Here is a 121,896-nt window from a genome sequence, read left to right on the forward strand (position 1 = left end):
CCTTGGAGTTCCAGGTCAGACTGTGGCCGAGCTAGATCCCTTCTCTTCCTATTTCTGGCTCCTGTGTGCACCCCCTATCCCCCAGCCCCCACACCCCTTACGAGCAGCAAGCCTACAGGGGTGTACTCATTGGCAGGGAAGTTTGCCTTTGGGAGGATAGACCCAGGGAAGGGGCTGGTGCAGTTGCTGAAAGTGGGCTCTGGCCATTTGGGCAGGGGATTCTGGAGTCCCGGTTCCCAGAGTATGGTCTAGAAGGGTGCCCAGGCTCAGGGTGGGCAGGGCTCCTTGGCCCCAGGGGACCCCTCGCCTATGAAAATGGGCACAGCTGGAGGAGGGTCAGAGTGAAGCCCTTTAAAGTGCAGAGCCTAGCACAAGGACCCTGTTGACAAGTCTAGGAAGATACTGTCTCTTTGTGCCTCAGTTTCCTTTAGAGTGACCAACTCATCAGGGTTTGCCTCGAGCTTTCACGGTTGTAGCACTGAAAGTCCTGAATCCCAGGAAAAACGCTTAGTCCCAGGCAAACCGGGACAGTTGGCCACCCTCACTTCCTCATCTTTACAATTAGGTTAATAAATCTCATAAGATTGTTCTGGAGATTACCATGAGTTAACAAACATGGAGTGTTTAGACCAGTGCCTGCCCTGTGGTAAGCAGTCTATAAGTATGTTGGCTATTTTCATTTTTTTTTCAAATTTCTTTATTGTAGTAAAATATATATAACATAAAATGTACCATCATAACCATTTTAAAGTATACAGTTCAGTGATATTAAGTACATTCATAATGTTATGCAACCATCACCACCATCTATCTCCATAACTCCTTTCATCTTATAAAACTGAAACTCTATCCCCACTAAACAATAGCTCCCTATTCCCCCTCCCCCCACCAGCTCCTGGCAAACACACTTCTACTTTCTAGCTCTAAGATTTTGCCTACTCTAAGTATTTCATAAAAGTGGAATTAGGGACTTCCCTGGCAGTCCAGTGGTTAAGACACCACACTTCCACTGCAGGGGGCACGGGTTCGATCCCTGGTCGGGGAACTAAGATCTCACCGCCGCAAAATGTGGCCAAAAAAAAAAAAAAAAGAAAGTGGAATCAAACAGTATTTATCTTTTTTTGACTGGCTTATTTCACTTAGCATAATATCCTCAAGGTTCATCCATGTTGTAGCATATTTTAAAATTTCCTTCCTTTTAAGGCTGAATTATGTTCCATTGTATGTCTATACCACATTTTGTTTATCTATTCATCTGTCAATGGATATTTGAATTGCTTCCATGTTTTAGCTACTGTGAATAATGCTGCTATGAACATGGATGTATGAATATCTCTTCAAGACCCTGCTTTCAATTATTTGGTGTGTATACCCAGAACTGTACTTGCTGGATCATATGATAGTTCTATTTTCAATATTATGATGAACCTCCATACTGTTTTCCACAGTGACTGTACCATCTTACATTCTCACCAACAGTGCACAGGTTTCCAATTTCTCCACATCCTCATCAACACTTATTATTTTCTGTTTTTTTGATAGTAGCCATCCTAATGGGTATGAGGTGATGTCTCATTGTGGTTTTGATTTGCATTTACCTCATGATTAGTGATGTTGCTTATTTGCCATTTGTACAGCTTTTCTGGAGGAATGTCTATTCAAGTACTTTGCCCATTTTCTTTCTTTTTGGAAAAACTTTTCATTGAGGTATAATTGACATATAACATTATGTTAATTTCAGGTATACAACATCATGATTTGATATTTGTAGTAGCAAAATTGTTACCATAATAACATCTAATTAACATCTGTCACCATACATGTTACAAAAAATTTTCTTCTTGTGATGAGGACTTTTTAAGATATACTTTCTTTGCAACTTTCAAATATGCAATGCATATTACTAACTATAGGCACCATGCTGTACATTACATCCCCATGACTTATTTATTTTATAACCGGACGTTTATACCTTTTGACCTCCTTCACCCATTTCACCCTCCACTCTGGCAATCACCAAGCTTTTCTCTGTATCTGTGAGCTTGTTTTTTTGTTTTGTTTTGTTTTGTTTTAGATTCTACATATAAGTGAGATCATACAGAATTTGTCTTTCTTTGTCTGACTCATTTCACTTAGCATAATGCCCTCCAGGTCCATCCCTTGGCACATTTTATTTTATTTTATTTTATTTTTTTATTTTTTATTTTTTTTTGCGGTAGGCGGGCCTCTCACTGTTGTGGCCTCTCCCCTTGCAGAGCACAGGCTCCGGATGCGCAGGCTCAGCAGCCATGGCTCACGGGCCTAGCCGCTCTGCGGCATGTGGGATCTTCCCAGACCGGGGCACGAACCCGTGTCCCCTGCATCGGCAGGCGGACTCTCAACCACTGCGCCACCAGGGAAGCCCCCTTGGCACATTTTAAATCAGGTTGTTTTGTTTTGAGTTACAGGATATTAATCCCTTGTAAGATATATAATTTGCAAATATTTTCTCACTTTCTGTGGGTTGCCTTTTTACTCTGTTGATATTGTCTTTTGATGCACAAAATTTTTAATTTTCCTGAAGTCTAATTTTTCTTTTGTTGCCTGGTGTCACACTAATAAATCATTGCGGGCTTCCCTGGTGGCGCAGTGGTTGAGAATCTGCCTGCTAGTGCGGGGGACACGGGTTCGAGCCCTGGTCTGGGAGGATCCCACGTGCCGCGGAGCAACTAGGCCCGTGAGCCACGACTACTGAGCCTGCGCGTCTGGAGCCTGTGCTCCGCAACAAGAGGCCGCGATAGTGAGAGGCCCGCGCACCGCGATGAAGAGTGGCCCCCGCTTGCCACAACTAGAGAAAGCCCTCACACAGAAATGAAGACGCAACACAGCAAAAATAAATTAATTAATTAATAAAAACTCCTACCCCCAACATCTTCTTTAAAAAAAAAAAAAAAAAAAAAAAAAGAAATCATTGCCAAATCCAACATCATGAAGCTTTTGCCCTATGTTTTCTTCTAAGAGTTTTATAGTTTTAGGTCTTCTAATTAGATCTTTGATTCATTTTGAGTTAATTTTTGTATATGGTGTGAGGTAAGAGTCCAACTTCATTTCTTTGCATGTGGCTATCCAGTTGTCCCAGCACTACTTATTGAAAAGACTATCCTTTCCCCCATTGCATGGGTCTTAGCACCCTTGTCAAAAATCATTCAACCGTATATGCAAGAGTTTATTTCTAGGCTCTCTATTCTATTCCATTAGTCTATATATCTGTCTTTATGCCAGTACCACACTGTTTTGACTCCTGTAACTTTGTAGCAAGTTTCTAAATCAAGAAGTGTGAGTCCTCCAGCTTTGTTCTTGTAGCTACAATCATTTTAAAGGCTCCATTCTATTAGAAAATGCTAAGTTTCTATAAGTGGAAGCTTGGGTGAGAAAGAGGGAAGAGTTGGGTTTGACTGAAGTTTTAAATCTGGAGGGCAAGAGTCTAGCAAAGCCTCTAGCAGAATGGGGAATTGAGATATGGTTGGTGGGAAGATGTTAGTTCAATGTGGGTCATACAGAATTCGAGGACCTTATGGGGCAGCCATGAGGAGATGTCCTTTAGGCAGCTGGAAATGTTTTTTAAAGTTCAGGGGAGAGATGGAAGCTCAAGAAGGCAAATAGGGAGTCATCCCCATAAAAGGAATTGTTGGAGGAAGACATGGAGGTAGATAAGAGGGATGAAGGTTAGAACATAGAGTGAGAAGATGGCAGGGGCAGTGACATCTAGGCCCCGTTCCACTCACACATTTAATATGTGTGCATTTTACCATATTTTGTTGACTCACATATGCCATTTATTTTTAAGATAGCATTATTTTATATGCCACTAAGAAAATATGCTGTCAGCAATTATGACATGGTACTTATGGACTATGAGCACACTGATTTCAAAGATACACAAATGTGGGGGAAAATACATCTTAGAATGGATTAAATAAAATATATGCCAGCCACTGTGTCAGGCATCATGGAGAGGGGAGTGGGATCCAGCTATGAAGAAGACCCTGCCTTCAATAATCTTCCAATCTCATGGTGACACCTGCAGATACTTCTACCACAAGACTGATTGAGACAGTGATACAGTGCAGGCACCAGAGCTGTTCTGAGATCAGCTGCTGCTTTTCAAGTATTGAGAGGAGTTATTAATATAGACAGAACTGACAGCCATGTCTTTCTTGGGATTTCTAGTCCTCCCCCTCCTTTTCCCTAATGCCTGAAATTTCTAGGGACAAAGCCTTTCCATCCATTTTTTAATGAACTGAGATAATGAATTAAAACACCATTGTTTTGTGGTGGGTGTTGAATTGGTACAACTCCTATGAAAGGCAATTTGGAACTATCCAAATTACAAATGTATTTGCCCTTTGACCTAGCAATACCACACTTTCAGATATACTTACACACATGGAAAATGCCATATATACTAGCTTGTTTATTACAGCATTGTTTGAAATAGCAAATAATTGGGAATAACCTAAGAGCCATGGAAGGGGGCACTGGTTAACTAGATTATGGAACATTCATACATTGGATCCCAGATCCAGGAAATGCTTGATGTATGAACAGGGAAAAGATCACTGATATGTACTGTAAACTGAAAAAATGCTAAGTGCAGAACAGTTACAGCAGACTACCATTTTATTACGAAGTGGGGAATAAGAATACATAGCTAAAAATTTGCTTATGTACGCATGGAGAAACCCTAGGATACATAGGAAACTGATAACAATGGTTAAGGTGGGGGAGGGGTAAGTAGAGAATTTGGCAGATGGGGATAGAGAAGGGAGGAGGACTTTCTATACTTTATTTCTAAACTACGTGAATGTGTTGATCTATTCAAAATGTTAAATTAATTGAATTTTTAAAAATACCCCATAGGAAGAGTTAAGCCAGTGACAATGATTCCCACCAAAAGGAGAAAGTCTACTAGTCATCATTCATTCATTTATTCAGTAACCTATAGTAATCAAGAAACTTCTCTAGCAATAATGGTTAACAAGTCTCAGCACTGAGATGTGCCAGGCATTGTGCTAAGCACTTTCACATACATTACCTCATTTAATCCTTACCACCTCTATCTGGTGGAGGTGTCCAGCACCAGAAGAGGAAGCTGAAGATGAGAGAAGTGGTTGTTGCCTAAAGTCAACTGCAAACATCCAGGCCCCACCATCCGGGGCCAGGCTCAGTTCTGGGCAGTCACTAAGGATACCGAGACAAGGACACAACCCCTGCCCTCTTGGACTTAGTTGTCTGGTGAGGGAGACAGACAAGTAAAATAGCAGATTCACAGACAGGTTTTGAACAGGAAAAGGAGTGTTAGAGCACGATGCCTAAGGATTAGGGGACAAAGGGAACAGCGAGGCTGGGGACAAGGAGAAAACCTCTCCCACGACACCCTTTGGCCAAGGACAGGCCCTGTAAGCAGCAGTGGAACCTGGAGGCGCCTCTGTGGCAGACAACCCTGCAGCCTCAAAACCAACAATGAACAAAGGCTGCCGGTTCTCTGTAAGAACAGAGCAGATCTGACAACAGCCCAGCTTGTTTGATCAGTGTAGACATCCCTTCTGCACTTTGAAGCCTGAAGCGCTCTCCTTTAGCTGTCTACACAGATCAAATAAGCTGGATGGCTGCCATATCTCTACTTCACTTTGTGTTAATCCATAGTCCCAGCCAGCTCCACAGCAATTCGACCAAACCATCTGAGCAGAGGCAAAAATAATTCTCATGGGCAAAGACAGACAATTCCAAGATGTGAACATTAACTCCTTGCTGCCACTTCAGGAGGGAGTGGATTTTGAAGCTGGTTTTAGGAAGCTTCCAAGAAGTGAGCTTCTGCCCCTCTCCAAAGTGAAATGGCAAAGCTGTTTCCTCTCCTTACATCTGAAGCCCTTCCTATTCCAAGGCTCATACATGAACACTCATAAGAGTTGACAATTGGGACTTCCCTGGTGGTCCTGTGGTTAAGACTCCGAGCTTCCACAGCAGGCAGGGGGCACGGGTTTGATCCCTGGTGGGGGAACTAAGATCCCGCCTGCAATGCGATGTGGCCAAAAAAAAAAAAAAGAGTTGACAATAAATAGCTGTGGTCTAGCTCTTAGAAAAGCAGCCCCATCCTAAAGAATAGGATCATCCCACCAGACACATTTTTATTCACAGGATCATTCTGGGGGAAACATTACTCCAGCCCCCTCAAGTCCTCAAGCAGCAGTGGGGATCTCAGGAAATCTTTGTCATAGAGACTGGCAGGGCGAGGCTTCTATCAACAAACCCAGGAGCCAAGTGGCATCGTTAAAAAAAGATTAAAAATCTACATGAGTTCTAACATCTTCATTCCTAGCTGTGGTTTCCATGGAAATAGACATCTGCTCCAGGGAGAAAGAAAAGGTGGGGGGAAGCGGTATAAGTGCTTTAAAATAATCAGTGTTTTGAAAGATTTATTTTTTTTTCTGTCAAAACATTAATAGTCAGAAATGTGAGATTTTTGTGGCAATTTCTTGTATTAAAAAAAAGTGTATCAAATGGGTGGGACCTTCCTCTGCAAACCTCCAGATCAAGTACAAAGACTTCAAGATAAAGGCTGGTTCAGGGGATAACAGACCTCTTGGCCTTGGGTTTCTTGCTCATGTGTGTTGCCTGCCAATCTGTCACTTTTCAGCGAGCTCTTATCCCCACTCCTCTTCCTAACGATTTCTGAGATTTTGAAAGATGGAAACACCTGGCTGTTTGGTGGCTAAGTTCGGTCTGAGAGGGAGAAGGCTCTCAGGGCTCAGAATCTGAATTATTCTTGGTCCTGCTCACATGCTAAGGGAAAACCACTTAGATCATGGGCGGGGGAGAGGCCGACCCCACACAAGGACGATTGTTGGAGAAAATGCTGCAACAAGCATATTTCAGGCATCAGTGCATTGCTAATTGTTTGCTTTGTGTGGTGTGTCTGCTGCCTGTATGATCCAGTTTTCCTTGTCTCAGGCACTCTGAATTGTATTTAACTCCAGCATATCCCTAGTGACTAGCTGGACATGGGGAGTCTTTAAATTAGGACTCCTGTTTCAGCAAACTGGGTCATGTTTGTTTTTTGGTTTGGGGAGGCGGAGCAATAAAATGAAGGTGTCCTTTTGCCTAGTCAGGACCTCAAAGCAGGTGCTTTGGTGGAATGACCACCACCGAGGACAGAGCCTTGGTCAGGGGAATGGGAGAAGGGGCTCGGGAACCATGTTCATTTTATTTATTTTTCCTCTGGCTTTTCTGTGGTAAGAATGAGGCTAGTCGTTCTAAGATAGCCAGGGTCAGACCAATTTCCTTTGTGTATCTGCTGTGCTTCTCATCTATCCAGGGCAGGGGGAACCGTGACCTTGTGGCTTCTTTTGATTCTTTAAAAGCGCCCCCACTGATCAGGGAGCACGTGCTTCAAGAACAAAAGCAACACTTAACTGCAGTCTGTGTAGTAGTCTAGAACTGCTATTGCACTTCCTTCCCTATCATCCGGCAAAAGGCTTGGCAGAGCAGATGGGAATCTGCATTTAAGCCGAGTGACTTTGTTAGACCAAAGGAGATCAAATTCCAGAGCCTCTTGCTTTGCCCCCACAGGTCTCTGGTCGCCAGCTCAGGGACCCTAATGTGGTAGCGAGAACTCACACAGTGAGTTAAGGGCCACGCCCGTGCCCTGTTAGGGCTGAGTGGGTTAGAGATTATGATGATGTCACAATACAGGTGACAGATGGGGGCGTCGAGTGGCATTGTCCTGTCACAAGGGCTTGGGCGTCTTAGGTGGCGGTACAGGGTGGGGCACCGAAGGGGCAATGCGCTGTCCGAGTGCTGCCCTTGGGGCGACGTGGGGCAAGTGGCTCAACAGACGCGGAGTCCAGGCGGCCACCTCTGAGAGGTAGAAAGGGACACTGCCCCGCCCTTTTCCTAAGGATGGGAGAACTGGTTCAGACCCAGGCAGGGTCACCGCATCACCCTCTTCCGCGGCCAGACGACCGTCCTAGCACCCGGCTCACACCTGGAGACACCGCCAAGAAGCCCTCACCCCTCGCATTGTCCTTCTGTCCCACCAGCCTGAACTACACTTCCCGAGGTGCTCCGGGGTCCCCAGGGGCGGGGCCCACTTGGGCTGTGGGGGGTGGGGAGGGGCCGGCACGTGCCGCCTCTCTCAGCCAATGCGGAGCCCTGCGGGGAGGTCACGTGCCGCTGTTTGGCGCTTTTGTGCGCGCCCGGGTCCGTGGGTGCTCAGAGTGTGGCCAGGCGGCTCGGACCGAGCAGGTGGGTGAGGGGTTCCAGGAGGAGGTGGCGGCGGCGGTTGCAGGTTGGGGGCAGCGAGAGGGACGCGGCCGGAGGGAGGGGCAGGGTCTTGGCAGCGACCCCTTGCTGGAGGGCGGCGGGCGGGGCCGCGGGCCCCAGAGGGGCTGGCGGGCGGGGATCGCTCCGCTTTGTGTGTGGCTCGGGCGGAGCCTCGGCTTTGTCCCCACTCCCCGGGGGCGCGGCTGTGGTGGGGAGGGGGCGCGGCCTGCTGGGCGAGCTCGGTGCGTTAGCCCCGGGAGGTCGTCGAGGAGACAATAGGGGGCGTAGGCCCTCGTTTGGCCCCCACCTTCCTCCTGCAGGCGCGGCCCCGCTGGGGTCCCCATTGTCTGAAGGGGCGGGGCGGCGCCCCCAGGGAGCAGCGCCCGAGAGGCTGACACCCCATGAGAGCGCTCCAGTCCTCGCGGCGTGGGGCGCGGACCGCTTGGGTGGCGGCAGATTGGAAGTGAAGGAAAGAGGTGGCGAGCCGATGGTGGGATGCCCCACGGTTTCTTTCCGGGGACTGCCCCACCCTCCCAGCTGCGGCGAGGGTGGGGGCCGCCGCAAGGTGTTTTTGGCGGCAGTTGCGGGGGGCGTCCGCACGGGGCGAGCCCGGGAAGGGCGGAGTTACCCGGATAGGACCGTTAGCCCCGCCTATCCCGCCCCTTCCCACGCGCGCGGGCTCCGGGGTGTTGTGAGTTCGGGGAGATTCGAAAAGGCGCGGGGAGGAAGGGGGCGGGGCCAGGGACCGGAGTGTAGGGCGTGCTCTGATTGGCCGGGGGCGGCCTGCCGCTTTTCCTCGTTTGGGCCAGGGCCACGCCCACCCTGAATCTGGTGCTGAGTCTAATGCCCCGCCGGGGTTAGACCGTGTTGCTGACTCGGATTTTAAGTTCCAGGTGTTGAGACCCTGTATTCCTACGGTTTTGGTACTAGTCTGGGGACTACAAGAATCATGACCTTTAAAAAAAATCAAGGGATGTAGAATTTTTCATGAAAAAATTCTACACAAGGCAGCAATTATTGTAACCTAAAACCTAGAGGTTCATGAAACTAATGTTACCAGCTGTTGGACAAGGAGCTTAAACCGCAGGAACAATGGGAGTTCGACATTATTGGTTAATATTAGCTTGGGCGTTTTGTTTTCCACATGGCAGACACAGACAAAGCAGGGGTGGGTATTTCATTTGCACAATGAGTTGTAGGCAGTGTTAAGATGGCTCCGGTCTCACTAGGCGTTGAACCTGGAATATCTTCTCACCAGGAGGAAAATATGGGGGAGGAAAAAATCTTGTGACTTAAACTCCGTCTAATTTTAAAAATATAAGTATTTTTTGAACAGGCAAGCTCAGTTAACTTCATCTTCTGCAACCAGCGTTCTCTTCAATTCAGATTTTCCAGTGTTTGAGTATTTTATGGATTTTTATAATTTTCTAGTTAATGATGTCTTATTTAATTCCACAGTAGTGATTTTTCTGACATTGATTTATATGGGTGTGATTTGAGGTCCCTTTGAATCTATGGCACGGAAATGCAAAGAAATTGATCGCATGCTTTTGAAAATCGTTTCCAGGGTTTTCCTTGCTAGTGGATTGTGTAGAATACACTGCCAGTCTCTTGTCTTCTGTTCACCATGGCTTCTTCTGGTAGGTAATCTATTTGGAAAATCCGAAATTGTGATGGGCTTCTAATTTTAGAATAGGAGATGGCTCAATTCTTAAGCTTATAATTTGGCACTTGTGTTTTGGTCTTACAAAAAAAAATCTATTTTATAAATCAGAGAATAATTAAAGAAGAAAAAATTATTATTACTTGAATGTACTGAGAGCTCATAATTAATTGTTTCATTATTAGATGATTTGGCTTGGTGCAAAGCAAAATGTGGAGTTTTGCATAAGTCTTTGTTTTGTTCAGGGAAATGATTGTCAAATACTGATATCTTAGAATGGTATTTATTAATCCAAAAATGTTGAGCTTTGTTTTTCTGGGAGGTGGTATTTAGATAATAATTTCTTGCCTGTAAACACAGCTGCTTCATCAGCCCTAATTCTGTTCATTAAATTGATTTGGTTTTTAGAAAATGGTAGAACAGTTTATTAGAATAGGAAAACTCCATTTTTCTGAATATATTATAAATATGATCAAATCCAGATATCCAGGTGAAGGAACTGGAGAAGCGTGCCTCAGGCCAGGCTTTTGAGCTGATTCTCAGCCCTCGATCAAAAGAATCTGTCCCAGAATTCCCCCTTTCCCCTCCAAAGAAGAAGGATCTTTCCCTGGAGGAAATTCAGAAGAAACTAGAAGCTGCAGAAGAAAGACGCAAGGTAAACATCAATTCACAGAAAATAGGATATTTATTAATGTAATATGGCAAATCTGTTTTATTTTTATAAGAGGAGGAAAACAGAATTGTAGCCAGATGGTGATTATAACTGTGAAAATTACATATGCCAGTGGTGGGAACAAAATACCAGCCATCATTTATTGAGCTCCTATTGTGTACCATCTCCTTTACTTATATTCTCCTTTTCTACAGTGACCCTAGAGGGTAGGTGTTGTCTGAGATACTAGATTAGAAAATGGTCTCAGGAATGTTGTCATTTTTCTGAGTCATATAGCTAATGAGTATTGGAGCCAGAATTCAAGCCCAGGTCTGCCTGAAACCAGTTTATGCTTCTCATGCTTTCTTTTTGAAAAATAGATTTGTTGGTGGATGATTCTTTTTTTGTCTCTTAAGGTTTTGGGTTTTTTTGTTTTGTTTTGTTTCTTGGGTTTCTGTGTATGTCTGTGTGGTTTTTTTGTTTGTTTTGTTTTTTGAGAGCTGTACAATAAAAACATTTTAAATTGCTAGTTATGTGATTGTGTTGCTCAGCTGGCATACTGGTAGTGTGGCAGCTATTATCTAAGTACTTCTATTATAAAGTAGCTATCTTTAAAAAGAACTAGTCAGAAAAGTCAACAAATATTAATATGCTTGTTATAGAAAAATTGAGAACCGCAGAAGTTTATAAGTAGGAAATTAAAAGTATCCATTATCCTACTTCGCAGAAATAACTACTGTTAACATTTTGGTGTATTTCCCTCTATTCAACGTTTCATTAAGAATTTTACATAAATTCTCATTTAGTCCCCCTTTCCAACAACCTTGTTTGGGGTAAGTGGGTTTAATGTTAAAATTAGAGAAATGAAGGCACAAAAAGGTGAAGTAGTAACCTGCCTACGACCAACACAGTGTTTTGAAGTCTGGTACACATAACCACACACAAACACTTTGGGCCCCTTTTTAAGCTGCTGTAGCATGTGCTGTGCACCTTTTGGTGCCACATGTTTTATGCATGTGTGCTGACCCACTGTCAACATGGAATTATTTCCCCAGGAAGAGTGGCTGTGTTCGCAATGGTGTTTCATCTCCCACCTGCTCTTCTATTTAGCCTGAGTTGATGGAGTTTGATGGAGTTCACGTAGTTTGAGTTCATGGAAGAGATGCAGCCAAAGGCTGGACAGAGACTTTTTTTAGGAATCAGTGCTGGCCCTGTAGTCATTAGTCTGCGCTTTACATAGTAACTGGCTAAATATAGTGAAACTCTTATCACGACTGGGATTTTGAAGAAGAGAATTAACAGAACCAGTGGCAGATGCTCTGAAGTTTTCCTGCAGGTTCATGCTTCCAAACACATTGGAATCTGTTTGGCAATAAGCTATTCTGAGTCTGTTGAAGGAGGCATACTGTGGTAACAGAGCTCCAGTGGTCTGGAATTTAATGCAGCTTCCACAGAAAAAAGCTAATAAGCCTTTCCTTGAAACAAATCCTCGGACTTAAATAGTAATCTGGAGGCTTAGTCTTAAATTTTCTATCATTGCCATGTATTTTCTTTTTATCAATATGATTACATTTTTCATAATGACCTAATTTTCTTTAGGTAGCCTTTGAAGTTAAAAAACCAGAATTCTTTACAATAAAGTGCCATTCCTAAGTGCATGTCACTCCAGTCATCTTGATACCATTAAGCAGTAAATCTTACTAATATTTCCTTAAGGAATAATTGGGCAAGAATCTCTGAACAAATATGGGCAGTCTTCCAAAGTAAATACAAACACTAGAAAAAGAATATCATTTTCACAGTATTTTGATATGGATAATTCAGGTCCTGACTTCAGTATTATTTAAAGAGATCTAATTTTCTATCTTTAATCCTCAATTAATATTTCTTTTGTGATTGTTAACTATGCTAAATAACATTTCAGAGAGCCTAGCCTGTTGAATTTTTTTCCAGTCCCATGAAGCTGAGGTCTTGAAGCAGCTTGCTGAGAAACGAGAGCATGAGAAGGAAGTGCTTCAAAAAGCGATAGAGGAGAACAACAACTTCAGTAAAATGGCAGAAGAGAAGCTGACCCACAAAATGGAAGCCAACAAAGAGAACCGAGAGGCGCAAATGGCTGCCAAACTGGAGCGTTTGCGAGAGAAGGTTGGTGTATCTTCCTGGCTTTGAGGGGCTTAAGAGCTTGAGGTTTTTTTTTGTTTGTTTTTTTGTGTTTTTTTTGCGTTACGCGGGCCTCTCACTGTTGTGGCCTCCCCCGTTGCGGGGCACAGGCTCCGGACGCGCAGGCCCAGCGGCCATGGCTCACGGGCCCAGCCGCTGCGCGGCATGTGGGATCTTCCCTGACCGGGGCACGAACCCACGTCCCCTGCATCGGCAGGCGGACTCTCAACCACTGCGCCACCAGGGAAGCCCAGAGCTTGAGGTTTGATACACCAATGAAGTGGCTTGAACTCTCTGCCTTGATCACATGTGCTTGGTGTCTTTGTCATCAATTTTGGGGTTAACATGTTAAATCAGAGGCATCTTATTTTAAATAAGGAGGAATATTCACCAATTTCCAGCATAATTGCACATTCTTCGGAAGAGCAGTAGAAGGCTGAATCATTAGGTTCCATGAGTGACCCAGGAAGTTCAAAGATGATGTCTTAGAACTCTAATTATGTGATTCCCATAATATATAATTATATAATAATAGTATATTATTATACTATATGGGGTTATGTATGTTATATAACATACGTACTGATGCTGATTTGGGCCTCTTGGGGGTGTGACCTGGCAGGCTTTTTTTACTTGACTGATGACATATACTGTTTCTTTACAGGACAAGCACATTGAAGAAGTGCGGAAGAACAAAGAATCCAAAGATCCTGCTGATGAGACTGAAGCTGACTAATTTGTTCTGAGAACTGACTTTCTCCCCCTCCCCTTCCTAAATATCCAAAGACTGTACTGGCCAGTGTCATTTTATTTTTGCCCTCCTGACAAATATTCTAGAAGCTGATGTAGGACTGTATAGGTAGATCCAGACTGTATGATGTTGTTTTAGGGGCTAAAGGGGAGAAACTAAAAGTGTTTTACTCTTTTTCTAAAGTGTTGAAGTCTTTCTAATGTAGCTATTTTTCTTGTTGCATCTTTTCTACTTCAGTACACTTGGTGTGCTGGGTTAATGGCTAGTACTGTATTGGCTCTGTGAAAACATGTTTGTGAAAAGAGTATGTAGTGGCTTCTTTCAAACTGTTAGATGCTGAATATCTGTTCACTTTTAAATCCCAATTCTGTCCCGATCTTAACAGATGCTACTGTACTTGAATGGTTAATAAAACTGCACAGTGCTGTTGGTGGCAGTGACTTCTTTCTGTCCAGGTAATAAATTGTCCAGTGATAGAGACCCTCCTAGTTTATATTTGTTCCAGATGGGGCCTTTAGGCTGGCGGAAATACCCAGTACACACATCACTGAGTTCTCTGCCCTGGAGTTTCTCGCTCCAGAGTTGTGTGCATTGTCTTCTTCCACAATCGTCACTTTGTTGTGATGCCTCGGCTCCGATCAGCTGTTATGATAGTGTTTCAGATGTTTATTGGCAAACAAGCATTTTTTGTTTCTGTGCCCCCATTAAAAAGGCAAATGGTGTTTCTAGAGAACAGTTTAGAGAAATCTTAAGATCCTAGTTAGATATATTTGATGGTTTATTTGCTTTATGTTACAGCTGGGGGTGGCGTGAATCCTAATGCTTTCCTGCCATAGGAGCCATTTCTCAAGAATCAAAAGAGTAGTAAAACCTTGTGTACCACTATAACAACCCTTATGAACTGATAAAGGGAACCTTATTTTCTGGAGCAGCATTGACTTGGGTGGTGAAGGTTGGCAGTTGCTTCATCTTGTATCCAGAGGCTACAGTATTCACAGTTGTCAAGGATTGCCTCTCAATTCCGGGAAAGCCTTTGGCAGCTTTCCTAGGCTATTTGGGAAATAGCCTTAATTACGTATGATTATTTGCTTCTCAGACATCTGTGGAAAAGCTCTTGGAAGCCACGCTCCTTGAAAGTTTCCAGGATGACTGCTAATACTGCAGTGGGGTCTGCATATTGCCATGCTTAGGCCTCTGCAGCTCTTGATTTGGGTTTTACCAAACTTATAATAATAGCCTACCAACCTTTCTTCTATGTTGTTAGGATTAAGTGAGTGTGTGTGTGTGTGTGTGTGTGTGTGTGTAGAGAGCACACTTAGAACTGTAGTATGTATTTAGCACTATATATAAATAACTTTTTAACCAGAGGCTAGTGAGTGAGCTAAGTGTATACTCTTGAGGTAGAAATGACTATGAAGCTTTTGTATGCCTTGAATTGACTTATAAATTTACTAGGTGATCAATTGTAGGGGTTCTGAAAGAAGGCTGAATTTAAAGAGTCATGACCATGTAGGGCAAACAGGAAAAGGATCGAGTGTAGTTCAGTTAATGATGGCAATACCTGAACACGTAGGCAAAGGTGAGGCTTGTGTGCATATAGTAGGTATTAGAGGTTTACATGGGTGAGATGGTGCCTCTGGGAGTCTTTAAAGCACCAGTTCTGAGTAGTTGGGATATAAAGATGGCGTGAAGATAGAAATTTGGAGTAATGATACTAGATGTCCTACAGTTAGCCAGTAAGTTTTTGTTTATATGGGACATGTAGGCTAGGGAACAGAGATCTGGAAAAAGCAAGAAGAGGGTCAAGATGGGCTTGAGAGATCCCCCAGTTAGTTACAGCCAACCCCACAGTGGCCCTGACTTAGTATCAAAAAGTGGTCCTGAGGGCCTCCCTGGTGGCGCAGTGGTTGAGAGTCCGCCTGCCGATGCAGGGGATACGGGTTCGTGCCCCGGTCTGGGAGGATCCCATATGCCGCGGAGCGGCTGGGCCGGTGAGCCATGGCCTCTGGGCCTGCGCGTCCGGAGCCTGTGCTCCGCAACGGGAGAGGCCACAACAGTGAGAGGCCCGCATACCACAAAAAGAAAAAAAAAAAAAAAAAAAAGTGGTCCTGAGCTCCCACCTTGTGACAATTGTCAACAGGGAACTGAAGAGGATGCATCTTACCCACAAAATCAGAAGCCCTGGCTTTTCTATTTTACCTCTGACCTTTGGAGAGGTACTAGTCCTGGGCCTCAGTTTTCTCCAGGATAAAATGAAAGGGTTGAACTAGGTTAAGTAATTTCCACTCAAGTCTTTGCCTATAATTTGGAGAGAAAGAGGAGTGGGTGTCCAGGAGCTTCTGGGGAGCATCTGTCTGTGCTTTCCTGGGCCCAGGGACTCTGTCCTGTCCTTAGAGTGAGTAGGGCCAGCCTCTCCTGGCAGGACTTCTGTCGTAGGTTGGGCTTGTAAGGCCAGAGTGGTTTGACTGCAGTCTGGGGGCTGTCATCATGGAGCACACTCTGTTTCCTTTGACTTGAGTGGAAAGTGAGGTGCGTCCCTTCTTCCTGAGGCTTTTGTGCTTGGACATGGTGATTGAGCGGCCTCAGCAGAAGAGAGGTTTGAGGGATGAAGAAAGCCCTTAAATCCACCTTTAACAAGCTGCTAGAGTGTGCCCCACACTGAGCTATGTGCTAGCGATGAAAAGATGAGATGGGGTCCCAGCGCACCTTGTGCTTATGCGTGAAGCGGGCAGGAGGGCTGTGGAACACTTTGCTGAGAATACGGTCTCGACCACATGCTTGTCCTTGGCCAAGTGTGTTTTGGTGGTTTGGTGGAGAGTGTAACCACAGGCGTCGGTGGTCTGGAAAGCTTAACAGAGGAGGGAAGACTTGAGCCAGTCCTTTGAGAAGTCAGATGTTGACCCAAGCATGCACTGATGAGCACGCACTTTTTGAGAGCCTGCCATGATTACTGGCTCGTGGCAGGCTCTCATTCCCTTTATCCTAAGCAGTGGGGCTTTAGAACACAGGAATGGTAGTGTTCAGTGAACAGAGCCATTCTGAGGGAGAGAAAATGGAGGCAGGGGCAGGATGAATTGGAGAGAAGGCAATGGAGACCACAGCAGGAGCCTGTCTCAGCAGCACGGGGATGAAGTGATGAGTGTCTGAGCTGGAGGGGGCCACCCCATATAACTCTGTCCACCCAGGTAATGGTTTGGCCACCTTACTGTTAGTTTGGCTTCTGAATCACTGTTGAAAGTGATTTGTTTGGGGACAACAAGAAGATAAGGCCAGGCTCCTTACAGAGGAGATTCCCCCTTTGGATGGGAGGCTGGACTAGGTGCCCTGGGAATTCCCTTCCACATTCAAGACTAGTTGCAGATCTCCTCTACCTGGTTAGATCGGGGACCAGCCATATCTTGGCCATTGAGGATCCCTCCACTGAGCTGAACTTCGAGGCCCCAGAAACATTGCTGGCACTTAAGCCTCTTGCCGTCTGCCTCCCCCCTCTTTGACCAGGTCAAATAGAAGGTCCACAGTGTCCCCCTGCCAGTGGAAGCTGGTGTTTTGCACGTCAGCGGCACCAGGAAGGTTTTCTGACTTGTTTTACACAGGCACTCAGATTTGTAAAACTTAGTTGCAGGGTTTGATAAGCTCTGAAATGCAGCAACCTCAGTGGAGGGGCTCTGGCCCATAGTGGGAAATGCCCAGCTTTCTCCCAGTGTTGTCAAGAGCAGTACCTTCCCTGTCCTTGGGCACCTATCCTACTAGGGGCCAGTGGGCTGTGAAACTGATCCAAGGGGAGAAGAAACAGGTGGGAGATTGGCCAGATGCCCGTGGCCGCTACAGCAGAATGGTGGGTACAAGGAGGGCTGAGCTCTGGGGGTGCAGCAGTCCCTGGGCCTTGCTGGGAACAACAAGAAGATAAGGCCAGGCTCCTTATAGAGGAGATTCCCCCACTGGACGGGAGGCTGGAGGCCTGTGGCCTCCCACTCCCCTCTCTGGGGAGAAGCTCCAGTATCGTTGGGATTGGGGGGCCTTGGTGGGATTCTCTGCGAAGCCTAGGCTCCCCCTTACGTGGTTTCACAGCTCTATATACTTCATGGCAACGGCTAATAATTATTTGCATTATCTCAATGGATCCCCAGAACAACCCTATGACATTATCATGCCCATTTCACAGGCAAGAAACGAGGCAACTGAGACAGGTTAAGGTATTTGCCCAAAGTGACATAACTGGCTAGGTGTGGAGTCAGGAATCTAACCCGAACTTTTTTTTTTTTTTTTTTTTTTGCGGTACGCGGGCCTCTCACTGCCGCGGCCTCCCCGCTGCGGGGCACAGGCTCCGGACACGCAGGCCCAGCGGCCATGGCTCACGGGCCCAGCCGCTCCGCGGCACGCGGGATCCTCTCGGACCGGGGCACGAACCTGCGCCCCCTGCATCGGCAGGCGGACCCCCAACCACTGCGCCACCAGGGAAGCCCTAACCCGAACTTTTAACCCCCATGCTATGCTGCAGCTCCTCATGTTTCACACATGAATTCATTATCATGCAATTATTTATTTCAGGTGTGTCTCTCTAGTTAAAAGGAAGCGTCCCCCAGAGCAGGAGCTGTGCCTGTTACATCACTGGATCTCCAGCGCTGAGCCTGGCACATGGTGGGAGGTTAATATGTGCTGAATTATGAGTGGGTGGTGACTCCTCTCGGCACCTGCTTTGTTCTTGTCCTGTGTGGACCCCGTGGGGAGTCAATCCGATTTTCTAGAAGCAACGACTGGCTCTGTCCTGGCTTTGCAGACTGGCCTTGGAGGTGCCCAATCCTAAACAGCATCCTCCTAGATCCAAAGGCGCCAACTGGTGGCCTGCAGCCAGAGTCGGTCAGCAGGCATGTTGTCTTCACTCCATGCTGTGCTTTAAATTTTTGAATTAGTTGACAATTAATTACACTTGGAAACATGATTTCAGGCTTATCTTGAAAAACCAGAAGATCAGGCCACCCTGGGCTCACAGTCCCACCGAGCAAGCTCTGGGCAGCTGCTGCCCCCTTGAGGTGGGATGTGTGCTCTATAGCTCTCCATTCCTCTGACCCACCCACTTCTGTCCTTAAGGACGGCAGCCCACAGGCCTAGAGTTTGCAGTTCCTCACATAGATGACAGCCACTTCATCAGTCAGGCAGCCACACATTTTTTTTTTTTTTTTTTTTTTGCGGTACGCGGGCCTCTCACTGCTGTGGCCTCTTCCGTTCCGGGGCACAGGCTCCGGACGCGCAGGCTCAGCGGCCATGGCTCACGGGCCCAGCCGCTCCGCGGCACGTGGAATCCTCCCAGACCAGGGCACGAACCCACGTCCCCCTGCATCGGCAGGCGGACTCTCAACCACTGCGCCACCAGGGAAGCCCAGCCACACATTTTTTTAAGGTCAAAGTCCAATCAGTACAAAAGGATATATAAAAGTGCCACTCCTTCCCAACGTCCCCCAGCTCCCGTCCAGGAGGTCCCCGAGTCTCCTTCCACAGACATGCTGCACCACTATGACCACAGTCACCAACCACTCGAGGGCACCTCTTATGGGCCAGACACCAGCTGGGCATCAGAGTCACATGGCACTTTTTCAAAACACAGAGATTCAGGACCCTCATCAGACCTTTGGAGGTAGACTTTCTGAAATTGGAGCCCAGGTGTCTAGATCTTTCAAAAGCCCACAGTATTTTCTGCTGCTCAGCCAAGCAGAGACCACTGTACTCAGATGCAACATCCCAGACATGGGCCCCTCTCTGGAGTACCCCACAGCCTGGTGGAGATGGGCCCGGAACCCCAATCATCAGCGCAGTTGCTCAGAGTTGTGCAGATAATACCCTGCGCAAGAACGCCTAGCCAACGCCTGAAATCTGGCCAGACCCGCAAACCCCAGAAGAGTAGGCACCACTTTCAAATTTTCCACGTCAGCCATTCAATGAGAATACAGGGAGATGTGAGCAGGGGGAGCTGGAGGCTCCTCAGTTCCACTGTGGGCCCAGGATGACTTCCTGTAGGAGGTGATGCTTGGGCCAAGTTTGCTGTAGGGGTTAGATCACAAACAAGATCACAGTTCTACCCTGTACTTCTCTCTCTCCCAGTTCACCCCACTCCATCCCCTACCTCACAATTCCCTATGCTTATCGGGGCCACGAACGGGGACACGTTATTAATAATGCACATCAAGAAGACCCTGGGAGACAGACTAGGGTGGAAGAAGGGGTCCAGGCATAATTCAGATCAGTGTGCCTGGCCTGGGGCTGCTTGGGGTTGACTGGCTTGGTATCCAGAGGTATCTGCCTGGGGAGCAGAAACCTTGTTCCTTCTGGAAGGTCTCCTGAGAGGCTCTGCAAAGCCAGAGTCCACCTCTCAGCACCCTGAATCAGTACTGTCAAAGAGCAGTCCTGGGGCTTCCCTGGTGGTGCAGTGGTTGAGAGTACGCCTGCTGATGCAGGGGACACAGGTTCGTGCCCCGGTCCGGGAGGATCCCACATGCTGTGGAGCGGCTGGGCCCGGAGCCATGGCCGCTGGGCCTGCGCGTCCGGAGCCTGTGCTCCGCAACGGGAGAGGCCACAACAGTGAGAGGCCCGCGTACCGCAAAAAAAAAAAAAAAAAAAAAGAGCTGTCCTGGGGCCGCTGTCAGTCCACAAAATATTACTGGTCTGCAATGAGATAAGTACAGAAATGGAAAGTAAGCATCTAGAAACCCTCATAACAATCTTACAAGGTCTGTTGAAGACTATTAAAGTTGAGGCTAGCATTTTGCATCTTGTTTTTTTTCATTTCATCAAAAATTTTTTTATTGTAAAATATACATAGCATAAAATGTACTGTATTAATCACTTCTAAGTGTACAATGCAGTCGCATTAAGAACATTCGTAATGTGTAACCATTACCACTATCTAGTGTATTTAATTTTACAAAAGTCTAAGTTCTTAGCAGATTAAAAACCATTTTTTTTTTTTTTAGTTTGAGAAGCACTGACCGAAATCTTGACCTGTGGGCTCCCCAAAGCCTTGAAGATTTGGGGGGAAATAGGCTCCTGATTGAAGGGCTTGATTCATTGTTTTAGTTTCATTTCCCCAAACTGCTGAGCTGAGATTTGCCCCAGAAAGTGGGGGGTGCTGAGGCCCAGGCTCCCTGGGCTAGAGGCATGGAGGGATGGGTACCACCCTGGAAGGGAGGGGAGGAGGCATCGTGCTGCCCGGGGCTGGGGCAGGACGAGGGGCTCTCCCTGGGCAGGGCTGCCCTGTGTTCCCAGGGCAAAAAGGCCGCATGATAGGCTGTGGGGTATCTGGCAGGCCTTTCTCCTGACTCAGCCGGGGGAGGCTTTTGTTTAGAATTCTAAGAATGTCAGCTCCAGCTGGAAGGGCCCTCAGTGACCAGTGTCTACCTTCCTTGTTTAGAGGAAGAGCTTGAGGCCAGAGAGAAAGGATTGCCCAAGGTTACAGCCAGTTAGTGTTGGTCCCAAATCCAGGCCTTTCAATTCCCAGGCAGAAGCGGGGCAGGGCTTTTTGGAGTCACACAGACTGAGGTTGAAGTTCTAACTCTGTTAGCTCTTCAGGGGCGTTGGGCATCTGTGCCCTCACCTGTGAAATGGGGATAATCCCTCTCAGGCTGGATGAGTATTGAGTCTGTGCTGGGTTGAAGGAAGTGCCTCCTAGCACAGGGCCTAGGCAGGATGAGTCGGTCCCCTGCCCCTCCCTGCCCCTCCCTGTCCCTTCCTGCCCAGTGATCCTCTTCTCAGTCTGCTGTGATCTGAGGGGTCACTGTGGCCGAGGGGACAGGAAGGCAGACCCTCTCCCTCTGGACTGCGGAGAACAGGAAACGTAAGCCAGGGCACCGGCCCGTCTTTGTGGCTCCCTCCCCAGCTGGCCATCATCCCTCCGCACTTGGCTCCTCTGCCAGCCCTCTGGGCATCTCAGAGACATTTTTGTTCTTTCTGGGACTCAGAACCTTTATAAAATGAGGCTGTTGAACCAGAAGAACTCAAGTCCATTTTGGGGAGTGGGTGCTAAAGTTTGGATGCTTTACCTTTCTGTATCTTTTGTGGGAGAGTCAAACTTCCAGCGGGTCAGACTGGGCTGCCCCTGGGTTACTAGCCACCTGCCTCTCTCTGTCGTTGCCTCTTTGCACTTTCTGACTCTCTCCTGTCTCCCTTTCCTCCTTATGGCTAAGGTGTTTTGAGCACTTACTATTTGCCGCACACCATATAAGTGTTTTACATATTCTGTCTTAATGAATCCTTAAAACTTTCCTGTGAATTAAATATTATTCTTATTCCAGGAGAGGAAACTGAGGTTCAGAGAGGTTACAGTACTGACCCCACAGCTTGTCAGTGGCCAAGCCAGCAGGGGGCGCTCTCAACATTATTCCCCAGATGTTGGTCGGGATAGAGCAGGCTCATGTGGTGCCTGCCTGTGCTCACCTCCTCCCTCCTTTTTCCCCAGATGGGCTCTCACTTCCACCCCAGAGGCACTCTGCCTGGCAGGATCACTTGGGCAGTGAGGGAGGAGGGTTTGGATGTCGGTGGAAAGTTGGTCACTTGTTGGTTTCAGTTTCTGACTTATATCTCAGGTATCACGTTCCCTACCCCCAATCTCTTCCCTCTCCTTTCTCTTTAGATGTCCAAGAGCTGGAAGTTTCCCTAAGGGAACACCCCAAACAAGCCTCTCCACTCATTCATTTATTCACTGGATAAATACTGAATCCTCCTACATGTCTGGCACAGTTTTAGACCCTGGGGATACGGCTGTGCACAAGGCAGACATGGTCCCTGCCCTCATGAGCTTACATCCTGGTGGAGGAGAAAGACAGTAGAAAAGCTTATGAGGAGTGCATGGAGAACATGAAAGGGGTGATGTGGTGCAATAATAGGCAGTGACCATGGCAGGGAGTGAGGGGTCTCCACAGATAGCTGGGCAGGGGGCAGTGTGTTCCCGCCAGAGGAAAGAGCTAGCGCAAAGACCCAAAGGCAGGAGCCAGCGGGTGTGAGGAAGGGACACATACAAGGCCTGCTTAGCTGGATGAGGTGAGCAAGGAGGTCTGGGGCAAGGGAGGCTGTCAGGGCCCAGCCATGCAGGCCTGTGGGCCGGGCGGGGTTGCATTATATTCTGTGTGATATGAAGCCTCTAGGGGCTCTAGGGAGTGATGTGATGGGGTTACGTTTGTAAAGGATCCTTCGGCCACTGTGAGGAGGATGGATGTAAAGTGAGCAGGAGTGCAGGAGGGAGAGATGAGGGTAGTTTGGACCAAGGTGGGGTCAACAGGATGGAGAGACAGGGTTGGATTCAGGATCTATGTCACAGTGCAGCCAACAGGATGCTGATGGGCTGGATGTGGGCTGTGGGGTGAGGGCTGACCCCTGGGTTCTTCACATGGGCAACTGAGTGGAGGGGTCATCTACTCCTATGACGAAGTCTGTGGATGGAACAGACGTGGCGGCTGCAGGCTGGGGAGAAGCAATGACTCCATTTAGCCATCATGGCAGACGTTGCTGGCTGCCCTCCCCATATCAACTCTCTCCTTCCTTGTAACAGAAGCCTGACAGGCTTTTCTTTAAGTATTGAGCTTTTGCCCTTTTCCCATCCTCCTCCTTCCTTCCTGGAATGGAGCCATGTTACTAGAGGTACAGCATCCACCTTGTGACCATGAAGATAAAAGCCACATGATAAGCTGGCTGGAGCAGGAAGGTAGATGGAGCCTGAGTCCTTGGTTATACCAATGAGCTGACATACCAGTCTTGGACCGCCTGCCCCCAAGTTCTTGTTACGGGGAGCAAGTTTTTCCTTTTACTTCTTTAAGCCACCATTTTGTGGCTTTTCATTGTATGCTGCTGAATGCAATTATAGCTAATGGAATCATGCTGAGTTTGAGATTTGGGGAGGGGGAGCCAGAATTCAGTCATTCATTCGAGAAATGTTTATTGAGGACCTATTATGTACCAGACACCCTTCTAGGTGCTGAGAATTCAGCAGTGAATAAAACAGGCAAAAATACGTGCCCTCAAGGAGTTTACACTCTGGTGTAATCTGGAAGCCAGACCTGAGTTCTGGGCTGTACATTCTCATTTGATCCAAAGGTAGTAAGGTTTGAAGTACAGACAGGTGACGGGGCTAGAGTGTGGCACATCTGTTCTCACAGCCTTCCTCACCCACCCACTATGTTCGTAAATCAAAATGGTCAACATATTTCTCTAGTGTTTTCTATGAGCCGAACACGGGGCTGCATTCTCTATGAGGCAGATGTTTTATTATCATCCCCATCTCGCAGGAGTTTCAAGAAATCAGCCCCCTGGGACTTCCCTGGTGGTGCAGTGGTTAAGAATCCACCTGCCAACGCAGGGCACATGGGTTCTATCCCTGGCCCGGGAAGATCCCACATGCCGCGGAGCATCTAAGCCCGTGCGCCACAACTACTGAAGCCCGAGAGCAAGAGAGAAGCCCGTGCAACGAGAAGCCACCACAGTGAGAAGCCCATGTACCGAAACGAAGAGTAGCCCCCGCTCGCGGCAACTCAAGAAAGCCTGCGTGCAGCAACGAAGACCCAACGCAGCCAAAAATAAATTAAAAAAAAAGAAATCAACCCCAGTCACACAGCTAATAAGCGGCTGTGCTGGGATTTGAACCCAGGACTTTCTGACTTCAGAAACTCCGCTGCACTCACTGCCCCCCTGGGCAAACTTGTGACCCATTTTCCCTACACCCCTTTTGGTCATTGTTTGACAAACCATTTCCTGATTTCCCCTTTCTCCTTGCTTTGGGCGGGGACTGTGTCTCTTGGTCGTCTGTCTAGTCCAGGCACCCTTCATTCATTCGTCCCATTTTTCAAGAGGATTTCTTTGCAGTGAGTGCTAGGAATGCAAGACAAGTCACAGAACAACACACACAGCCCAGGAGGAGGACAGGCAATTAATAGGAGTCAGTGTACTGGGTGTTGGTATCAGAAGAGTCAACAAAAGCACAGAGAAGGGCAACCAAGTCAGATCGAGATAGTGGCAACCAATCAGGGAGGACTTCTTGGAGGAGTTCACACCTGAGCTGAGTCCCAGAGGAGAAGCAGGAGTTGAGCAGGTGAAAAAAAACAGCGGTGGGTGTTTCAGACAAAGGGAGCATCACGTGGAGGGCTGAGAGAGGTGAGGTGGCAACACGTGGGGGTGACAGAGGTGACTGGACTGTGGATGGAGGGGCAGTAGGGAGGCACGAGGCTGGGAGGCCACGCAAGGCGTTGTCAGCTAGGACAAGGAGTTTGGACTTGATTTGGTAGCCACTGGGGAGCCACTGATGGGTGGTGAGCAGGGTGGGTCCAGGTCAGATTGTCTGGACAACCCATAAACACTTGTTGCTGGAATGAACCCATGGAAGAAGGAATGATAACTATGGGGCTCCGTGCAGGGAGGGGCCGGTTGAATGAGCTGGCAGTGGAAGGACAAGCCAGGCAGCCACCTGGATGCTGGACACCACTTCTCTCACCTCCTCCTCCATGACTCCCATGACTGGACCAGCACCATCACTCTCTGGGATCTTTACGGGAGCCTCCACACTAGCCCCCCCAAATGCTGCCCCGGCCCCTCTACAGTGTGTTCTCGAAGGCAGCCCCATGACGCTCTGGAGTCAAGTTCTCTACCCCAGCGCTCTGCCCAAGGCCTTTGCTACCTCGGCTACATCAACATGGAAGCAGAAACTGCCACGCTCATCCAGCCCTTCACCCTCAACGACTCTGGCATGTGCAAAGCTGGCTTTAGTGGGAATGACGCCCCCAGAGTGTCATGGGAAACATAGGGCAGGACAGATATGTGAGTGATGAACTCAGAGCAAGAACGGCATCCTGACCCTGAAGGGCCCCCTCCACCTTGACCTGGGCTGACAAGGAGGAAGACCCGGCATCATGCCCTGTCCCACGGCTTCATGTTGCCCCGAGGAATCCCCTGTTCCCTTCACCAAAGCTTCACCAAACTCTAAGACCAAGAGAGAGGATGACCCAGGTGGGGTGTGAGACGTCCGGTCCCCCCTGCCCCACATGTGCTGCTGCCCAGGTGGTGCCCTCCCGGGAGCCTCTGTTCATGCCACCAGGATGGTTGTGGACTCAGGAGCAGCGTCACCCACACGGTGCCCAATAGTGAGGGCTAGCCCTGCCCCCCACCAGCATCTGGGCTTGGCCAACAGTGATTTGAGAGACGACCTCATAGAGATCCTGACAGAAAGAGGTTATGGCTTCACTACCACAGCTGGGAGGGAAATGGTGCTTGACGTTGGGGGGGACACAGTGCTACGTCACCCTGGACCTGGAGCAGGAGACGGCCCTGCTGTGTCCTCCTCCTCCTTCCCCTAGAAGGGCCATGAGCTTCTGATGGTCTGGAGGTCGCGCCTGGCAAAGAGAGGTCCTGATGCCTGGCAGGAAACTCTCTGATCCCATCACCTTCTTCTCTTCCCCTGCTGTCCTCAGCAGGCCAGCCAAGGCCCTGCTTCAGGGCTTTTGTACAGCAGTCCCGCCTTATCCGTGGGGGATATGCTTCAAAACCCCGGGTGGATGCCTGAAGCTGCAGATAGTACTGAGCCCTATCTACATATGTGATGTTTTTTCCTTTATCCTATGTATACATACATACCTATGATAAAGTTTAATTTATAAGTTAGGCACAGTAAGAGATTAACAACTAGAATAATAAAATAGAACAATTATAACAATATACTGTAATAAGTTATGTGAATGTGGTCTCTCTGTGGCTCTCTCTCAAAATTTCTTATTGTACAAATTTAATGCCTTTTCCATCTTAACTAAGCATTCACTGTGCACAGTGGCCGTAACTTTTGTAATCTGAAGCGTGACGGCAAAACTAGCTCGAATTTCTTTACCTTCTTCACAATTTCATGGACAGACGATTCAGTCAACCTCAGCATAGAATTGTTTTTCTTTCCTTGTTAAGTCCACAACTCTCACCCTTTCACTTAAAGAAAAACTTTACTCTTCTCTTTGGCATATCCGAATTGCCAACATCACTGCTCTTGTGCTTTGGGGCCGTTACTTAGTAAAATAACGGTTGCTTGAACACAAACCCTGCGACTCCTGACAGGCGTTCTGATAACCCAGCTGGTTACTGAGTGAGTAGCGGGTGGGATGCACTGGACAAAGGGTTGATTCTCGGCCTAGGCAGGACAGAGCTGGACCACACGAGATTTCATCACGTGACTCAGAATTGTTTACTTTTGTAAATTTCCAATTAATATTTTCTGGCTGTGGTTGTGGTGGGTAACTGAAACTGAGGTAAGGGAAACCGCAGATAACTGGGAACTATAGTACTTGCTGTTCCTCTGATAATCACACAAATGTCGCCTTATCCACAGCAAGGCCTTCTTTGGTCACCTCCCGACCCTGCCCCCAGCATCACAGGCTTTTCCTTACCCTGCCTCATTGTAGTCACAGTATCTATGTATATTCTCTTTCCCCCATGAGGAGACAGGTGTCTGTCCAGTCCTGAGTCTGTCCTGTCCTGAGTTCCTGGCACCTGTAATAGGGCCCAGCACACAGTAGGTGAGGTGCTCCATAACTACTTGTTGAAGGAAGATGCCTGGGCCACTGACAAAGCCTGTGTGGCCTATAACCAGGTGTTTGTCCCCCATCACCGCTGCTGTGACCTCTCTGTGTCTCCAGCTCCAAGGCACTGTGTCTCCCACCAGCTGTCAGAGGGATAGTGGAAACTTCCATTAGAAATTGGAACAATAGCCACGTTCCCTGAGCTTGGCTAGAGGGGCTGAGAGGAAATTTCCACGAACCATGTCTGGCAGCCTGACGGAGTGGCCCAGGAGCTCAGGGAGGGGCCAGGGGAGGACCAATCTCATGAACCTCTAAACCTGCCTCAGCCCAGACTGGTGTGCAGCATCCTTTACAGATCTGCAGATCTGGAACTCCATCTGGGCTTATCTCACACTAGGCCCAGCCTGCTGGGGCCTTGGGTGTCCTCCAACCCTGGAGCCAGAGGGACCTTTAGCCATCATCAAGTTCAATCCCCTCCTTTTCAAGATGGAGAAACTGAGGCCCAGAGAAGGGAAGCAATTTGTCCCAGGTCACACAGAAAGTTAGTGACAGACAATGGACTCAAACTCACCGCTCTGCCTGGGTTTTTGCTTCTTTTCTCTTCCATTCTTTCCCTCCCTCCCTCCTGCCCTTCCCTCCCAAGGTCCTCCAGCTAATCTTTCCCAAAGGCCACTTCCGGCCAGCCCAGTGCCCTGGGCCCTGCTCCACCCTGGAACCTCAGGCCTTGAGGTTATGTCATTGCCACTTCCTCCTATGAGACCTCCAGTGCTCCCTGCCCCTCCACTCTACACCCTGTCCCTGCCACCAACTTTGCAGCACATTTAAAAATCCTGATGCCCTGGTTGCTCCCCATATCAATTAGATTAGAACGTCTGGGGGTGGGGTCCAGTCTTCAGTATTTTTTTAAAGATCCCTGGGTGATTCCATTGCAGCAAAGTTTGGAAGCCACGGTTTTGGCCTTGATTAATATCACCTCCACCTCCTGTCCCTTGGCCCCTAGGTTGAAGATTAGTTGGTGATACAGTATATATATATATATTTTTTTTCTTCCAGATCTACTTTCTGTTGCACGGGCCTGGGCCTCAAGCCCGACCTCAGCTGAGCAAACCTCTCTCCCGCCTGCTCCTGCCCTTTGCCCAACTCTGGGCTTCCAGTCTGACTAGACTGTGTGGTCTGACCTGCCTCACCAGCACCAGGTGATCATTAAATATTTGCTATTAGTGATAGCAATGACCTCAGTCCGGCCAAGAGGATCTTTGACATGGAAGAAAGAAAATGGCTTTGGTGTCAGGCAAACCTGAATTCTAATTCTAGCTGGTTCTATTTGCTGTTTCTGGGTCTTAGTTTACTCAGCTATGAAGGGAGGTTGAGCGAGGGGTGAAAATGCCTACCTTATAGTTTGCTGTAAAGCTCAAATATACTACCTAATGTCGTGGTCCAAGCACGGGTTGGAAAAGAATTTCCAGACACAAGGCAGAATGTAAGGAAGATAGAGTTTATTAAAGTGAAAGCCGACTTCCTGGTAGCCAGGGAAAGTCGATAATGAGCATGGGTTGCTTACCTGTTTTTATAGCCAGGGAACCTGTTAAGTCATCTGCTGACTGGGCAGAGTATGTATACTTTCAGTGTGCTGAGCGGGAGAAAAACAGGGCAAATGTCTTTCCTTATATGGATGGGAAAGGGACAGGGCATGCTGCTTGGGAGGGCTCTGGGACATTGCAATGGTCACATTGTGACCAAGTGATAGGAGTCCTGTAGGTCTATGTCCCGGCAATATTGGCCCTTTGAGTTTACCTTGTTTTTTGTCCTTGGAGCACACCACACCTAATACATGTAGAGGGCCCAGCAGCTCCCCATCCAGGTCCTGTGGGAACAGGCTGCTCTTGCCCAGATGGTGGGCAACTGTAACTGTTTCTGTGGGTGGGAGAAGTGGAGCCTTAGGAAGGAAGGTGGCTGTGATCCTGCCCAAGGGGGCTTCCTCCCAGGGCAAGGTACCTGCAGTGGAGAGGTGCATGGGGAAGGCAGAAGTGGAGGGGTGGGGGTCATAAGGGGTCAGCTGGAGAGTGCCACCACCCTGCCTGGGATGCAGCATGAAGTCCTCGGTGGGGCTTTCTCTTGGGAACCCACAAAAGCATCCCATGAGGACAGAATCTGCATGTGGGTACCTGCCATGACCAGAAGCACCAAAGTCCAACATCAACCATTCCAGACAAAGAATAACTCTCCTACTTCTATCTCTTCCTCCGAGGTGTCAGAGAGGGGAAGCTTTAGACCGAATAGAACCTGAAATTTTAATGGAAAACAGGACTGGACTTTTTGTAACCCAGAAAATGAGACTGTGCTTGTACACCCAAGAGGGATAGGGTACAGGAGCATCTTGAGCAGGAACAAGGGTCTTCAGAGAAATTAAAGGGGCGCTGGCAGGAGTGAACCACGGGACTGCCGGTGCCAGGCCGAGTCCAGCTTGATCAGCGACCGGCTGCCCTTGTGTTTGTATTATGAAGCCAGTCTGTGCTGGGCACTGATGGAGCTGTTGCAAATTCCTGTGCTGCCTTGGCAAGGCCTTTTATTTCTCTGAGCCTCAGTTTCTCTAGCTGCGAAATGCCTCTGTTTTTATTTATTTATTTATTTATTTATTTTTTTGCAGTACGCGGGCCTCTCACTGTTGTGGCCTCTACCGTTGCGGAGCACAGGCTCCAGACGCGCAGGCTCAGCGGCCATGGCTCACGGGCCCAGCTGCTCCGCGGCATGTGGGATCCTCCCGGACCAGGGCACGAACCCGCGTCCCCTGCATCGGCAGGCAGATTCTCAACCACTGCGCCACCAGGGAAGCCCCGATGCCTCTGTTTTTAAATGGCCCTGCCAGACTTTGCCAGTCCGTAAAAACACCTGAGGTCTCGCAGTTTTAAGCAGGAAAATTAAGTGTGTCCTAAGCCCAAAGTCTGAAACAAACTCAGGTGAGCCTCAGGAAGCCAGGCAGCAAGCTGAAAAGTGATCTCCTCTGATAGTGAGGAAATAAAACAGTTTTTTAATTTGTTGTTTAGAGATTAATTACAATGTTATTTTAAACAGTTTTATTGAGACAAAATTTACATACCATAAAATTTACCTCTGTGAAGGGTATAATTCAATGACTTTTAGTGAGTTTATAGAGAGGTACAACCATCACCACAATCTAATTTTAGGACATTCGATCATCCTAAAGAGATCTCTCATGCCTATTCCCACCCCCAGCCCTGGAAACCACTAATCTGTTTTCTGTCTTACAGATTTGCCTTTTCTGGACATTTCATATAAATGAAATTGTGCAGTATGTGTTTTTTGCATCTGGCTTCTTTCACTGAGTGCAGTGTTTCTGAGGTTCATCCATGTTGTACCGTGTATCAGTACTTCATTCTTTTTTATGGCCAAGCAGTATTCAATTGTATGGATATACTACATTTTATTTATCTTTTCATCATCGATAGATGTTTGCGTTGTTTCCACTTTTGGAAAATGCTTCCTTGAACATTTTTGTATAAGTTTTTTTTTCTTCTTCTTCTTTTGGCCATGCCATGCAGCTTGCAGGATCTTAGTTCCCCAACCAGGGATTGAACCCGCTCTCTCAGCAGTGAAGGTGTCAAGTCCTAACCACTGGACTGCCAGGGAATTCCCATTTGTCTTTGGAAATTCCCATTTCCACATAAGTCTTTGTGTAGACATATGTTTTCAGTTGTCTTGGATAGACTCCTAGGAATGAAATTGTTGGGTCATATGATAGATAACGCTATGTGTAACTCTTTGAGGAACTGCACATTGTTTTCCAAAGTGGCTGTATCATTTTTATATTCCCATCAGCAGTGTATGAACAGTGTTCCAATTTCTTCACATCCTGACACTTGTTGTTTCCTTTCTTTTAAATTATAGCCATTCCAGTAGGCGTAGGTAACTCCTTGTGGTTTGGATTTGCATTCCTACAGTGACTAAAGATCCTAAGCATCTTCTCATGTGCTTATTCGCCATTCATAAATCCTCTATGGTGAAATATCTATTCAAATACTTTGCCCATTTAAAAGTTGAATTATTTATCTTTTTTATTTAGTTGTAAGAGTTCTTTGTATATCCTAGATACAAGTTCATTAGCAGATATGTGATGTTTAGGAATATTTTTCTCCCAGTCTGACTTACCTTTTTTTTTAGTTAATTTATCATAAATGTAAAGGTTTATTTCTGGACTCTAAATGTTATTCCATTGATCTCTATATCTATTCTTATGCCAGTGCTACAGTGTTTTGTTTATGTGGTTTGATAGTATAGTTTCAAATCTATTCTTATGCCAGTACCACAGTGTTTTGGTTAAGTGGTTTGATAGTATTATTTTGGAATCATGAAGTATAAATCCTCCACTTTATTCTTCTTTTTCAGAATTGTTTTGCTTATTTTGTGTCCAATGCATTTTCATCTTTTAGGATCAGCTTTGGAGGCTGGATCAGGACCAGTTTGCCAATTTCTGCAAAAAAAAATGTCTGCTGTGAGTTTGATAGGGATTGAAGTGAATATATAGATCAATCTGGGGAGAACTGCTGTCTTAACAATACTGAATCTTCCATTACATGAACATAGTTTGTCTCTCCATATATTTATATATTTTAAAATTTCTTTCAGAAATATTTTGTAGATTTCATTGTACAAGTCTCTTTTTTTTTTTTTTTTTTTTTTAGAGAGCAGAAAAATAATTTATTCCAAAGGAGGGCAGAAATAAGAAACTCATCCTGAAAATATACTTTGGTATAATTCTGGTGGGACAGATTTTCCCTCTGAACATGTTCTCCTACTGACTGCCCCACTGGAGTCTTACTGTCATGTAATAGTTTTTAAACACTTCGCTGATTCTCATGTTGTGAGCAGGCAGGAGCCATCTTCAAATCCACAGTTTCCCAGGAGAGAGTAATGTTATTTCTCAGAAGAACAGCACTTTCTATCTCCGAACAGTACATAAACATTTTATAGAGGCAGAACAGTTTAGATTCAATAGGCACATCGTTCATCAAAGTGTAAAAAAGGTGACAGGAAAAAATACTGCATTGTAGAATAAGATATTCAAATGTGGTGGGAACGTTTAAGGCAGCTGACAGCCAAAGTGGGCAAGTCAAGGAAGGTGGTCTGGGTATGGAGGTGATTTTGCAACTAGAGGAGTTCTCTTCGTGACCTCAGTGACTGAGCACTGGCGAGCAGGTCTTCTTACTCAAGGCCAATGATGCTTGAGGTACCAGATGGTTTCATTTTTCAACTGCGGTCCAAAGAGAGGGTTGAGTTGGGCCAGAATTGCAATCAGCCGAAAGAGATAGCAGCAAACGGAACAGGTCACCAACATGGTGATGATAACTCCCCGGTTGGGACCCTTAGGGATGAACCAGGGCACCAGGAAGCCGACGAAGCCCCAGAGCACTCTCATCACGATGAGAGGCACGGTGAGACCGGTATACGCCATGGTTGCTGCGGGAGGTGCCAGCCCCTGCCCCGCCGCCTCGCTGTGGTCCCACCCGGAAGTGTCCCATTGTACAAGTCTTGCACTATTTTTATTCCTCAGTGTTTACTTCCTTTTGATGTGATTATGTGCAATGTTATTTTATTTTATTTATATTTATTTATATATTATATTGAGGTATAATTGACATCTAACATTATATTAGTTTCAGGCATACAACATAATGATTCAATATTTGCATATATTTCAAACTGATTACCATAAGTCTACTCAACATCTTTCACCATACGTACATAGGTACAAAATTTTTTTCTTATGATGAGAACTTTTTAAGATTTATTCTCTTGGCAACTTTCAAATAGGCAATACGTTATTATTAACTATAGTCACCATGCTATACATTACATCCCCCTGACTTATTTATTTTATACCTGAACATTTGTACCTTTTGACCTGCTTCACCCATTTCATCCATCCCCTACCCCCCACCTCTGGCAACCACCAATCTGTCCTCTGTATCAATGAGCTCGGTTTTTTTGGTTGCTGTTGTTGTCTTAGATTACACATAAGTGAGGTCATACAGTATGTGTCTTTCTCTGTCTGACTTATTTTACTTAGCATAACACCCTCGAGGTCCATCCATGTTGTCGCAAATGGCAAGATTTCATTCTTTTTTATGGCTAAATAATATTCCATTGTATATGTGTGTGTGTGTGTGTGTGTGTGTGTGTGTATGCCACATTTTCTTTATCTATTCATCCACTGATAAATACTTAGGTTGTTTCCATGTGCAATGTTATTTTAATGCTGAAAGAAAAAGGGAAAACAAGGAAAATAAAAATATCCTGAGTAGGCTTTTGATAAATGATTGAGCAAATGATTGTCTGTTCTACTGATGGGATATTCAGGGATTATTAAAAGTGGTTGTTATGTGTTTCCCCCAGAAGGATCATTCTGACCATGGAGAATGTAGAGGGTAGGGACAACAATGAATTCACCTCCCTTTTCCTGGGACTGAGCAGACAGCCAGACTCAGACTAGACACTCTGTGTGGTAGCCACTCATGCCGGCCACCAAATATTTGTTTCTTCTCCTGTTGCACTTCCCCACTCCTTGAAGTTAATTGTGGCCCTGTGACTTGCTTTAACCAATGAAATGGGAAAGGATGTGCTATATGTCACTCCTGAGCAGAAACTTTAAGAGCCAGTGTGCAACTTACCATTCTTTAACCTCTGCAGAGGTGGCCGAATGCACCTCAAGGCTGCTCCATCAGCCTGGCCCTGGAATGAGGATAAGGAGTAGAGACACTGCCAATGGACATGTAGAGTAAACAAGAAATACAACCTGCTTTACGCTGCTGAGATATTGTTGTTGTTACTGTGGCATAACCTAGCTCATCCTGACTAGTATATGGATAAATGTTTGTTGAAAAAGATGAATGAAACTAAAGGGCAGAACATTAAATTCTGTCTTCTCTAGAACTGTGAAAAACAATGTCTGAAAATGGGCTGTAAACTTAGGGAAATTAAAGTCAGCTAGAGTGTTAGAGGAGGGGATTTGGGGTGAACTGTTTCTCTTTTAAATGTGTTTTTTGGATTCCTGGACCTGATTCCAATGTCTGAGCTGGGGGCGGGGGGAACTTCCCACACAATTCTCAGACCCAGCAGGGCTTCTGAGAATTCAACTCAATTTTGACACTTTCTACCCAGAGACAATGTGAGATTCCGAAGGTTTAAGAGCTCAGTCCCACAAGACTAACCCCTTCCCCCACTTCAGATGCCAGTTGCAAACTCAGGTTATCACCTGTGCTTCTGACCCCCTCCTTGGATCTGATTAATTTGCTAGGGTGGATCACAGAACTCAGGGAAATACTTACTGACATTTACCAGTTTATTAAAGGATATGATAAAGGATACAGATGAACAGCTAGACGAAGAGATACACAGAGTGAAAACTGAAAATTCTAAGCTTCTAATCATTGTTTGGTTTTTCTGGCTACAAGCCCCCATCCAGGAGCCATCCAGGGGCCCACCCAGAGTCACCTTAACAGAACAAAAGGTGCTCCTAGGGCTCTTATCACTTAGGAATTTATGAGGGTTTTAGGGGCCCTGTGTCAGGAACAGGGTCAAAGACAAATATTACAACAAGAGATGCTATTAGTGTTCTTATAACATAGGAAATTACAAGGGTTTCAGGAGCTCGGTGCCAGAAACAGGGCCAAAGACCAAACATATATTTCTTAAAATAAATCACAACATCACAATGTTTTGTTTTGTTTTGTTTTGTTTTTGCGGTATGCCACCAGGTCTCCTATATTTCAGGCCTAGAACCTGATTCTTTAAACTTACCCCACCACTCACACCTCTGCACCTTTGCACATGCTGTTCCCTCTGCTTGGAAAGTTCTCTCCCCTCCTCATGGCTTGGTGAACTCCTCCTCATCCTCTAAGACTCACCCCAAGTGACAGTGAATCTCTGTAGGAAATCAGTCCCTCCTGCATTGCACTCCCAATGCACCAGGCATGGTTGAGATTGTGGTCTGGAGTCAGATTCCCTGGGTTTGAATTCTGGCTTCACTATGTGTATGAGTCAGGAATTGCTTCAATGATGCTGTGTAACAAACCATCTCAAAATTTGGGGGCTTACCACAGGCCTTTATTTTCCTCACCTATTGGCAAAGGGAGGGAGTAAAGAGTTGAAATTGAGTGATAGTTGGCATTTATCAAGCAGTCATTCTATGCCAGGCTCTGTGAGCATGTCACATGTATTATTTCATTTACTCCTTATACCAACCCTATATGATGGGTATTATTAACCTGTTTTAGAGTGGAGGAGATAGATGTCCAGAGAGGTTACATAACTTGCTGGTAAGTGGTAGAACTAAGATGTGAACCCAGGCAAAATACACTCATGTGTCTCACTGCTTTGCTGCCTCCAGTGAATGGAAGCACTTGTTTTGGGGAAAAGACAAGACTGTGTTCCAGACAGCTCAGGCACCCCCATTCATTCTTTCTCTTACTTTGAGTCTGCTGAAGCCCTTCCTGATGGTCTCCCAGCTCAGAGCCTGACTTCTGAGGCCTTTGGCTCCTTAGGCCTGCCCAGGAATCCAGTCTCCCTGTTCCTTCAAGGGCCGAGCCTGGCACCTGGGAGGGCAGATGGATGATGCACAGTTTACCAGATAGGTTCCCCTTTCCAGGGACTGGACTCAAAGTCTTATAGGGCTCTGGGATCCTGGAACAGTGGAGTCACTGGGCCTCAACCAGGTGGGCTGAGCTGTGGGAGGGCAGGGAAGGAAAGCGACCTTGGCTGTCCTGGGCCTGCTCTCACCCTCCCTGGGCTGGAAGGAGTTGGAGCGGAGCAGGGCAGGGAATGAAGTGTCCTAGCCCCATAGCTTCGTTCTTTGATACCAGTACTGTGTAGGAGATAAGAACTGGCCTTTGATTAAGGTCTAACACTAGACAGCTGGGTGGCCTTGGACAAGTAGGATCCTCCTGAGCCTGTTTCCTCATCCACAAACAGAGATAATGACAGAACCCTATTATGGCATACAGTGTATGTAATGGACTTTGCACATGGCAAGTGCTCCATGATGGATCACTGTTCTTACTTTTTTTATTTTTATCATTCAGCTCTCAAGTATCCACAACCAAGTTTCATGGTTAAGTGGCTTTTCTCCCCCAAGCACACCTCCAGGTTCATTTCCCAGAGCCTGGATACATCGGGAGCTTCATGACCGGGAATATGTCATTTCTCTTCACTCGGCTTCAGGTTTTCTATCCATAAAATGGGGACCAACACACTCAACATGCAGGAATGCATGAGGCCGAGTGAGATTTTTTTTTTTGCGATTTAAAAAATATATATTTATTTTATTTATTTGTGGGCTTCTCAGCTGTGGCATGCAGACTCCGTTGTGGCATGCATGAGGGATTTAGCTCCCTGACCAGGGATTGAACCCAGGCTCCCTGCATTGGGAGTGCAGAATCTGACCCATTGGACCACCAGGGAAGTCCCAAATGAGATAATTTAGCAGTGCTGTGTCCCCTTGCTGAGCCTCAGTTTCCCAATTTGTAAAGGGTTAATAGGGTTATCTGGATCAAAGGAGGTAGTCATGGCAACTGTTTAGCACATGGCTCTGCAAGAGCTTAATAAACTAGAGCTTTAAAAACAAGTCTAAGGGGCTTCCCTGGTGGCACAGTGGTTGAGAGTCCGCCTGCCGATGCAGGGGACACGGGTTCGTGCCCCAGTCTGGGAAGATCCCACATGCCGCGGAGCGGCTAGGCCCGTGAGCCATGGCCGCTGAGCCTGCGCGTCCGGAGCCTGTGCTCCGCAACAGGAGAGGCCACAACAGTGAGAGGCCCGCGTACCGCAAAAAAAAAAAAAAAAAAAAAAAAAAAAAAAAAAAACAAGTCTAGGACAGAGCATGTGTTTCAAAAACGGAAGCTGAATCCAAGACACCTTTCAAGTTTTTATTCACTATGATAGGATATATTTCATTACGTAGAATATAATCTCCATATTGTCCTTACTTGTTTTCATTTCCTAGAGCTTACCTGTTCTGAATGATTGGATTTTCTATGCCACTTTTCCTAAGTATAAGGGTAATGGGGATTTACGTAATTCTTGTATGTTTGTCTGAACATGTTGAAGTAAAGACCTGTTTCATCCTATTACATTATGATTATATACATTTTGTTATAATATAGTAAAGAAATGTATGTTCCTCTAGTACATTGCAGTTGACAAACAACCTTCATATCCACTGTTTTATTTACTTCTCCTAACACCTCTGTCAGGTTGGTATTATTATCTCCATCTTACAGGTAAAAAAAACTCAGGCCCAGACAGCAGAAGCAAGAAGAACTACAATTCTGGAACCTGTGGAAGGAAAACCACATTCACAGAAAGATAGACAAAATGGAAAGGCAGAGGACTTTGTACCAGATGAAGGAACAAGATAAAACCCCAGAAAAACAACTAAATGAAGTGGAGATAGGCAACATTCCAGAAAAAGAATTCAGAATAATGATAGTGAAGATGATCCAGGACCTCGGAAAAAGAATAGAGGCAAAGATCAAGAAGATGCAAGACGGCTTCCCTGGTGGCGGAGTGGTTGAGAATCTGCCTGCCAATGCAGGGGACATGGGTTCGAGCCCTGGTCTGGGAGGATCCCACATGCTGTGGAGCAACTGAGTCCGTAAGCCACAACTACTGAGCCTGTGCGTCTGGAGCCTGTGCTCCGCAAAAAGAGAGGCTGCGATAGTGAGAGACCCGCGCACCGCAATGAAGAGTGGCCCCCGCTTGCCGCAACTAGAGAAAGCCCTCGCACAGAAATGAAGACCCAAAACAGCAAAATAAATAAATAAATAAATAAATAACAACAACAACAAAAAGATGCAAGAAATGTTTAAAAAAGACCTAGAAGAATTAAAGAACAAACAAACAGAGATGAACAATACAATAACTGAAATGAAAAATACACTAGAAGAAATCAATAGCAGAATAACTGAGGCAGAAGACGGATAAGTGACCTGGAAGACAGAATGGTGGAATTCACTGCCATGGAACAGAATAAAGAAAAAAGAATGAAAAGAAATGAAGACAGCCTAAGAGACCTCTGGGACAACGTTAAATGCACCAACATTCATATTATAGGGGTCCCAGAAGGAGAAGAGAGAGAGAAGGGACCTGAAAAAATATTTGAAGAGATTATAGTCGAAAACTTCCCTAACATGGGAAAGGAAATAGCCACCCAAGTCCAGGAAGCGCAGAGAGTCCCAGGCAGGATAAACCCAAGGAGAAACATGCCAAGACACACAGTAATCAAATTGACAAAATTAAAGACAAAGAAAAATTATTGAAAGCAACAGGGAAAAATGACAAATAATATACAAGGGAACTCCCATAAGGTTAACAGCTGATTTCTCAGCAGAAACTCTACAAGCCAGAAGGGAGTGACACAATATATTTAAAGTGATGAAAGGGCAGAACCTACAACCAAGATTACTCTACCTGGCAAGGATCTCATTCAGATTCAATGGAGAAATCAAAAGATTTACAGACAAGCAAAAGCTAAGAGGGCCTCCCTGGTGGCACAGTGGTTGATAGTCCACCTGCCGATGCAGGGGACATGGGTTTGTGCCCCAGTCCGGGAGGATCCCACATGCCGCAGAGCAGTTGGGCCTGTGAGCCATGGCCACTGAGCCTGCGTGTCCGGAGCCTGTGCTCTGCAACGGGAGAGGCCACAACAATGAGAGGCCTGCGTGCTGCAAAAAACAAACAAACAAACAAACAAAAAAACCCATATGATCCCTCAATAGATGCAGAAAAAGCTTTTGACAAAATTCAACACCCATTTATGATAAAAACTCTCCAGAAAGTGGGCACAGAGGGAACCTACCTTAACATAATAAAGGCCATATATGACAAACCCACAGCAAACATCCTTCTCAATGTTGAAAAACCTGAAACCATTTCCTCTAAGATCGGGAACAAGACTAGGATGTCCACTCTCACCACTATTATTCTACATAGTTTTGGAAGTCCTAGCCACGGCAATCAGAGAAGAAAAAGAAATAAAAGGAATACAAATTGGAAAACAAGAAGTAAAACTGTCCCTGTTTGCAGATGACATGATACTATACATAGTGAAACCTAAAGATGCCACCAGAAAATTGCTAGAGCTAATCAATGAATTTGGTAAAGTTGCAGGATGCAAAATTAATGCACAGAAATCTCTTGCATTCCTATACACTAACAACAAAAGATCAGAAAGAGAAATTAAGGAAACAATCCCATTCACCACTGCAACAAAAAGAATAAAATACCTAGGAATAAACCTACCTAAGGACACAAAAGATCTGTATGCAGAAAACTATAAGACACTGATGAAAGAAATCAAAGATGATACAAACAGATGGAGAGATATACCATGTTCTTGGATTGGAAGAATCAATATTGTGAAAATGACTACACTACCCAAAGCAATCTACAGATTCAGTGCAATCCCTATCAAACTACCAGTGGCATTTTTTACAGAACTAGAACAAAATATCTTAAAATTTGTATGGAAACACAAAAGACTCCGAATAGCCAAAGCAGTCTTGAGGGAAAAAATGGAGCTGGAGGAATCGGACTCCCTGACTTCAGACTATACTACAAAGCTACAGTAATCAAGACAATATGGTACTGGCGCAAAACAGAAATATAGATCAATGGAACAGGATAGAAAGCTCAGAGATAAACTCATGCACCTATGGTCAACTAATCTATGACAAGGGAGGCAAAGATATACAATGGAGAAAAGACAGTCTCTTCAATAAGTGGTGCTGGGAAAACTGGACAGGTACATGTAAAAGAACACTCCCTAACACCATACACAAAAATAAACTCAAAATGGATTAGAGACCTAAATGTAAGACTGGACACTATAAAACTCTTAGAGGAAAACATAGGAAGAACACTCTTTGACATAAATCACAGCAAGATCTTTTTTGATCCACCTCCTAGAGTAATGGAAATAAAAACAAAAATAAACAAATGGGACCTAACGAAACTTAAAAGCTTTTGCAAAGCAAAGGAAACTACAAACAAGACGAAAAGACAACCCTCAGAATGGGAGAAAACATTTGCAAATGAATCAACAGAAAAGGATTAATCTCCAAAATATATAAACAGCTCATGCAGCTCAATATTAAAAAAACAATTCAATCCAAAAATGGGCAGAAGACCTAAATAGACATTTCTCCAAAGAAGACTTACAGATAGCCAAGAAACACATGAAAAGGTGCTCAACATCACTAATTATTAGGGAAATGCAAATCAAAACTACAATGAGGTATTACCTCACACCAGTTAGAATGGGCATCATCAGAAAATCTACAAACAACAAATGCTGGAGAGGGTGTGGAGAAAAGGGAACCCTCCTGCACTGTTGGTGGCAATGTAAATTGATACAGCCACTATGGAGAACAGTATGGAGGTTCCTTAAAAAACTAAAAATAGAATTACCATATGACCCAGCAATCCCACTACTGGGCATATACCCAGAAAAACCATAATTCAAAAAGACTCATGGACCCCAGTGTTCATTGCAGCACTATTTACAATATCCAGATCATGGAAGCACCCTAAATGCCCATCGACAGACGAATGGATACAGAAGATGTGGTACATATATACAATGGAATATTACTCAGCCATAAAAAGGAACGGAATTGGGTCATTTGTAGAGACGTGGATGGATCTTGAGACTGTCATACAGAGTGAAGTAAGTCAGAAAGAGAAAAACAAATATCGTATATTAACGCATATATGTGGAACCTAGAAAAATGGTACAGATGAACCGGTTTGCAGGGCAGAAATAGAGACACAGGTGTAGAGAACAAACGTACTGACACCAAGGGGGGAAACTGGCGGGGGTGGTGGTGTGATGAATTGGGAGATTGGGATTGACATATATACACTAATATGTATAAAATAGATAGCTAATAAGAACGTGCTGTATAAAAAAATAAATAAAATTAAATTTAAAAATAAAAAATAAAATAAAAATAAAAAGGAAACCCCCCCCAAAACTGAGGCCCAGAGAGAACAAGGAGGAGCCTTGCCCAAAGTCACATGGTGAGTTGGGGTAACACCACCAGGACTTGGATCCTGTCATCAGGCCTGTGCCCCACAGCTGTCTCTCTGAATGGGCTCAGAGCTCCCTGAGGGCAAAGGGGTGTCCCTCCTAGACTGTCTTCTCTCAGCGGTCCATCCATCAGGCTGATGCTTCCAAGAAGGGTTGGGGTGTCTCCCCACTCTGCCTGGTCCAGGTCTTTGCACACCTGAGGAGCTGACAACCAACCCCTACCATTGTTGGTCCAATATTTACTGAGGGCCTACTATGTGCAGGGATTCCTCACCCTTCAGGTGCTCCCACTCCTGTAGGGAGATGTTACACTAGGAGTAGAAAGGTGTTTCAACAGAAGTCCTAACTATGTGCCTTGGGTTGGGCATATCAGGCGAAGCTCCCCGAAGAAAGGGCTTTCGGTGGGAACTTAAATAAGTTAGGGGAGCAGAGGTGGGGTGGAGCTCCCCAGAGAGATGAAGATGGGGAAGGTCAGGTGTGTCCCGACCAGAAGCATCCTAGAGAGGTGGGCTGTGTGGGTTTAAGTGCCTTCAGGGTTGGGCCGCACGCTCTCGCTGGGAAACTCGGGTGCTCCTGCTACAACTTGCCCTCTCCCTCTCAGGTCAGCCAGTTCCAGACTGCGAAGCTTGTGGCTCAAGGCGCCGGAAGTGGAAACCGCTCAGCTGGAGTGCCTGCTGAGCAAAGACTTCTGCTCTTTGGGCCTCGGAGTTCCCATCAGCACAAAAACCACAGGAACTCCCAAGACTGTCGTCACCGGTGTGGGTGACCACTCTCGGCTCCGCGTGCAACACGTGGACGCCATTGGGTAGAGGCTGCTGGCGCCCGGCCAGGCGGGCGCGGTGGGCGGGCGGCGGCCTAGTCCTGGGCCCGAAGCCCCGAGCGAAGGCCCGCTGCTGTCCGCCGCCGCCCCGCCCTCCCCCGGCTCGGGGCGGAGCCTCCGCCTGGCCGCCCCTTTATCTGCCCGCTTGCCGCCGGGATGCAGAGGGCCGCCGAGGGCCGCCGGATTGCAGTTGGGCCTCCTTTTGCAACTCGGTTCGGTCGCAGGTACGGCTGGGGGAAGAGTGGGAGGGGCGGGGGGCGGGCGGCGGGCAGAGGGGGCGCTTCCCGCGGGGCGGAGAGCGGGGAGCTGTGTGCAGCCGAAACTCGGAGCTAGGTGAGTTGGGGGCACGTGGGGAGGGAGTGGGAGGCTGACAGCGGGGATCAGCTGGAGTGGGGCGCCACTGAGGAGGGACTGGAGCAGGAAGGAGCGGAGCTGGAGGCGGAGAGTCTCAGGGAGGAGTGGGAGGAGACTGGGGGAGAGGGGCCATCAGAGCCGGAGGGAAGCGCATCTGTGAGGGAGCGAGCAGAGGCGCGAGCTGGCCTGGGAGTGCCGTGGTGTCTAGGAAGAGAATAGGCACGGAGCACGCTCCTTCCACTGAAGGAGGAATCTAGTGAGATTCCGGGGGCAAAAAAGGGGCGTGAGTACCTGGAACTGGGTGATGTGAGGGCCTCCCAGTTGGGAAACCGGAAACCGTGGAAAGAGCGCTGCTGGGGCTCAGAGGGGCTCTTGCTCCAAAGCAGCTTAGGTCCCGTGGGAGGGGGAAGTCTCCTTTGGGGTCGGGAGAGCATGAGGTTTCCTCCCACTCAGTGAGGGAAGCACTTGCCTCAAGACTATAGGCTTTGAGGACCTCTAGAGGTTTCCCTGGGGCATGCCACCGCCCCCCCCCCTCCACTCCGCCCCAAGCCTGGCGGGAGTGAGAGGTCAGGTCAGGCCAAGGCTGGGGAGTTTAAGAGTTAGATGTATTCTCAGGGCCTGGCTGGGTGCTCCTAGGTGGATATCCCATTAGAGACGGACTCAGCCTCCCAGCATGTGGTTTGTGCCACCGCTGAGCCCCTTAGTAGAGGCTGCTTTTCCCCAGCCTCAGTTTCCCTGCCAAGAGATCAGTGGTGAAACTTGTCAGTGGTAAAACCCAGGTCCCTTTTCTGTCCCCCTGGGCTGGAAACTGTAGCTAGCTCACCCACCCTCTCTGGGCCTGCTTTCCTCCACCAGGTGCTTCCTATTCCTCAGAGCAGTTCTGAGTCTGAGATCCTAGGAATTCCTTTAAGAGTGATTTATTTCATGCTGATCACACTTTTCAGTACAAATGGAAGCCCAAAGTGCAGTTACAAAAACAAAAGCGTTTTCTGTTCGGTTTTGGAAGACATGGAGGAACTTTTTCTTTAAACACGTTGGGCAGAACTGGGGAATTGGTTTGCATTGAGGGAGGTGACCCAGTTGCTGAGATATCAAGAAGCCAGCCAGGGATGAAAATTTTGCTTGTACAATCCGTGGCCACCCACTGGGTGCCTGGGAGTTGACCACAGCAGGTGAAGGGCAAGAGCACTGGTTTCGGAGTAAGATGTGCTCTGCCATCCTGCCTCAGTCTGGGGCTGTGACAACAGCTTAGCCACAGGTTCCAAGAGTTGCTCAGAGGGAGAGGTGAAATGCGTGTAAAAGTTCTTTGTAAGCAGCAAGCCACTGTAAATTATTAATGTTAGTGCCTAGTCTTTTTTTTTTTTTTTGCGGTACCCGTGCCTCTCACTGTTGTGGCCTCTCCTGCTGCGGAGCACAGGCTCCGGACGCGCAGGCTCAGCGGCCATGGCTCACGGGCCCAGCCACTCCGCGGCATGTGGGATCTTCCCGGACCGGGGCACGAACCCGTGTCCCCTGCATCGGCAGGCGGACTCTCAACCACTGCGCCACCAGGGAAGCCCTCTAGTCTTATTAATAATATTTCAGGCTCTGCCCTATTGTGTCATCCTTGTCAGGACCCCTCAAAAGGGTTTACCTCTGACCGCCCCATTGTTAACACTGGTCTGGCTTTTCTGTTATTTTTATCTAATGAGGCTAAACTTTGCCTTTCATGGCAAGATAAAGTTGTCTTTAAGGGAGTTGCTGAAACATCAGGGCCCAGAGAAGCAACAATGAATACTTTGCATGCCAGGAAGGAGGCAAAAGAGGAAGTAGAATTATAATCATATGATACTTAAAAGAGTTAGGTGCTATTTAGTTAGGTTATTAAGCTTCAAATGAGCAGGGTATTAATACCCTTAGGGGTTACCCTTAGCTGTTAATTAGCTGGACTATTAGTTCTATGAGGGCGGTGTTTTAACTGCTTTGTTCACTGTGGGAAGCTTCAGATCTTGACACACAGTAAGCCTAAAACAAATATTGCTGGAATGTCTCAGGGACTGAAGGGCCCTTTGAAATCATTGGTGAATTTACAATGGCCTTTGACATTTGGAGAAACAGGGCCAAGAGCGGAAGGGACTTGTCCAGGGTCACACTGGGATTGAGTGGCTGAGTCAGGACTAGAATCCAACAAAGATAGTGGAGCCCATGCTGTGCCAGAGCCAACACCTAGCTAGCATCTGTGACTTTGTTTTGCTTGAGGTAGCTATTATTATCCTCCGATTTCAAATGAAGAAACAGGCCCAGAGAGGTAAAGGAACTTTAGCAAAGTCACACAGCTGGTAAGTTCCAGACCTGAAATCCCACCCTCACAGAAAAATGGGGACCTGGGTTCTCTTGAAATATCTGCCCGAGGTGAGTGGTAGGTGCCCTCCCTGGGGGGAGCAGCTCTCTCCAGTTCTCCATGGTTACCATCAGGGTGGCTTCTTGCTGGGCTGGATTTTCCTGGGCCCAAGGGCATTTCATTTGTGTGGGTGAGCCCTGTCAGGGCAGGGAGCCTGTCTGCCTCGTTCACCATGTGCCCCAGCCTTGTGCCTGGCATATAGTAAGCACTGAGTAAAATCTGTGGGATGGGTATAACCCAGGGCTCTCCCACTCCAAAGCCTATTCACTACCCCATCCCCACAACTTGGTCTGCTGTTTCGCTCCCAGAGGTATCAGGGAGAGACCAGGAGGAACTAGGGGTGGCAAGCCTTGGTTGAGGAAGGAGGTGAGGAGGTTGACCTTGAGTTTAGAAAAGGGGAATGTGAATTGGGAGGGCTGGGGAGGTAGGAGAGGAGAAGAGGAAGGTGCTGCTCAGATTGACAGAAGAATTCCCACCTGGGCCCTGGAGATCCCAGTTCTGAAGTTCAGCCAACCCAGGAGCTGCCCAAACCTGCAAGACATGCCCCAACCAGGCCACAGTCCTTTTGCATTACCTGCTAGCACGGTCTATCCCAGCTACCCTCCTGCTCCAGGATGGGGCTCCTGGGGCTGCTGAACTTGAGGCCCTTTTCTCTGGGGATTTCACTTCCCAGCCACTTCTCTTGGATCAGTGGGCAAGTGCAAATCTTCAGAGCCCTGTGAATCCAGAGAGGTTACTCTGAATGGTCTTTGTTGAGCACACTTTAATTATTATTATTATTTATTATTTTTTTATTAGTTTCTGCTTTATTACACTTTAATTATTAAACTCCAACCAAATTCCCCTGGTCCCTAAATGCATCCTCAGAGAAAGGTAAAGATTTAAAGAGACAGTTAACTTTCTAAGGCCTCCAAACCCAGTGGAACCAGCTATCACGGGCTAAAAGAGGACCGAGTTTTTTAGAGAACCCCAAGTAAATTTTTCAAGCTGGGAATATTTTGAATACTAATACTCAGGCTGGGAATATTTCAAATACTACTACTCTTAATAATAATAATTACTACTACTATTAGTAATTAATACTAATAATAGGAATCATTTATTGAATCCCTAAACAGTGCTAAAACTGTTCTCATAAATTTAATCTTTGTAGCAGTCTATGAGGTAGGTATAATTCTTATGTGGGAGCTGAGGATCAGAGAAGGTGACACACTTGTCTTAGGTCACACAGTTAGGGAGGAGTCAAACCTGGTTTGTCCAAATCTGAAGTCCATCTCCTTCACGAGCCTTTATAGTGTCTCTTTTCTCCTTGGTTCCTAACTTCCTTTCATTGTGATTCCCACTGAGTAGAGGACAGAAGCCAGTCAAGTTTGCCTCACATCCATGAACCAGGCCCTGGACACCTGGTCTCAGCCCAGCTTTGCCCGCCTTGCTGTGTGATCTTGGGTAAGTCACAACATTTCAGCTAGCCCTCGGTTTCCCCAACTGTTTCATGCCAAGGTTAACCACAAGCTTCCTTCTGCAGCTGAGGCCTGGCTAGGGATGCAGAGTTTAGCCTGGACTTGACCAATGTGGGAGTGGTGATCGGGGGAGGGGAGAGGGTGGAGGTTGTCTTTAGCCCCATCCTCTGGTGACATCACACCCTCTGGTGACATCACACAAGACCCCTACAGTCCCTGGAAGCCCCACCCTTAGTGACCCTCACCTGTGGAAGTGCCAGCCAGTGCTTGGCATCTGGCAAATTTGCCCTGTTCCACAGCAGAAGTCATCAGCCCCTGGGTTCAAGAGAAATCCTTAGGTAACCAGTGCAATTAGGGAGACTTGGAGGGGGGCCATGGAGGTGTACTGGATTGGGGTGGGATGCCTGGAACAGCCAGATTCTGGCAGCCTGGTAGGTAGACTACTCAAAGGATGCCCTGAGGGTGTCCTCTGAATACTCACCCTCATCCTTCTGGCTCTTGCTAGACTCCTGCCCCTGCTTCTTTCCCCTGGATCCAGTGCCCCTTTCCATGGAGCCAGGAGATGGGAACTAACCCTGAAAATAGAGCTATTCAAATGGAATGGGGCCACTGGTCTAAAGGTCTAAAGGAAATAGGGCAACTTGACCTCTGTCATCCCAGTATGCAGCCTCTGGGTTCTGTGCTTAGGGCCCACTGTGTCTGGGGGAGGGGAAGGGCTGCAAGTGAGCTATTGCCCACCTGAGGAGGTAGCTGTGAGCCAGGGCTTCATTGGTGCAGAGAGAGTGGGTAGCTGGTAACTGGGTGAGTCTGAGGTCCCTGGATGCAAGTCAGTTGCTAGAAGCCTAAGGAAATAATTTATGGGAAAGGACCTGGTTGCCTGCTTTAGACCAGTGTTTTCCAAAGTAGTTCTTTGGGATGCAGTTAGGTATGACAAGAAGCAGGGCAGCAGGAGTGGCTGAGAGTATCTGTGCTATGCAGTCGGGGAGCTGGGTTCAGATCCTGGCTCCATCTCTCTCTCTCCCTCTCTCTCCCTCTCTCTGTATGGCCTTGGCTAAGGAGCTCCCAACCTCTCTGAATTTCACCCAACAACAAAATGGGCATAGTAATACCTACTTCACAGGCTAGTTATGAGAATTAATTGCAAAAAGGCTATGAAGAGTGAGCATATAGTAAACACTTCCAACATTTCAGCTAGCTTTATAATATAATCATTACTGGGAAAGGAATCCTTGGTCATGTAAGCTTGGCAAATGTAGGTTCAACAAAGTGAAGCAGGCTTCTTTGGTGCAGACCTTCTCCGAGCCTTTAATATGCTGTTATTACTTGGGAAGTTCTAAGAGTGGGATGTGGAGCATTGGACTGGACTTAACAGATCACAGGGACTCAGGAACTAATGCACCATCGAATGTCATCATTCCCTGGTCTTTGCCCTCATGGTGGAATGGAAACGTGGCTGGATTGGGCAACTCTGGAGAAGGCCTTGCTGTCTCTGGGCTCTTGTTTTCTCAATGTAAAACAAAAGAGCTGCGAGATGCTTTCAGAGGCCTTTTCTGGTCCCCTGAAGTTCTTAGTTGGGAAGACAAGGGTAGAGGCCAGACTGTTGAGGCTAAAGTCCTGTCTCTTGGGGAGGAGAAGAAATCCAGTGCTGGCTCCTCAACCAGCAAGTGGACCAAGGGAGTTCTTGTGCTCTGGACAGAAGTGGCCCCACTAATTAGTTTATCAGCAAGGTCTGCTTCCTAAACCTGCCAGGCTGTCTGGGAATAGAAAGTAGTGCTGTAATGACATTTAATTCTTTCCTCCCTACCAGACAAGGAAAGGCCAGAGACCAGAGCTGACTCCAGAATGTAATGCAGGAGGAGCTCAGGGATGCAAATCAGGCTGGGGCGTGGAGAAGTGTGGGCTGGGGGCTTGTCTTGATGTCGCCTTTGCATAGCAAGCACATTGCATTTACTTGGACCATGTGTGAATTATTGGGTGGCTTTGGGGGTGATCACGGTGCTGCTGGTGGCGGGGAACTTGAGTGCAGATCTTCTTGCCTCTTAGAATGACTGGTGCAAAGGAACTTGCAACAAATATCTGATGAATGATGGACAGAGTACATCTGGCTGCTGAGTCCAATAAGCTTCTTGGGGGAGAATCTGAGGGAGGGGAGTTGTCTGTCTAGCTAGTTGTCTGGCTAGTTTTTCAACAGATATTTGATTTAATGAATGAAACAGTGAATAATGATAAGCCTGAATTAAGCAATTGGTACCAGGCAAAAGCAGTATATAATTATGAAATGATTAATAGTACTTGCCACCTTGTTTTGCAAAGGGCAGTTTAAGGAAGTGGTTAAGATTGCAAACTGAGGGCGTCCCTGGTGGCGCAGTGGTTGAGAGTCCGCCTGCCGATGCAGGGGACACGGGTTCGTGCCCCGGTCCGGGAAGATCCCACATGCCGCGGAGCGGCTGGGCCCGTGAGCCATGGCCGCTGAGCCTGCGCGTCCTGAGCCTGTGCTCCGCAACAGGAGAGGCCACAACAGTGAGAGGCCCATGTATCACAAGAAAAAAAAAAAGATTGCAAACTGAGTTTACATCATGCCTCTGCCACTTCCTAGGCAGGGTACTTAACTTCTCTGTGCCTCAGTTTCCTTATCTGAAAAATGGGCATAATGATAATACCTATCTGATAGGGTGCTATGATGCTTAAATGAGTCAAATATGCATAAAGTGATTAAGACACTGACACATAGCACATGCTGTGTAAGCATTTGCTATGCTTTGTTTTCCTCTCTATAACCTCTACCATATCATGAAGTTCCTGAAGGCAGGGATCCAATTCTTTTCCACTGTCCTGCCCACCACCACCTTTGGGACCCGGCACAGGACATGAGGCAGAGAAGGGGCTCAGTAAGTGTTTGCTAAATGAATGAATGTGTTTTAAATGCTAAATTGTATAACCCATTATAGATCTCCCACAGGGAGGTGGCAGCTTGTACTGGTTTTAAAGGATTTCAGTAGAGGGAAAGGAAGTTGGCACAGGGTCTGACATTTGGGTTAGGTGGGAAATGAGGGTGGGAGCAGGTCATGGGGTCTTGAATGCCAGGTGAGGGGTTAGATTGGATTTATTTGCAATTAGCAATGGTGGAAGGGCTGGAGGGGGGAACTTTTGAGTGAGGGTGTGGCTGAGGGTAAGGGTTTTTTTTTATAGGATCAGTTGTTACTAGGGTCTTTTGGGGAAAAAGTGGCTTTTCGAGTTGGGCCTTGAGGGCTATGAAGTATTATCAGGATGCTATTATGTTGTTTTTTTCATTCAACAAACATTGAGCACCAGCTACCTGCTAAGCACCAGGGGTTCACAAAATAAGACAAACTGCCTACCCTGGAGGAGCTTGCATTAACAATTTAATGCCCGTGAGAAGTATTATAATGGTCAAAGGATTGTAGGCACTCAAGTTAGAGGGGTCATCATCGGAGGACCTCCAGGGAAAGTGTCACAGAAGAAATGGGTTTTGAGGGATGAATAGGAGTTTGCCAGATGGGCAAGATGAGGTAAATGGCTCAGATGGAGGGAACAGCTTGTGCAGAGCTATAGACATGTGAAACAGCAGGCCCACGGTTTTGATGAGGCTGTGGCTGGATGTGAAGTGCACTGTGGTTGAGTAATAAGGCTAGGAAAGTTAGTAGGGACCAGATCATGTAGGGTGATGGAGGGTCAATGGCAGACCCTGGCCACTCTGAAGGAGTTAAAGGTAGAGGCAGCAGGTCTGTTAGCAAGGTCATTGTCAGGTAAACACTGATGGCAACATGAACACAGGAGAAAACAGTGAGGGTTGCTGTATGGAGCCTGGACTGGAAAGAAGTAGGATGACATAGTGAGCCTCTTTAACACATGCCTCAAACATTTACTGAACACCTACTATGTGCCAGGCACTGTTCTAGGCACTTGAGATACATCAAGGAGAAGAACAATCATGAGTCAGAGCTGAGCTCTCCCTTAGGGCAACTCCCCTCCTCTTAAACTCAGTGTAGGGATAAGGGGGTGGGGAAGAGCACAGCCCCCCAGCTGCTGCTCATGGGGCAGGAGGGTGAGGACACCAGCCCCCTGACCTTGCTCGGGCCTCTCTCCCAGCTCCTCGCCCCGTCCACAGCCATGGCCACAATGGTGGCCCAGAAGCTCAGCCACCTCCTGCCCAGTTTGCGGCAGGTCCACCAGATGCCTCGGCCGTCTGTGCAGCCAGAGCCTGTGTTCACAGTGGACCGAACCGAGGTGCCGCCCCTCTTCTGGAAGCCATACATCTATGTGGGCTACCGGCCGCTGCATAGGACCTGGCGCTTCTACTTCCGCACACTGTTCCAGCAGCACAACGAGGCGGTGAACGTCTGGACCCACCTGCTGGCGGCCCTGGTGCTGCTGCTGCGGCTGGCCATCTTTGTGGGGACCGTGGACTTCCAGGGAGACCTGCACGCCCTGCCCCTCTTCATCATTGTCCTCGCCTCCGTCACCTACCTCTCCCTCAGTGCCTTGGCTCACCTCCTGCAGGCCAAGTCCGAGTTCTGGCATTACAGCTTCTTCTTCCTGGACTACGTGGGTGTGGCTGTGTACCAGTTTGGCAGTGCCCTGGCACACTTCTACTACGCTATTGAGCCCGCCTGGCATGCCCAGGTGCAGACCTTTTACCTGCCCATGGCTGCCTTTCTCGCCTGGCTTTCCTGCGCTGGCTCCTGCTACAACAAGTACATCCAGAAGCCCGGCCTGCTGGGCCGCACTTGCCAGGAGGTGCCTTCAGCACTGGCCTACGCACTGGACATCAGCCCCGTGGTGCACCGCATCCTCGTGTCCCCCAACCCTGCCACGGATGACCCGGCTCTTCTCTATCACAAATGCCAGGTGGTCTTCTTTCTGCTGGCTGCCACTTTCTTCTCTGCCTTCATGCCTGAGCGCTGGTTCCCTGGCAGCTGCCACGTCTTTGGGCAGGGCCACCAGCTCTTCCATGTCTTCTTGGTGCTGTGCACGCTGGCTCAGCTGGAGGCCGTGGCGCTGGACTACGAGGCCCGGCGGCCCATCTATGAGCCTCTGCACACCCGCTGGCCCCACAACTTCTCCGGCCTCTTCTTGCTTACTGTAGGCAGCAGCATCCTCACTGCATTCCTTCTGAGCCAGCTGGTACGGCGCAAACTCAATATCGATCGGAAGACCCAGTGAAGGGGGGTGGCAGATTTTAGGGAGGGAGGTATAGTGGGGGCCCAAGGGTCCGGGCTTGGCTCCAGATGGGAACAAGGCCTGGTAAAATTGCTTGTGTCTGGCCCGCGGTGACTTCTCTGTGCACGCCTCAGCTGCCAAGTGGGGCACTGGCCAGTCCTTGGATTTGAGGATTGGCTGGAGCTGCTGGGGTCCACTTCAGGGCCTGCCCCAGCTCCCTGCCCTGGGAGAGGGAAAAAGAAAGATGTGGGCCACCCTGGTTTGCCTCCCCCCATTGCCTCTCACTTAGGGGTGAGGATGGAGGATCAGCTGGGGCCAAGACACTGGCCTGGGCCTTCCAGATTATCTGGGAGGGGGTGAAGTTGGGATTTAGGTCAGAGTCAGATCTGAGCTGAGAGATAGGGGAAGCATCAGCAACTGTCCTCTACCCAGATTTCACTGGTGGATAGGGAAAGGACAGGCCCAAAATGTGTGCAGGATCTTACCATTCTTGAACCCCAGCCTGAAGTTTTGGTGCTGCAGAGAGCCCCCAAAGATAGAAGATTGTGCCAGGTAGAAATAGATCCCATCCAGTGCCCCATACCTCTTCAGTCACTGTCCCAGACAGTGAGCCCTGACCCTCCTAGCTCTGGCCTCTATGTCCCACACATCCTGTTCCCAGTGTCTTTCCTGGTTCCCTTGTTCATGATTCAGTGTTTATCCATTCAGTATTTCTTGGGCCTCTGCTCGGAGGCAGGCCACTGACTGGGCTCCGTGGATCAATGCAGGATGGTAAAGGCTTTAATATTGGAATGAACTGTCAGGGGAAGCACTGAGGAGGGAATAATTAGTGTTGCCTGGGACCCTCAGGGTCTTGGGTTGGGAAGGGTGAATAGGAGTTTACAGATGGAGAAGAGGAAGGGCATTCCAGGTAGAGGGAAAAACCTGTCCAAAGGCCAAGAGGTATGGAAGAAGGAGTTCACTGCGGCTGGAGTTAGGAGTGGTCTGGACTCTGATGTCCTGGATGCAATAAAGTGACTGTGATAAGAGCTGCCTCTTTGCTTTTTGTCTCCTATCCTAGAGAGGGAGCCCTGGTCCCCCTTGAATCTGTTCACTGTGTTGGAGGAGGTTTTCAGGGGGAGGCTGGGGGTGGGCATAGGGAGGAGGGGACAGATCCTGTCTTATCTTTGCCTGGGGTTGGGGTTGGGGTCTTATTCACTATATACGTGAACTTTTTTTTTTTTTGGTAGGAAAGGTGGGGCAGTTTTATTACTAAATAAGTTTTAGAAGTTAAAAGAATGTGTTTAAAAATATATAATTTGACAGATATTTCACTTTTTGGTTTTTCAATCAAGGAGGATCTTATATGTTAACTTTTATGATATTGTTATATGTTAACGTTTACAGTATTGCCTTTTCCACAGTACATAAGCAATGTATGGTAATATATGTACAGTGAAGGAAAATTAGGAAGTACAGGTAAGAAAAACAAAAAAACCCTGAATGAATAAGAAATATCACTCCACTGCTAAAATATCCTGTTATACATATAGTACATCTATGGAGATTGTGGTTATGGTTGCCAGCATTTTTGCATCTCTGAGGGGCTCTCAGAATTTACAAAGTACTTTCACAAACCTTATTTGATCCTCTTTAAAATCCAAGGCCACACAGCGAGAAAAGCAATACTGAAAGCTAATTCTTGACTGCAAATTTTTAATTTTCATTCTACTTAACGTTTTCTAAATCCTCTCCCATGAGGTTTCATAGTTATACTTAGCTTTTTGTTTCTTGTTTTGAATTACAAAAGTAATCCATTTAAGGTAGCGTTGAGGACCCCAGCTTTGCAGTTGGCGGACCAGAGCCTCCTCTCCTCTTCCTTTTGAGATCTTCGTGAGGATTCAGCGATAAGACAAGGAAAACCCTGAGCCCCGATAGTTATCAGTACGAAAGTGCAACTCACTCAGCAAAAAGAAAATGTGCATTCCTTGTGCAGTGTCGCGAACGCGTTCACACAACACAGTTCTGGAATACAACTGAATGAAAAAACCAGCAAGAACGTGGCCTTGGTAACATTAAGGGGTCAGGCTGGCAGGGTTTAGGGAAGGGGCGGGGCTTGGGCCGGGGCGGAGCTGACGCTGGGGGCGGTGCCTGAGCGGGGGCGGCCGCGGCGTAGCTCCGCTCCCAGCGTTGGCGCGAGATTCGAACGTCGGCGGAGTCAGTTATGGCGGTTCCCTGAGGCGGCCGGACCCCGACTCCGTTATCACGTTGTCTTAGTCTCCTCAGCGGCCATGAGGCGCAGAGGCCCGGAGGAGGAGGAGGCCTGCGGCGTGTGGCTGGACGCGGCGGCGCTGAAGAGGCGGAAAGCGCAGGTAGGGCGTTGAGGCGAGAGAGGGTGTTGGGGGAGGGGTTAGAGGCCCGGAGGCGTGAGAAGGGAGGAGTTTGGGAGCACCTGGATGTGATGTGGAGATAGAGTCGGGGACCGAGAACGAATAGCTTTGGCTATTCAGGGGAGAGAGGGGCTGGAGTCTGAAGAAGGTTGAAAAATGGGGTTTGGAAAGGGTGGAGAGAAAATGGGGGCGGCAGGCAGGCAGGCTGGCGGGGGTGGTGGGGTGGGGTGGGGTGTGTGTGGAGAGACTGGGGCAGCGAGATTTCGAGGTGAGGGAAGAGGGTGGAGAGAAAATTTGCTCCGAGGAGCGTAATGCAGCAGACCCCTTAACTCGGAGTCCCTTCAAGAAGGTAGCAGAGGGCTTCCCTGGTGGCGCAGTGGTTGAGAGTCCGCCTGCCGATGCAGGGGACACGGGTTCGTGCTCCGGTCCGGGAGGATCCCACATGCCGCGGAGCGGCTGGGCCCGTGAGCCATGGCCGCTGAGCCTGCGCGTCCGGAGCCTGTGCTCCGCAACGGGAGAGGCCACAACAGTGAGAGGCCCGCGTACCGCAAAAAAAAAAAAAAAAAGAAGGTAGCAGAGGCTGAAATACGGAGGGGTGGGTGCATATGCAAACTTCGGAAGTTCTCGCCCCGAGGTCCGTTTCTTCCCTACTTGTCAGGTTGCCGGCCATCTACCTGCCCAGAACATGTAACTTTAGGGGAAAAAGTAGAAGAGACGGGGAGGGGAGCTGGCCTAATATTTATTAAGCATCCGCTGGGTGCCACATACTGTATTAAGTATTTAATATGTGTTATATGTGTCATCACCCTTATGGAAATGAGGAAACTGAGGTGAGGTAATGAACCCGGGTTCGCCCAACTAGAAGTGGGAAGCCCACCCAGGTTTGGCACATATGCGAGATTCTCTGTTAGTCATTACAAAGAAACAAAAGTATGGGATAATAACAGTTAATGTTTATTGAGCATTTTAAGCTGGACACTGTGCTGAGAATTTGTTGAGTTATCTTATTTGGTGCAATTCTATGTAGTAGTAATATAGTGATACCCATTTTACACATGAAAAACAGGCTCAAAGCAGACAGTAACGGTAGAGTTCTTGCTCTTAAGTTGCTTACAGTCATGTGGGGAAGAAAAGATGTACAGATAATAGTAATATATAATTTATTGATTACTTTCTACGTGTCAGGCACTTTGCTGGGACTTTACATGTCTTATCAGTGGCAGGTACTCAAAATTCAATGAAGTAGGTACTCTCATTATCTCTGTTTTATATTTCTCATATATATTTGGTCTTTGTCTTTGGTTCTTGGCTCACAGCTCCTAAAACCCTTGGAATTTCCTGTGTTATGAGTGATAATGGTGTCTTTTATATTTAATGAGGTGACTTTTGGAAAGCCCTTAGGTAACCTAAGGATGAGCTGGTTGCCAGGAAAGCCGTCCATGTGATTAGAGGGTTGGAACTTTGACTCCCTCCATTCCCCTACCTCTAAGGAGAGAAGGGCTGGAGATTGAATTCAGTTACCAATGGCCATTGCTTAAATCAATCATGTCTGTGTAATAAAGCCTCCATTAAAAACCCAAATGGACAGGGTTCAGAGAGTTTCCAGGTTGGTGAACATGTGGAGGTGCAGGGAGAGTGGCGCGCCTGGAGAGGGCATGGAAGCTCCGTACCCCTTCCCACATACCTTGCCCTATGCATCTCTTCTATCTGGCTGTTCCTGAGTTATATCCTTTTATAATAAACGGGTGATCGAGCAAGTAAAATGTTTCTGTGAATTCTGTGAGCCACTCTAGCAGTTGAACCCAAGGAGGGGGTTGTGGGGACCTCTGATCTATAGCCAGCTGGTCTGAAGTTTAGTTAATAACCTGGACTTGGGATTGGCATCCTGATTAGGAGGAGGTTGTTGGAACCCCTAATCTATAGCCAATTGGTCAGAAGCACAGGTAATAGATAGATAGATAAAGCACAGGTAATAGATAGATAGATAAATATATGGATGTATTTCCCCCACAAATGAGATTATATCAGTTTGTTCTGCTGCTCACCTTTCACTAAATATATGATTTCAGTATGGTTTTTTTTTTTTTTTTTTTTTTCTTTTTGGCGGTACACGGGCCTCTCACTGTTGTGGCCTCTCCTGTTGCGGAGCACAGGCTCCGGACGCGCAGGCTCAGCGGCCATGGCTCACGGGCCTAGCCGCTCCGCGGCATGTGGGATCTTCCCGGACCGGGGCAGGAACTGGTGTCCCTGCATCAGCAGGCGGACTCTCAACCACTGCGCCACCGGGGAAGTGCCTAGTATGGGTTTTTAAAAAGACCATTTTGGGACGTCCCTGGTGGTCCAGTGGCTAAGGCTCAGCGCTCCCAGTGCAGAGGGCCTGGGTTCAATCCCTGGTCAAAGAACTAGATCCCATGTGCCGCAGCTAAGAGTTCGCAGGCCTCAACTAAAGATCCCACATGCCACAACGAAGATCCCTTGTGCTGCAACTAAGACTCGGTGCAGCCAAATAGATAAATATTTTAAAAAGAAAGACCATTTTAATTTACGTGATTTTCAAATGTGGTGTTTTAACTTTGTTGCCTCTATATTAAAATATTGGAGAAAAAAATTTTTTTTTTTTTGTGGTACGCGGGCCTCTCACTGTTGTGACCTCTCCCGTTGCGGAGCACAGGCTCCGGATGCGCAGGCTCAGCGGCCATGGCTCACGGGCCTAGCCACTCCGCGGCATGTGGGATCTTCCCGGACCACGAACCCGTGTCCCCTGCATCGGCAGGCGGACTCTCAACCACTGTGCCACCAGGGAAGCCCTGGAGAAAATTTAACAAAGGTTTTCCTGTACATTAAAGAGGTAAAAAGATTTAGCATCTGATTTGTATATATGCTGTCTCTTAAGTGTATTATATTTAAAATGTCATTATAACTTAGAAAATAATTTCTGTTTCTTCATCTATGATGCAGTTTAGTTCCCTACCCTTGAGATATGTAGCAGAGAAGGGGAAGTGGACATAACTAAGAGGGAGACGGAAATGCAAAGATATCAGAAATCTTGGCTGAGTCATCACTGGTTTCTCCACCAGCCTTGGAGGAACACTGAATGCCACTGACATTCTGCAACTTTATTAACTTTCAGTCCACCAGCAAATGCTATGGACTGTGCCTTCAAATGTATTTAGAATGTCATCATTTCCTACTGTTTCTACTGCTACCACCTGAGCCAGAGTGACCCTTTGCTCACTGTTAAGTTTAAAACCATCTAGTGGTTTCTTACCTTCTAGTAAAAACCAAAATCTTTTTAATGCCTGTAAGACACCATCTGATCTTGTGTGCCCTCTTATGCCTTTTAGACCTCATCTGCTCTTCACTCTGCCTCTGCTCCAACCATACTGGCCTGCTTGCTGTCTTTCAAGGCAAGCACATCTGTGCTTGGGACTTTTAGATACTTGTGCCTGAAGTGTAAAGGGCTTAGAGAGCCACATTGCTCTGCTCCTTCATTTGTTCAAATGTCAGCTTAACTGAGTTTTTTCTTAACCATCCTTTCCCTTACCCTCTACTACCTTTAATCTTGCTTTGTTTTTCTCCATAGCACTTTTCACCATCAGACATATTATATGCTGCATATTTACTTTTTCATTTATTGTCTTTCTTCCCCTACTAGAATGAAAGTTCCATTAAGCAGTCCTTCAGAAACTTTCTGGCATGTAATAGGTACTCAGTAAATATTTATTGAATGAGCAAATGAGTGAATGAGTGAATCTATCTGGTGGGCTTGGCTTTCAGAAATGCAAATGGAATGGAGCAGTGGGTGGCAGCTGGAAGGACTTTGAAGGGAATGCTAGTGAAAGCTTGAAGAGCTTTTAAGGAACTGTTTCTAGAAGTCTGATGACCTTTGAGGAGGCTGTGGGTGAGGGTTTAAAGGAAAGTGAGAAAAATCTTGGAAACTGGTTATGCGTCGACAAAGTGTAGCAACACTGTTGGCTGTAGTAAAGGGGAAGGTAGAAAATGTACCTAATGAACTGGATGATGTAGCTAAGGAGATTTCCAGGCAGAGTGTTAAAGGTGCTAGCTGGGTTTTTTTTTTTTTTTTGGCTGGTTATAGCAGAAAGCTAGAGGACAGAGAGAAAGCTGAAGGAATGTCTGTTAAAAAGAAGTATAGCCTAGCTGGTTTTTGAAAATTCCCAGCCTCTCCAGGCAGCACACAGTGGGATTTATTTATTGATTTATTTATTTACTTATATTAAACTAAAAAAAATTGAAGTATAGTTGCTGTACAATATTATATAAGTTAAAGGTGTACAATATAGTGATTCACAGTTTTTAAAGGTTATACTTCATTTATAGTTATAAAATACTGGCTATATTCCCTTTGTTGTACAATGTATCCTTGTAGCTTATTTTATTTTATTTATTTTTTTAATAGATCTTTATTGGAGTATAATTGCTTCACAATACCGTGTTAGTTTCTGTTGTACACCAAAGTGAATCAGCCATATGCATACATGTGTCCCCATATCCCCTCCCTCTTGAGCCTCCCTCCCATCCTCCCTATCCCACCCATCTAGGTCATTGCAAAGCACAGAGTTGATCTCCCTGTGCTATGCTGCTATTCCCACTAGCTATTTTACATTCAGTAATGTATATATGTCGATGCTACTCTCACTTTGCCCCAGCTTCCCCCTCCCACCCTATGTCCTCAGGTCCATTCTGTACGTCTACATCTTTATTCCTGCCCTGCAACTAGGTTCATCAGTACCATTTTTTTCTTTTTTTTTAGATTCCATATATATGTGTAAGTATACGGTATTTGTTTTTCTCTTTCTGACTTACTTCACTCTCTCTGTATGACAGACTCTAGGTCCATCCACCTCACTACAAATAACTCAATTTCGTTTCTTTTTATGGCTGAGTAATGTTTCATTATATATATGTGCCACATCTTCTTTATCCATTCATCTGTCGATGGACACTTAGGTTGGTGCCATGTCCTGGCTGTTGTAAGTAGTGCTGCAGTGAACATTGTGGTACGTGTCTCTCTTTTTAAAATTTATTTATTTTTGGCTGCGTTGGGTCTTTGTTGCTGCGCGTGAGCTTTCTCTAGTTGCAGTGAGCGGGGGCCACTCTTTATTGGGGTGTATGGGCTTCTCATTGTGGTGGCTTCTCTTTGTTGTGGAGCACGAGCTTTAGGCGTGCAGGCTTCAGTAGCTGTGGCATGTGGGCTCAGTAGTTGTGGCTCATGGGCTCTAGAGCACAGGCTAAGTAGTTGTGGCCCACTGGTGTAGTTGCTCCGCGACATGTGGGATCTTTCTGGACCAGGGCTCGAACCCGTGTCCCCTGCATTGGCAGGTGGATTCTTAACCACTGCGCCAGCAGGGAAGCCCACATGTCTCTTTTTGAGTTATGGTTTTCTCAGGGTATATGCCCAGTAGTGGGATTGCTGGGTCATATGGTAGTTCTATTTTTAGTTTTTTAAGGAACCTCCATACTGTTTTCCATAATGGTTATATCAATTTACATTCCCACCAACAGTGCAGGAGGGTTCCCTTTTCACCACATCCTTTTCAGCATTTATTGTTTCTAGATTTTTTGATAATAGCCATCATGACTGGCGTGAGGTGATACCTCATTGTGGTTTTGATTTGCATCTCTCTAATAATTAGTGATGTTGAGCATCTTTTCATGTGCCTCTCGGCCATCTGTATGTCTTCCTTGGTGAAATGTCTATTTAGGTCTTCGGCCCATTTTTTTTGCGGTACGCGGGCCTCTCACTGTTGTGGCCTCTCCCGTTGCGGAGCACAGGCTCTGAACGCGCAGGCTCAGCGGCCATGGCTCACGGGCCTAGCCGCTCCGCTGCACATGGGATCTTCCCGGACCGGGGCACGAACCCGTGTCCCCTGCATCGGCAGGCGGACTCTCAACCACTGCGCCACCAGGGAAGCCCCCCGCCCATTTTTTAATTGGATTGTTTGTTTTTTTTGATATTGAGCTCCATGAGCAGTTTGTATATTTTGGAAATTAATCCTTTGTCCATTGTTTCATTTGCAAATATTTTCTCCCATTCTCAGAGTTGTCTTTTTGTCTTGTTTATGGTTTCCTTTGCTGTGCAAAAGCTTTTAAGTTTGATTAAGTCCCATTTGTTTATTTTTGTTTTTATTTCCGTTACTGTAGGAGGTGGGTCAAAAAAGACCTTGCTGTGGTTTATGTCAGAGTGTTTTTCCTATGTTTTCCTCTAAGAGTTTTAGAGTGTCTGGTCTTACATTTAAGTCTTTAATCCATTCGGAGTTTATTTTTCTGTATGGTGTTAGATGGTGTTCTAATATCATTCTTTTACATGTAGTTGTCCAGTTTTCCCAGCACCACTTATTGAAGAGGCTGTCCTTTCTCCATTGTATGTTCTTGCCTCCTTTGTCGTAAATTAGGTGACCATATGTGCGTGGGTTTATCTCTGGGCATTCTATCCTGTGCCATTGATCTATATTTCTGTTTTTGTGCCAGTACCATACTGTCTTGATTACTGTAACTTTGTGGTATAGTTTGAAGTCGGGGAGCCTGATTCCTCCAACTCTGTTTTTCTTTCTCAAGATTGCTTTGGCTATTTGGGGTCTTTTATGTTTCCATATGAATTGTAAAATTTTTTGTTCTAATTCTGTGAAGAATGCCATTGGTAGTTTGATAGGGATTGTACTGAATCTGTAGATTGCTTTGGGTAGCATAATCATTTTCACAATATTGATTCTTCCAATCTAAGAACATGGTCTATTTCTCCATCTGTTTACGTCATCTTTGATTTCTTTCATCAGTGTTTTATAGTTTTCTGAGTACAAGTCTTTTGCCTCCTGAGGCAGGTTTATTCCCAGGTATTTTATTCTTTTTGTTGTGATGGTAAATGGGATTGTTTCCTTAATTTCTCTTTCTGATTTTTCATTGTTGGTGTATAGGCATGCTGGTGATTTCTGTGCATTAATTTTGTATCCTGCAGCCTTACCAAATTCATTGATTAGTTCTAGTAGTTTTCTGGTGGCATATTTAGGATTTTCTATGTATACAGTGATGCAAACAGTGACAGTTTTACTTCTTCTTTTCCAATTTGTATTCCTTTCATTTCTTTTTCTTCTCTGATTGCCGTGGCTAGGACTTCCAAAACTATGTTGAATAAGAGTGGTGAGAGTGGACATCCTTGTCTTGTTCCTGATCTTAGTGGAGATGCTTTCAGTTTGTCACCATTGAGTATGATGCTAGCTGTGGGTTTGTCGTATATGGCCTTTATTATGTTGAGGTAGGTACCCTCTGTGCCCATTTTCTGGAGAGCTTTTATCATAAATTGGTGTTGAATTTTGTCAAAAGTTTTTTCTGCATCTATTGAGAGGATCATATGGTTTCTATTCAATTTGTTAATGTGGTATATCACATTGATTGATTTGTGTATATTGAAGAATCCTTGCACACCTGGGATAAAATCCCACTTGATCATGGTGTATGATCCTTTTAATGTGTTGTTGGATTTCTTTTGCTAGTATTTTGTTCAGGATTTTTGCATCTGTGTTCATCAGTGATATTGGTCTATAATTTTATTTTTTTCTGATATCTTTTTCTGGTTTTGGTATCAGGGTGATGGTGGCTTCGTAGAATGATTTTGGGAGTGTTTCTCCCTCTGCAATTTTTTGGAAGAGTTTGAGAAGGACCGGTGTTTGCTCTTCTCTAAATGTTTGATAGAATTCTGTGAAGCCATCTGGTCCTGGACTTTCGTTTGTTGGAAGATTTTTAATTATGGTTTCAACTTCATTACTTGTGATAGGTCTGTTTATATTTTCTAATTCTTCCTGGTTCAGTCTTGGAAAATTGTACCTTTCCAAGAATTTGTCCGTTTCTTCGTGGTTGTCCATTTTATTGGCATATAGTTGTTTGTAGTAGTCTCTTACAATCCTTTGTATTTCTGCAGTGTCAGTGTGATTTCTCCTTTTTCATTTCAAATTTTATTGATTTGTGTCCTCTCCCTTTTTTTCTTGATGAGTCTGGCTAAGGGTTTATCATCTCAAGGAACCAGCTTTTAGTTTTATTGATCTTTGCTATTGTTTTCTTTGTTTCTATTTCATTTATTTCTGCTCTGACTTTTATGATTTCTTTCCTTCTACTGACTTTGGGTTTTCTTTGTTCTTCTTTCTCAAGTTTTTTTTTTTTTTTTTGCGGTACGCAGGCCTCTCACTGTTGTGGCCTCTCCCATTGCAGAGCACAGGCTCTGGACGCGCAGGCTCAGCGGCCATGGCTCACGGGCCCAGCTGCTCCACGGCATGTGGTATCTTCCCGGACCGGGGCACAAACCAGTGTCCCCTGCATCGGCAGGTGGACTCTCAACCACTGCGCCACCAGGGAAGCCCTCTAGTTGTTTTAAGTGTAGGGTTAGATTGTTTATTTGAGATTTTTCTTGTTTCTTGAGGTGAGATTGAATTGCTATAAACTTCCCTCTTAGAACTGCTTTTGCTGCGTCCCATAGGTTTTGGGTCGTCGTGTTTTCGTTATCACTTGTTTCTATGTATTTTTAAATTTCTTCTTTGATTTCTTCAGTGATCTCTTCGTTATTTAGTAACGCATTGTTTAGCCTCCATGTATTTGTGTTTTTTACAGTTTTTTTTCTGTAATTGATTTCCAGTCTCATAATGTTGTGGTCAGAAAAGATGCTTGATATGATTTCAGTTTTCTTAAATTTTCCAAGGCTTGATTTGTTACCCAAGATGTGATACGTCCTGGAGAATGTTCTGTGTGCACTTGAGAAGAAAGTGTATTCTGCCACTTTCTGGAATGTTTTATAAATATCAATTAAATCTGTCTGGTCCATTGTGTCATTTAAAGCTTGTGTTTCCTTATTTATTTTCTGTTTGGATGATCTGTCCATTGGTGTAAGTGGCGTGTTAAAATCCCCTACTATTATTGTGTTACTGTCGATTTCTCCTTTCATGGTTGTTAGCATTTACCTTATGTATTGAGGTGCTCCTATGTTGGGTCCATAAACACTTATAATTGTTATATCTTCTTCTCGGATTGATCCTTTGATCATTATGTAGTGTCCTTTTTTGTCTCTTGTAATAGTCTTTATTTTAGAGTCTATTTTATCGGATATGAGTATTGCTACTCCAGCTTTCTTTTGATTTCCATTTGCATGGAATATCTTTTTCCATCCCTTCACCTTCAGTCTGTATGTGTCCCTAGGTCTGAAGTGGGTCTCTTGTAGACAGCATATATATGGGTCTTGTTTTTGTATCCATTCAGCCAGTCTGTGTCTTTTGGTTGGAGCATTTAATCCATTTACATTCAAGATTATTATTGATATGTATGTTCCTATTGCTGTTTTCTTAATTGTTTTGGGTTTTTGTGGGTCTTTTTCTTCGCTTCTGTTTCCCACCTAGAGAAGTTTCTTTAGTATTTGTTGTAAAGCTGGTTTGGTGGTGCTGAATTCTCTTAGTTTTTGCTTGTCTGAGAAGCTTTTGACTTCTCCATCAAATCTGAATGAGATCCTTGCTGGGTAGAGTAATCTTGGTTGTAGGTTTTTCTCTTTCATCACTTTCAGTATATCCTGCCACTCCCTTCTGGCCTGCAGAATTCCTGCTGAAAATTCAGCTGATAACCTTATGGGGATTCCTTTGTACGTTATTTTTTTCCCCTTGCTGCTTTTAATATTTTTTCTTTGAATTTAATTTTTGTTAGTTTGGTTAATATGTGTCTTGGTGTGTTTTTCCTCGGGTTTATCCTGTATGGGACTCTCTGTGATTCCTGGACTTGGGTGACTATTTCCTTTCCCATTAGGGAAGTTTTCGACTATAATCTCCTCAAATATTTTCTCATGCCCTTTCTTTTTCTCTTCTTCTTCTGGGACCCCTATAATTCAAATGTTGGTGCTTTTAGTGTTATCCCAGGGGTCTCTGAGATTGTCTTCAATTCTTTTCATTCTTTTTTCTTTATTCTGCTCCTCGGCAGTTATTTCCACCATTTTGTCTTCCAGCTCACTTATTCGTTCTTCTGCCTCAGTTATTCTGTTATTGTTTCCTTCTAGTGTATTTTTCATTTCAGTTATTGTGTTGTTCATCTCTGTTTGTTTGTTCTTTAGTTCTTCTAGATCTTTGTTAAACATTTCTTGTATTTTCTCCATTCTATTTCCGAGATTCTGGATCATCTCTACTGTCATTACTCTGCATTCTTTTTCAGGTAGATTGCCTGTTTCCTCTTCATTTATTTGGTCTTGTAGGTTTTTACCTTGCTCCTTCATCTGTGACATATATTTTTGCTGTCTCTCTTTTTTTTTAATGTATGGGAATATGTTCCTGACTTACTGGTTGTTTGGCCTGAGGCTTCCAACACTGGAGTTTGTAGGCTGTTGGGTAGAGCTGGGTCTTGGTGCTGAGATGAGGACCTCTGTGAGACCTCACTCTGATGAATAATCCCTGGGGTCTGAGGTTCTCTGTTAGTCCAGTGGTTCCGACATGGAGCTCCCACTGCAGGAGCTTTGACCTGACCCCTGGCTCGTGAACCAAGATCCCACAAACTGCGTGGGGTGGCAAAAAAAAAAAAAAAAAAAGAGAGAGAGAGCAATAACAAAGTTAAAAATAAAATTACACTCGGAAGCTAACAGACATGTTAGAAAGAATATAAAAGTAAAAATATAGGTGAATCAACAACCGGAAGGTACAACAGTACCACAATAGTAAAAAAAGAGGAGGAGGGAAAAGAGAAAAGTACAAAAAAAAAGAAAGCTGGGGAAAAGGCCTTGGCTGTGGAGGGTGGGACCTAAGCAAGGGTGAGGTTTGGGTGGTGGGCGGGGCCTATGCTTAGGACCCACGGGGCTGGAAAAGGCCCTGGGGGCTGTGGGGGGTGGGCTTAGGCTCAAGGAACAGAAGGGGCACAGGCGTCCCCCCCCACACCTGGACTCAGAGGGCAGGGGACCTCACCTGGGAGCCTAGCAGCCTTCCTGGTCTTGAGTGGGTGGGAAAAACGGTCTCCTCTCCTCTCCTCTCCTGCTCCTCCTGCTCCTCCTGTCCTGGAGGGCTCCTCCCGTCTTGGAGGTCCCCTCCCGCCTGCCTCTCCTGTTCTCCCCTTGGCCTTCTTCCTATGCCCCCAGGACCCATGTGGCCTGGAGAGGGCTTTGGAGGGCAGGGGACCGGCCTGGGAGCTCAGCGGGCTCCTGGGCCTGAGTGGGCAGGGCAAAAGCCCTCTGCTCCTTTGTCACTCCTCCCGGAGGGCCCCTCCTGCCTACCTCTCCTGATCTCCCTGGCCTCAGGGGCGCCAATCCTGTCTGGCCTCCACTTCTCCTCCCCGATCTGTCCCCCCACGTCCTACTGGTTCACTTGGGGGTTCCTCCCATCTCATTGGGTGTCAGGGTTTCCCACCAACGGCCGGCAGCCACCCTAGTTGTGGGGAGACGCTAACTCGGTGTCTTCCCACACCTCCATCTTCACTCTGCCTTCTGTAGTTTATTTTATATCTAATAGTTTGTACCTCTTAAGCCCCTACCCCTGTATTACCCATCCTCCCCCGCCATTGGTAGCCACTAGTTCTCTTAGTCTGCTTCTTTTTTGTTGCATTCACTAGTTTGTTGTATTTTTTAGATTCCACATATAAGTGATTTCATACAGTATTTGTCTTTCTCTGTCTGACTTGTTTCACTTAGCATAATGCCCTCCAAGTTGTTGCTGCAAATGGCAAAATTTCATTCTTTTTTATGGCTGAGCAGTATTCCACAGTATGTATGTATGTATGTATACATACATCGTACATACCATGTCTTTATCCATTCATCTGTCAATGGAACGGTGGGCTTTTTTTTTTTTTTTTTTGCAGGAAGTTTTAAAATTACTAGTTCAGTCTCTTTATCTCTTCAGGTAGAGACTTGAAAAGATACTCAACATTTTTAGTCATTAGGGAAATGCAAATAAAAACCAGAATGAGGGCTTCCCTGGTGGCGCAGTGGTTGGGAGTCTGCCTGCCGATGCAGGGGACACGGGTCCGTGCCCTGGTCTGGGAGGATCCCACATGCCGCGGAGCGGCTGGGCCCGTGGGCCATGGCCGCTGAGCCTGCGCATCCGGAGCCTGTGCTCCGCAACGGGAGAGGCCACAACAGTGAGAGGCCCGCATAACACACACACACACACACACACACACACACACACACACACACACACACACACAAACAGAACGAGATACCACTTCACACGTGCTAGGTTGGCTGTAATGAAAAAGACATAATATCAAGTGTTGACAAGCATGTGGACAAATTGGAACTCTCATAAATTGCTGGTGCACATAAAATGGTTTAGGCAGTTTGGAAAATAGTTTGGCAATTCCTCAAAATGTTAAACATAGTTACCATATGACCCAACAGTTTTACTCCTAGGTATATACCCAGCGAACATGAAGACATATGTCCACACAGAAACTTGTACATGAATGTTCACAGCAGCATTTCTCATAATAGCGAAAGAGTAGAAACAACCCAATTGTCCATTAATTGATGAATGGATAGATAAAATGGTGTATCTATACAATGGAATATTATTTGTCAATAAAAGGGGAATGAAGTACCTATACATGCTAAAACATGGATGAACCTCCAAAACGTGTTCAGTGAAAGAAGCCAGTCACAAAAGACCAATATTGTATGATATGTGAAAGGTCCAGAATTGGTAAATCCTTAAGAGACAGAAAGTAAGTCAGTGGTTTCTCGGGGCTGGGGTAGGATGAGAATGGGGAATGACTGCTAATGGATACAGGGTTTCTTTTGGGGGTAATGAAAAATATTCTAAAATTAGATTGCGGTGATGTTTACATAACTCTGTGAATATACTAAAAAACACTTAACTGTATACTTAAATGGGTGAATTTTATGGTAACTGAATTATATCTCAATAAAGCTGTTAAAATAGAAAGGCTTTGTGGAAGGTGGCATTTGAGGCAGACCTTAAAGCAGGGGTTAGATATTGTTGGAAAGCAGTGGAGGTGAAGTAGCTATTCTAGGGACATTATGAATAGTGGCATAGTGGCAGGAAATATAAGAGATGTTTGTGAAACAGTGGGTGAAAGTTAGAGAGTCCCCAGGACCACCCTCACTTCTGACACCCAACTCCATGTTTGCGGGTATAGGTTTTACCAAATCATGTTCGTTTGCCCAGTGCACAGCAAGTCAAACACTGAGACACCAAGGTTTGCAGCAGAGAAAATGTTTATTCAGGAGGCAGCCAAGCTAGGAGACTGGGAGAACAAATCTCATGTCCACCTCCCCGAAGATAGGGTTTAGGGATATTTATGGGATAAAGAGGCAGGGTAGTTCGAGGTGTGGGGAAAGGTGATTGGAGGTAAGAGAAGTAAGGTAATCAGTGGTCTGTGCAGGTGTAGTCAAGCTTCGTGGCTCTTCATAGGATGCATGTTCAGAAAATTGTGGCATGTTCTGAGGGTGGAGTTTTTGGCCCTCTGGCATCAAAAGGTCATCCATTGGACACTCACACAGGCCCAGTTGAATGGTCAGTGGTTTCAACTGGCCTGAACTGGGCAAGAACTAGCTCCAAGTACCTGAAAAACAACTTAAGCAACTGTTAGTGTAGTGATTCATACGTCAGAGGTGTTATCTGTAAGGAAGCTAGTGGGAATTTATGTCTATCTTTTTATCTATTTATCTATCTTGGCTACTGACTATTAGCTATATGGGTTTTTTTTTTTTTTTTTTTTTTTTGGCGGTACGCGGGCCTCTCACTGTTGTGGCCTCTCCCACTGCGGAGCACAGGCTCCGGACGCGCAGGCCCAGCAGCCATGGCTCACGGGCCCAGCCGCTCTGCGGCATGTGGGATCCTCCCGGACCGGGGCACGAACCCGTGTCCCCTGCATCGGCAGGCGGACTCTCAACCACTGCGCCACCAGGGAAACCCAGCTGTATGGGTTTTTAAATGAACTAAAAGCAAGGGATTAAAAGCAGGAGAGGCAGGTTAGGTTTGGCAGGCCTAATCAGGTTAGCCCTCTGTTTCATGGGGGAGGAAAAATAATATTCCATCTGCCCTCCTAGGTTCTTGGCTGAGACACCCCTGTAATAAAAGACAAATTAATGGGAGAAAAACAAACAAGTTTAATAACATATGTCTCCTTTATACTGGGAGATACCCAGGAAAACTGAGTAACTACCGTAAATGGCCCAAGCCATCACTTTAAATAACATCTCCAACTAAAGACAAAAGATGTTGGGGGGTTGGGGAAGGCCAGTTATGGGAGGTTATTAGGAAAAGCACAGTAAACAAAGGTAAGGTTGTTATACAGATTTAAGCCTTTGCCTTCTCTGTTGATAAGAGTTTCTAGAGATGTAGAGTCATCCTTCTCTTCCAGGTACAGAGAGGAGGACACCCTTACAAATGGAGATTTCCCTTATAAATGTAAATTTCTTTTATTACAAAAGGGTAACTTCTTGGTTTTCAGAGCTTCTCCTGTGTATGCTGTTTCTTAAAAATAATCAGCCTAGGACTTCCCTGGTGGCGCAGTGGTTAAGAATCCGCCTGCCAATGCAGGGGACACGGGTTTGAGCCGTGGTCCAGGAAGACCCCACATGCTGCGGAGCAACTAAGCCTGTGGGCCACAACTGCTGAGCCTGTGTTCTAGAGCCCACGAGCCACAACTACTGAGCCCGTGAGCCACAACTAATGAAGCCTGTGCATCTAGAGCCCGTGCTCTGCAACAAGAGAAGCCACTGCAGTGAGGAGCCTGCGCACTGCAATGAAGAGTGGCCCCCGCTTGCCACAACTAGAGAAAGCCCATGCACAGCAACAAAGACCCAACGTAGCCAAAAATAAATAAATTAATTTAAAAAATAATCAGCCTAAAATAATCCTTATGCCAAACAGACATACTTCAGGGTGGCAAATTTTGCTCCCCTTCAGGGGTCCCCCAAACCATTGACAGGTTTGATAATTTACTTAGAAGGACTCACAGAACTCACTGAAAGCTGTTATACTCATGGTTACAGTTTTTTAAATTGTTATTTTTAATTGAGGTGTAGTTGATTTACAATATTATATTAGTTTCAGGTGTACAACAGTGATTCAAAATTTTTATAGATTATACTCTATTTATAGTTATTTTAAAATATTTGCTATATTCCCTGTACTGTACAATATACCCTTGTAGCATATTTTATACATAGTAGTTTGTATTTCTTAATCCTTCACCCCTATCTTGCCACTCCCTCCTTCCCTCTCCCCACTGGTAACCACTAGTTTCTTCTCTTTATCTGTGAGTCTGTTTTGTTGTTGTTGTTGTTATATTCACTAGTTTGTTTTACTTTTTAGATTCCACATGTAAGTGATAGAAAACAGTATTTGCCTTTCTCTGTCTTACTTATTTCACTAAGCATAATACCCTCCAGGTCCATTCCTGTTGCAGATGGCAAAATTTCATTCTTTTTTATGGCTGAGTAGTGTTCCTGTGTGTGTGTGTGTGTGTGTGTGTGTGTGTGTGTGTGTGTATTTTGGCTGTGCCACGTGGCTTGCGGGATCTTAGTTCCCCAACCAGGGATTGAACTTGGGGCCATGGCAGTGAAAGCGCTGAGTCATAACAACTGGACCGCCAGGGAACTACTCCACTGTATGTATATGTATATGTGTATGTGTATATATATATACACCCCACATCTTCTTTATCCATTCCTCTGTTGATGGACAGTTAGGTTGCTTCCATATCTTGGTAGTTGTAAATAATGCTACTCTGAACATTTGGGTGCATGTATGTTTTTGAATTAGAGTTTTCATCTTTTCCAGATATATGCCCAGGATTGGGATTGCTGGATCATATGGTAGCTCTAGTTTTAGTTTTCTTAAGGAGCCTCCATACTGTTTTCCATTATGGCTGCATCAATTTATATTTCCTCCAGTAGTGTACAGGGGTTTCCTTTTCTCCACATCCTTGCCAACATTTGTTATTTGTGGTCTTTTTTGTTTTTTTAATCAGTGTATTTATTCTTGGCTGCATTGGGTCCTTGTTGCTGCACGCAGGCTTTCTCTGGTTGTGGTAAGCAGGGGCTACTCTTTGTTGCAGTGCATGGGCTTCTCATTGCTGTGGCTTCTCGTTGCGGAACATGGGCTCTAGGCATGTGGGCTTCAGTAGTTGTGGCTTGTGGGCTCTAGAGCGCAGGCTCAGTAGTTGTGGTGCATGAGCTTAGTTGCTCCGCGGCATGTGGGATCTTCCCGGACCAGGGCTCGAACCCATGTCCCCTGCATTGGCAGGTGGATTCTTAACCACTGCGCCACCAGGGAAGTCCTAGATATTTTATTATTTTTGATGTGATTGTAAGTGTTTCCTTAATTTCTCTTTCTGATAGTTCACTGTTAGTGTATAGAAATGCAACAGATTTCTGTTTCTTAATTTTGTATCCTACAACTTTACCCAAATTCATTGATGAGCTCTTGTATTTTTATTTTTGGTAGCGATTTTAAAATTTTCTATGTAAGATATCATGATATCTACAAACAGTGACAGTTTTACTTCTTCCTTTCTAATTTGGATACCTTTTATTTCTTTTTCTTATCTGATTGCTGTGGCTAAGACTTCCAGTACTGTGTTGAATAAAAGTGTCTAGAGTGGGCATCCTTGTCTTGTTCGTGATCTTAGAGAAAATGCTTTCAGCTTTTCACCATTGAGTATGATGTTGGTTATGGACTTATCATATATGGCCTTTATTATATTGAGGTATTTTTCCTCTATTCACATTTTCTGGAGAGCTTTATCATAAATGGATGTTGAATTTTGTCAGTCTTTTTCTGTTTGCTTTGTGTATCCCTTAACTGCTTATTGTGCATATAGATGATTTTACTACTTTTGTCTTTTAATTTCCCTACTACTGACTTTGTATGGATGACTTATTACCTTTACTGTATATTTGCCTTTATCAATAAGCTTTTTCCTTTCATAATTTTCATGTTTCTAGTTATGGCCTTTTTTTTTTTTTTGCTTAGAGAAGTCCGTTAAACATTTCTTGTAAAGCTGGTTTGGTGGTGCTTAACTCTCAGCTTTTGCTTGCCTTAAAACTTTTGATCTCGCCATCAAATCTGAATGAGAGCCTTGCCAGGTAGAGTATTCTTGTTTGTAGGTTTTTCCCTTTCATCACTTTAAATATATTGTGCCGCTCTCTTCTGGCCTGTAGAGTTTCTGCTGAAAAGTCAGCTGACATCCTTATGGGAGTTCCCTTGTATGTAACTTGTTGCTTTCCCCTTGCTGCTTTTAATATTCTCTCTTTATCTTTAATTTTTGCCATTTTAGTTGCAGTATGTCTTGGTATGGTCCTCTTTAGGTTGATCCTGTTTGGGACTCTCTGTGCTTCCAGGATTTAGGTGTACTTTTCCTTTCCCAAGTTAAGGAAGTTTTCAGCTATTATGTCTTCAAATATGTTCTCTGCCCCTTTCTCTCTCTTCTCCTTCTGGTACCCCTGTAATGTGAATATTAGTGTGCTTGATGTTGTTCCAGAGGTCTCTTAACTCATTATTGACCAGGGGATTTTTGCAGAAACTAATGCCTGTGGCTGGCAATTTGTTATGTAAGTGAATATTGAAACATCTCCGGTCAATAACATTCAGGTAGCAAAGACTTATTAATATGTCTCTGGTCAATAATGTGTTAAACTGTCCTCATTTCTTTTTATTCTCTTTTTCTGTTCAGCTTCAGTGATTTCCACTGCTCTGTCTTCCAGCTTGCTCATCCATTCCTCTATATTACTTAGTCTACTGTTGATTCCTTCTAGTGTATTTTTAATTTTAGTTATTGTATTCTTCACCTCTATTTCGCTGTTCTTTATATTTTCTGTTTGTTAAAAACTTCTAACTTCCCATGCTGTTCATCCATTCTACTCCTGAGTTCTTTGGTCATCTTTATGATCATTGTCTTAAACTCTTTTTCGGGTAGATTGGCTATCGCCACTTCACTTAGTTCTTCTGAGATTTTATCTTGTTTCTTCATTTGGAACATATTCCTCTGTTGCCTCATTTTACCTGACTTGCTGTTTTTATTTCTTTGTATCTGGTAGGTTGGTTATATTTCCCTGCCTTGGAGAAGTGGCCTTTTGTAGGAGACATTCTGTGTGTCCCAGCAGTGCACTCCCCTCTGGTCCGAGTGCCCCTTGTGTGGGCTGTGAGGTTCCTTCTGTTGTGGCAGGCTGACTACTATTAGCTGTCTGGTAGGTGTGGCTGGCCCCCTCTCGATAAATCAAGAGATGAGTTGTTAGGGCAAGGAATAGTGACTTTATTTGGAAAGCCTTGTTAGGGCAAGGAATAGTGACTTTATTTGGAAAGCCAGCAAACTGAGAAGATGGTGGACTAGTGTCCCAAAGAACCATTTTACCCAAGTTAGAATTCAGGCTTTTTTTATACCAAAGGGGGAGGGGGTGTGGTTGGTTGTTGCAAACTTCTTGATGCTGGAATCCTTTGTTCTTGCAGCTGTCCACATAGGTCAGGTCACAATGTTCCCATAAACTTCCAACTGAGACAAAGGTTATTTTCTCTTCTGCAACTTTTTTTCTCCATGTAAATGGAAAAGTGTTGTAACTTTAAAGGTCAGAGCCTTGATAATGGGCTATCCTGTATATTTCGGACTACAGGCAACATTCTTGTAGCAAAAGCAGTAGAATACAAAGGTTAAAGTAAAAGAAACATCTAATATGGAGTCAGATTTGTTCTTCCCTATTACAGTGCCCTGTTGGTGAAGCCAGATCCTGGGGCTTGTGCCCGGTCACTGGCAGACAGAACAAGGTCCTGATATCTGGCTGCAGGGCCCAGGGTCCCAGGCCTGATGCTGGCTTGCTGGTGGATGAGTTGGGTCCTGTCATAGCAGGCAGCAGGGCCGTGGTTGTCTTGGGGCTCGTGTCCTCCTCCTGGTGGGTAAGGCTGGTCTGGAGGCTAGAACAGGTTTGCTGGTGAGGGGGCTGGAGCCCAGTGGGTTTTGGGGCTGGTGTCTGCCCACTGATGGGTGGAGTTGGGTCCCAGCTTCTCTGGCTGCAGAACCCTAGGGGTCCTGGGTCAAGTGCCTGTGTGCTGGTGTTTGGGGCTGGGTCCTGGCCCCTTTGGTGGGGAGGGCCGTGTTCAGGGGTGATTGTAGGCTTAGCAGGGGGTCTTAAGGCAGCCTGTCTGCTGGTGGGTGGGGCTGTGTCCCCACCCAGTTAGTTACTTGGCCTGAGGCATCCCAGTACTGGTGCCTATAGGCTGGTGGGCAGGGGTGGGGCTGGGTGTTGAAGCTAATAATAAGCGAGAGGGGGGATTCCAAAATAGGCTTGCCAGCCCCAGTGTCTGTATCCCCAGGGTGATCTCTAGTTGCCTCCTGCCTCTCCAGGAGACTTTCCAAGATCAGCAGGTACGTCTGACCCAGGCTTCTTTCAAATTACTGCTTCTGCCCTGAGTGCCAGTGTGTGCACCCTTTGAGAGTGGAGTCTCTTCATGGTTACAGTTTATTACAACAAAGAGATACAGATTAAAGATTAAAGGGGCAGATTCTAGGTGAGTTTCAAGCACATAGGACAGAGTCTAGGAGGATTGCAAGCATGACATTTCCACTGTCCTTCCAGTGGCATATTGGACAGCACTCATTACTCCCAGTGTCCTCTACCAGTGACAGTACACACAGAGTATAGCCAGTCATGGAAGCTCACTGAGCCTTGGAGCTTTTACTGGGGCTTAGTCTTGTAGATGTGGTTGATACTTGTGCGCCTGACCTTAGTTTCTACTCCCTGTTCAGGTCAAGCTGATACTGTTCGGCCCAGAGCTCTTGCCAAAGATCACATTGTTAGTACGGACTATCTGGTGTGGCCCAAGGCCTCAGGGTAAACAAAGACACTCCTGTCAGGACATTAGAGATTGCTTCCTATTAGCTGAGGGCAAAGGCCAGACCTCTCTTTGGGTAAGATACTTTCCTACATGGGAGTAATTCAGTTTGGCTAATGTGTAGGGTATACGTAGAGGAGTTGAAGGTGAGATTAGGAGAGTAAACTCTTGCCATGTTGTTGGAAATTCATGGAAGGTGTTTGACATAATGGGAGGTGTCTCTAAGAAGATAAACCCAACAGTGGTTATAGGAAAGTCAACAGTGGTTATAGGAAAGTAAGTGGTACAGTGAAATGTAGGCTGTAGGAATATATTGCAGAAGTTAAGGCAAGAAATAACTGGGCCCAATCCAGGATAGTAGAAGTTGAAGTTTTTTGTTTTGTTTTGTTTTTTTGGATTATTGATCTCTAAAAGTGAGTGTTATTGAACCAGGTTTGTTTGCCTGATGTGCAGCAAGCCGAATATTGAGATGCTGAGGTTTGCAGTAGAGAAAGGGTTTATTTACAAGGTAGCCAATCAAGGAGATGAGAGAACAAATCTCATATCTGCCTCCCTGAAGGCGAGGGGCTTGGGATATTTATGAGATAAAGAGGCAGGGTAGGGGCTCCCCTGGTGGCGCAGTGGTTGGGAGTCCGCCTGCTGATGCAGGGGACGCGGGTTCGTGCCCCAGTCCGGGAAGATCCCACATGCCGCGGAGCGGCTGGGCCCGTGAGCCATGGCCACGGAGCCTGTGCTCCGCAGCGGGAGAGGCCACAACAGTGAGAGGCCCGCGTACCGCAAAAAAAAAAAAAAAAAAAAAAAAAAAGAGGCAGGGTAGTCTGAGGTGTTGGGGATGTTGCAGGAGAATGGGGTGTGAGAGAGTGGTCATGTCCCAGGTCTTGGATGAATTCCTGGGATATGCCACCAAGTGAGGGTCCTTGGCTTCACGAAGGAAAGAATTCAAGAGCGACCCGTAGTAGTGTGAAAGCATTTTATTTAGAGAGATACACATTGCATAGGCAGAATGCGGTCATTCTCAGAAGGCAAGAAGCGGCCCCAAGGTGTGATGGGGCTCGTTAGCTTTTATGGGCTGGGTAATTTCATAGGCTAATAAGTGGGAGGATTTTTCCAACTATTTTGGGGAAGGGGCAGGGATTTCCAGGAATTGGGCCACCCCCCACTTCTGGCCTATTATGGTCAGCCTCAGAACTGTCATGGCACCTGTGGGTGTGTCACAGCATGCTCATGTATTCAGTGAGCACATAATGAGGCTCAAGGTCTACTGGAAGTCAAATCTTCCACCATTCTGGGCCTAGTAGGTTCTAACCAGTTTTTGACATATCCTCAACATCTGTGCCATTCTTTTAAAGGTTGTGCCCTGCCCCATTCCCTCCTGTCTCAGGGAAAGATGATTGGAGGCAAGAAAAAGGTGGAGTAATGGGTGTTCTGTGCAGGCATATCTGAGTTACATGCTTCTATCATGGGACGCATGTTCAGAAAATGGCAGTGTTAGCATGATCTGAGGGTGGAATTTTTGGCCCTCTGACATCAAAAAGTCATCTATCTGACACTCGAGCAGGCCTAGTTGAATGGTTGGTGGTCTCGACTGGTTTAAATTGAGCAAGACTAGCTCCATGCTCCTGAATTACAACTTAAGCAACCATTAGTATAGTGACCCATATGTCAGAGGTGTTATCTATAGGAAGTGGTTAAAGGAGTCTTGTGTTATGTTGTCTAAGCTACTTGAAGCTTGGAGGGTATGCAGTTTGCAAGAATAGTTAAAGCAAGCTTGGTCAGTAAAGGCAGGTTACATGATATTATTTATTAAGCAAGTTATAGTTTAAAAGAGCTAACTGATGACTACCCTTTGTTTCTTGAGTATATATCTAAAATAAAATAAAATATAGCTATGCTCAAGAAGGACCTAAATGTGGGCTTTGGTGAGGGGAGAGAGGTGTTGCTTAAATGTTTTTTTTTTTTAATTAAATTTATTTATTTTATTTCTATTTATCTTTGGCTGCGTTGGGTCTTTGTTACTGCATGTGGGCTTTCTCTAGTTGTGGCGAGTGGGGGCTACCCTTCATTGCAGTGCATGAGCTTCTAATTGCGTTGGCTTCTCTTGTTGCGGAGCATGGGCTCTAGGCACGTGGGCTTCAGTAGTTGTGGCGCACGGGCTTAGTTGCTCCGTGGCATGTGGGATCTTCCCGGACCAGGGCTCGAACCTGCGTCCCCTGCGTTGGCAGGCGGATTCTTAAACACTGTGCCACCAGGGAAGCCCTTAAATATGTTTTTTTTAAGCTGTGACTTTGGTCCAGTTATCTGCAGCCCTCAGTGTCTCTCACCTTTTAAAGGACCTTTGCATCTTCCCTTCGGTTCTGTTTACATTTAGGAGCCAGAAATTGGTACCTGAGTAAGTAGAGGAGGGTTATAGAGAAAAAAGTTAAAAATATAACTTGAAATAGTGATTGGAAATTGGGAGAAACAGTATAGGCTGATTTGTGTGTGTGTATGTGTGTGTGTGTGTATTGTAGAGGCGGAAAAAATTTCCCTTGTTCCCTTCTGGGTTCTTTGACTTGTCTAATAATTAAATTGATATAAGACAGATTAACAAAAGAAAAATCAAACAAAAGTTTAATAACGTATATCTCCTGCATAGATGAGAGAAACGCAGGAAAACCTAACTCTCAGAAATGGCTAAAGCTATCACCTTAAATACCATTTTCAGCTAAAGACAAAAGAAGATGTTGGGGGTGGAGAGTCAGTTACGAGAGGTTACCGGGAAAAGCACAGTAAACAAGGGTAAGGTTGTTATGCAGATGTAAGTTGTTGCCTTCTCCATTGATGAGAATTTCAAGAGATTTAGAGTCCTCTTCCTGGGACAGAGAGGAAGACAGCCTTACAAATGGAGATTTCCCTTAATAAAAATGTCTCTTACAAAAGGGTAGCTTATACTCAGAGCTTTTCCTATGTCTGCTTTTTCTTAAAAATAATCAGCCTAAAATAATCCTTATGCCAAGGAGGCATATTTTGGGGTGACAAATTCTGCTCTCCTTCAGTATATCTATATATATATCTATATCTGCATCTATATCTGTATCATCTGTGTTACACACACACACACACACACACACACACACACACACACACACACACACACACACACACACACACACACACACACACACACACACACACACACACACACACACACACACACACACAGCTTCTATTCACAAAGTTGACATCGAGGTGGATTTGCAGAGTTGTCCCAGAATGCGGATTCCCCCTCCATTGTGTTTCAGTTGAGGCACCTACTTTCCCATTTAAGTGAGCACAGTGCTCTTCTTTCTTTCATGGGACTGTCATCTCTACTACTGAGAGGGTCACATGTGGCCATTCCTATTTTGGAAGTAGTTAAAGCAGGATGTTTAAACAGATCTTCAATAAATAGTCTTTATTAGGGCAAAACTGATGATAAATGTACTAAACATTGTACTACAGTGAACTCTGACATGCATGACATCCTTTAAGTGAGAAAAATCTCATTAGCGAGAAGCACCTTTGTATGAGACTTGTATGAGACTTAGTGTTGCTCATGGGTGTAGACATATCAGGTCTCTAGTTTAGGAGTTGTGAAACTTAGAAGAAATTGCTTTTCTCTTATCATTGCTGAATTTTCATTAGGTTTAGGTGAAAAACCAGTGCCAGGTCATTCTAGAGAAGATTCTTGCAATAATTTTCTAGTGTTAGATTACTTTGGGAGGAAAATCTTCACAGTTTTCAATGGGTGTATGCTGCTGTGTTCTAGACCTTATGTGTGTGAAAGGAAAATCAAAATGGAGTTGGTATTGCTAAGAGAACTCTCTAAAATGGAGCTGGGAGGCCACTAAGGAAGTGTGACTTATGCACATCTCAGCCTGGATGGAATCTGACCTTTTGACCACTTATTGTCGTAATGAAGACATCCAGAACATCTGCCAGAGACTCAAGATACTTAGTGGATCCTTACCCTAAAATAATTTGTGATTCCTTAAGGACAAATATTGCCTGACTCACGTCAGAGTCAACCACAGTTCTCGCCAGGCAACTTTGAACCACCTCATGGCTTTTTGTCTTTATAAGCCCCTCTTTCTCTTCTCTGGAACACTCTAGGTTTTACCAGAATCTGTGTCTCCCAAATTGCAATTCTTAAGATCCCCCCCCCCCAAAAAAACTCTTTTCTTACTTGCAGCCTTCTGCATTGTTTTTTGGTCTATATGTGTGACATCAACTACAGTGACAGGAGCTCATCTTAACCTTGATCACAGTATTAGAAATGCTTTAGTTTTTTTCTGACAGCTTTGTTGATGTTGAAAATGTAATGAGTAGGTATATAATAAACAGAAACTGGAATGTATCCTTCCGGTATGTACACTTTCTTCCTAAAATATTTGTTGAATTGAGTACCTAGTGTGTATTAAGCTGGTTGTGTGGAGGATAGGAAAAAGGTATGTGAATCAAATGTTGATCCCAGGATTTTGTGGTGTAAGTCTTGAAATACCAAGTGATAAATGTCAAGTTCAGAAGAGGAAGAGGTCACATGTAGCTGTGAGAATTAGGAATACTTGGCTGTTAAGTTGAAGAATAGGTAACATTTCAGAGTTGGGTGTGAAAAAGGCCCTTTTATGTGAGGCACAGAAGTGAGGAAGGTGAAGTCCATAATAGGCACTGGTATCTAGTTGAGTATTATGTTAGAGTGTGCATAAAGGGTTTTTGGTAATGGAGAAGAAGGAAGCTGAAATTGTATCAGTGTGTGCAGTCTAAGAGTCTACATTTTATGCTATAGGTTCTTGCCAGAACAAGATGGTATGATCACAGTTGTGCTTTAAGGTTTATCTAGATGTTGGGTATGGGACTGATTGAAACAGGTAGTAAATGGGGGCCTAACCAGTCAAGAGACCGTTATTCTAATAGTCTAGGACTATGCAGAGTTTATGAAATTCTGAACTAGGGTAGTGTATTATTTGTTTTGAGGGTTTGGAAAGTTTGAAGCAAGTTTTGAATTAATACTTTCTTACTAATTCAACAGAGGTGATTTTTATTGTTGGCGATGATGAGAATTCAGACAGCTTTCCTTGGTCAGACTCCTTGAACAATCCTCCTTAGGGCATTCTTATTAGGTGGCATCATCCTTTCAGCCTGACTTGAATGAGGCATGATAGTGACTAATGGGAAAAGGTTTTCATTCAGAATGTCATCAAATTAGTGCTGTGAGAGACTAAAGAGGAAGCGGGGGCTTGATGATGTTGCTTTCTGTGATTCTAGAAGTGGGAAAAGATGAGTATGGGCCCTGGGAAGCATAAAGAGGTAGCATGGCAAAAAGAACTAATTACACACATTCGTGTATTTCAAAGCTGTCACTTTGTATGGAAAGTGATACTTCATACACAGATTCAAGACCAGAGTAACCATTATGAAAAAAAGGAAGTTGGATCAAATTATATACCAGGCTTGAAGACCATATGAATCAAAAAAAATGGAATTGGTTTAAAAGTAGAGCTTTAAGACAAACTTGCAGATAAATTATCAGAAGAGATAAGGATAGAATGGGGGCTAAACAGAATTTAAATGCTATGGGGGCATGAAAACATTTTCTAATAGAGAGGTGATGTATATGATCCCAGATTTGCTTTGCTACTAGAGTTGTGAGTATAAGAAAGGATCACTTTTGGGGTAATCCTTGCCCCCCCCTCCAAAGCATCATTCTCTGTAGGAACACATCATAGGGGATCCTTGTAATATAGCAAGAGTAGCAGGAGCTCCATAGTTGTAGGAAGTCAGTTTTTCCTTCTACCACTATGAAAGAAGAAAACGATTGGGCCATGAATGTCATATACCAAAGGATTAGAGATTCTTTAGTTTTGGAGGGAATGTGTCTCTTGAAGTTAGGTTCTTCAGGGCATTCTTGTAGGGTAAAAGTTGTCAATATGTAGGCTGTGGCTTACCATGGGGTTTGGTCCTGTAGGAACCCGATGCCTATTAGATAGGCCTTCTTATACTATGTACATACAGGGGCTGCCTTTATTTTGAGGTAGGGATAATCAGCTGAAGGACTTTGTACCTGGGCCCTCCTCAGTTCCAGATTACCTCCTCTCACTCACAGAGTCTTAACATTCTACTGAGATAAATGTAAATACTTGAAGCCATGGATTTTCTAAGAGGTCTTTATCTGGGGCAGTATTACTCCTGACATCACTCTGACCCAAGGATGGAGTCTAATCCTGCTAAGTATGGCCAATTTGGTAAAAAGCTTATTCCCAGATGTTTTGCTAATTGAGGTCTTAACTGTTTTCTGATAATCTGTAGTTTTCTATAAGTTGTCATTATAGGATTTAGCATACATGTAATTTAAATAACTATTACTAGTTTGTCTGTTTTCCCCCTTAAGCTGTAAGCTTTATCAGGGCAGAAACACTTGTTTTGTTCATCACTGTTTCCTAGTACCTAGCCTATAGGTGCTCAGATGCTTGTTGGCATACTAACTCACATTATTTCACATATCTAGGATGTCTCCCATACAATTTAGAGAGCCGTGTGCCCGCTTGGGTTTCCTCATAGCATGGGGGCCTGGTTCCAAGAGTGAGCATCTCAAGAAAGCAAGGCAGAGAAGTGCATGGCATTTTTATGACCCAGTCTTGGAAATCATGTAGTGTTGCTTCTATCATACTTTATTGGTCAGGCAGTCACAAAGTTCTTCACCAGTTCAAGGTAAGGGAATATGACTCTCACCACTTGATGGGAAGAGTAGCAAGGTCAAATTATAAGAAAAGCATGTGACATGGGAGATCTTGTATTGGTCTTTGAATTGCCTTTGGTCTTTGATTGTCTTTGAAAAAGACAATCCCTTTGGTCTTTGATTGCCTTTGAAAAAGACAATCACAGTTGTTTGTAGTTTTCATCAAATTTGGAAAAGTTTGGGCCATTATTTCTTTAAGTATATTTTCTGTCCACTTTCACCTTGTTTTTTGCAATTCTCATTATATGTATGCTTGATACCCCACAGACCATTAAGAATTTGTTTATTTTCAGTTTGTTTCTCTCTCTGCTTCATTTTGGATAGTTTGTATTGCTGTGACTTCAGGTCCACTGTTACTTTTTTCCTGTAGTCTCTAATCTGTTGTTAAGCCCATCTAGTGAATTTTTTGTATGTTCTTTTTCTCAGTATTTTCACGTTTTCCTTAAAATCCTTGAGCACATTTATTGTAAAGTTTGTCTGCTAATTCTGTCATCCCTGCTATTTCTGACTCTGTTTCCGTTTAACCGATCCCCCACGCCACCCCCCACCCCCCATTATGGATTGTTTTCCTGCTGTTTCACATATCTAGCAATTTTTTGTTGTGTGCTATATTGCTGGGTATCTGGATTTTACTGTCTTTAAAGAATGCTGAAATTTGTTTTGGCAGGTAGTTACTTGCTAATCAAGCTTGCTTTTAAGCTTTGTTAGGACAGGTTTGGAAGTTTTTGCTCTGCAGCTAGTTTAGCTCTACTGCTAAGGGGTGATCCTTCTGCTAATTCTGTTGAATGCCACTGGTATTAAAAAGGTCTTTCCACTTTGGCTAGTGGGAACTCTCCCAGCCCTGTGTGAGCTCTGGGAATTGTTCATCTTGCAGTTCCTAGTTCCTTTGTCTGGCCTCACGGGGTTTCGCCTAACACACTTGTAGGTTAGTATTCAGTAATGGACTGAAGGGATCTCTATGTAGATTTCTGGATGTATTTCTCTGCACTGCAAATCCCAGCCACCTCATCTTCCCCAAATTCCAATCTCAGTCTACTCAATTTATCAAGACTGCAGTGCTTTGCCTGAGTACTCTCTCTATACCTTGCATTCTGACAAGTGCTTCCAAGCAGAAAGCTAGGGTGTCCTAGGGTTCACCTCATTTGTTTTCCTGCTCTTGGGATCACAGTTCTGCACTGCCTGTTATCCATTGTCTAAAATCAGTTGTTTCATGTATCTTATCCAGTTTTCTAGTTTTGTATGGTGGAAGAGAATGTTCCATACCAGTACTACAAGTCAAAGTATGAATTTTACGTCCAGAATTTCTTCCATCTTTTAACCACTTAAAGTACATTTTAGTTTCCAAATGTAAAAATGAAATGAAGTCAACTTTGGGCTAGAATTAATAATTGGCGTTCAAGTTTCAGGGCTACTTCCAACTTGGTACATGGATATTGGCAAATCTCATTTCTTCTGTGGCTTTCACAGCCAAATTGAATTGAATATAATCCTATTCTCCCTACTTCTCCAGCACTCCGTAACAAGCAAATGGAAACAAAACCAAATTACATTAAATAAGGATGAGGTATAAAAGTTGACACATCCCAAACCTCTCTGGCTCATCTTCCAGTTCATACTCAAAGTATAAAGGGCGGGGAGATGAAAATGTAGTAAGACTGTTGCTGTTTCATTGCTCCTCCTCTGAATAATAGCCAACTATTATTAAATGCTGTATATGTGCTAAAACTTTGTAAGCCTTTTATGTGAATTAACTCACCAAATCCTCGTAACTGCCCTATGGGCTTGGTACTATTATTGTCCCCATTTCACACATGAGAATGAGATAGAGATCAGACAACTTCTAGAGGGTCATGTAGCTGGTAATTGGCAGTGGCAGAATTGGTACTGGTTTGAACAGAAGGTGTGTGACTCAGGAGCCATGCTGTTAACCACTGTGTGACTATTTGAAAATTATTAAAAATGTATCAACTGCTACTCATGTAGAATCATTAATTATCTATTATTTAAAAAAATAGTTATTTACTTATTTATGTATTTGGCTGTACCGGGTCTTAGTTGCACACGGGATCTTCGTTGCCGTGTGCACAATCTTCAGTTGCGGCATGCGGGATCTTTTTTTTTAGTTGTGGCATGCAGGATCTAGTTCCCTGACTAGGGATCGAACCTGGGCTCCCTGCATTGGGTGCACAGAGTCTTAACTACTGGACTGCCAGAGAGGTCCCTAGTTGCATTAATTATCTTTAAATATAAAGGGAGAATATCACCTGTGGAATCCCTTCCTGTTTGTCAGTCAGCCTCCCTGATTTCCATGGGGAAGCAGAAAGAATGGGCTATGGTTGGAATATGTGATTCTTGAGGAAAAACAAACACCATCAGTTGGTAGAAAATGGTGGAAGGTGATGTACAGCAAGACTAGAGTAGAGGATATGAGTCCAGTCCTAGAGGTCTAGTGTGTTTCCAAGAGGGTAACTGGTGTTTACTGAATCCTGTCTGGCAGCTGTTTTGATATTAATAGGTTTCTCTTATTCTTTTTCTCCCCTTTCTCAGACACATTTAATCAAGTCAAGTACCAAAATGCTAACACTCTTTCCTGGAGAGAGAAAGGCTAACATTTCTTTTGCTCAAAGAAGTCGTCCACCTGCAGGCACTCGGCAGACCAGCATTGCTTCCTTCTTCACCCTGCAGCCAGGTATGGTGACTGGACTGGAAGCAACTAGGGAACAAAAGGGAGTGCATTCATTTTTCCATGCCGGAATATCTATGAGAAGTGGTGCCATAAGTGCATTGTGTTGAACTTAGCTGACCTATTAGAAGATGTTTTAAAACACAAGAAAGCATCGTCTTTTGGAAAGCAATATATACATACTTTTACAAACATACTTTTCTGTTTATCTCAGTCTAAACAGAACTAGAAAAATATTGGTATTCCCTGACAGAGCAGGGAGGAAAGGTATACTTGGGAGTTGGGGGTGCAGAGGGGAGCTGATGTGCCATTAGTAAGATGTATGTCTTGGATTGGCCACAATTAGCAGTCTGTATAAGATTAATTGATAATTGATATGTCTGTATGAAGCTTCTCAAATTAAAGTTCAAAAGCGCTTTTTTCTTAGAAAGCTTGGCATAAAGTTGGCTTGTGTTTCATCATCCTTTGGCAATTCTCTGTTTGCATGTTCCTCTTCATGGGACCAGCTGCCTTAGACCAGGCTGGGGCTTACAGAGCAGGGTTCTTGCCAGTTGAAGGGTGCTGGGAAGAGAGCTCTAACTCTTGGTGCTGTTCCCAGGATTGCTTTGCATAAACCTTCAAAATACCTTCTCCCTACCACAAACAAAAACTTAAACTCTTTTGCTTTAAGTAACAAGGGCAGATTTCCTCAAAACCACTTTCCATTTCAAAATTCTGATATTTTCTACATAGTCTGTATTGAAGTCTTAGGCCAGTTGAGAACGCTTTTACAAAACAATTTCTGTAGTATATTTCTTGGAAAGGAAAGAAGGAATCAGTCATTCAGCCTTGTTTGTAATTAGATCTTGGCATAATTTGGTGTTGGGGAGTAGGAATTCCATGTCATCTATCTTTAAGGCAGACAGGATCCATTCCACACCTGATAAAGTGGACAGGCTGGACACTAATAGTTTTTTTAATTGTCCTTTCTACTGATGGACTTAGCATCTAATTGTGTCTTTACTCCCTTTCCCATGAAATGTTTGGGGAGCAGGAGACCCGACCCACATTCTTTCTCACTGTCACCAGAAGGTTTTTCAGCATTGGCTGGTCAATGTGATCTTTGAGACTTTACAAAAATGGTGTATATTGAACATGTTTCTCAAAGGATAATATCCAGGGGTGATATTTGGCCAGGATCACTATTTAGCAGAAACTATGTTAAATAAAATACAAAAGCAAAACTGATGTGGCCTATGTTAAACAAACCCCACTCAACTGGAAAAGTAGGCTGTGGTCTGACTCTATAACATGATTGACTTGATTAGGTAGGTCATGGGAAGCATCCATATATTTGAGTAGGGGACTATAAGAGCTGTGTTTTAGATCACTCAGGAAAGAAAAGAGATTGAAAGCAGGAAGATCAGCTACAAAGATCTGTGAAGAGTCCTAAGACCCCTGCACTAGTAGTTACGGTAGCTGATACTGATTTCAGAAAAAGCCACCTAAATCCTACTCAGGTGGAGTCTTCCTGCAGAGTAATATTTGTTCATCTTGTTTTTACTAGGAAAGACAAATGGTGGTGACCAGAGGAGTGCTTCATCTCATATAGAAAGTCAGACCAACAAAGAGTCTAAGGAAGATGCAACCCAGCTAGACCATCTGATCCAGGGCTTGGGGGATGATTGCATGGCACCCCCTTTAGCCACTTCAACCCCTGCAGACATCCAGGAAGCTAGACTCTCTCCTCAGTCCTTCCAGGCTTCTTACCACCATGGAATAGGAAGCCCATGCGTGACTGTGCTGTCTTTTTTCCAGCCTGATACCTTTGTCTGTGCTGGAGAGAGTAAAGCCTCACTGGCCTGTTCCTTCACCCAAGACCTGGAGAGTTCTTGCTTACTGGACCAAAAGGAGGAAGAGGGTTCTTCCTGGAAAAGGGAATGGCCTCATGGATCTAAGAAAAAGAACTCTCAGAATGTGGAGAGACACAGTAAAACACCTGGGCACAAGGGCCATCAGCTCTTGGGTAAGACTAACTTGGAAAAGGTGTCTGCCAAAAGAAACAGGCAGGCCCCCATCCTCCTTCAAACATACGAGGATTCCTGGAGTGGAGCAAACAAAGCAGCAGTGAAACAAAGCCCTTGTCCTATTCCTGTGTTTTCCTGGGACAGCGAAAAGAACGACAAGGACTCCTGGAGTCAGCTTTTCACCGAGGATTCTCAGGGCCAGAGGGTCATTGCCCACAACTCTAGAGCTCCTTTCCGAGATGTAACCAATGACCGGAATCAGGGCTTAGGACAGCTTCCTAACAGCCCTTGGGCTCAGTGCCAGGATAGGACCACCCAGTTAAATCTGCAGACTGATTTGCTCTTTACCCAGGACTCTGAAGGTAATCAAGTTATCAGGCACCAAGTCTAAATGTCTTTGTGAGGGTTTGGTTCTAAAAGTACCTTGAAATGACATATAAGAAAGTATCTTCAGCGGGTGAGTATATTGCAGTAGGGGAATGTAAGATCTTTGTTTTAGAAAGGTCATTCAGGAGAATGATCTTGGGTGGGAGGGAGGCATGGGATGATGCTGTTATTACTGAGCATTTTCTTTGTGTAAATAAAGCAGGTGGTGCCGCTTGTTGAGACAGTATGATTGGCATCATGCCCCTCCCTGAGGAGGAGGGTGGCTGGTATATTCCCTGTATGAGTCTATGGTGAACACTCAGGAGGGACGGCAGGTGCTCATCTCTCCACTGAAGAGCCTGCTACTCAGCCTGCACAGAGCCACCTCTTTGCCCTTTCAGATGCCTGACTGGGATACTGCTTCTTATGGATGTGTGGTCTTTTCATCTCTGGCTGTAATCGTACCCATGCGACCTAAGCTGTGACCATTATTCTTGACACTTTTTTGAGTGATCAGGCAAATCTCCCAGACCCAGGTGTACAGGGGCAGGGAGGATAGAGAGAGAGGTAGAATGATTAGGTAGTTTTGTTATTTTATTCTTGTGGTAACTTTACAGCATTTTAAAGTTATATACTATATGTTTAAACATCTCCCTAAAAAAGGCTGACCTATATAACAATCTAAATGGGACTATAGCATTCTTCTACTAAAGGTGGGAGAGAACTCCCTTTGTAAAACTATGAATCCAAATAAATGACTGTTTACAAAGCTGGCTCTGCTGGTAATTAAAACATTACCAATTTTATTTTTGGAAATGCAACTCTGCTGTCATTGCCATGGGTCTGATCTGAACACAAGTCTAATTTGACTTGGGTTCTACTCAAGACATCCACTAGGTGGCAGTTTCCCATGTTGCAGGTGTGGTACCTAAGAGGCTTAAAAATAAGCCTCTGGGGGGCAAGCTTGCAAGTTATAAGACAGGATCGGCTTTGAAAGGTTAGGGCAAAATCTCTCTGTAAAGAAAGAGATAAGAAGCTCTCTAGGGAAGCTTTCTCTTCTAAAGGCAAGGGGAAGCCAGGAACCTGTTTACAGAAGTTCATATACCTTAAAATTAATAGAAATTCTATACCTGTGGGAGATACTGGGTGATCACGACTCAGAGATGGACACAGCAAATGCAATATCTCTCCAAATCCTTCCTTTAATGTCAGGTAGTGCTTGAACCCAAACACACACAGGATACATACCATAGAGAAAAGGGACCTGAGGGCATCTGAGTCATGCATGGTGTGGTAGGTACAAACCTTGGCCCAATGCAAAGGAGCAGTCAAGGGCCTGGAAGAAGGATGGTACTCTCTTTCCCATCTCCATTTCTCTTTCCTACTGGGCTTAAACTAAAGTCCATGGAAGAGAAAGAGCTTTCAATTAGTGGAACCAATGAGGGCCCAGGGCTTTGGAGGGTAGATTTGGTTGTACAGTATTACAAAATATATTTAAGAAAAAACAGCCCAGGCCTCCCAGCAGCCCAAGTGTCAGCTGGTCCAGTGGCTCGACCTCTACATGTAGGTGTTGGACAGGGAAGGGGGAGAGAGTGATTGCTGGGCACTGGTGTCAGTTCATGATGGAGCAGCATAAGATTTTCCCTGCCCTGTGAACATGTACATAAACATAGCCCCCTCCCCTCAGCCCTGCTCTGCTGCAAGGAACTGGCTGAGAGTAAGTGACAGCTGGGCACAAAGTGTTCAGTGAGACCAGTTATGGGGTCTAGTGCAGTGAAGTCAGTCATTCATTTAGGACCTATTTTCACACAGGGGCAAGGAAAAACCAGAAACTTCTATCTCACCCTTTAAACTGGGACATTCCAACCTACACAATTACCTGTAACGTGTCTCAGCTCAAAACAGGCAGCTTCTGCTAAGGTTTGAAGTATGGAAAAACATATAATGCAGCTCTTCTCTTAGTCCAAGCTCTAGCTTTCAGCCAGACTGTTGCAGAAGATTTCTTACTGAGAGGCAGAAACATCTGCAGTGAGGAAGGCAGCTATTGAAAGAATTCCAGGAGCATGAGACTGAGTTTGCAGAGCTGAGTGCCATCAGTTTCCTTTTCTACTGGTATCTTCTTCCTTCAGTGCAAACTTCCTCCTTAGGACCTCAGAGATAAGGACGGCTGGGTCTTCCTCCTTCAATAAACTCCGGTTCCTAGAGACACAATAATAGCTTATATTTATTGAGTACTTACTCTGCCCTGGGCAGTGTTTTGTGTGTTGGAATACAACCTCATTTAATGCTCACAACACTCTTATGAGGTAGGAGCTACTACAATCCTTTTACAGATGAGGAAACTGAAGCCCATTGAGGTTATGAATTTACCCGAAGTCATTAGTCACTCAGTAAGTGGTGAATCCACAGTTCAAAACCAAGCTTGCTGGTTACAAATCTCATCTCTTAACTAGACATGGCTTTACTATTTCCTGAAATGGCTACAAAATGTGGGCAAACCTGTTGGTATTGGCCTGTGGTGGCTAAGCTTCTGCTCCCACCTTCTGGCCCTATCTTTTCTTAGTAGCATTTCCCCAGGTCAGCAGGGGAAGTGACTGATGACTCTTGCCTTTTTTGACATTTATTCATTTTAGGGAAAAGGTGTGCTGAGGATTTACTATTACCTCGTCTCCCTGTCAGGGAAACTGAGAGGTTTTTTATAAGCAATCCAGAATTTACAGTAAAATGTTCACATCATAAGGGACCCCTGGGAACAAAACCAGTTTCAGATTAGGGTAGGTTCAAATTACCTGATAACATCAGGTACTTTCCTGGAAAACAGTTGCTTGAAATTCTAGTGAACTCTTACAATACATACATCCTCATGAAAGCATTTTATTGGTCATTATGCTAGATGTAAAGGCCAAGATTGATTATTAAACCTTGAAAACAAAAACAAGAGCAACTGCCTTCAGTCTGTCACATTTCTGAACCCTGATGATGGGGCTACTTTCCTGTTCTTAGTCATCAACCCAGCTCCTTAGTCATCAACCCCCAGCTCCTTCTATCAACCAAGGAGGAAAGGGCCCAGGACACAAGTGAGGAAGGGCTTGGCAGTAGGGGGTCACAGATCTAATATGGTACAAGAGGCAGGTATAAGAAAGTTGGAGAGTCCAATCTATAAAACATTGACCAGAAGAAAAAGGCTCAGTGTGGCCCCAAAGCGGCAGCAGCAGCAGCTGAATTTGGGAATGCAGGAGACCAAAGAACTGCGGGTCCGTATGGCCAGAAAAGGAAGGTAAAAGTAACTTTCCTACAGAATCGACTACCAGGACCCTTGTCTAGTTTTCAGAAGAAAATGGGGCCAGAAAACACAAAGGGATCCTTGTGCGAGGTGAGTCACTATTCCTTTAAGAGGAACTTCATCATCTCAGGAGACAGCCCTCACCTCCCCACCCCCCAAAACAGCTTTTTAACTGCATTAACAAAACAGCTGCACATCTGGCCTCTGGATTTTGAGGTCTGGATGTCAAATATTTCAATGCCCAGGAAACTGCATTTGAATAAGCTCTTCTGGTATGTCCTGTGCGGTAGGGAAACACCGCAAGGTGGTGACTCCCTCAGGCTGGAGCTCTAGGGCTTCTCTGCTAGATGAGTTTCTCATGGTAGGTATTTCCCACATCCCCTTACACTGACATCAGAAACACCTAGAGCGCTGCTCCTTGGGGGTTCTGCTTTGGTAAGTTTAAGGTATATATATATTTTTTAACAAATCTGAGCAATTCTGATAGGCAGCCAGGTTTAGGAACTACCTAGGAGTCTCAAAAGCCTTGTTCGTAAATCTCTGAATTTGCAGGGCTGGTTTGAATAATGGACCACTGTGTTTAAAGGAAATGTTCCTTTCACCAAGTCAGTCTACTTTTTTGAGATACTAAAATAACTATTACGCAATTATGTTTTGAAGGGTGGGGCATGGGGACACTTGTCACTAGCAGTATGAAAACTGAAGTGGTGAAGCCCCTCTGGGGGACAGAAGCTGGATTAGATGAGCCTTCTTGTAAAATCCCTATTAGTCTAACAACATTTGGTTGGGTTAGATCACCCCAACCAAGTGTTGCTCTTTCCTCAAACTGGGGACCCAGGCACTAGCAAGCAGGCAGCAAGCTTTGTGAATGAAATAACACATGACTGCTATTGAGGACTTACTATGTAAGTCCTTTCTATTAGATAACTGGCCACAGGCAACTTAAACAATAAACAGATCAGCACAGCCCCGTATAATATACTTACAGATCTTGGCTCTGCTTCACCCGGTGAAAGTCCTTTAGGATACCCATCATATCTGCAAAGCTGCTGGCCTTGGACAGAGAGACGCAGTCATCTTCTTCAGACGAGCTGCAGGTAGCCTTGTGTTCTGGTTTGCAACATTCAGGGCTGGCAGAACAAAGCAGGGGGACTGATGGAAGCTCAGGGACCTCTACCTCGGTCTCCTCGGTGATGTCACTAATGACAAAGGAAGTTGTAGAGTGGAATGAGGATCCAAAACAAGGTAAGGGAGAAGAGACATTTGAACTTCCTGGAGATAAGAAATCTGGCGTTAATGAAGCCGAAGCTGAAAGAGAAAACAATAGGCATGGATGGACATTGGGGCTAAAATACAGCAGTTACATCTCCCTGCAAGCACTGCCTACCAAACATTCATTTCCTAGGCTGACACCATGACATCCTGGGTTCCTCCACTACCTTCCCCTCTCAGGATCTCAAGAAGATGTAGCAGCACTGGGCTCTTCCAGTGTTCCAGGAGCGCAGGAAAAAACCACCCCACAAGGGCCTTGCCTCCTAAAAGCTCCCATTCTGCAGTGGGCTGTGGAGTGACGGCACTCTTTAGACTGAAGCAACAGTATTTGTCCTTTTCTCTAACTAGGCCAGTGCTTCTGACTGTGCTCCTTTGAATCCAGCTATCTGTGACTGAAAGAATTGTTCTGAAGCAAAAAACCAGAATGGTGATGGTCCTCCTAGTGCCCAGAGTTTAATGGATAGAATTTCCTCAATTTCTAAGTTTCTAGGGAACATTCTAGGGACAAAAAAGTAGCCAACCAAATATAAATGGAAAATTCAGGTCCATTTCCTCTATAAAACTGGCATATGAGGGAATTAAATACATGAAGATTTCAAAGAGAACACCGTGATTTTTATGTGTGCTACCAACTGACAAGGTATGGGAGCTATGACTGAGTCAGTGAGGACCAAAACAGTGAGCATGGGAGGAATATGAGGGTTAAACACTGAACACCTTGGGAGAGATCCACCTGTTAGTATTTCCTGCATCTGGTCATCCCATTCATTTCCAGTGGTTCTGCCTTAACTGCAGACAGAAAGGTGGAGGAATGGGTGGAGGGTCTCTGCTGGAAAAGGCAAGGAAAGGGGAGATAGGTGCTTACAAAGGGGGATGTCTCTTAGTGGGGGGGAATGCTTATTTTCATATTGAAAAGGAAAGCCATGAGCGCTCATGGAAGACATGGTCTTAAAGACACTTGGGAGAGAGTGTTGGTTTCTGTGGCCAAGGCGGGGAATCTGCCTGGGGCCCCAGGTTAAGTGAAGATTTTGTTCCTAACCCAACCAGTCAGCCCCAAAATGGCTGACGGAAACCATCCAAAGATTATAACAGACTAGCCAGGCCTCATGGCAACCTCAGAGCCCTAGGCCCGAGCACCCCCGAAGCAAGGACCATCCTTATCCCTATCCTGTCCAAAAGCTAAGCAAAGAGGAACAGCCTGCTATATCCTGGTCCTAGCTCAGGGGCTCTTACCTGCATCAGCTGCCACTATTTTAGCAATCTGGCTGCGCAGGTGGCTCAGCTCCTCCTGCAGCTCTGTGGTGCGGCTGAGGGCCGGCAGGGCTGGCTTCTTCAAGGCCAGGAGCCTCTCCTCCGACCCACGGAGGTTGGGCACTGAGGCATTGCGCTGAATGACGATCAGAGGGCTGGGCTTCCACGTGTGCCTCAGGGGGCGTGTATCGCTCCTAGACCAGGGAAAGACAGTGTGTCAGAGAGCGGGCCACTGCACTGCTTCCAAAATTCCTTCATCCACTCCTACAAGAGTAATACAGCCAGGTTCTGCTCCCACCCTGAGCCCACAGCTCTCATTCCTGCTGCCCTCCACCTCTCTCTCTTCCTGCTGCCTACCACCTCATCTGGGAAGAAGCTTTTCATTCCCCAGCCGGCAGGCTATTGCCTCCGCTACCTGACCCGGGCATAAGTCTCCTCTTCATCTGCAGCAATCCAGGCGATGTCAGCCAGAGTAGGGACTGGGGGCACATCCCTCAGACAGAGGTCAGAGATGTTGGGCAGGGTCTGTAGGGAAGCAAAATCCATCAACATTTACTGCCTTCATGATTAAACAACTGGAGACTGGGCAAAATACAAAGGAGGAACACCTAATGTGTAGGGAAGTCTTCGTAGAGGAGGTCCCAGTTGGAAATAGCTTGAATAAGAGGCCAGAAGCAAGAGTCTGAAATTACAAGTAATTCAGCATGGCTGCAACAGGATTGGTGGGGTGGGGAGTTGGGAGAGACTGGAAAGTGAATTAGGAGCTTTGATTCTAAGATCAATAATGAGCCACTGGAAGATTCTGAGTAAGTACGGATCAGATTTGAGGTTTTAAAAGATTACTCTGGGGCTTCCCCGGTGGCGCAGTGGTTGAGAGTCCGCCTGCCGATGCAGGGGACGCGGGTTCGTGCCCCTGTCCGGGAGGATCCCACATGCCGCGGAGCGGCTGGGCCCGTCAGCAGGAGAGGCCACAACAGTGAGAGGCCCGCGTACCGCAAAAAATAAATAAATAAATAAATAAAAGATTACTCTGGCTACTGGATGGGAAGGTGCAAACACCAGTCATGAGCCTGTTGTATCCTCTAAGCAAAACATGGTGGCTGAGAGCAGGGATGGGATCTGTTTTTATATACAATATTTTACTGGAAAAATGGTCATACCCATTTGTTTCAGTATCATCTGTGGTGGTTTTTAAGCTATAACTGCAGAAGTAAGTAGTTGTAATGGAGAGCAGTATGGCTCAGAGCCTAAAATACTGGGTTGGCCAAAAAGTTAGTTCGGTTAAAAAAATTATTTATTTTTTGGCTGTGTTGGGTCTTTGTTGCTTTGCCTGGGCTTTCTCTTGTTGTGGTGAGTGGGGGCTACTCTTCGTTGTGGTGCGCGGGTTCCTCATTGTCTTGGGTTCTCTTGTTGCAGAGCATGGGCTCTAGGCGTGCGGGCTTCAGTAGTTGTGGCACGTGGGCTCAGCAGCTGTGGCTCACAGGCTCTACAGTGCAGGCTCAGTAGTTGTGGCGCACGGGCTTAGTTGAATGTATTCACTAACCCAACGAACTTTTTGGCCAAACTAATATTTACTCTCTGGCCCTCTGCTGACCCCTGGCTAGAGCAAAGGGGTCTTCAGTGGTACTGGCCAGAGTTACTTTTTTTTTTTTTTTTTTTTTTTTTTTGCGGTATGCGGGCCTCTCACTGTTGTGGCCTCTCCCGTTGCGGAGCACAGGCTCCGGATGCGCAGGCTCAGCGGCCATGGCTCACGGGCCCAGCCGCTCCGCGGCATATGGGATCCTCCCGGACCGGGGCACGAACCCGTATCCCCTGCATCGGCAGGCGGACTCTCAACCACTGCGCCACCAGGGAGGCCCCAGAGTTACTTTTTAACAGAGATGCCCACAGCCTAAGAGTGTCTTGCCTTCTGGTTGTGAGAATACAGGTGCAAGGACATGGACAATCTGTTAATAGCAACAGGAAATTTCTCCTGGCAAGCTCTTTACAACACCTTTGTAGCTAACTGGGATCTACATGTTACAGCAACAAACACTGTTAGAAGCAAACTTGATAATCTGACTATTTAGATTTAAATAAAAAAACAATTATACAAAAGGAATCATAATGTAACTCCTTAAAATAGCTCCTTCACCCAAATGAACAACTAGGGAACAGAGAGACTGAGTGACACCATGTTAAATGAAAAATTAGGAAGGTTCAATTATGTACTTACTAATTACAACAAAGAAAGAACCATGCGTTTAGAAAAAGATGGAAAAGAACTACACTAAAACATTAACAGTTATTGTGTCATGACTGTGTGATTATAGGTAATCTGTTTCCCTTTCTCCTTGTTTACTTTTCATAATTTAATATTCTTATATGGGTAAATTAAAGAATAATAAATCAGCAAGATTCCCTTCAAATATTTAAAGTAATCAATTTACAACAAATCTAGAGATAATTTCTCAAAAATCCACCTATACATGAGTTAAATTCAGATGTTTCTGTTACAGACTGTTTGGTAGGTAGATCAGGAGTTGATAACTCTGGCTTTTTGATAGGGAACCTGGGTCTCACAGGAGTGAAGTGATACTCCAGGGTTACAGAGGAGGACTTCCACTGACCCAGGAGCTGATGCTAAGATGGGCCATTTGGGGGAAGCCTCCATTTGCTTTCCTTGATTAGCCAGAGTGCTCCTCTGCTATTGGCAATTAAATGAGTTAACATATATAAAGTACTTAGCACAGAGCCTGGCACATTGTATGGGCTCAGTAAATGTTAGCTAGTATTACTAATACTACTCCTGCTCCGTGGGAGCCCGTGCCCTTGACCATCTCTGCCCAGCAGCGTGCAGGCAAAGGACTGGAGGGGCTACAGCCGAGCGTGGGGGCAACCCTGACAGACTCACACTCCCTAGCTGTCCTTCCCTTTGCTCCTGATGCTTGAGGCAGCTAGGGCCACTTCCTGCCCTACACAGTGACTGGCAATCTGGGTCAAGGGACAACACCCCCGCAACCCATTCCTCACTAATACCAACCCTGACACCAATTCAGACTCCAGATCAAGCTCCTACACAGACTTTGCAGCTCAGCCATGTGACATACAAACTCAGCTCCTTCATTTTTGTTTCGCCCTGGGCCCACATCTTTCCAGGCATGTATTTCTGTCTCCCTTGTGTAGGCAGAAAGCTGAAGTATCTCTTTTGTGTCCCAGCTCCCCAAATGCACACACCTTAACCATCTAGCCTGGAGCTGATGCTTAACCATTAGCTCTCAGAGGGAGGCAGCTGGGACTAATAAGCGTTACTTAGCTTTCCACTGCACAAGGGGGTCTTACTCACTTGGGCCAGACAAGAATCTGTGCTGCAGAGTGGGTACTAACGGCCCCCTAGGCACAGAGGTGAGACTGAAATAGCCCAGTAAAGGAATGGCTAGACTTGGCCAGAAGGAAGAGGATGGGGCGTAATGGCCTCAGGGAAACACTGAAAATAGGTAGCTAGAAGAAGTGACCAGGAAAGCAACCTGCCTTGGCAACGCCAAGGAGTCTGGGGAACAGAAGCAGCACCAGCCTCCCATACACTCTGAGCCTCTACTCTGCCTGCCCTTCCAGCTCACTTACCTCAAAGGATGCCCGGGGACATGGCTTCAGGGGCAGGTTGGTCCCGATTCTTCTCACTACACTTCGAGCAGCCCCATGCGGCTTGTTTTGCCAGATCGGGATGGTCTAGAGCAGAAAGAGACAGGGACGGCCACAACCTCAGAGAACATCCAACTACTGTCCCCATACTCTCTCCCTGTCCCTTTTAGCAGGGGCCAACCTTCACCTTGGCCAGCCACCTAAGGGGACACCTGCTGCTGTCGAGGCACAGTCAATGCTGGGAGGGTCCAGTGAAAGGGTGAGGAATTAGCCGGGTGTAGGGATCAGCCAGGCTGCCCTCCCTTCCCTCTGCACAGAATGATGGAAACACATTGGCTCCTTAACTGCCCCAAGATCATAGCTGGTTCTGCCTTGGGGGAGGGGATGGAAGGGAGGACCCTTCAATTCCAGGCCTGGGTGGGGGAAGAATTAACTTGAGAATCTCAGAACTGCAACAGGTCCAGTGCTTAACCTTCCCCACCACACCCTTGCCCTGGGAATGCCCCTTACCACATTGGCTTCCATTCCCGACATTTCGACTGGCTCCTGCACTTGAAGGACAAGGCAGCCACAGGGTAGCTCTGGAGGCTTGGGGACGCAAGAGGCGTGACGCCTTCATATCAGGCCATCTTAAGGAACCAGACTCCTCTTCCTGTGAAAGAGCCCCCACAGGAGTCTCAGTGGCCACCACACAAGCCCCACAAAACCAGGCCCTGCAGAGCCATGACTAACGCTGAGGCTTCTCTGACATTTCACAGGGGGAGAAAACCAGCCGAAGAGGCTGCCCTCACCCAACAACGGCTTCAACAAATCCAGACCCTTAAAGGTTCTATTTCAGATTCGCTATATGAGCTTGGCCAACCCTGGGAGCCTTCCTGAGCCCTTAGGTTTCCTGAGGCAAAACTTCTAAAGAATATATATGTATAACTGAATCACTGTGCTGTACACCAGAAACATGACATTGTAAATCAACTATACTTCAATTAAAAAAATTTTTTTAAGTTGATAAGAAAGATAAAACAACAAGCAAACTTCTTAAGATGTAAACAGAACCCTTTGGTAGCTAAAAAAGCTCATGGGAAAGCCAGAGTGTAGGTACCATCCAAGCCCAACATTCATTCCTGGGGATAAGATGTAAAAAGGCCACCATGTGCCACCCAGCCTAGCGCTGCTGGGCCCCCATAAGGGGAAGAGGTAAAACAGACAACAGTACAAAGAACAGCCAGCGACCGGTAGCCAAACTCAGTCTACTGGGCTACAGGGAGGAAGAGCCAAAAGTGTTCATCCTGGCCCAGCCATCTACTGGCTTAGTAGCCATAGGCAAGTCACTTGACCTTTCTGAATGTTGGTTTCTCCATCTGTAAAAAGATGACAGGAAGAGCTGCCACTCTAAGTTACCTTAAGAGTCAATTAGTGAAACGGGATTTTAAAGTACTTAATGAACTGTTAAAGCAAGACACAGATGGGTGGAGTTGCCGCTGACTGGATTCCTCACAGCTGTCCTTGCATGTTGCAGTCAATGAGCTCATTCAGTCCCTTGTTCATCAAACACTAACAATACTCACTCTGTGCCAGGCCCTGTGCTGGGCACTGTAGGGGCTATGGAAGGAGTAAGACACAGCCATGCTCTCAGGGAACTCATAATCTAGACGAGAGATAGGACTTGATTACATAATTCTAGCAGAGGCTGAATATCACTGCTTAAGAAAGGCACACCAGGCAGGTGGCCAGGTGAGTTCAGTCCCCGGCCCCAAGGTGAGTTCAGAGGGGGTAAGAAGGGAAGGAAAACAGCAACACCACCACAGGTCTAGAAAAGGAATGTGAAGAGATATGTAAAGAGCAGAGTATGGTAAGGCCGCAAAGGTAGATAGCGGGGGCGGGGGGGTGGGGGTGGTTCAAGTCACAAGGGCTGGGAATGCCCTGGGTAAGAAGTCACTGGGGAGCCAAGGGCAGCCTCTGAAGAGGGGCTGGGCTGCGCTGACCGAAGCAGCTCTTTCTGGAAACCTCCCTTGGAGGGTCTCTCTTCTACCGCTAGGAGAGGAGGTATCACTCACTTTACGATACATGAGGAAAAGACGCGAGAGAGAGGAAGGGACTGGTTTAAGGTCACTCAGTGGTCACGGCAGTAGAAAGTCTGCAGACCCTGCTGCCTCCTGCACGGGCTTCATCTTCTCAGCAAATTCAAGCCTTTTATCAAAGTCCTTTTGTGTGCCAGGCTCTTTGCTGAATTTCAGTGGCTGCCACAAGCTCCACACAACACTGTGTTTCCCTGTGTTTCTCACTTTAGTCACTGCAGCCACTTCCTCTCCAAACTTACCTCCAAACTCAGTTGGGCCTAACCCTCACACGACAGCCAGGGGAACCTTTCTAGAACACAGTGCTAATCATATCCCTGCCATGCTTCAAACCCCCTATGCTTGCTAGAGCCAAGAGGATAACGTCTAGACTCCTCAGCATGGCCAGCAGGCCGTCCCCAATCAGGCCCAACCTCATCTTTCTCTGCCCTGTGTACCCAACTCCCCGCAGCCTACAAGGCCTGTCCACTCTGGTCCCTGCACACTTCACAGCCACACCTGCTTTCCCCTTGCCCTCCAGCCACGCTGGCCTTTCAGCCCCTCGATGGCCTTGTCCACAGTATTGCCTCTGCTCGAAACACCAGCACCCTCTTCTCCAAGCTCATCCTTAATCATTCCTGGAGCGCAACTCAAGCATCGCCTCCCCTTCCCCGACTGGCACCCCGCGTTTCCTTCGAGCAGCAGTAACTAGGTAACGGTGTGCTGTGCAGTTTGTCCGAAGGGCGGGGACTTCCCAGGCACAGCCCAGCGCTCGCTCAGTACACAGCAGGCACTCGAGCATTTGTTCAATTAAGACACGGACCAACGAGAACGCCGACTTAGCCTTGAACCCTCCACAAGCGTCTGGCTAGAAGACGCCCCCAGCTCGCTGGCCGCGCCGGCTGGTTCCTACCACCTCTGGGCGCGCACTGCCCCTTCCAAGGCTGCTGCCCCAGTGCTTACACGCGGTCCCCCGCCGGAGACGCAGCGCCTCCCGAGCAGGGCCTGGACGCATCACCCCGGTCCCCGCCGAGGTCGCCGCGCTCAGCGCAGTTCTGCGCCGGGGGAGCCGCCGCGGGAACCTTGCCCGGGACACGCCTCCCCTCCCCCGCAACAGCCCGACCCGACAGGGCCAAGGTCGGCCAAGTTTTCGCCGCGGCTCGGGCGGCCCTTGGACCCACAGGCCCGGGGCCGGGTCCCGGAAGGAGCGAGGAGGCGGCCGAAACGAGAAGCCTCTGGTGCAGCTGGGTGACTCGGGCGAGCAACTGCCCCTGGGGACTCAGTTTCCCCCCTGACATAGTGAGGCGGACGACACAGGCTCCCGCGAGAACCGGCGCGGGCACAGCAGCCGCGGGCACCGCACAGCGCCCGGCACTAGGCCGCGCGACGGCCGGGCCGGAAGGCCACGCTCCCGCTGCCGGGCGGCGCTCGGACCTAGTCTCACCTCACACTGCAGCTCCGGACTCACTCACCTCACGGCCCCTCCTACCACAGCGGGCCGCCCAGCCTCAACCGCTCTCACTTCCGCTGACCCGCCCCCCGGAAGCGATCCCTAGCAGCTGCGCACCGAGCCGCGGCGGCGCGCGCCCTCGGAAGGAGGGCCCTGCTGGGGGCGGGGCGAGCGAGGGCTCTGCGGGGAAGGGGCGGCGCACTTGCCGATCCCGAGGGAGGAGGCACGCCCACCCGAGGCCACGGCCCCGCCTGTCAAAGCCCTGGGGAAAAGCTGATTGCGCTTGGAGATCCCTGAGGAATGCCCGGTCTCATCCGCCGCTGGTCTCGGCCTCCTTGCCGCTCTCCGCGCTTAGTCCTGAAACGACTTCTGGAAGGGGTCTGTGTTGCTATTCGGCCCCCCAATTGATCGGTGACTGCTGTCCCCACCCCTAGTGCAAACTTCAGAATCCTCCCTCTGGCGTTCAAGGCCCCAGACTTAGTGCTTGGTTCCTCATCTCTCCCTCGTGCCTTCACAGTTCATGCTTCCCAGCCAAGACCCTCTACAGTCTTCTCTGCAGCAAGAATGGGCCTCTTTCTCCTCTGCCTCCTGCCCTCCAGTGCTTTGTAGCTTTCTTTTATTTTAGGCTTTATGTATTTCTCTCTCTCTCTCTCTCTCTCTCTCACACACACACACACACACACACACACACACACACACACACACACACACACACACGGTACATTCAGTGAGTTGGTTGATCAGATGGGTAGATTGATGGGGAAAGACACCAGAGGCATTGCGAAAGAGACCCACATTCCTTCCAGTCTCACTCACCCACTCCCTCTTCGTGCTCAAACCTCCAGGGTCCTGTCTCCACAGCATCCAGGCCTGGGTCACATGCCCTCCTCTGACTTCAGCACGTGGCTGTGCCTGGCTCCCAGGCTGCAGTTTTTCGGGCTCAAAGCTTGCAAGTCCTAGCTGCCAGGGACAGATGGGCTTCATGGCGGGGAGAACCTGTGCAGTCACACAGGCCTCATGCTCAAACTGACTCGTTCTTGCTTTAATGCCCTATTGTTGACCTCTTGAAATAGCAAAATAGTTTTCTTCAACAGAGCCCTGCATTTTCATTTTGCACTGGATCCTGCAAACTATGTAGCTGGTCCTAGTCAGAGACTGTGTCCACCCTGATCCCCACCATATTTCAAATGATGAAATTTGACTTTCAGGTCCAGCCCTCTTTCCAGGATGACAAATTGTTGCTTTAATCATTGCTTTCCCATCCTGGGCAATGGCAGATCTTGCAAATCCACTCTAGTTGCCTTTCCTTGGTTCTCCCCAAAGATCCCTTTTACCCAACCTGTGAATCCATCCCCCAGCAGCTGCCCCATTCTCAGAATGGAAGCCCTAACCTGGTAAGTTACCCTACTCACTAAACCACTGACTGACTGATACAGGGTACAAGAGGCCAGTTCAACTTGGCAGTGTGGTTTGTGCTCTAGAGCCCTGCTCCTGCAATCTGGCCAAGGCTTGGCTTTGAGACTCTATCCCTGCTCAAGGTTCTTCCTTTCCCCCTTCTGCTTCAATCCTTCTTTTACAGGTTTTTCCTGAAGTTCACACCCTCAAAGAAATTTACCTAATGCCTGTCTCAGGCCCTGCTTCTAAGATGATGGGTTAAAATTCAGAATCTTTTTCAACACAGAGCACCAGATTCTAAAAATAGTAAGTTCTTCCTCTAGGTCTATCACAAATTTATTTTAAGCAAATCACTCAAGCCTTCTGGTGACAAATAAGATAGTCCCCAAAGGCATTCCAGCCATGCTCCCTTGTCCACCTGCCAAGCCAATCCCAGCAGAGGAATGAGACCGAGGACAGAGCTGAACAACATCCAGCTCAAAGGAAAGGCACTTAGAACCACCCTAATCTCCAATTTTATTATAGGACACATTGGGGACAGGGGAGGGAAGTGGCAGAGGGGTGACAAAAGAGGGCAGCTGGGGCCCTCCCCCACCACGAGCCTCAGGGCTCAGGTGGGGGGTCAGGCAGAGGCATCAGGTGAGGATGCAGACAGCCCAAGCAAGCTTTACCTTTCACGGGGTACAGGTCGCTCATCACGGCGCCGGCCTTCCCAGACCAGAGTGAGGGGAAGAGCCTGCTAGGTGGGAGGGCTGAGCCTCTGCTGACACTGGGTGGCTCACGGGACAGGCTACTGCCACCCATGCCTGGAAGCACTGAGACAGGCTCGGTGCCCTCCCTCCCTGTAAGCGGCATGGAAGCACCGCCTTCCAGAAGGGACACAAAGAACTGGGCTGAGCTTGTTGGCTCACGCCTCATTTGCTTTGGAGAACAGAGGGGAATAAGACATTTTGGTTTGAAAGGCTTTGTTTCTCACCTCAGTGAAAACAGACAGGGGAGAGAGGGGGCGGGGTGGGGGGTGGCATGTGTAATGCAAGGCAAAACACTCCAACATCAAGACACAGGCTGAATCTCAACCCTACCACTGAGTGACCTCGGGTAAGTCACTTCTTTCCTGAGACCCAATTCCTTCATCTGCAAAATGGGAATGATTAATATCCGCCTCACGTCTGTTGTGAGGATTAAGTAAGGAAATGCATGTGATCTTAACCAAGTGCCTTAGGTAGAGAAAGCTCTTGGTAACTGGCCATTATTACGATACTTGATACAACACTGAGAACACGACAGTCTGAGAGGAAGACTCAGTGTGGAAGCTCCAGTGGCAGGTGGGAGGCCTGGGAGTGCATCTGAGGAAATGTTTGCCTTCCTTCCTCTTCCAGGTTCAGGAGGGAGCCCCCCTGTGGGGTGGTGGAGGGGGCATAAGCGAGGGCAGGGGTGGGCAGCGGAGGGGGCTTTAGGAAAGCCCAAGGGCCCCTCATGGGCCTGAGCGGAGGACAAGGATAGAGCAGGGGGTATACTGACCCTCTGAGGACTATTTTTAAACAGTTGGAAGAGGAGAAGGAAGAGAGGGGTGTTTCTTCCCACAGCAGCAACTGCAAAGACATCAAGCTGGATCCACCTAGGCTTTCAGATCCAGCCATCATGGGGCGGCTGCTGGGGGGTACCACTGCCCCCTCCTTTCTCCTCAGTGCTGGGGCTATCAAAAATACATATAAACTGTGAGAAAGTTCACATAAAAACACTTTTCCTGCGTGTATAAAAAAGAGACTGGGGCTTCCCTGGTGGCGCAGTGGTTGAGAGTCCGCCTGCCGATGCAGGGGACACGGGTTCGTGCCCCAGTCCAGGAGGATCCCACATGCCGCGGAGCGGCTGGGCCCGCGGGCCATGGCCGCTGAGCCTGTGCGTCCGGAGCCTGTGCTCCGCAACGGGAGAGGCTGCAGCGGTGAGAGGCCCGCGTACCGCAAAAAAAAAAAAAAAAAAAAAAAAAAAAAAAAAAAAGGAGACTGGCCGTGGTCAGTGGCTCAGGATGTGGACCAAGGCCCTAAGAGTGGCCAAGGAGAATCAGTGGCCACCCAGTGGTGGACAGGCTGGTCTGGGCTGCCTGATGGCTGGGACAGTGCCAGCTCTGGGGGACGCTGTGTTCTCTGACTGGGCTACACCTCCGTGGAGCGGAGGTCTGAGGGGCAGGAGGTGTTACAGGGACGCTGACTCCAGCAGTCCTGCTGTGGCCTGTGCTGGGGTAGGCGGTAGGGGTGCCATGGTCCTGGGCCTCAGCGGACTCCTTGCCAAGGGCAGAAGCTTACTTCATGGTAAACCTCCCTAGAGAGCTGGCTCCCAGTAAGTCCTGAAATAGGATGCAGGGTCCTATCGTTAGGTTGGATTGAGTGGTCTGGGGAGCAGCAGGGGTACAGTACGATTTCCGCTTCTGAAGGAGGGTCCTACCCAGAGCTTCCAGAAGGCTGTCTCCAGCTGAGACTGACTCCACTGGGGACACCAAGCACAGGAGGGCAGGCAGGGCTACGCGAGGAAGAAGGCTCCAGACAAACAGGAGGGCTTCCCTGGCAGCCTGCCCACACCCTCAGGCCAGGGCTTCTTAATGTTTCCTTTGGGAGGGGGTGAAGGTAAGGAGAGAGGGGTGGCCCTGTCTTCCTAGCACCCACTCTTCCCTACTACTCGCCCTGCAAGGGCCGGGACTATGTGCCTGAGTGAGTGAGGTCCAGGGAGATGACCCTGGGCCCTCTTCTGGGGTCCCAAGAGGTTTCCGGAGCCAGGTAGGTAGTAAAAGGCTGATGGTGGCAGCTGGAGCTCGAGGTTCATCCACCTGGTCAGCCAAGGACCCCGTCCACCCTTCACTGAGGCAAAGCTCGGATGGCCGCAGACCCCACGGGCAGCCTGAGAGGTGGAAGGTGAAATGTGCGAGGGCTGCTCTAGCTCCGGGGCAGAGGGGCCTGTCCAGCTCCCCGTCCAGGGGGCTTCTCACTGCCCAGCAGGCGCACTAGGCCTGGAGGAGGGGCAGGCCGCGCCGGAGGCCCTCCTTCAGGAACTGCATGTAGGTGGCTGTGGACGGGTCTTCAAACGTGGATGAGAAGCTGAAGACATTGTTCTCAATGTCCTCAGGCTTCACAGAGGTGATGTCCAAGAAGTAGTTGGCGTTGATGTGGTGGACCTGGGAGAAGGGTGGGGTGAGGAGAGCGGGGGCCCAGCCGGGCTCAGGGCCCCCGCGGCCTCAACTGTTCTCGCTGAGGCAGATGGCCGACAGCAGGAGCAACCCGTTCCCCCTCCTCCTCTGCTCACAGGGCCCTCTGACTCCAGGGCTCCACACCTCGTCCACCAGGTGAAACCTAACGCCTTCGGCATCACCTTTCCCTCCCCTGCCTCCGCGCCCCATGACCTCTCTCCTCTGTTCCCAGAAGCCCTGAACTCCGCACTCACTTCTGCCTTAACGCCCACACGCCTGTGTCCCCATCTGCCTCCTGTTCCAGGTAGGCGCACCTTAAGGGCAGGTGCCGGGTAAACGAACAAACAAATCGAGCGAGCGGGAGAGCACAGGCCACCCGCAGCCCAGGCAGAGTCCTGTCCGCCCAGCTTCGCCACCCCGGGCCCTGGCTGGGCCGAGTCCACCACAATGGGCGCCTGTGGACGGGCGCGAGCTGGCCGGCTCCCCTGGGCCTTTCCTCTTCCGAACTTCAGATAGAAGGCCCTTGGCTGGCACCCTCCTCCTCGCCACCAAGCCCTCACTGGATGCCCCCATTCCAGGCCAGCCCCAGCTCTTGCTCCTGCACTGTTCCCCACCCGCTTCCATCCCTCAGTCCCACACTAACCATCCCTTGGGACTTAAAGGATAAGGGGCAGCTCTGCTCAGAAGAGCGGGTGATGCTGAGGCTCACAGGAGGGCGCCTGTTTTGAAAGTCAGCTCTATTTCTTTTTTTTCACTTTCTTTCTTTTTTGGCTGCGCTGCACGGCTTGTGGAATCTTAATTCCCCCACCAGGGACTGAACCCAGGCCCACAGCAGTGAAGGCGCCAAGTCTTAACCACTGGACCGCAGGGAGTTCCCGGCAGCTGTACTTCTTAATTATGCAGCTTTTGCCAAGTCTCTGAAGCTTTCTGAGCCTCAGTTTCCTTGTTTGTGAGATCGGCATTTGTGCTCATCTCTCTCCCAAAGCTCCCGTGAGAACCCAACGTGACGATGTGAGTGCCATGTAAGGGGCTCTTAGGGAGAGATAGGGTCTTGAAGCCTGGCTCAGCCTGGGGCGTCCCCAGGTCCTCTCTGCCTGTCACGAGGCCTGTCCCTCCCTCCCTTCCATCCCAGGACTGGCCGCAATGGTCTGAGGTGAGCCTTCCCTTCCAGGTCACGTTCCTGTCCACTCTGCTGCTAGACCATACCCACTGCTGCCAGGTCCCCAAAGTGCTGTTGAGGTTCCCTTTCTGAGGGAGTGTCCCGACACCTGCACGAGGCAGGCCGAGGGGACATCAGGGGATAACTGAGGCTCGGACTGGCTAAGACACCACCCAGGAAGTGGTAGAACCAGACCTGGGGCCTGATGAGGTCTGTAAGCCATGCCCCTTGTTTGCCACTTCCTCTGCCCCATGGTGCCTGGCCCGGGGCCGGGGATGAGTGGTGGGGGACCTACCACAGTGCCATTGGGCAGGCAGATCATCATCTCCACGGGGAAGCTGTACTTCTCCAGGTGCAGGCTGGCCAGCTTCTGGTGGGATGGGTTCTCCTGGTTGTTCTATGGGGACAGTTGGGCACGCTCCTGACACCTCGGCTCCCAGCACTGTCCCAGGGGCTGTCATGGGGCTCTTCCCGCCCACCTACCACTCACCTGCAGGTCCTCCAGTTCCTTCACTAGGGACCAGGTGCTGATGAAGCTCTCGTTGAGGAGGGCGAGGATGGGCGAACTTTCCAGGACAGTTTCCCGGAGAGTTCGCCCTGAACCTGTTCCGGGAGAGGCAAGGCCAGGTGGGTGAGGCACCCTGCCTGTCTCACTGGGTTTTCTATCAGCAGTTAACCTCATAAACTGTAGAACGGTCAGTGCACCCAGGTGAAATAACAGATTCAAAGAATCTACCACAGAGGAGGTGCGGAATAAAGGGCAGCTGTAACTAACATCAGTAACGTACTGGCATCCTGGTCTGAGACTTGGCTGGGGGCCTACCTGGCCCAGGGGCTTCTAGACAGTGACAGCTTCTTAAATCCACTACACTGTGTCCCAGGGCCTTTGCACAGACAATTCTTCTACCTAAAACACTTCCCCTGTCACTTGGAAAACTCATCCTCCTCATCCTTCAAAGTCTCAGGTTCTATGTCACTTTCTCTAAAGAAGCCTTCCCTGACCCCGCCACCCCCCGTTACACACTCTTGTGCTGCTCTGGACCATGCCTCGTGTAAATTCACCACGCTTGTACTTGTTCATTCACTGTCTGCCTTCTGCACACACTGCGTGCTCCCTGAGGACTGGGGCTGATTCTGACTTGCTCAGTGCAAGGTGCCCAACGCCTAGCCTATGGCTTGGCACAGGAGGGGCCCAGGAGGTTCGTCGATTGGCTGGATGGGGGCAGGGCCACTGTTTGCTCATCTTGTACCCAATGTCAGGCACCCAAAGAACTTTGCACCAGCGGGTCTTCACTGAATTTTCTGAATAAGTGAATGCAGCCCAGGCTCTGGCACTACCTTCTCTCACTTGTGTGCAACACTGCACAGAGTACAGGCACGTCTGTTTTCACAACTCTGGGAGGTAAGTACATTACCCTCTTACTGCTGAGAAAACTGAGGCTCAGGGAAGGAGTCACTTGGCCAAGGTCTCCAGGCTGAAAATGGCTGAGCTGGGCTCTTTCTATTGTGTCCAGCAGCTTCCTCTGGGCTTAGCACAGAACCCTGCGAGCCCTCACCCCACACCCCGCCCCATGTCGTCCCTGAGTCCCTTATACTGCGACAGGAGAGGCCCATTGGTCTCAGGGCCTCCTGCACCCACAAGGTACGAAGTCTGCCCCCCTTTCTCCCCTCAGACTGGAAGGGTCTCCCTCACCTCAGCAGGACTGGTCGTCCAGGGCCCCCCACAGCAGGACTGAGTGCACCAGCTTGTTCTCGGCCTTGGCTTGCTCAAAGGCCTTGGTGAACGGCAGGTAGGTGACCTGGGGCCAAGGTGAGACAGAGAGAAGCTATTGTGTGCTGCCAGGGTCCCACTCAGGGGCTGAGTGTGTGATGTGCATGTAGTGTGTGTCTGTAGTGTATATACGTGTGTGTGTACATATGCATGTATGTTTGCAGTGTGAGTGTTTGTGTGTGTCTGTGTACCTGTGTGAAGGGGTGATGCTGAGCCAGGCGATGCCTCCTCCAAGTTCTAAAGGGCAAAGGGGAGGCTCCCCGGCCCAGGCTGGGCCCCACAGGGAGGCAGCCTCAGCAGCAAGCCCTGCACGGCATCCCACGCCCAGTGCCCACCTGCTGCTCCCACAGCTCCGGACCCAGCCCCAGGGATCCCAACCCCCCGCCTTACCCCCGTCTGGCCTCACCTTCTTGAAGGGGTACATGGCTACCTCCAGGCGCCGGGCGGCCTCCTCCCAGCTCAGCTCCTGCTGCCACGTGATCTCCTCAAACACAAACTGCAGGGGCTCCCCCGAGGGCAGGCGGCTGTCGATCATGTTGCCATCCTCGTCCAGGATCACAGAGGGCACTGAGGGGCCCGTGGCCTCCAGCTCCATCTGGGCCGGAGGTCAGCGAGGGATGATGTCACTGAGGGACGTCTCAGCGAGGGGCCTGAGTCCTCCAGGGGCCCCGAGAGACCCTCAAAGATACGCCACTCATTGCAGGGGTGGGGAGACAGGCCCAGGGAAGGGCAGGGCCTGGTCAAGGCTGTGCAGTGAGTCCAGGACAGAGCCAGTGTCCAGCCAGTGTGAAGCCATCTGAGGGCCCATGGCAGACGCTGGCTAGGAAGAACAGGTGGCTTCCTAGGATCCTGCTTTGGGGACAGTGGCTTCAGCCTGCAGGAGCTCTGTCCTTCACTGCCCCAAGGCTCCTAGCCAGCTGGGCCTCCCTGCAGCCAGGCTGAGAGGCCCTGTGGCAGGGCCCTGCGGCCGAGTCCCGCCTTCCTACCTGGGTAGGGACCACCTATGAGCTCACCTGGGGTATGTAGCCAATGTCCACCTCCATGTTGCTGCTCTCGCTGGCCCCGTACAGCCACTCCATGTCCACATTCAGAGACCTGGGGACAGGTGAGAGGGCGGCCAGGGCAGAACACCACCGTCGTCAAGGCCCATTAGCCAGACGTCGGACTTTATCTCACTGAAAGCATGCAGCTGACCCTATTTTATAGGTGAGGATGCTGAGACTTGGCAGGGTGAACCCAAGGTCTCAGAGCCACTGGAGTTCTGACGGCAGAGCCTGGGCCCTTTCCTCTCCCCAGGCCGCCTCTTCGGAAGGCACTGCCACCATACCACCCTCCACTGGCCCAGCCCTTTACAGTTCATGAAGGGCTTCCATACCCATGGCTCACGCACTGTCCATGATCCATGACTCTTTGAGGCAGCGCTCATCAGCGCCTCCCCCAGCGGGAAGTCGGGCCTGAGCATGTGCAACCTGCAGATCCGCCACACGAGGGCGCCCCAGGACAGGCAACCAACCACCTTGGGCAGGTGAAGCAGTCAGGGTGAGCTGGGTGCCCTCAGAGCTGGTCAGTGGTCCCGTGGTCTAGGCCTGAGACACAGGCTCAGGAGCAGTTGCCCCCTCCTTCTGTTTCATTCAGTCCAGGACCCCACCTCCAACCCTGGGCTGAGCCCCTGCAGCACAGGGGCTTGCCTGATGAGCGAGGAAGGAGGAGGAGAACGCGTCCTTCCTCCTCATTTTCCCCGTGGCCCGGGATGCTCCCTCCCTCGGGGGACTGAGATGAAACCGCTCCTGGTCCTGGGGGCAACTTTCTCTTCCCAGGCTGTCCCAATGACCCCCTCACTCCTGCCCAGGAGCCAGCCTCCCATCTAGCAGATGAGGAAACTGAGGCCTGGAGGGGTCCAGGGCCTTGCCCACAGCCACGGAGCCCACGGGTGCCACGGCTGAGACTTCGCTCTGGGTCCCTCATCTCTCAGCCCAGGTCTTGTCTCTGCACAGAGTCACTAAGCGGCTGCGTGCTATCAGGGAGGAATCTAGAAAGACTCTCTGCGTCCCCTGCTTCCCTGACAAGAGGCTGCCCCTGAGCAGGTCAGGCGGGCAAGCAGGCAGGTGACTGGCATTGAGCCGCCCCCTGGCCCCCCAGGGTTTGTGGTAGCAACTGCAGGCATGGAGGGCCTGCTTCTTTTGTATGTGCCCTTCCCTCTGCCTGGCTAAACTCTCCTCAGCCCCCAGGTCGCTGCACAGACGTCCCTTCCTTTGGGAGGCCTTCCTGGACCCTGACCAGCCGGGTCCCTCCCCACCTGCTGGCCTTCGCCTAGGGTGGCGTGAGCAGGCTGTGGCTACGGGTCTGTTGGAGGTCTGTCAGCAGTATGGGGCGGGGGGAGCAGTTCCATCTTTAGGGAGGGGCTGTTGGCCGCTGCGTTGGGTCCCAGCACTGAGCTGGCAGGCCAGGCCCACAAAGCGCCTGGGACGCACCTATCAGATGATGGAATGACCCCCCTCAGCCCACCTCAAGCTAACTCCTCCTGGGTCAGCTCTAGGCCCCTCCCAAGAGAAGTAGCTCTGGGGAGAGACTGAGGGGGCCTCTGGGCCCCTGCATCTGAGCTCCTGGAGCTGGTGGGGGGCAAACGGGAGCAGGGTGCCGGGGCCAAGGCTCTCACCTGTGGTTGGGCACGAACAGCCGGAAGTCACGGACGTGGGTGGCGTCTTTGGAGAGGATGATGTGGCCCGTGAACTGGCCGGGTGAGAACCAGAAGGGGAAGTCGGGCGGCTCGCTGAGCTGGAACTCGGCGTGGATGCTGGAGGGAAAGGGCCCGGCTGGGAGCAGGTTCCCTGCTGAGCAGAGCCTGCCCACCTGCCCTCTCACTTCTGCCCCAAAGCCTGGAACCCTTGGCCAGACTCTGTGCGGGGCAGAGGGCTGGGCAGGGGAGGAAGAAGTGTGTGGGGCAGGCAGAAAGGACGCCCTCCAAGCGCTGCCCGTCCTCCAGGGCCCAGTTCATGTGCTGCCTTCCCCGGAAGCCTTGCCCGAGTCTCCTCTGAGCCCTCCAGGGTGTGTGTGACCTGGTGTCACAGCTCTTACGCACCCCCTTCTGTGTGGATGACAATCACAGCCAACAGCCCCATGCTAAGCACATTCAACACCTTTTCTCTTCCTCCTGCAGGAAGTCACCACCGCCCTGATGCACAATGAGGAAAGGGAGGCTCAGAGAGCCAAAGCTGCTTCCCCGGGGCCACAGGGTGGTAAGCGGTGGGGCTGGGGGCTTTGAGTCAGGCCCTGCCTGCTGGTGCTCAGCCCATCTGTGCTTCCCTGGAGTCCCAGGCCCAGGTGGGAGGCAGGGATGGGGCTGCCAGGACCCCTCACCGGAACATCACAGTGTAGTAGAAGTCGCTGGTGGCGGTCAGGCAGGCGATGGCCCCCTGAGGGGCAAAGCGTGTCTTCACGAAGGGCCGAGGGTGGAACATGCTCAGGAGCCGGTGGATGATGACCTGGGGGGAGGGCAGTGGGACCTGGGCTGGCTTGCTGGGCCCAGCTCCTCTGGGTGAGGGTCAGCTCTGGACCTGGGGCCCAGGTGGGGGTGGGGCCAGAGGCAGGCCAGAGAGCAGGTGGGGTAGGCGTGGCCCTGGGGGTCCGGTTGCCGATGGGGAGGGGCCGTGCTGGGGCTGGGGGGCAGGGCCCCGGGGCTTGCCACGGGCTACCCTCACCTCCTTGCCCTTGGGGGGTGGTGGGTAGAAGCGGTTGTTGGACAGATAGCCGGTGAAGACGCTCAGCTCACTGGGGATGATCCACCAGGGCTCGCCGAGCTCCGCGTGGCCCCGAGGGGGAAGAAAGGGCCGGAAGTGGCGGGCGGCAAACACCGCGCTTGGCGAGGCTGCGGTCGTCCAGTTGCGGAGGCCGGACAGGGCCAGGCGGGAGACCTGGGGCAGAGGAAAGTCGAAGCTCTGGGGCACTGAGAACGTCCCAGGCATGTGCGGAGGTCTCCTCGAGCCCTGAGCCAACCCACAAGCCCAGGAAGCAGAGGGACCCGGGAGGCTCCTGCCTGCTCACGGCCACGAGCCTGGCACTCTCCTGCCAGAGCTGAGGCTCATCTCATCTTCCCCGGCCCCTTGCCCAGAGAAGTGGTGCCCCTGTGGCCCCTCAGGTCCAGCCCAGGCAGGAACAGCTCGCTCGAGGGCAGGGGAGCAGAGGCAGCTGAAGGGGCCCCCCAGGACTGGAACGGGGGGCTCTGTGAGGGGGCTTCTCACGGCCTCTTCCCTCCCTCTCCAAGCCCAGGTCCCGGGCCTCACACAGTCCTGCCTGCCTCTTGTACATAAGCCAGCAGACCAACCCCGGGTGCCCCGCCCTGCCCTGGGCTTCCTCTCCCCGTCTGCCGGCCTTGCTTTCTGCTCTCTAATACCCCCCCCCACCCCCTGCCAAGTCTCCTCCCTGCAGCTAATGTCCCGCTGACGAGTCAGAATTTAGGTTTGGAGTTAAGTCTGTGGAGGGAGGCGGGAGCCACCTTTGGGTGAAACCTCTAGGGCCAAGAGCAGGATGAGGCCACAGAGAAGGGGAAGGAAGGGCACCCCCAGAGAGCACCCTGGGCCACGCTGGCTGGGCACCCCTGGCAAAAGGCCCTCCCTGAGCCATTTCCTCATCAGTAATCCACCCCACTGCTGTCTGATGAGCTGAAGGGCGGGAGAGAATGAGGGTCAGACGCTCTGCAGGCCTCTCTGCACATCTGCCTGGAGCAGAGGCGGGACCTCGGAACATGCAGGTCCCCAGGTCAAAGCTGCACCTTCAGTAGCTCCTCCCTGCCCTTCTGGGCCACCATCAGTGGCCACCAGGACAGTGAGTGCCTGGCCCCCCTCAGGGTGCTCAGCCACCAGGGAGCTGCCCCACCTTTGACCTCCCTGGTGATGGGACCCGGGCTCAGTGGGAAGCTGAGGTGGGAGGAGAGGCGTTTCACAGGCAAGTTCTCAAAGCGGGGCTGGCTTGCAGGGCCAGGCAGAGCCTGCCCGCCTGCTGGGTCCTGCTCACAGGCTGGCGAGCTCTTAGCGGAGCGACCCGCAAAAGGGGGCTGAGCTAGGGACGCAGGGCTGGGGTGCTGCTCCAGACCCATCTCCCCTGTAAGTGCAGGTGGGCCCCCTGCACCTGCCCCACCCTGTGTCTCTGCCCTGTAGGAGGGACTCATCTGCTCAGACATCACTTCAGCCCATCAATGCCAGACCTTTCTCCACCCAGATCTTACTGGACTCCCCCCACTGGACATCTCTCAGGGAACTCAACTTCAACAGTCCAAACTGACCTCATACCCTCCCTACCAGACCTGCTCCCCTCCTCCAACCCCCATCGGGCAATGGGCCCCCATGCACCTGGCCACCAGCCAGAAGCCTGAGTCACCTCAACTCCCCCTCCCTCCCTTTCCATTAGTAGCCACACCCTGCCTTTCTTCCTTTCCCAGCATCCCCCGGGCTGCCTTTCCTCTCCATCACCATGGCCTCCCCCCACCTGTCTCTCCCTCCCTCCTGGGAACTGGTCTTCTTGCCTCCCTTTTCTCCCCAGCTGCCAGTTTGGAGAGCCTAGATCTGATGAGAGAATTCTCCTCTTTCAAAATCTGCTATGGTATTTTGCTGCCGCAGAACGAAGGCCAAAGTTAGGCAGCTGAGGCCCTTTGCCATCTGGCAACTTCTCTTCCAGTCCCACTGACCAGGATGCCCCCACACGTGTCCCCCATGCCCTGGGTCCAGCCACCCCTTCTCTCTGCCCTCAGTGGCCTGCCTGGCATCTCCTGCTGAAATGACAGTGCAGCTGAGCTGTAAAAGCTGAGTAGCTGTGAGTGAGGCAAAGAGAAAAGGTTGTTCCTGGCTGAGGGACCAGCATATGAGAAGGCTCTCAGCTGGAAGAAAGCCTGGACATCTGGAGTAGTGGAAAGCTGAGAGGAGAGCGCAGGGGAGAGAGCGGGAAAGGCGGGCAGGGCCTGGGGATGCCTAGGTCCTGGGAGGGATTGAGACCTTGTCCACAGGGCCTTGGGTCCTAACCACAGGGCTGGTTAGGATGGCGCTTGTCAGGGTCATCCCCACCCTACAGCCGTTGCCAGGGGCTGAACCTCAGGTCCGGGTGGGTTCATCGGAGCTCAGTGGAGCACCTGTCAGGCTCCAGGCACTGTGCTAGGGACCTGGGGAGGCACAAATGTGTGAGTCACCGGCCTTGCCCTGAGGAAACTCACAGCCTGGGGGGAAAGACTGATTTGCAGAAAGTAATGATTACAAGGGAGGCAGCTGCATCAGCACAGTCTCCAGTGCACTTGCTGTTTCCTCCAGCCGGATCCTTTTCCTACCCCTGCTGACAATGGGCTGAGGCCTCGTCCCTTGCAGTCACTGTCAAATGTCATTCTGTCCAGGAAGCCATCCAGATCCCCACTCTGGGTCAGAGGCTCGTGCTTATCCCTCCTACCTCCCCTACCAGACTGTGTGCCTGGACAGCAGGGACAGCATCGCACCCACTTCTGGACCCCCAGGGCCTGGCGCACTGGGTGCACAGAGGGTGCTGATAAAAGATGGGAGGAAAGACAGAAAGAAGGCAAGATGAGCAGAGCACAGACCCATTCTCAGGAGGTGAGTGCACACAGATGGTCCCTCTGTCTCTGGTCCCACCTGTGGGGGACCCCCTGCCACTCCTGCCCCAACTTACCCCTAGGAACCCATCTTTGCTCTTGGTCATGGACTCTGGCAGCAGAGGCTGGAATCGGGCTTCTATGGTGAGTGTCTCCTCGCTGGGGTCAGGGGGCAGATCCTCCTCCTCATAGCTGGCCGAAGGAGTTGACCCTGTGAGACACAGGTCGCTGGAGAGGGGTCCTGCCTTAGGTGGCAGGGCCTCACTTCTCTCAGGATGTCCACACTGGCCAGTGATTAAGGGAGCCAGGCCTGGCAGGGATGGGGGTGGGGGTGGGGCTGGAACAGGTAACAATCAACAAAGTAACAATATAGATCACATCGTTTATCAAACAACCACAAATTGTATATGTATGATATATAATGTGTACATATGTATACCACATGGTATTATCACACATACACATTTTCTCCAATGTATATCACATTTTAGTTTCACAGTAACCCTGTGAAGGCAGTATTATCAATTCCATTTTACAAATGAGAAACTGGGGGCTCAGAGAGGTGAACTCACTTCCCCAAGGACACACAGCAAGGTAGTGTGTGAATCAGGATTCAAATCCAGGCCTGTTTTACTCTAAACCTAGGATCGACCACAACCCTCTTCCGGGGGCATTAAGATCTCAAAAATTTCCTCAAAGGCTTAGTAACCAGACGACCCGGGTTCAAATCCTAGCCCCACTCCTCACCAGCTTGTGTGTGGTTGGCCCAGTGGCTCGTTATGACGATTAAATGAGATAATCCAGGCCTGGTACACAGTAAACCCGTAATAAATGTCAGCTGTATTGCTATTACCGGTGGTTTCATGGTGGGGGAGCCACAGGGCTAGGGCTCAAACCTCATTCTGACTCTAACGTGTGCTCTCTCCACCAGGCCAGGCTGGCTGCAGAAAGGCCATTCTCACTGTCTCCCTTCCCTCAGCCCAGCTCCGGGTGAGGTTGGCTCCATTTCCTGGACAATTTGGGGCAAATCACTCCTCCTCTCCGGTTTTCCCACATTAGAGATGGAGCCCATGCTACCGTGCCTGTCCCATCATGAGGGGCTCATGGAGAGCAAAGGCTGCTCAGAGAGGTCAGGGGACGTGGAATCAGGTCATCTTTGGTGTCACAGAAAGAGCACTGTTCCAGAAGTGAGGATACCTGCTTCTCCCTGTTTCCTGGGTGGCCCATTTCCCCATCAGTACGAGGGGCTGGACTGGCAGTGGCTGAACTTGATTTGTCAGATCTCTTCCTGCTCAGAGACCTGCCAAGTCTGTAGTCTTTCGAGGGTGGAGGGAGTCACGATGAAGGCTTAAGGGAGGCATGACGCCTACTGCAGAAGGGGCGACTAACAGCAGGGTGGGGTCCCATGACACAGATAATGGAATGAAGCACGGTTGGGTCCTGTTACGACTGCTCTCTTGCTGGTAGAGACCACGCCTGGCATTTGTTGACAGACTGGACTGACAGACTGAATGGGTGCATTAAAATGGGTGCATTCTTGGGGCTTCCCTGGTGGCGCAGTGGTTGAGAGTCTGCCTGCCGATGCAGGGGACACGGGTTTGTGCCCCGCTCCGGGAGGATCCCACATGCCACGGAGCGGCTGGGCCCGTGAGCCATGGCCGCTGAGCCTTCGCGTCCGGAGCCTGTGCTCCGCAACGGGAGAGGCCACAACAATGAGAGGCCCGTGTAACGCAAAAAAAAAAAAAAAAAAAAAATGAGTGCATTCTTAATCAGGAATCGTCAGAATCACCAGGATGCCTTTTTAAACTACCGATGCCCAGAACCCGCCTCAGACCTACTGAGTCAGAGTCTTCAGGGGCTAGAATCTGGAAAACGTGCTCCCGATTAATGCTCCCCAGCGGCTCCTGATGCAAATCCCTTTTCTAAAGAATCACGGGTACTTCTGCATTTGTAAGTCAAGGCAACAAAATTTCAGAACAGCAATCTGGAAACCTCAGAGCAAGGGAACAATGGGAATGTGCAGCGTTACTGGTTGGCTTGCTTATCCAATTACTTAACTGTTATCATAGATAATTATGAGTAATAATGCCCAGCATTTTATGGCTCTTTGGTTTTTTAATAAAAAGTTTTATTACCTGACTTACAAGTAAATTTTGCTCACTATTGACAACTTGTAAAACTTTTAAGGTATAAAGCAGAAAATTGAACACACATAACTGTACCAACTAGAGAGGACTGTTTGCCTCTATTTCCTGCTTAGATTTGGTGTTTTTCTGGTTTTGTTTTTGTTTTTTGTACTCACAGTGGCCTAGGAGGTAATTGAGGGAGAGACTCTTTTCCCCTGATGGAGAAAAAGATTTGTGTGAAAAAATTAAAAGCACCCCCAAGCCCAGCAAGCTTGGCCAACATGTCATTATGAGGGAACTCTTGCTCTTTGGCCATAAAAAAGGACAAGGAGGTGGCTGTGTGGCTGCTCGGAGAAGTGTGTGCAAAATAAGAAGTCAAAGCAAATCCACACAGGGCTGAGCTGTGTATCTGCCCATCTGCTTTCATGACAGTACTGACTGCCCCTGGGAGGCACTGACACATCCGCTCCAGCAAATTAGCATTTTTCATCTGACCCTCCTCCTCTGGCAGTGACCAAAGGCCAGCGGGTCAGCACGTGGCTGACCTACCTGACCCATCCTGAGACACAGAAAGCCCATCACGGTCCTTTAGCGCTTACCTGCCTGAGAGCAGCCGGTGTCTCTTTCTAGCCTTTCCCATCTATTGACCTACTTACACCAGGCAATTTGGGTAACAAGTAGATGCCCAAGATCATAAGTTCAAGAAACGTCCCAAGATATGGACACAGAGGCTAGGGTGGTGATGGAGCAGTGAGAGAGGCATCTTATAATTCATTAGAATGCTGCAGCCCCTCATCTTTACAATAAAAATCACTGATTACAACCAGGCAGAAATGGGTAACAAGGTGGGATAGGAATCTGACAGCTCCCGAGCAGAGGTTAATATTTAGCAGTAATGGTAATAGCTCCTGTCTATTGACTATCTACTGCATGGTGGGCACTTTGCAGACATTTTTCTCTAAGTTTCAAATGAGCCAGTGCAGGACCTGAAGACAGAAGGCCCCTAACCCTGGCTCTGCACCCGTCCAGCCTGCACAAGCTGGAGAGCCTTCCTGCGCCTCCGTCTCCTAAACCATACACATGAGGATCAGGACAATGTCCATCTCACAGGCACTGTGAAGATTAAAGAGATGACTCACAGGAGGCGCTTAGAGCGATGTCTGGTCCTGAGAAGGTGGTCAGGGAACGTTAACTAGTTTTAGTCACACGTGAGAACAGGCTTGGGTGTGCGAGTATGTGTGGGTGCCCATGTTGAAGCAGCTTGTCCAAACCACCAGCCGGAAAGTGTCAGAGCTGGGAGGACCCCAGGGCTGCCAGGAAGCACCGTCCTCCCCCTACTCCAGGCAGCCCTTCTGTTCAGAGCAGACACAGAAGACACAGACCAAGAAGTCGAGGGCGGTGCCCCGGCTCCCTCCTGCCTAGTCCCCAGCCTCTCCCGGTACCTGTCAGCTTCTCAGCAATGGGCTTGAACTCCTCGGGGCTGAGGTACATGTCCCCGTCAGTGTCCAGAGAGGAAAAGAGGAAGAGGCCTTCTGTCCCCAGGGCTTTCAGCGCCGAGTCCTGCTTGGGAGGAGGTGGCTGGGCTGAGCAGTTGTACACCCAACTGGCATCCCAAATGGGCGGAGGGAGCTGCTCCCGCCACACCTTCCTGGGTTCTCTCAGCCCATCTCCCAGCCCATCTGTCCAAACGCCACCTCTGCACGCCCCAGAGCCCCAGGCCCCCTTCCCATCCCTCCTGGTCCCTGCTTCACTCTGAGCCTTCATCCACTGTCCACTCTCTAAGTGCGCCCTTTCTATCTGGGCCCATCCCGCCCATCTCGTGTCACCCTCTTGGTCCACCCATTGTCCTCTCCGGTCTCCCCTCCTCACCGTCCCAGCACTGCCAGCCCGTCCAGATGCTCGGGTCCCACCTTTGCTCTACGCTTTGTCTGCACTGTCCTAGTCACCCATCTGCACTGTCCCCCTGCAGCCTGTCCCAGCTCCTGCCTCACACTGGGCCAGTCCTCTCACCTCCCCCATCAGTCCTTCCAAGTCTGCCCGACTCCTGGAGCCCCGTTTTCCTATCCCTTCCCTGCCGCCCTCCCGGCCCTCCGGCCCCCACCCGCCCCCCGCCCCCCGCCCCTCGGAGCCCGGTCCCTCTGCGAGCCCCACCGCTTCCCCGGCCCACCCGAGTCTCCTGGCCGCCGCGCCCTCCCCGCCAGCTCGGACCTGCCGCGCGGCCGCCTGGGCCTCGGAGTGGCGAGCGAAGGCCCGGGCGGCGGCGGCCGCGGCGGCGGCGGCGAGGAGCGCTCCGAGCAGCGCCAGGGCGCGGGCGCGGCGCGGCGGGGCCGCGGGCGGCGCGGCGGGGCCGGGGCTGGACGGCTCGCGCTCGCCCGGCCGGGCCCGGCCCATGGCGGCGGCTCCCGGCGGCTCCGGACGGGCGGCCGGGGACGCTGACCCGCGGCGGCGCGGGCGCGGGCGCGGGCGGGGCCGAGGGCGGGCCTGGGCGCCGGGGCGGGGCGGGCTGGGGCGCAGGGTCCGGCTCATAGCGGGTTCAGTGGGCGCGCGAGTCCGTAAGGGGGCGCCGGGGCCCCTGCTCCACAGGCCCCTTCCTGCCAGTCGGTGCCTCCTTCTTGTACTTGGTCTCCCAAAACGAAACCGGGCCTCCGCGTCTCATCTTGCCTGGCGGAGCCGGGAGCCCTTCCAGGCGGAGGGCTGGGAGAAGGAGGGGCTGGGCGGGGGTGGGGAGGACCCGCACAGCCGAAGCTTTCCCTGGGAGGGGGCTCAGGGGCCGCCAGGCCTGTGTCCACCTTTCTTGGCAGAGGTGAGGGAGGCCAGAGAAGGGCACTGCAGTCCTCCAGCGGCCGCCGGGCACCCCACTCTGCACCCTTATCCCACCTGCTTGCTAAAAGGTCTTCAGTCATCTAGAAACAGAAAAGCTCCGAAGTTCAACCCTCCCTATTCCCTTCATGGTCCGGCTGGAAGGCCACCGCTGCCGGTTCATCAGGGATGGGAACTACCTGATGAAGGCCAACACAGGTGGTGCAGCCCTGAAACCTCACCCGCGGGGCCAAAGTTTCCTCGCCTATAAGGCGGATTCAAAGAGGCCCTTCTGTGGGTTGTGGTGAAGATGAAATACCCAGGTTGGCAGGGGTGGTAATTCCCAGGCGCAAGGCAAGACCGGCTGTGAGTTACCCGCTCTCCCCTGCTGGACCTGCCCTGGCCACAGGAGTGGTTTTTCCGGAGAACAACACTTGGAGGAGGGCCTTGGGAATAGAGGCGAGTGGAGTCTGAGGAAGTTCTTTCAAGTCCCCAGAAACCTTGGTTCCACTGGGCCTCTCTTCCGTTATATCAAGGACCCAGGAGGCCGGGGATGGCTTTGCCTGCATTTCCCACAAGAGGGCAGCAGCTGCCAAAGCCTCTAGACAAGAACCCCGAGCCTAGGGGAGCCGCGGTGCTGCACGTGCACCTCCCAGGTCTGGGATGTCAGGGGGGATTTAAAAGGTACTGAGCACCCATTATGTGCTGGACTTGGTGCTGGGAGATTCATGCCATCTCATTTTGTCCTGAAGCCACACAGTGACGTGAGGTTTGTTTGTCTCATTTTAAAATTGAGGAGCCTGGGAATTCTCTGGCGGTCCAGTGGTTAGGACTCCGCGTTTTCACTGCTGGGGCCCAGGTTCGATCCCTGATCGGGGAACTAAGATCCTGCAAGCTGTGAGGCAAGGACATCATCATCATCATCACCATCATCATCATCATAATAAAATAAAATTGAGGAGGCTTAGCCCTGGCACTCAGGTTTATCTGAGTCCAAATCTCTTGCCATGCTGCCTCCCAGGGGATGGTCCAAACGACTGAGTGTGGGGAGGGGCTGATCTCTACCACCACTTCTATCCTTCATGGGCAAACAGCCATGACAGTGCCATGTGGGCAGAGCCCTGCCTTCCCAGTGCCCATGGGTGACCCAGCACATCATGGGCACTCCCATGTCTTTTGGGTGATTTGCCTCCCAGGGACCAAGAGTTGTGGGCCCTGGGCCCAGCTCTGGCCCCATATCCTCGAAGGGACCCATTGAGGGCCTGACATCTAGTGTTGGCTTCCGAAGGCGTCCAACTGTGCCACTTCCAACTCATTACCGCTAATGTTTGGGGACACCTTGCATATGACAGATGCTATTAGAAAACCAAATTCCATTCTATCAGGAAGCAAAGCTAACAGAGCACAGAGCAGGTTAGGCGGGAAGATTGATGAGCCAAGGCCCCTGGAAAATAAATGAGGGAAGTTTTCTTTGCCAGGCTACTTTTACTTGTTACACTTGCTTTTTGTTAAAGACACAGACACCCCACTGGTCTCAGTGGCCCAGGGCTGGAGAGATGCAGCTGAGATTGGGAGGGGCGTGTGTCTCAAAGCTCAAGGGGTTTCAGGAGGGGAGGGGTGGGCTTGCAGGATTTGAATCAGGTCAGTGAGCCTCTGGGAAAAGGGTCAATCTTGGGACTCAGCTCTGGGGAGACGTCAGCTTTGGGCCTTGGCACTGGAGCAGGGCTGGGTGTTCTTCTGTTCCCAGGAGGGCTTGCCTCCAAACCAAGGGCCAGGGCACAGCAGGGCAGAGCCTTGAAAGATTGGGCCAGCGGGGCAGTTGTGGCCAGCGCCCTACAGGAGCTCTTTGGCACCTTGTCTCTGGCCCCCGAGAGGGCAAGGGTGGTATTTGGTAGTAGCAGCAATTGGAAACTGCACCAAGGTAAGTGGCACGTTGGCCATGTCCTTGAGGAGCTCGCCGGTTAGCAGGGGCATCACTCATTCACCCATTCAACACATAGTTATTGAGGGTCTTCTGTGCTCTGTTCTGGCACTGGGGATCCATCGGAGGAGAAAGTGGAGTCTGGTCTTCTAGACAAGTATCCTCCAGGGATACGCTGACTCCCTGGAGGTGAGTGCTCGGCAAGAGGGATGTACGCAGGGGAGGGTCCCCCTGCCTGTCGGGAGGGGTCAGGAGAGGCTTCACGGAGCAGAAGTCCAGGCGGGCCTGAGTTCAGGAGGTCACCAGCTGGAGCCCTGGGAAGAGCATTCCAGGGACTGGAAGAACAGAGGCAAAGGCCTGGGGGCACGTCCATGGGATTGTGAGGACGTAGTCCAGTGGTTCTGGGCAGAGGGACTGAGGGTGGTGTGAAGGGAGAGGATGCAGGAAAGACAGGCTGGGCTCCACCCAGCGTGTGGCAATCTTGGACTTCATCCTGGAGACAATGCAGTCACCAGAAGGGAGGGACGTTGCACCACCAGGCACCTTCAGACTGCTGAGGGCGGCTCCCTGCCCACGGTGTCCCTGCTTCAGCCTCGAGGCACAGGAGTTCCGCTTCCATGAGTGGGGGGTCGGTGTAAATACTCCCCAAACTCCACCCGCCCACTGGAAGAGGAGGGAGGGCCGGGCCTTGCTGTAGCCTTGGTGGCAGGATCACTGCCTCAAACCCTGGCCGTGGTTCTTTGTCTCTCACACACACAACCACACCTGCCTGCCTTCTGGAAGCATCCTCTTTTTTTCTGCTTCCTGTCTCCAGGGGTTAGCTCGCCAGGAACGGGTCTCTCTCCGGCAGGAGGCTCTGCCACTCTCCAGGCAGTAAGACGAAATTAGGATTTTCTACACTAGCTCTACTGAGATAATAAACCGGTGGGGGTGGGAGTGAGGTTGGGGGTAGTGAGAGCCTTGTGGCTCCGTGTTTCTCCCCTGTCGTCTGAGTCCTTGGAGAGTCAGAGGGGTGATTCGCCTCAGACCCAACACTAACATCTTGGCAGTCAGTAGTAGGACCGGCATTCCGAATGGGAGCAAAGTGTCACTTGGGAAAACTGAGGCTTCTGGTGCCATTGCAGGAGTGGCTTTACCTGTCTGGACCCCATGGGCCTCTCAACAAACTCAGTATCTACTCTGTGCTGGCAGCTATGCAAAGCACATCCCAGGAGCACAGTAGCGAAGAAGACAGACAGGGTACTTCCTCCCTTGGAGCTAAATATTCTAGTAGGAGGAGAGAGGTGATGAACATACAGAGAAGATAATTTCAGATACTGGTGAGCACGAAGGGGTAAAACAAGGTGCTACAGAGTGACACAGGTTGGGGTAGGTGACTTCAGCTAGGAGGTAACACACTGCAACCTGAGTGAAAAGAAGGGGCCAGCTCGGTGGAGAACGGAGGAAAGGGCATCCCAGGCAGAGGGAAGAGGAAACAAGTTCCCTCCTCCTGCCTGGGATGCCCCCTTCCTCTTCTGGGCAAAAGCCCAGGGGTAGAAACAAGCTTGGTGTGTTCAAGAAACATGAAGAAGGCAGAGTGAGTTATTGGGAGAGTGACAGGAGAAAAGCTTGGTGACAGAGGCTGGGGCCATGTCATCAAGGAGCTTGCAGGCCGTGGCAACAAGTTTCACTTAGATTTGATGGGAGACCATCATAAGGTTTTAAGCAGGGGAGTGACATGTGACTTGTTTTTAAAAAGACCTTTCTAGTAGCCAAAAAAGAGGAACAACCCAGATTTCGATTCATGAGTGGATAAACACAATGTGGTATAGCCATATAATGGGTATTATTCAATGAAAAGAACTGAAGTGCTGATGTGTGTTACAGTGTGAACAAACCTCAAAAACATTACACTGAACGAAAGAACTGAGTGAAAGAAGCCAGAAGTATGTGGCCAGGGACCACATACTGTACGATTCCATTTATGTGAAACGTCCAGAATGGGTAGATCTACAGAGACAGAAAGTACATTAGTGGTTGCCTGGGGCTGGAGTGGGGAGGGGGAGGAGAGGACGGGGAGTGTCAGCTGAGGGTTACAAGGCTTCTTCGGGGGTATGAAGTGTTCTAAAATTAGATCATGGTGATGGTTGTACAACTCTGTGAATATACTAAAACACATGAATTGTCTGCTCTAAATGGGTGAAGTTTATGGCATATAAATTATAAACCAATATAGAGCATTTTAAAAAATTTTATTTATTTAATTAATTTATTTTTGGCTGCATTGGGTCTTCGCTGCTGCGCGCGGGCTTTCTCTAGTTGCGGCGAGCGGGGGCTACTCTTCGTTGCGGTGCCCGTGCTTCTCACTGCGGTGGCTTCTCTTGTTGTGGAGCATGGGCTCTAGGCACATGGGCTTCAGTTGTTGTGGTGTGCAGGCTCAGTAGTTGTGGCACACAGGCTTAGTTGCTCTGCGGCATGTGAGATCTTCCCGGACCAGGCCTCAGAACCTGTGTTCGCTGCATTGGCAGGCGGATTCTTAGCCACTGCGCCACCAGGGAAGTCCCCGGTAAAGCATTTTTAAAAAGACCTTTCTGGTTTCTGGGTAAAGGATAGACTGAGGGGAGCAAGAGTGGAAAGAGGGAGATAGGAGGCTCATTCAGCTCCCAGCCCTTAGATGTCAGGGCCTGGGCTCCTGGAGAGAGGTGGGAGG

General features: G+C 48.2%; 6 protein-coding genes across 13 annotated transcripts; 3 read left to right on the plus strand and 3 right to left on the minus strand.

The window, feature by feature from the left end:
- Positions 1-8,199: 8,199 nt before the first annotated feature.
- Positions 8,200-13,957, plus strand: STMN1 (stathmin 1). Its single transcript, XM_081255784.1, has 5 exons — positions 8,200-8,283; positions 9,869-9,941; positions 10,447-10,619; positions 12,570-12,761; positions 13,441-13,957. Exons 2-5 carry the CDS (start codon positions 9,929-9,931, stop codon positions 13,510-13,512), a joined length of 450 nt encoding a protein of 149 aa, XP_081111910.1. The 5' UTR covers positions 8,200-8,283; positions 9,869-9,928; the 3' UTR covers positions 13,513-13,957.
- A 17,766-nt stretch (positions 13,958-31,723) lies between these two features.
- LOC308611990 (V-type proton ATPase subunit e 1-like) lies at positions 31,724-32,583 on the minus strand. Its single transcript, XM_081224188.1, has one exon. It carries the CDS (start codon positions 32,524-32,526, stop codon positions 32,281-32,283), a length of 246 nt encoding a protein of 81 aa, XP_081080314.1. The 5' UTR covers positions 32,527-32,583; the 3' UTR covers positions 31,724-32,280.
- Positions 32,584-42,144: 9,561 nt separating this feature from the next.
- PAQR7 (progestin and adipoQ receptor family member 7) lies at positions 42,145-52,375 on the plus strand. 2 transcript variants are annotated; one of them, XM_081214442.1, is made up of 2 exons: positions 42,145-42,198; positions 50,279-52,375. In XM_081214442.1, the coding sequence occupies exon 2, from the start codon at positions 50,300-50,302 to the stop codon at positions 51,350-51,352; it is 1,053 nt and encodes a 350-aa protein (XP_081070568.1). In that variant the 5' UTR covers positions 42,145-42,198; positions 50,279-50,299; the 3' UTR covers positions 51,353-52,375. The 2 variants fall into 2 exon arrangements, with proteins under 2 accessions (XP_081070568.1, XP_081070567.1); XM_081214441.1 differs by lacking the exon at positions 42,145-42,198 and adding an exon at positions 46,060-46,154.
- On the plus strand, positions 46,096-86,381 carry AUNIP (aurora kinase A and ninein interacting protein). The gene is made up of 5 exons (XM_081214435.1): positions 46,096-46,154; positions 53,216-53,397; positions 53,606-53,700; positions 82,834-82,975; positions 84,516-86,381. Exons 3-5 carry the CDS (start codon positions 53,620-53,622, stop codon positions 85,364-85,366), a joined length of 1,074 nt encoding a protein of 357 aa, XP_081070561.1. The 5' UTR covers positions 46,096-46,154; positions 53,216-53,397; positions 53,606-53,619; the 3' UTR covers positions 85,367-86,381.
- Positions 86,382-86,518: 137 nt separating this feature from the next.
- On the minus strand, positions 86,519-98,386 carry MTFR1L (mitochondrial fission regulator 1 like). 5 transcript variants are annotated; one of them, XM_081214460.1, is made up of 8 exons: positions 98,295-98,313; positions 96,334-96,413; positions 95,279-95,420; positions 94,751-94,855; positions 91,563-91,672; positions 91,130-91,341; positions 89,611-89,932; positions 86,519-87,540 (listed from the first exon to the last, which is right to left on the minus strand). In XM_081214460.1, the coding sequence occupies exons 3-8, from the start codon at positions 95,300-95,302 to the stop codon at positions 87,435-87,437; spliced, it is 879 nt and encodes a 292-aa protein (XP_081070586.1). In that variant the 5' UTR covers positions 95,303-95,420; positions 96,334-96,413; positions 98,295-98,313; the 3' UTR covers positions 86,519-87,434. The 5 variants fall into 5 exon arrangements, with proteins under 5 accessions (XP_081070586.1, XP_081070585.1, XP_081070587.1 ...); XM_081214459.1 differs by having other exon boundaries at positions 98,267-98,309; XM_081214461.1 differs by lacking the exon at positions 96,334-96,413 and having other exon boundaries at positions 98,295-98,386.
- A 3,899-nt stretch (positions 98,387-102,285) lies between these two features.
- Positions 102,286-116,925, minus strand: SELENON (selenoprotein N). Of its 3 annotated transcripts, XM_081225281.1 has the most exons (12): positions 116,696-116,925; positions 115,930-116,047; positions 112,439-112,572; positions 109,474-109,686; positions 109,133-109,257; positions 108,432-108,569; positions 106,789-106,870; positions 106,182-106,370; positions 105,698-105,803; positions 104,495-104,607; positions 104,300-104,401; positions 102,286-102,833 (listed from the first exon to the last, which is right to left on the minus strand). In XM_081225281.1, exons 1-12 carry the CDS (start codon positions 116,876-116,878, stop codon positions 102,663-102,665), a joined length of 1,674 nt encoding a protein of 557 aa, XP_081081407.1. In that variant the 5' UTR covers positions 116,879-116,925; the 3' UTR covers positions 102,286-102,662. The 3 variants fall into 3 exon arrangements, with proteins under 3 accessions (XP_081081407.1, XP_081081408.1, XP_081081409.1); XM_081225282.1 differs by lacking the exon at positions 109,474-109,686; XM_081225283.1 differs by lacking the exon at positions 116,696-116,925 and having other exon boundaries at positions 115,930-116,266.
- Positions 116,926-121,896: the final 4,971 nt, after the last annotated feature.

This window comes from Mesoplodon bidens, assembly GCF_964165515.1.
Source record: "Mesoplodon bidens genome assembly, chromosome: 2".
Taxonomy (NCBI): Eukaryota; Metazoa; Chordata; class Mammalia; order Artiodactyla; family Ziphiidae; genus Mesoplodon; species Mesoplodon bidens.

Bases quoted from the DNA above. Each gene is read 5' to 3' on its own strand.
- PAQR7 (XM_081214442.1), top strand. From the start codon at position 50,300: ATGGCCACAATGGTGGCCCAGAAGCTCAGCCACCTCCTGCCCAGTTTG.
- AUNIP (XM_081214435.1), top strand. From the start codon at position 53,620: ATGAGGCGCAGAGGCCCGGAGGAGGAGGAGGCCTGCGGCGTGTGGCTG. The intron at 53,701-82,833 runs GTAGGGCGTTGA...CCCCTTTCTCAG, and splicing joins TGAAGAGGCGGAAAGCGCAG to ACACATTTAATCAAGTCAAG. The intron at 82,976-84,515 runs GTATGGTGACTG...TGTTTTTACTAG, and splicing joins CTTCTTCACCCTGCAGCCAG to GAAAGACAAATGGTGGTGAC.
- STMN1 (XM_081255784.1), top strand. The intron at 10,620-12,569 runs GTAAACATCAAT...ATTTTTTTCCAG, and splicing joins CTGCAGAAGAAAGACGCAAG to TCCCATGAAGCTGAGGTCTT. The intron at 12,762-13,440 runs GTTGGTGTATCT...GTTTCTTTACAG, and splicing joins TGGAGCGTTTGCGAGAGAAG to GACAAGCACATTGAAGAAGT.
- MTFR1L (XM_081214461.1), bottom strand. From the start codon at position 95,302: ATGTCGGGAATGGAAGCCAATGTG. The intron at 94,856-95,278 runs GTAAGGGGCATT...TTTCTGCTCTAG, and splicing joins CGGGAATGGAAGCCAATGTG to ACCATCCCGATCTGGCAAAA. The intron at 91,342-91,562 runs GTAGCGGAGGCA...TCCCTGGTCTAG, and splicing joins GAGACTTATGCCCGGGTCAG to GAGCGATACACGCCCCCTGA.
- LOC308611990 (XM_081224188.1), bottom strand. From the start codon at position 32,526: ATGGCGTATACCGGTCTCACCGTGCCTCTCATCGTGATGAGAGTGCTC.